This window comes from Melanostigma gelatinosum (genome assembly GCF_949748355.1).
Source record: "Melanostigma gelatinosum genome assembly, chromosome: 4".
NCBI lineage: Eukaryota > Metazoa > Chordata > Actinopteri > Perciformes > Zoarcidae > Melanostigma > Melanostigma gelatinosum.
The window spans coordinates 1,512,521-1,656,699 of record NC_136637.1 but is presented as its reverse complement, the minus strand read 5'-3'; positions in this window follow the sequence as shown (position 1 = coordinate 1,656,699).

Sequence of the window (144,179 nt, the reverse complement as noted above, 5' to 3'; positions counted from 1 at the left end):
GGCGAAGAAGAGGATACACGACATCAATGGACGCACCCATCAAACACAAGAAGGAAATCATGGCACTGGTGGAAGCTATGAGGCTACCAAACAGAGTGGCAATCATGAAATGCAAAGGACATGATGGTAAAGCAAGGACCAGGATAGCTGCGGGAAACGACATGGCAGATGAAGCTGCTAAAGAAGAAGGAGGATACAGACGAAAACAGATGGTTCTGAAAATAGCCATACAAGAACCAGAAATCACTGAAGAAACACTGATTGAGATACAGAAGAAGGCTGGACCATACGAATGGTCCGAATGGCAAAGGAAAGGAGCAACAAAAGGAGAAAGTGGACTTTGGAGATCCCATGATGGCAGAGTGGTAGCACCAGCAGAATTGTGTGTCTCACTGATACCAGAGGCACATGGACCAACGCACGAAGGAAAGAAAGGAACATTACAAAGGATGCAAGCACTGTGGTGGCACCCACACATGGAAAGTATGGTGTCCCTCTTCTGCGACGAATGCACCACCTGTGGGGATCACAATGTGAAGAAACCGTACAAAACACCTATGGGCTCTTATCCTGTACCATCAGCCTGCTTCCAGGACATCAGCATAGACTTTACTGACATGGGACATGAAAACAGAGTACAAGGAAAAAGGTACATCTTGGTAATGGTGGACAGATTCTCAAAGTGGGTGGAGGCAATCCCAACTAAAAGAGAAGACGCACAGACAGTAATAAAGTGGCTGCAAACACAACTGATACCTCGCTATGGTGTTCCTAGATGCATAAGGTCCGATAATGGTTCACATTTCAGTAATAAGCATTTGCAGGAAGTGGAAGCCAGACTAGGAATCAGACATAGGTATGGATCAGTGTATCATCCACAGTCACAAGGACTGGTAGAGAGGGCAAATCGGACGCTAAAATCAAAACTAGCGAAGACATGTGTAGCATCAAAGCTGACATGGGTTGAAGCTTTACCACTAGCTCTAATGGCAATGAGGAGCGCAAAAGGAAATGAGACGCATCTTTCACCACATGAGTTAATGACAGGGAGGCAAATGCCTGGTCCTCCAAGAGACGGTAGTCATATTCCTGCCTTAGATGTGCAGCAAGTTGAAATGAAGGCATATGTGACTGCATTAATCATTCTCACGGAGGCTCTCTCCAAACAGGTCCAGCGAACCAGTGCAGCTGACCAGGAAGAGGTAAAAAATCTCATCCGAGTGGGTGACTGGGTCAGGGTCAAAGTTCATAAGAGAAAGTGGACTGACCCCAGGTGGACAGGGCCGTACGAAGTGAAGGAGGTTACTTCACACTCGGTCCAAGTCATAGGTAAAGCAGGAGCACCTTGGCACCACCTGTCACATTGTGCCCCAGCACCTGAGCCGTCCAGACCTCTAGCAGAGGTCCGAGGTAATCTGACGCAAAATGCAGGGTAATTTGTTTTGTAATTTGTAATTTGACTTTTCAGCAACCACCAATTAGCTACAGGACATGGAAACGACAATGTTTGGTTAAATTGAATTGTTGATAATGCTATAAAAAAAAAGAAAAAATGGGTGGCTGTGTAGCTCGTGCTGCAGCTAGACCAGCTATGTTCACCGAACCAGCACCACTATATCCTGAATCTGACCCAACAGGATACGCGTGCATGACAAATATGACTAAAATGGCTACTCCACCAAATTGCACGACTCTGGCATCCATATTTCCACCAATTGACAACCAAACTGCAGTAGGTTATTTCAAAGCTTACAAAGGACTAGGATCCAGATATGTCTGTTACCATTTCACCAACGATAGAGCTCAAACCAACCTAGGCAGAGTGCCAGAAGACTGGTGCAACATGACACGACCAGGCTCAGAGATAGGTTCTTGGGCTAGGGGAGGGCTATTCTACTACTGTGGGGGTCTGCGCTTATTCTCTAACATACCAGCATCTACAATGGGAGTGTGTGCTATGGTGAGGCTAGCAATGCCACTTACCTTAGTGGGAGACAAAATACTACAGGAGCAAAACAAAGTACAAAACCTGACCCAACGCAGACGCAGACATATCTTAGCAAAAAGAGCAGCTGGAACTGAGTTCAGTCTGGACAAAGGTCCAACCTACATAGATGCAATCGGAGTGCCCAGAGGAGTGCCTAATGAATACAAATTGGTTGACCAAATTGCAGCAGGTTTTGAGAGTATCGCGAGTATAATTCCATGGATAACAGTGAATAAAAATGTTGATCGTATCAATTATGTGCATTACAATGTTCTTCGTTTGGCTAATCATACTAGGGATGCAATAGAGGGTCTGGCTGAGCAGCTGGCCCCAACTTCTTTGATTGCTGTGCAAAACAGAATGGCTTTGGACATGTTGCTTGCTGAAAAAGGGGGTGTTTGCTCAATGTTTGGAGACCTGTGTTGCACTATCATCCCCAACAACACCGCGCCGGACGGTTCAGTCACAAAAGCACTGAATAGTCTGAGGGCACTGTCAAAAGAAATGCAGGAAGCATCAGGTGTAAACAATCCATTTGGAGATTGGATGGAAAACATGTTTGGAAAATGGAAGCACCTGATCTTGTCAATAGCAGTGTCAGTGGGTGTGTTCATTGCAATACTGGTGTCATGTGGATGTTGTATAATACCCTGTATTCATTCTTTGGTTGGCCGTCCTATCACCACTGCCCTCTCCAAGGAACCACCACCACCCCCTCCTTATGGAGCTTACCCAGTATGGGAAGAGCAGAACAGCCTGGTAGGGTCAGGAGAGGCAGAGCCAGACACAAGCGTGTGAACAGGGTAGGAAGGTTAAGAAAGTGACGTCCTTCAGACGTCAAGAGAGGGATTTGTTGATAAAATTAGCTTATATGCAGCTTTAATTAGCAACTAGCTTATATACAGTTTAATCAGCAACTAGCTTATATACAGCTTAATCAGCAACTAGCTTATATACAGTTTAATTAATCACTAGCATATTTGTAGTTTTAATAACCATTAGCTTATGCAGCTCTATTAACCACTCATACAGTGCCCACAGCACACACAAGGGCCAGGAAGAAGCAGGAGGGAGATTACTGACTTAACTGCGCCACAAGGAACAGGCCGCCATCTTTAGAGAAGATAAGGAAGGAACAATAGATAGTGAGATGCAGGGACAACGCCCTAAGTAAGCTTCACACTGCCGTGTTCAAGTGTGTCTCATGGTGAATCTCTGCGAAGTGCAACCATTAGCACCCATGCATGTTTAATTGTTTGGGCTGAATAACTCTGTTGATAAATAAATCTATTGCTTTGATATAACTATACGCCTCTTGAGAGCTTCTGTTTCATTCTTAAATCCGCTCTAAGTGTGAAAGATAGCTTTATTTTCACAACACTAGCGAGGTGACGTCCCTAGAGCTAGTCTATGCCGCTGGCGATCGGCATGCCCAGGCCTCCCGCCCGACCCGCCGCCAGGTCTGCATTGCACCCGACCCCGATGCTTGTCCCTGCGGGTGGTGGGTCCACAGGGTATACATATGTATATATTTACATATGTATATATATGTACATATATATACACGTGTGTATATACATATGTATATCAGTGGTGTATAAAGTACCCAAAAGCCATACTTGAGTAAAAGTAAAGATACCTTACTGGAAAATGACTCCAGTAAAAGTCACCTATTAGAATACTACCTGAGTAAAAGTCTTAAAGTATCTGATATTTATTGTACTTAAGTATCAAAAGTAATTTTCTTATATTAAATCTACTTAAGTATTGAAAGTAAAAGTACAAGTAAATGCTGTTAATAAAAAAGCAAAGGGTCAGAATTTTGAGAATTATGAAGTTTATTCTTTTAAGTGCTGTGGCACCATGACCAAGGACATGGAGTTGTGTTGAACATAATTGGGTTGGCTGTGATCCATTCAGGAGCAACAATGTTCAACATAATATATTGTACATAAGTATACTTTTGCATCTACTATGAACGTATCATCATAATTCTCCGAAAAGCAATATGATACTATGAAGGAGTTGTAACAGTGCGTTTATAAGTATGCTCATTAGACTAGAGGATGTAGAGGACCAATGCATAATATTATGTTCAGCAAAACATATCCACTTGATGCATCAGGTCAGTGTTTAGAGAAAGGACGCCTGCCTTGTAAACTCCTATGGGCCTGATTTGAACACAATAGGCAAAGGTTTTGCTCAAGCTGAATCTGCAATTGGGCCACTGGGGGCGACCGTGGCGCACTGGATTAAGAGGGTCGTCTGGGAACCGGAAGGTCAACGGTTCGATCCCCGACTGAATCCCCCGGCTCCCCGGGCGCCAATCAATGGCAGCCCACTGCTCCCTATATCCAGAGATGGGTCAAATGCAGAAGTCAAATTTTGTGTATGTGTAAACATGTATGTGACAATAAAATCCTAACGTCCTTCACTGCTACCATCATAACTCCATCTGATCATCCACAACATGACTCAAATATCAAAACACGATCAATACTAAAGCAGCACCGAAAGTAACCCAGTCATTACTTGGAACTGAAAAATGTCCTGTTCATCTTCAAAAGACAATTCTATCAGAATGTAAAGAAGTTACATTATATTAGAATGTAAAGAAGCTACAGTGTATAGAATTATTCTATTGAAGTTATTCCTTTTTTAAATGTTTTAGACGAGTCACGAATCACTTTAAAATAGTGATTATAGCTGATTTAACTTACAGACATGAGATTGATCTTCTCATGTCACTCTCTTCATACAATGATATAAATTCATCCACGTTTTATTGATATCTTACGAAAAGTTACAAATTTTTCGTGTGTTTTTCCTGCAAAAGTCCAGCAACATGAGTCTGTTTTGGCTTGTTACATGCATAGTCTTTTCAAAATAAACTTCCATCTTCACAGGAAACAACTGAGGTTTAGGCGATGAAACTACTTCGTTCAGTTTAGGAAAAGATCGTGGTTTGCGTTAAAATATCTACGGAAGTCACGTCACAAATAAATCAACATTGGCTTCTCGTTTCACAAACTGCGGCCTCCTGGAGGAAACACCAGTGTTTGTTTGACCCATCCACCTCTCCTCATCCCACCCGTCCTGTGTTAGATCCTGGGATACTTCTGGCCCGATACGGGGCTACTTACTGACTCAGATCTCTATTAAAAGATTGTCGAGCTGGTGTTCTGGCGAGGGAACTCGCCTGGCTCCGCTAACTGCCGTTACTCCCGACGTCTACCCTGCTTCCTCCGGTCTGAGCGCACTCGGCCGAGAGACCAGTCCTGGCCGCGGGCGCTCCCACCAGTCGCGTCGGTTATGGCAGCTTCCCTCTTATGGATCCGTGCTCTTGGTAAATGCCAGGTTAGGTTTTAACGGCTAGGATTACTTCTTTCTAAAACTGTAAGGGGTTGTTAAGTGGATTCGGTCTCTAGGACAACCTTTCAGAACTCAGTTGTTAGACATACAATGGCTTTAACTTTTTACTGCCACGAGGAACTTTTTACTACTTGAGCAAATGAATGCACTTGAGAAATTTACTTTAAATGCAGATTAGATATTTATTGCAGGTTATATTTAGTTAGTTTGCAAGGGTTAAGCTACAGCTCACATAAAATGTCACTACACTTGATTCGTTACTTTAATTTTCTTCTCAGGTTATACTCATTAGTTTTAGTTGCCGAGATGGCTCGGTTGGAGCTGGATTTTCAAAGGTGCGATGAAAAGGTTCTTTTGGAGTTGTTAGGAGCGAAGGTCCGGCGGACCCTCAGTCCTCCTGCTCCGCAGCAGAGTCCGTTCAACAGTCCTCAAAACTCCGTACAAAGTCTTTCTAGGGCTGCTGCATCTTCTCCGTTGTCCAGTTGGTAAAGGCGAGCAGTGGGGAGAGGAAACCTCCGTCTTTAAATCTTATTGTCCACGAATAGCGGTCTTCTTTCCGTGAACAGAGACGAAGTCCTCAATACATCAGTTATGATCGTCCGTATCTCCTCATCGGTGCACTTGGACGGCACCCGTGTTGAAATCCCAGTGTATTGCCTGCAAACGTCTCTTTTTATCCATCCTTCGGGCTTTGTCGGCCCCCCTTGTTCAATACATGATCTCATCCCCCCACCCTCTGGAGAGGGCGTTGGGTTCGAACATGTCCGGACATGCCCAGGCTTCATCCTGTATCATGCCTCTATGACTCATCTCTTGCAACAGTCTGTTCCTATTTTCTGCAAGTCATCCTGACAAGCACTTTTATCGCAGCTCCGGTTACACAAGACATTTGTTAAACACTTAATACAATTGTTAAATCACTCTATGCATTACACATTCGTTACATATTGATTAAACATTTCGTTATATACTTCATACACTTTATCTTTTGATTACACTTTATTCTGAGTATATGCTTTGTGCTTTTATATCCTGACTCTCCCTTGAATGTGCCAACATGTTACACCGAGGCAGCCCTGTGGGCTCAACTCTTCTTGACACCCCCTTCTTGAGGTCTCAGGCTGCCGCATTGTGCCCCAAGTAATCCTCTAGGAACTCATCGTCGTCCTCGGCGGTGATGATGAGAACGTCGTCTTCCGGTGATGATGGCTCTGATCCTTGTTGATCCAGCCACCAGGCCATCCAGGCCTGGTGGCTGGAAATCCAGGAGGGCGTTGTCATCTTTGGCATCCTTCAGCTGCTCGTCCAGGCTCAGTACCAGGGCTATCACATTCTGGTCCAGAATGCTGTCTGGGGAGAGGGAAGCCGGGGTAGGGACTGGGCTGGTTGATGCTTTGTCCTCGGACCCGCGATAAACCGCTAATCCTTCAAGGATAACCTCCACCAGCTCGCCGCAGTCCTCGTCGTATCCCCACATCCCCATCAGATTTGGTATTATCCCTGCGGTCTCCGTCTGGCTGCCCATGTCTCGGTGTTCCACACCCGTGATGCTTGCTGTGTCGTTATCTTCTTCTGGAGTTGGTACAGCACCGCGGGCAGGCGTGGTCCAATGACGACGAAGCGGCCATCGGTGAGGTGGGTGGTAGACACTCGGGTGCCATCAGGGTACACCCATATTTTTGTATATACTGGGCAGTATATACCATCAGTGTAGAGCAGGACCCCTGGTGAGGTTCTCCCAGCGGAACTCCACACGGTTTTTGCCTTTATCTCTACTTCCATACAGTCGACCACATTCATTGCAGGTATATAAGGGGTACGTCCCTTGCAGAAGAGGCCGCTGGCTGCTCCTATCGGGAATTGCCCCAGGTAGCACTGGGTGCACCATAGGGCCTGGGTTACCTCCCATAGGTGCCATATCTGCTCCGGGGGGATCCCACAGCAGATACAGCGGGCATCCTCCTGAATGATGTTGAACACAAAGACTTTAATTATTACATTTTCAGCACATTTTTTACAAGCCAAGCTTAGCAAGCAGGGGGTGGTCTTATTTTCATTCTTTTTAAGGCCCCCTCTCAGTATTGGAGCGCTTTGTAGAGCGCCTTTCAGCCAGAGAATGCAGCCATGGCGACGCCAACACCATTGGAGGAGGTGTTAGGCCTGGGCTTGTAGGCCCATCCTTTCTTGGAAACAGAGGCTCATACATCATGAGCCAAGCTGCTATCCTGATTGATGATTCAGAACCCGCCCAGTAGATGGCGACAGTTATGCCCCAACCTATGCCCCAAAGAGCAATGGCGGCGATCTTGTGGAGCCAACGCCCTCTTCCTCTTTCTTTTATAGCCATGGTCATGACCACGAGATACGCCAGGGCCGCAAACGCCATCATGGCCTCGACGATTGCCGAGACCATGTTGTGGAATATTTCTATGAATAGTCGGGAGAAGAGTGTTAAAGTGTTAACAAATCAATGTCAAATGAAACAGAGTCTGGATGAACGATCAAAGTTGTAATAGTCAATGTATTTGCTTGCAAGCAAAGAGAACACAGTCTCACAGACACATCACCGTCATCTGCGAGAGGTGCTCTGATGACACAGATAAATGCATAGACATTTATACCCAAACAGCATGCTGTTATCTCGGTTTGCAAACAAGAATAAACAAAAGAAGACAGAAGATAATAAAACCAGTCAAGGCAGATGTTTTCCTCTGAAGCACAGTGTCCTGTCTTTACGATACCCTGAAGGCACTTTATGGCCGGTTTACGAATCCCTTATTTATCAGTTTGCCCCACAATAAACCATGGATACACCCAGCCAGATGCGTCCTTTGATGTCACTGTGAACTGGTCAAAGAGTTAAGTCACAGTATTGCAGAGACGGAATAAACTTGTGAATCGTCACCCATCATAAATACCTAAAAAGGGTCATGCTCTTCCTGATGCTCATCAGGAAGTACCGTAATCTAGACATCTGTGTGTCGCCGTCTTTGAAGACAGAAACCAATGCACAGGATAACAGATAGCAAGATAACATAACAACAAGACCCCTGAATCCGAAATGTACGAGAATCATTTAGAAAACACAAGGTATAGTGCCTGCTCTTCTAAACCTCACATTCCTTAACCCTAAAACAGTAGACTGACATAGTTGCCCATCACATTCCACTCTTTGATTACATAGTAATCACACAATATGGTAAAAATATGTTATAAGGACATTTCAACAACAACAGAAGTATTACCCACAAGTATGATTTGAAAATACATCACATGAGAGAACAGAAGAAAAACTGTTCTTGTGAGATAAAAGATCCCATGAATGTAGCAGGCAATATAATTCAATAAACACAAAGGTTAAAAATCAAAAACTGTCTTGAGTGCAACAGCCACCAGTTTGTATGGAGTTCACCCGAGCAACTGGTTTGTGTGAGCAGCTTTGCTTGTGTTGCCACCGTGAGGTTTCCACAAAACTGTCAGAGTCACTGTTATCCTGCCACTCTTTTTGGTCCGCTCAGACAGATTGAATTATACAGAAATAAAATGAAAACAAAACGAGCAATAATGTGAATATAGTTATCATAAAACGTTTTTCGTCCTTTAGAAGCCTGACCGGTCTTCTTTTCTTGTGTTTGTTGGCATAAACACGTGTCGAGAGGGGCTCTTCCAGCCGTCTTCCTTGCGTGGCATCCACGTCGAGTTGTAGACAGTTAACACAGAACACGCACGTGTCTGTCGGCTAACTGCCCGTCGTGATCCCGTCCGTGAATCACTGCATCTCATCTGTTGATGGCACCATCGTCCGTCTCTCGTCCCTCGGTGGTGCCGGTTGGTGTAGGTGTTCGCTCACCTGAAGCTTCTCCTGGGTCTGGAACCTTTTTGCAGTGTGACGCGTGGACCCAAGTTGCCCTCTCAGCTACTTTGACAGCCGTCTGGGTGATGAGGAGGACCTGGAATGGACTACCTTCTGAAGTCTTTCACCACCTCGAAATCACCAGGCTGCAGCTTATGGAGAGGTCCTTCAGCTGGTCTCTGGAGGGCAGCTGCTACCTGTTGTCTTATGTGAGATAGAGCAAACGACAATTGTGCACAATATGTTTACATTTCATGTTCGCATAAGGCGGTTGAAGTGGTGCTCTCGGTGCTTCCGTGCCCACATGGGGAGGAAAACCAAAGCTTTTGTCCAAGGCAGACCTGTGTCAGCACAACATTTTGCTAACTTGGTCTTAAGTGTTTCATTTAATGCTTAACATTTAACATCCCCCCTTTTGACACATGGTCTAACCCATGAGTCAACTCAGTGAGAAATAATGTTTAGGCAAACAAGTTTTACCGTCAGATTGTAGAAAACCTGTCTGTGTTTCCATAATGCGCCAAAATCTTATCTGCAGCCAGTGTGAATAGTCACAGTGTTACCCTCTGCGAGTTTGCAGGCTTCCATGAGTACGAGAAGCTCCGCTGTAACCTAATTTAGCGTAACAATGGAAGAGACCACATAGCAATCTATCTAAGCTAAGCCATACATCATTTTATAACAATTAAATATCATAAGTGAGAAATATTTCCGTAGACACACCGAACCTAAAACAAAAACAAAAAAAATCGCCTTCACAACATCAGCTTCAGCATTTCCTGTTGAAATGGGATCAAAAGCGTTAGTGGGAGTGTCGGTGAGGTCAGGTCTCTGTATGCAGACCTGTTGAACAGAAACTACATAGTTAATCAGCCTTCCATCTGCTGGAGGAGGAAAAAGAGTGTTAGGATTAAGGGTAGTATCGTTTCAAAGTAGTGTTAGGCAAATCTATTGTATTAATTTGCTCTAATCTGTAAAAAACAGCATAAGGAAACATGTCGCAATATCACGTGCAACAGCATGCAGACAGAGGAGGTCCTGGTGCTGTGAGGTCTAACCTAGTAATGTAACCGTCCCTCAGGTCAACGTATTGTATGAACAGTGTGTCAAGTTCAGATAGTCCAAGTGTCGGAGCTGATAGTAATGCGTCTTCTATGTCATTAAAAACAGCAGTCAAGTAATCAGTCTGGGTCAGTTCGTCTTGCGCATAAAGATATTACCATGAATCATGGAAGAGAGGAGTACCTCTCTTTCTGACTAGTTTGGGATCCACTTTCTATAATATGACATCATTCCTAAGAAGCTCATCATTTGTTTCTTAGTTTATAGTTTAGGCACAGTTTGAATTGCCTGTAATATTTTGGGAGGGAGGGTTTTTGTCCTCTGCTGTGATCACATGTCCCAGATATGAAACTTTATCGAGAGCAAATTGCAATTTGGACGGTTAGGCTTGACCCCATTTACAGCCAAAACCTAAATAGGACAACTGTAATTCTAAATTATTCTAATTTGCATGCTTCTTCTTTGGCCTGCAAATCATGATATCATCAACATATTGTAACAAGGCTGAACCATTTGGTAAGTGTAAATTAACCAGATTGTCTCACACAGCTTTGTTAAATACATCAGGACTTTTGGGTGGCAAAACTGTTTCCCCACTGGGGATTAATAAAGTTGTCCTAATCTAATCTAATCTAATATTATCTTTCTGAATAACCCTAAGGACACCTGGGTCCAGGTAGAGACTCTTCCTTTATGAGAAAGCAAATCAAAATTGACTGTCCTTGTGCACAGGTACAGAAAAAATAAAATAAAATATGCATTGGCCAAGTCGACGACGAAATAAGTCTGGAGGGATGAGTGACATAATGGTGTGTAGATTAGAAATTTGAGGTGCTCGCGGCTGCACCAAACCTGCTTACAAATGTGAGCCAAATCGTCACTCAATTGGTTCCCTCAGATCATGAATTTTCTTTACCGGTAAATTTTAGTGCGCACACTGGTGAATCATCACACTCCATTATTATACAGCCTTCAATAAAAACTCAAAAACAGGTGTAATACTTTCAATAGCCTCTCATTTGAGACAGCTCAGCCATGTCGACAGATGTGTGTGTGTGTGTTTTATCAAACATAAGTTGAATGACTCTTTTTACTGATAAAATTGATTTGTGTAAGTCACCTTTGTTTCTGTACATTACCAGGATCCTCTATATTGCTGAAGTCAGTGAATTGAGTCTGACTTGCTGCCAGTCAGACATGTCCTTCACACCAGTCCTGGGCTTGTACCATGTGGAAACATGTGGAAACATGTGGAATCCTCCCCTTTACAAACTCAGATTGTGTGGGACACAGAGAAACAGACAGCAGCAGTACTTTTTTGTCCAACAGACTCTTATTATACCTATATCATTTCCACTTCTCTAAATCATACTTCCTCTAACCTTGCATCTCGTTCACGTAACCCATGTGCTGTGCAGTGAAGTGAATCAGCCTGCATGTGACAGTCTAAACATTTTCTTTTTCTTTTTTTTTTTTTCTTAACAGTTAACGTGACTTGCTGTAACTTTATAAATCCTTCAATCTCATTCGAATACATATGTGGGTGTGAGTGGTGTCTGTCTAGTTTCTAATGTGTGTATTAAATGTACAAATTTGTCATCTGAAGAATCTAAAGTTAACTCACCCTCTGTGTTGTATTTGTGTGCGGGTCGTTGGTCCAGCTCTGGTCTCACTCCGGTCCCTGCTGCACCCCCCCTGATGGCTGATTGTCGAGCCCTCCCACCACTCCTTGTTCATGGAGCGTGAGCATCTGTTCCTCAATGTTCAAGCTGCCACATGTATGGCACACAAAGTCTTCAGTTGGTGTGTGTCAAAGTCTCAAAGCCTCTTTCAGCTTCCTCTCATGCCCTGATACATTATCAGCTGGGCATGCTTGCATCTGTGCTGACGAAACTTCTCTGTTCTCCGTTGTTGAACTGATCCTCATGTTCAGCATGCTGCATGTCACACAACTCTCTTGTGTGATGTTCTCCAGGCTTATGGATGGCGGAAAGCCTTCTTACAAAGTTCAGTCAGGGCTGTCACCGCATGTTGATACGCTACGGCCAGTTTTCACCATTGTCGTATGCACTCACTGCAGGTTTGAATGCCGCAGATATTTTCTGACATGGTACCTGTAGATTTTGACGAGTCTCGTTCGTCTTCTTCATCCTCAACGTGTTGAGTGGTGGGTGTCGTTCAAGTTGTTTGTGGCTGGGGAGCATACAGCAGGAAGCGGAATCCCCAGATCAGGACCAAGGACTAAAAATCAACAAAACAAACAAAACAAAACAGCTGCCGAAAGTTCAGCAGTCAATGTTAGACAACGTTGTCTCATGTAGAGATACACTTCTTAGATCTCTGTGTTTCTGTGTGTGCGTGCCTCTGTGTGTGTGCGTGTGTGTGTGTGTGTGTGTGTATGTGACCCCTCTTTCAGCTGCTGCAAGCGAGCATGGTGTCTGTGTGTGTGTGTGTGTGTGTCTCACCCCTGCATTCCTCTCTCTCCGCTCATATGCCTCTCTGTCTATTTTAAACAGTTACACCTATTTTCGTTTCCTTTTGGACATCAACTTATTTGTATCTGCTTCACCTTTTTCTCTGCTCCAAGCATGTTTTGAGTTAATCAAATTTTAATCATAGGCTAAAACTGCCTCTTTCAGGGAATCCCAATTTTGTTAATTTTTCCAATTATTTGGCAGTCTGATTGTCCTTGTCCCACATTAATTTATTATCGGAGATAAGACCTTGGCATCGGGCTGCTCAGACTCATTCTATGACTTTTATCATTCCCAAATGTTTCACTTTTATTTCTAAGTCTTTGACTCGGTCTTTCTTCGTACATTTAATCGGTTTCAATTTACCTTCTAAATCCCCTCTTAACATTTTGAGCTTAGCGGCGCTCAATCAGCCGTTTTCAGGAAAACCAAACTCCTTTAACCAGCACGTGAGGCATTCTAAACACCAGTTTCCATATTTCTGTTGCATCATATCAATTATTGGGCCCGAGGGCTCTGCGCTTTTACTACTTTTTCCACCCATCTTTCAGGCGTGGATACGTTAACGTTACCTTTACAGTACAGTCGTCACCATACAGCGTATGTTTATTCTCTCGAAGGAAAACTTTTTGCAAAAAACCTCGTTTGAAATTCACGTTATGTTGGAAAATCACGATTCTTATTTCAAACTTTATTTGAAATTCACGTTATGTTGTGGAAAATCACGATTCTTATTTCAAATGTTATTTGAAGTTCACGTTAGTTATTTATCACGATTCTTATTCTATCAGTATAGAATTCACGTATTTGATAATTTTAACCACGGTCTTACAACAAACCAATTGTAGTCAAGCGATCTGTGTTACGATCTCAAAATGTTTTTATTCTGAGTTAAATCATCACCGTATAACACAATCCTGTCTTCTACGTAAAAGCGTGCAAATAGTGATATGCCAGAAAATGAAAAAGGGAGTTTACATGAACCACATTCTTAAAACGAAAACACGAACGTCAAAACCAATTGTTTTACCCAAATAATAAAAAAATGACTACTTGACCATTCATCTGTGTCTGTTAAATCATATGACCTTAGTATAATTTTACCATTACTTTTACAATTGGAATTTTAACTTTCTTACCCGTTTGTAGAAATTAATTATTTTTCGTTGGATTCGCGTGCCGTCAATCAGAAACTCCCTCGGGTCTGCCGGTTCTCTCTCTCTCGGCTAATGAGGTATAAGACAGGAAACTTCAGTTGTGGATTCCTGGGATAGGCCTTCTCCTCCGGTCAGTCCCTCTGGAGCTCTGATAGACAGTCAGCGAATCCTGCCGACAACGCCAAATTGTTGTGGAATATTTCTATGAATAGTCGGGAGAAGAGTGTTAAAGTGTTAACAAATCAATGTCAAATGAAACAGAGTCTGGATGAACGATCAAAGTTGTAATAGTCAATGTATTTGCTTGCAAGCAAAGAGAACACAGTCTCACAGACACATCACCGTCATCTGCGAGAGGTGCTCTGATGACACAGATAAATGCATAGACATTTATACCCAAACAGCATGCTGTTATCTCGGTTTGCAAACAAGAATAAACAAAAGAAGACAGAAGATAATAAAACCAGTCAAGGCAGATGTTTTCCTCTGAAGCACAGTGTCCTGTCTTTACGATACCCTGAAGGCACTTTATGGCCGGTTTACGAATCCCTTATTTATCAGTTTGCCCCACAATAAACCATGGATACACCCAGCCAGATGCGTCCTTTGATGTCACTGTGAACTGGTCAAAGAGTTAAGTCACAGTATTGCAGAGACGGAATAAACCTGTGAATCGTCACCCATCATAAATACCTAAAAAGGGTCATGCTCTTCCTGATGCTCATCAGGAAGTACCGTAATCTAGACATCTGTGTGTCGCCGTCTTTGAAGACAGAAACCAATGCACAGGATAACAGATAGCAAGATAACATAACAACAAGACCCCTGGATCCGAAATTTACGAGAATCATTTAGAAAACACAAGGTTTAGTGCCTGCTCTTCTAAACCTCACATTCCTTAACCCTAAAACAGTAGACTGACATATTTTCCCATCACAACCATCTTCAGGGGGTTGTAGAAAACTGCAGCGACGTCGATTCCCATCCAGATGATCACCATTCCGGCCTTTACTAGACCGAAGCGAGTGGAGTCGATGTGGACTCTCCCCAGGAGGTAAGTAGCGAACCAGGACAGGGTAAGCCACATCGATCCTCGATAGATGTTTTCAATCCCTGTTTTCAGACACCCTACAGCTAGGGCTAGTATTCTTAGCGGCTGATCTATGGACCATTTGCCCATGCAACAGTAGAAGAACCATATGATCTCAAGGACCCAAAAGTCCAGTTCGGTTAATCGAATCACTGGCCTGCATCTGCGTGCTGCGTCGGAGGAGTTCTGTAATGCTTCAGTTATACTCACTCCGAAGGTGGTCATGTCTGGAGGTTCAGTGGTTGTGGTGTTGGTGGCGTTGGTCATCTTGGCTTTTTAGGATTATTCGTTCTTATTTCAGTATGAGGCTCTTGGTTGAGGTTCCGGGTCTGCAATGGCTATGGCGCTCCAGTGGTTCACCCTTTATAGGTGGGTGGACTCCTCCCTTCTCCGTGGGAGGAGTCCCTTCTTTACTTCTCCTTTGTCCTTCAACTTCCTCTTAAAGCACGAGGCAACAGTGGCTGCTACCCCGCCCTTAATGGCGGCACAGATTATTAGGCCCACGATCACAATTCCAACTATCATCAACAAATAAGGCCAAAGCCAGGAGAACAAACTCCCCATCCAGCCCTTTATGACCGTGAATCCTTCTCCAATCTTCCCTGCCAATTCTTCCACTACGATGGTTGCGGTCCCGACCATGGAGGCACCTGTTAGTTCGATCCAACTGCACTCGTGTTCTCGTCGGCCGCTCCCGCAACTCAGCCAGTGTTCTTCCCATAGAGGCGGTTAGCCCCTACCCATTCAAATCCTTTGTCTTCTTTACCCTCGCAGAGGCTTTTCCTGAAGGCGTGGCCCTCAGCTAGAAAGACTGTAGGGTCGGTTACTGGGGGAATGATTTGGCCGTTCACATTTACTCTGTCTTTCATGCGATGGCCCAGGATTAAGTTGGTACAGCTGCTGGTTAGAGGCCCTGACCGTCTCCATTTCTTGTCTTTATCCTTCACCCAGGTTACTTCTTGCACGTGGGTTTCATATTCTGCTCCATAGTGTGTCTGGCAATGGTCTTTCCATCCTGGCACAGTCTCACAATGTCCCCCGGCCAGGCTGATGTTGCAGGTCGTGTTTCCTCGGTTGCATTCCATCTTCCAGGGCCGCGGGCCTATATATGGTTCTGGTCGGCTCCAAACCCCAGGCCAGATGTCTCTTTCTTTCGAGTATACTGTGGCCAGGTACTGATACTTCACCCAGTAGTTTGTGGTTTGAGTTAGACATGGCACCACCCATTCTAACACTTCATCCTTTTGTAGGCCCCACCAGGTTGAGCTGTCGTCCCTGGTGTGGGCCTCTTTCCATGCCTGCAGGGTTCCTTTGATCGTCTGGTTCGTCGTCAGGCCTGTGCAGTCATATAGCCACGTTCCCCAAGCCCGATACCACTCTTGCCAGAGTGTGCATCTCGGGGAGGCGCCTTCGGCTAGATACTCTGTTCCATTCAGAGCGTTGAACATTTTGGTGGTCACACAAGTGTCAATTTTTTGGAAATCCCCTCTTGGGGCTGTCATTAAATCCTCGGGTTTTGGCAGCTTTTGTACATACATGTCGGTTGTCCTTGGTCCCAAAAGGCCGTGGCTGGCTCTGGAGTATCCCTCCGTGAAGGCCCCTTTGAAATGCGTTAGCTGGGTTATCCATATCCATGGCAGGGTGTTGTTGAGCCACTCCTCGTGCTGGGCATTAGGTTGGGGTAGATAGATGTTCTTATGAGCCTGATACTGTGGTTTGTTAACCGGAGTTATTACGAAGTAATTCTGACCTTCGCAATAAAAGAACACATTCCAGAAGCCCTTATCTAGGAGAGGGAGCTTGTTTGTTTTACAATGCTTCGTCCATTTCCTGCTCCTATTTCTCCGAAGACTGTCACTCGGCTTGAATCGTGGCGGCGGCTGCCCTTCTTTGTCCTCTTGAGCCGTAGGTTGTACTTCCTCTTCTTCCTCTTCTTCCTCCTGCGTGACATTCACGGCTCGGCTGGTGATGTTGTTCTGCTGGTAGTTGGTGGTGTTACCTAGTGGCCTCACTTTAACTTTAAACCGCCGTGGTTTACGTCGCGGTGGTGTGGCCTCACAGGTGAGATTGTAGTGTCCCCAGAACATTCCTTATGCCGGTAAAATCACCAAACACGTATCATTGCGGTGGCTCGCTGCATATGTTACCTCGGGTTTCCAGTATCCCTCGTTCCCTTGCTCTGCCCATGAGACACATGCCCATGAACAGTACCAGCCTGGGACACTGTTTTCGGTAGATCCAATTACACTGTGCCCTTTTTTCTTCTTCTGCTTTCTTCATCATTATCGTAATCTTCATCTCCGCTCCCAGCGTAGATACGTCATCTATCCTCCATGTCGAATTCTCTATTACTCTCTGGAATTCGCCTGCCCAGTCTGTTTCTTCACCTGTGTCGTTGATTTTCTGTTCCCAGATAGTCATCCACGCGATGATGGTAGCTGTCAGGTTCGGTGCCGTCCCACCCCCTTCTTGGACTTGACTGGTTGCATTAGACCCAACCTCAAGGTCCAACAGGGGCGAGGTGCTCCTCCATCCAGCGAGTTGGGAGAGAACGATCATTCCAGAGTCGACCGTCCAGCATGTCTGGTCGAACCTCTTTGTGGTAGTGTGGGACACCCTTACATGAGCGAGGGCCCATGGGACACTACCATAGTAGTACAGTATAGCCAGGACGATGCTCAGTCCTGTTAGTACTGCTACTACTTTAGCCATTAAGCAAATCCATAGTCGTTTTCCATTCCGTGGTCGTTCACTTGATTGGTCCAGTCGCGTGCCTTGGCGTTTTAATGAGACGGGGGTAAAGGTTGAGGAGCGCCTAAATTCTTGAACCCGCCCATGTAGAAGTGGGAGATCCATGGCGCGCGATCCTGCAGTGTGATGACCGGTGGCACAGGGTCCGGAGGTGGAGCGGTACAGCCGGAGCTGAGGCTCGGGGGAGAGTCAGGATCGTACTGAACAATCTTGCCCTTCAGGAGCTGGTGATATAGTACCGATGGGTGTCGGCCAATGCAGAAGTCTAGCCCCCTCCACACCCACTTGTAATAGGTGACTATCAGCAAGAAGGGGCGTGGGAGGGGTCCAATGCAATCGCCGTCTGCGTCAGAACATACCCCAAGCCATGCGTACGCCTCCCTGTTCTCCGGGCTGACATGGTTCCGGACTTGAGCGAGAGCTGCGTACAATGGCTGGCCATCAGCCATCTGGAGCTCCGTCACTTTAGCCCACGAATCTGAGCGATTCACCTGCGCGTGCATCCAACGCCGCGATTTGGTAGGAGGCAAATCCCTCATGCGCAGGCCCGGGTCTGGGTTCGGTGGGCCTAGGCTCGGCAGGTGATAACTCACCGTACGCAACTGCATGTCTTGGTTCTCAATTACACAGCGCTCTCTGTTTTTCACGTGGAGCGCTGTGCGTTCGAGGTTGGCGGGTCGATCTGCTCCACTTTTTCCCGGAATCCGTCCGAGAGTCCCAGGTCGTTGGAGACCTGGAACCCCAGGTAGTTCACTTGGAATCGTCCAAATTGTCATTTTTTCAGATTCAATTTCAAGCCTGCCGCTGTTAGTCGTTCTGTGACTTTTCTCAATTTTTGCAGATGTTCTTCTTCGGTGTCATCTGCAATGAATACATCATCTATGTAGATTGTTGTCTCTAGGCCGTCAAGTATGTCCATTACGGCCGACTGGAAAACATTCGGAGAGTTTTTGTAGCCTTGCGGTAGCCGTTCCCAGACGTACGCTTTACCTTTGTGGGTGAACGCTGTCTTGCCTTGGGAGGCTTTGGCTAGCCTCAACGAGAAAAATCCGTTTGCCAGATCTATGCAGGATTTGTACCTCTTTAGTCTTAGTGTTTTCAGCATCCCTTGGGGGTTGATCAGGCTGGCTCGGTTGGCGACAGTCCTGCGGTTGAGGGCCTTGAAGTTGATAACAGGTCTCCATCCTCATCCCGATGACTCAGGCTTTTTGACTGCCTGTATTGGGCTGTTTGTGATGGGATTTGGCTCCTCGCGCACCACTCCTAGTTCGCTGAGCTCCGTGACTATCAGGTCCATTTCTGCAACTGCCCCTGGATTCAGGGGGTATTGGCGGACGGGCGGGTGTACACCCCCTTCTATGGTGTGGGTGTACTTCGCACCCATGTCTCCACAGTCATTTTTGAATCTAGCCACTCCGGCTTTGGAAAGTATGTCTTCTAGCGTTTCTTTTCCCTCCGGGGAAAAGTCGCTGTCTTCGATTTGTTGCTTGGTCACTTCTGGAATGTTCACTGGTTTGTACCACTCCTGTGATAACGATCCCATTTGGATTAGTTTTCCCCCGAGGATTCTGAGTCGCTGTTGTATTGGGGTTCGATTTTCTGGGCTGCTATGCAGCTCTTTTAGGTCTGTTATTGTCATTAAATTGTAGGGCCCTAGAGCCCATACAACTCCTTTCCAGACGCCAAACGGAATCTTTTTGATGGTTCCGTCGGCTAGTTGAACAGTCAGGTGTCCTTTTGTTTCAAGGCATTTGCGGGTCATCTACACTTCGGCACCAGTATCTACCTGATAGGGGATTCCATCCACGTTGGTGTATATGTCGTCCCCCACCCAATAGGCATGATCCACTGTGACCCGCGCCCGCTTAGCCATTACTTCCTCTGCCCTTCGCTCCCAGCTTCCATGCGGGAGACACGAAGGGCCTGTTTCTGCTCGGTCGTCAGCTTGTTGTAATCCTCGGAAGAGAGATAACCGCTCTTGTTGGCTGGTGGGGGCCGTGGCCCCTCCTGTTGTTGATCCGGCGGGGTCCTGTGGTAAACGCCCTGCCTCTGGAATCCTTCTTGCCTTTGAGCACCCTGCTCCCTTTGGTTGCCTTGCCCTCTGGGGTCCTGGCTCTCGCTGGTAGCCTTGGTAGCCTTGTGGACCCCTCTGGAATCCGGGCTCACGCTGGTAGCCTTGGTAGCCTTGTGGACCCCTCTGGAATCCTCCTGTCTGCCTTCTTGGTGTCTGTGAAGGGCCGGGTCCCTCGGTGGGCCTCGCGTTGTCATACGAGGGCCTGGGAGCCGGCGGCTTCGGTTGGTTTCCTTTCTCTCTTTTCTCTTCCAAGTGTTTTTTCTTCAAATCCCACTTTCTTACCGTTTCTTGGATTTGTTCTGTGGTACTTTTGTTGATGTTTAGGGTCACGAAATCGATGTCATTCATTAGGCCCTTTGTCAGCTTCCTAAGGGCTTGCACACTTCTTTCTGGCGGAATCGCCTGTCGCAAGGCGTACCACGCCTGGGTGAGAGTTTGCCCTTTTTCTAAGCTTTTTCTTGCCTTGTCGATGTGTGACTCCTCGTCTTCGCAGTCTTCCAGCACTAATCTTCGGTAGTGCTGTTCCGCGGTTTCTTCGGGACCCATCGGTTGGTCCGTCACATGGGCCAGCCACAATCTTTTCGCCTCATCGTTTGTGGAGCTGGCTTTTACCATAAGCCATTTCTGCGTCAGATATTCTTGCACTGATTCTTTTGGGTCTCGGTTGGCCACCATCGCCTTGATCTTTTTGAACTCACCAAAGATCGGTATTGTTCGTCTTTGGCGAGTTTCTGCGAAGCCGTGTACACTGAAAGAAGGGGCAGCGCGTTCTTCTTGCCTTTTCTGCTTCCCCGCTTCAGGTCTGTCATTCCTCCCGGAGCCTCGTATTCGATTGAAGTCAGGCTTTGCACCGTGTCTTCTTCGTCTGAACTTACAGCTGCGGTTTCTCCTTCGCCCTCCCTCTGTGGTTCTGCGGATGGTGACGCCGGCTGAGTTGGTTCTGGCGTTTTCTTTGGAGTTCTGGGACTTTCCCTGATCCTTTCTGGACTTAGGAACCTTAGGATGGACTCTTCTTCTCCTCCTCCGGCGTAGTGCATTCCCATGCGGTGATCTGTTTGGCACGGGGGTTTCCACTTCGGTCTGCACCGCTACTTCCCGGGGAGAGGTGATTAGTTTCTTTTTTCTTTGGAGGTTTCTCCTGACTTGAGCTGACCTGTGGCCGTCGCTCTTCTCGTCTCGAGGGACCGGGTGTCGATTCCTGGTAGCCCCTCTGTTCTGCCGCTTCTTTCTTTAATCCTGCTAATGACGGGAGCCGTGGCAGAACTGCTTTCACAGCTGGGGCGTTTTCGTCCTCGTATTTTGGCTGTCCTGCCCTCCAGTTGTTTGGCCCCTCAGTCTTGTAGAGGGGTCTCAGTATTTTCTCTTTTCGCTCATGGTATTGGGCCGCCGAGGTGACTATCACCACCTCCTGGATATTGCTCCAACCGTGGGAAGCTTTCATCAGGAGGCGCATAATGTCAGGATCCAGGATCCCTGTCTGACCTGACGTTCCATGGCCACACCCTTGAGTGTGCACAGCTGAGGACACTCCAGCTGATCACCTCCTGCTGCCTGACACACCAGACTCAGGGCCCACTAATGAGTCTCCTGGCACTACATAAGCTCTGGCCCTGCAGTCTGGGGTTGTCAGGTCGTACCGTTTTTCACCCGCGTCAACCCTGTGGCGTCCTCTGCCCTCCTTGTGTGTATGGATTACACTCCGCCGCTCTGCCCTACTTGTGTGACACGGACTACTCTCGCCGTCAAGCTGCCAGCCCTCCGGTGTCGAGCCACGGGCCTCACACCGTCGCTCTGCCACTCGGGTGTCGGACCACGGGCTCCACACCTTCACACATTTGAAATAAAACCTGTTCATAGTAACTTCTGTCTCCTGTGGTCTTGCGTTTGGGTCCTACCTGCGAACTCCCACATAACAGAACGACCTGACCATAATGGACCCAGCAACCACAGGAGCAGCTACACTGTACGGCCCTAACAGTCTGCTGGAGGAGGTGAGAAGTGTCACTGCTGAGATTTCTCGGATTGGCTGTTTCGTGCAGGAACTAGCCCGGACAGTCAGGTCTCCACCAATTCCAGCACCTGCACTATTCCCTCCAGTCCGTGCTCCGCCGGTCTGGGAATCCCCTGTGCCGGCTCCAATTCCCTATGATGGAACACTGGGGAAGTGCCAGGGCTTCCTGTTGCTTTGCCGACGAGTGTTTGACCGTCGGCCTCAGACGTTTGCCTCGGACGGGTCCAAGGTCGCCTACGTGGTTGGATTACTGCGGGGAAGGGCTTTGGACTGGGCTGCGAGAACATTAAGTTTTGATCGGCCTAATACTGTGGGTTATGTGGACTTTGTGGCGGCTCTGATGAGAGTTTTTGACCCTCTGGGGGACTCTGATTATATGGCCAAGCACCTTCTCAGCCGGAGAGGGAGCCAAGCAAGTGTAGCGGAACACTCGGTGGCTCGGCCGACTCCGGCCCCCCGTATTCGGACAGCATTGCAGCCAGCTCCTGTTCCTGTCACCTCTTCGCCGCAGCCAGCTCCGGTTCCTACCGCCTCTGCGGCACAGCTTTCCCCAGTCCCGGCCGCCGCCGTTTCCGTACCGCAGCGACCTCCAGTCCCGGCCGCCGCCGTCGCAGTGCAGCAGCGATCTCCAGTCCCGGCCGCCGCCGTCGCAGTGCAGCAGCGACCTCCAGTCCCGGCCGCCGCCGTCTCCGTACCGCGGCGACCTCCAGTCCCGGCTGTCGTCTCGGAGCCGCAGCTATCCCCGGACCTCGCGGTCTCAGAGCCAGAGCCGCTCCCAGTCCCGGCTGCTGCCGCCTCTACGCCAGCTCCAGTTCCTGCCGCCTCTACGCTGCAGCCCGCTCCAGTTCCTGCCGCCTCTACGCTGCAGCCTGCTCCAGTTCCTGCCGCCTCAGCGCCGCAGCCCGCTCCAGTTCCTGCCGCCTCAGCGCCGCAGCCAGCTCCAGTTCCTGCCGCCGCAGCGCCAGCTCCAGTTCCTGCCGCCGCAGCGCCAGCTCCAGTTCCTGCCGCCTCTACGCCGCAGCCCGCTCCAGTTCCTGCCACCTCTACGCCGCAGCCCGCTCCAGTTCCTGCCGCCGCAGCGCCAGCTCCAGTTCCTGCCGCCGCAGCGCCAGCTCCAGTTCCTGCTGCCGCAGTGCCCGCTGCCGTCTCGGAGCAGCAGCGACCTCCCGTGCCCGCTGCCGTCGCGGGGCAGCAGAGACCGCCCGTGCCCACTGCCGTCGCGGGGCATCAGAGACCTCCAGTACCTGCCACTGCTGCACCAGCATCCTATTCTCCAGAGCCCTTCCGCCCGCCCGGCCGTCCGCCGGAGCACCCGTGTCCGGAGCCCTTCAGCCCGCCCGGCCGTCCGCCGGAGCACCCGTGTCCGGAGCCCTTCCGCCCGCCCGGCCGTCCGCCGGAGCACCTGTGGCCGAGGCTCTTCTGCAGCCCCGTGGCCGGTCAGAACCAGTCACCCCTCCTCCGGACCCCCTCCGCCCACCCTGGCCGGCCTTCTAGCTGTGGGGCCATCCCTCCTCCGGACCCCCTCCGGCTGCCCTTTTTTGTGTCTGGTGGTACGTCTGGAATCCGTACCTTAAGGGGGGGGGGGTACTGTCAGGATCCAGGATCCCTGTCTGACCTGACCTTCCATGGCCACACCCTTGAGTGTGCACAGCTGAGGACACTCCAGCTGATCACCTCCTGCTGCCTGACACACCAGACTCAGGGCCCACTAATGAGTCTCCTGGCACTACATAAGCTCTGGCCCTGCAGTCTGGGGTTGTCAGGTCGTACCGTTTTTCACCCGCGTCAACCCTGTGGCGTCCTCTGCCCTCCTTGTGTGTATGGATTACACTCCGCCGCTCTGCCCTCCTTGTGTGACATGGACTACTCTCGCCGTCAAGCTGCCAGCCCTCCGGTGTCGAGCCACGGGCCTCACACCGTCGCTCTGCCACTCGGGTGTCGGACCACGGGCTCCACACCTTCACACATTTGAAATAAAACCTGTTCATAGTAACTTCTGTCTCCTGTGGTCTTGCGTTTGGGTCCTACCTGCGAACTCCCACATAACACATAATCCTCATTGCCGCTTCTTCTGCTACCTCCCAGGGTAGGTTGCCGGACCTGGCCCCGTCGTTACATATAACGACTCTTTTGAAGGACAACTCGCTTGCTCGGGTGACACCTTTTTCTAATGCCTCCTCTATGTTGTCCCGATAGGCGGCTTGATCTTTGCCATCCTCATATCTTTCGATCGGTACGTGTAGCATCGCATAATGGCTTGATGTTCCGCCGCTTGTAACCACCACCGATGGCTGGTTCTCTCTATATTCCTTGAGGCGCCCCTCAAGTTCTTCTTGGTAGAGGTTGACTGCCTCTTTTACGAGTCTCCTTCTGAACCGGGAGATATGAGACTTTAGATGTGAGTTGGTTAAGACAACCAGTCCATGGCTGTCTATGTCCCAAGGCTCTCCGTAGTGGTTATATGCGGTTAACCCTGTCTGGTTCGCATATTTTTTGGTACCTTCGGGCATCTTTTTCAATTTTGGAAGATGATCTTCTGGGCTCGGGGAGCGAACGTGTCTTGTCTTAGCCTGAGCTTTCTTGGACCGCCCCCACACTGGGTCCTTGTACCCCTGCAGGACCTTTCTTACTGCAGCGGGAGTCCCGGATCCCATGGAAAGCGGGAGCAGTTGGTACTCATCGCCTCTGTTCAGCGTTGAGTCTTCCCTCACTTCGTCCCCCTCTGAGATTTCCTCGTTCTCGCTGCTGTCCTGGTCTTCCTCTCTGTCGGACTCCGAGGACTCCTCTGACTGGGAGCCCACGGAGACCTCGGTCCCGTTGGTGCTGATCTGATCTTCGCTGGTAGCCTCAGTGTAACATGGTTGTTTGGCCATGTATGCCGCTATTGCTTCTTGCTCTTTTTTTATTTTCCTTGTAGCGGGAGGTGGCTTTTACGTTCTGCTTTATAGTTACTGCCCCCGCTCCTATTTCTGCGGCCAGCATCTTCACGACTGAGTCGTATTCTTTTGACGGGCTAATTATGGTGACTATTTTTCCTTTAATCGTCTCCACGATCCACCAGCTTAGCCACTCTCCCACTTTCTTCTTGGTATTCGGGGGTGCTACACACCCTACCACTGCCACCATCATTCCTGAATCATGGGTGAGGGGAGCAAGATAACCCCCCTCCTCTCTGCACCGCTCTACTTTTTCTCCCAGCGTTGCCTTTTCTTCTTCGTTGTGCAGTTCGAGTAGGTGTTGTTGGACAGAAACGTCCCATGTGGCCCATCCTTTTCCGTACAGGATGACCTGGTGTTGGACGTTGCGTCTGCCTCCTGGATCCGGTGTCGGTTCTTCCGATGCTGCTCCGCGTGCTCCAGCGCCGCCCGTCTCCTGGTCCTTGCTGCCGTCTGCTGCCTGGTCCGGGGTCGATGTCGCTGGCACGTCCTGCTGAGCCGTCGTCGTCGTCTGCGGGCTGCCGTCGTCGCCATCGGGTCCGCCGGACGGTGCTTCCATCTTGGACATTGTCTTTGTTGTCTCGAGTCGCCTTCCTCCCAAAGCCTCTCGTCGCGCGTTGAGGAAGGGATGGGATCAGGCTCTGGTCCCTCTACAGGTCGGGCGAGTCTGGTCGATGATCCCCGTCGCCTGCGGCTTCTCCTGTGCTGGCTTGTAAATACCACACACAGCTTCGATTCGTGGATGTCTCGCAATCGGACTTCTTCGAGGCTTGGGCAGCTTTACTTTCTACCCCAACGCCTCACCTCAGGTCTTTTCATACACGAACGACAGCCTCTCTCGGCTGCCGGGGTTCTTCTTTTGGACTCAACGTACTCCTTTTCCGTCGAGCCCCACGTTATGGGCGCCACGTGTTAGATCCTGGGATACTTCTGGCCCGATACGGGGCTACTTACTGACTCAGCTCTCTATTAAAAGATTGTCGAGCTGGTGTTCTGGCGAGGGAACTCGCCTGGCTCCGCTAACTGCCGTTACTCCCGACGTCTACCCTGCTTCCTCCGGTCTGAGCGCGCTCGGCCGAGAGACCAGTCCTGGCCCCGGGCGCTCCCACCAGTCGCGTCGGTTATGGCAGCTTCCCTCTTATGGATCCGTGCTCTTGGTAAATGCCAGGTTAGGTTTTAACGGCTAGGATTACTTCTTTCTAAAACCGTAAGGGGTTGTTAAGTGGATTCGGTCTCTAGGATAACCTTTCAGAACTCAGTTGTTAGACATACAATGGCTTTAACTTTTTACTGCCACGAGGAACTTTTTACTACTTGAGCAAATGAATGCACTTGAGAAATTTACTTTAAATGCAGATTAGATATTTATTGCAGGTTATATTTAGTTAGTTTGCAAGGGTTAAGCTACAGCTCACATAAAATGTCACTACACTTGATTCGTTACTTTAATTTTCTTCTCAGGTTATACTCATTAGTTTTAGTTGCCGAGATGGCTCGGTTGGAGCTGGATTTTCAAAGGTGCGATGAAAAGGTTCTTTTGGAGTTGTTAGGAGCGAGGGTCTGGCCAGACCCTCGGTCCTCCTGCTCTCGCAGCGAAGTCCGTTCAACAGTCCTCAAAACTCAGTACAAAGTCTTTCTAGGGCTGCTGTTCCTTCTCCGTTGTCCAGTTGTTAAGAATCGAGCAGTGGGGAGAGGAAACCTCCGTCTTTAAATCTTATTGTCCACGAACAGCGGTCTTCTTTCCGTGAACAGAGACGAAGTCCTCAATACATCAGTTATGATCGTCCGTATCTCCTCATCGGTGCACTTGGACGGCACCCGTGTTGAAATCCCAGTGTATTGCCTGCAAACGTCTCTTTTTATCCATCCTTCGGGCTTTGTCGGCCCCCCTTGTTCAATACATGATCTCATCCCCCCACCCTCTGGAGAGGGCGTTGGGTTCGAACATGTCCGGACATGCCCAGGCTTCATCCTGTATCATGCCTCTATGACTACATCTCTTGCAACAGTCTGTTCCTATTTTCTGCAAGTCATCCTGACAAGCACTTTTATCGCAGCTCCGGTTACACAAGACATTTGTTAAACACTTAATACAATTGTTAAATCACTCTATGCATTACACATTCGTTACATATTGATTAAACATTTCGTTATATACTTCATACACTTTATCTTTTGATTACACTTTATTCTGAGTATATGCTTTGTGCTTTTATATCCTGACTCTCCCTTGAATGTGCCAACATGTTACACCGAGGCAGCCCTGTGGGCTCAACTCTTCTTGACACCTGTGTGGAACTCTACTAATGTAGTCGCTCGCTAGCTATAGCATGTAGCATCCTGGGCATCACTGGGAATCAAAACACCGCGGCTTTGAGAGCACTTGTTTGCAATTGTGCATTAACGTCAGTGGTGTATAAAGTACTCAAAAGCCATACTTGAGTAAAAGTAAAGATACCTTACTGGAAAACTACTCCAGTAAAAGTAAAAAGTCACCTATTAGAATACTACTTGAGTAAAAGTCTTAAAGTATCTGATATTTATTGTACTTAAGTACAAAAGTACTTAAGTATCAAAAGTAATTTTCTGATATTAAATGTACATCACAACCTGAACATTAAATGAACATCATAACCTGTTCATTGAAAGTAAAAGTACAAGTAAATGCTGTTAATAAAAAAGCAAAGGGTCAGAATTTTGAGAATTATGAAGTTTATTCTTTTAAGTGCTGTGGCATCATGACCAAGGACATGGAGTTGTGTTGAACATAATTGGGTTGGCTGTGATCCATTCAGGAGCAACAATGTTCAACATAATATATTGTACATAAGTATACTTTTGCATCTGCTGTGAACTTATCATAATTCTCCGAAAAGGAATATGACACTATGAAGGAGTTGTAACAGTGCGTTTATAAGTATGCTCATTCCGACTAGAGGATGTAGAGGGCAAATGCATAATATTGTGTTCAGCAAAAAATATCCACTTGATGCATCAGGTCAGTGTTTTGAGAAAGGACGCCTGCCTTGTAAACTCCTGTGGGCCTGATTTGAACACAATAGGCAAAGGTTTTGCTCAAGCTGAATCTGCAATTGGGCGACTGCTACCATCATAACTCCATATGATCATCCACAACATGACTCAAATATCAAAACATGATCAATACTAAAGCAGCAACACAGTCATTACTTGAAACTGAAAAATGTCCTGTTCATCTTCAAAAAAAGTTGGTTTTCAAAATTGCGAGGATTCAGTCTCGCTCTTCTTGGGCTGAAGACTAGTCCTGCGATGCTAAATAGCCTTTCACAGGCCGCTGAGGCAGGTAGAGGTGTGTTCAGCGTCACAGACAGTTTGCACACAGCTGCGAAGGATTTCCCAAATGCTAACGCTAACGCTGCGCTCTCTCGGCTCCCATCAATCCTATGGTGTGGTGGCTAGCTATAGCTAACGTTAGCCAACTAGTGCTGCACAACTGTCAACACTTCCTCAGCTCACTAACGATCCACTGATGTTGGTCTTCGCCACCACCGTCGTTTGTTTCGGGAGTAGCAGGTGCTTCCATTTCTGCTTCCATCATGAAATCAGTCATGTAGAGTGGAATTATACTCAGGTAGTCGCACGCTAGCTTATAGCATGTAGCATCACTGGGAATCAAAACACCGCGGCTTTGAGAGCACTTGTTTGCAATTGTGCATTAACGTGATTAACCAATGATTTAACTTGCTGCTAGGACCACTGGTTCACCAAACCTGCTTGCAGTCTGTGTTCCACCACAGTCCCCGACGCTGCTCTCATGATTCATTTTTTTCTAAAGATAGATTTGATTTAGTAGCGAGTAACGAAGGTTTCAGGGGAAATGTATCGGAGTAAAAGTATCAGTTTTCTTTGCAAAATGTAGTGAAGTAAAAGTAAAAGTAAACGGAAATATAAGCAGTAAAGTAAAGTACAGATACCCAAAAAAACGACTTAAGTACAGTAACGAAGTATTTCTACTTCGTTACTATACACCACTGATTAACGTGATTAACCAATGATTTAACTTGCTGCTAGGACCACTGATTCACCAAACCTGCTTGCAGTCTGTGTTCCACCACAGTCCCCGACGTTGGTCTCATGATTGATTTTGTTTCTAAAGATAGATTTGATTTTGTAGCGAGTAACGAAGGTTTCGGGGGAAATGTATCGGAGTAAAAGTATCAGTTTTCTTTGCAAAATGTAGTGAAGTAAAAGTAAAAGTCAACAGAAATATAAGTAGTAAAGTAAGTTGGCGTGGGCGGATCTTAGGTTGTGGGTGGGAGCGTGTCGATGCAGGAGGTCCGAAAGGTATGAAGGGGCGAGGTTGTGAAGGGCTTTGTATGTGTTGTGGTGAATCTTGAACTGGATTATTTGCTGTATGTGGAGGTTTTAAAGGACTGGGGTGATGTGGTCCTTGGTGGACTGGGAGAGCAGACGGGCAGATGAGTACTGGATGTATTGTAGTTTATTGATGATTTTGGTGGGTGAGCCGTACAGGATGCTGTTGCAGTCGTCCAGTCGAGAGGTGATGAAGGCGAGGATGAGTGTTTCAGCGGCTGCGGAGGAGAGGGAGGGACGGAGACGGGCGATGTTTTTGATATGGAAGAAGGCGGTTTTTGTGATGTGATTGACGTGGCGTTCATATGAGAGAGTTTGATCGAAAATGATCCCAAGGTTGCGGACATGTGTGGAGGCAGGAACAGTGGTGCCATCGATGCAGAGGGAGAAGTTGTGGTGGGATTTGTTTCATGATTTGGGGCCGATGATGAGGACTTCAGATTTGTCGGTATTGAGTTTGAGGAAGTTTGCTTGCACTTTTATTTTAAAAGTACTGCTATATGTAAAAAAGGTCAATAACATTTGGTTTGTAAAGACTTTAAACACATCAGGTTCTTGTTAGCAGCAGTATTCCCTTTACACAGTAGTTATAACACAGTTATAATGATTCTGATAATAGATATTCAGATATTCATATATTTATCTTCATGTGTGTAAGAGATGATATTTAAATATACATCTTGAAAACTGCAAACCTATCTACGTCATGTTTTTATGTTTGTTAAATTCTCAGTAGTGATAACTAAATTATGCTTATTATACTTATTACAAACAAAACACTTTAAAAACTCTAAAAGAATCATTTAAATTAATCATTTATTTTTTGCTTCTTTTGGTATTGTGGTCAGACACATATGCAACGCTGATTACCGTAATACGTGTGGTATTTGTTATGAATGTACGTTGGTACATAGAGGGTGATAAGAAGCTGAACCTGGAGGGCCTTAGGACCCAGGGGAATGTAGGTGAAGCATGGAACCTGTAGTCTGTAACCTGCATGAGGAAGTTATGCTAATACAGAGTTGAGTTAACAGCAGTTTGGTCTCACGTGCTTATATGTTCATGTATTTTGATATTGTCACGATCCTGTAACGAGACGATCACGCGTGTGTGTAATAAATGTTGACTGTGCTGTGTTGAAGTAATGTATGTCAGGGCCACATAGGAATGCATGGGAGTTTAGCTGTATTACGCTAACCAGGCCTCTCTGCAACTTAGTCAGATCAATAACATTTGGTTTGTAAAGACTTTAAACACATCAGGTTCTTGTTAGCAGCAGTATTCCCTTTACACAGTAGTTATAACACAGTTATAATGATTCTGATAATAGATATTCAGATATTCATATATTTATCTTCATGTGTGTAAGAGATGATATTTAAATATACATCTTGAAAACTGCAAACCTATCTACGTCATGTTTTTATGTTTGTTAAATTCTCAGTAGTGATAACTAAATTATGCTTATTATACTTATTACAAACAAAACACTTTAAAAACTCTAAAAGAATCATTTAAATTAATCATTTATTTTTTGCTTCTTTTGGTATTGTGGTCAGACACATATGCAACGCTGATTACCGTAATACGTGTGGTATTTGTTATGAATGTACGTTGGTACATAGAGGGTGATAAGAAGCTGAACCTGGAGGGCCTTAGGACCCAGGGGAATGTAGGTGAAGCATGGAACCTGTAGTCTGTAACCTGCATGAGGAAGTTATGCTAATACAGAGTTGAGTTAACAGCAGTTTGGTCTCACGTGCTTATATGTTCATGTATTTTGATATTGTCACGATCCTGTAACGAGACGATCACGCGTGTGTGTAATAAATGTTGACTGTGCTGTGTTGAAGTAATGTATGTCAGGGCCACATAGGAATGCATGGGAGTTTAGCTGTATTACGCTAACCAGGCCTCTCTGCAACTTAGTCAGAGTATATTCTTTTAAATTGAGCTATTGTCGGCACATTCCTAAATTCTATGTTTTCGTAGACCCTCTCCAATTCACCTCCCATCCTGAAGATCCTGAACTAAAAGAGGAATTGAGAAGGTGGGCCCGTCCGGGATATGTCTGCTGTTATTCATATCTGTGAGTTTATTTATGTATTTATGCTAATGAGGTATCCATAGCCCTGTCGTAGTGCTGCCAAAAATGTGTATCACGGTATTTTGTAAGATTCTGGCAGTTTCACGGTATATCACAGTAAAAATCTAAAAAACTTTCCAAGTGAACTTCTAAGATCTCCTGACGGATCCCTGAGTGTCCCTGAACATCACTCAACGTTGATCATCATATTCAAACCATGCCTCTTATTCTTCTCTTCCATTAGGAATGTAAGTGATGCGATGTGTGTGCAGATGCATGTGTATGAATGCACAACGTGTGACATTTCCACTTGCTTGCGATTCCCATGTCATTCCCTGCATCTACAATAGTGTCTGAAGCAGTTGCAGTGCAGATAGTGTCCAAATAAACCTCCCAGCAGAATGAACTCCTCGGGGATGAACGTACAGCACGACTCCTTAATCCTCTTTGCTTTTTCTTCCTCGTCTCTCTGCCTGTGTGTGTGTGTGTGTGTGTGTATGTGTGCCTGTGCGTGTGTGCCTGTGTGTATGTATGCCTGTGTGTGTGTGTGTATGTGTGCCTGTGTGTGTGTGCCTGTGTGTATGTATGCCTGTGTGTGTGTGTGTGTATGTGTGCCTGTGTGTGTGTGTGTGTGTGCCTGTGTGTGTATGTGTATGTGTGCCTGTGTGTGTATGTGTATGTGGGCCTGTGTGTGTAATCCTCCTCCTTGCGACCGGCACCAAGTCGACTTGATTAGAGAGAGAATCTGTCCTTCTCTTCCTCTGAAGAATCCATTTTCTTCACTTCTGCAGGTAACTTGTCCGCTTCTCCCGTTCTCAGGAAGTGAAACAAAAACAAAACAGAGCAGTCTTTATTGGTCCAGCGAATGTAAGACTGACCTCGGATCCTTTTTAAAAACAGCACTGTTGCGTACCCCCTTCTCCGACGTTAGTCAGAATGGAATGGCGATGCGTTCAGGGGTGCTCAGGTGTTTTGTAGTTTTGTGGCATCCGGTTGTAAAACTGGAAGTCGTGCTTCGGCATCCCTGGCCTCGTCCAATGAGAGCAGCACCGAGTTCTCTCAACCTAGCTACCTCAGAATAGTGCTCTGTGCACATGGTGAAGCACATGGTCCCTACAAATATTATACAATGACAATTTGGCTGAGTAGGCTGTAAGGACAGTAAAAAGTCTCCATGAAATCCAGACGTACTTATCCCACCCTCATGACTTACTGCGCTGCTCCTCTGGAAAATGGACGCAGTACCACAGAGCTTCTCAAGGTGAGGAGACTCAGAACACCTGTTCCTGCTCCTCCACCCCAGCTCAGGATATGCACACACGGAGAACTTGAAATTGACAGAACGAAGATGACAAAACTATAATCGAAGACATAGAATACATGACAGGCCGCACCTGCAGCCTGGTGATCATGTGTGGGTCATAGTCTGAGAGGGAGGCACGGTGGTGTCTACAGCAGGCATGCTGATGTCTGACCTCACCGAGGCACCCAGGGGCACCCTGGGAAGAAACAGATACCATCATTGCTGACAGCTGAAACACCCATCAACTCACCGTTGGTACCGTGGTGGGACTTCATTGTGTGGCAGTGTTTTAAGTATGGTGGAAGGAAGGAAAAGACACAAGTGTCCATTTCAAGCTTGAGGTTGGTTCAGCCCAAAGGTCCCTTGCTTGCACATGGAAGCAAAGTTCAAAGGAAACAGCCTGCTCTACTCTATGTCTATCCCAGCAAAGGCACGCGCACTTGTCGGAGGGGGATAGTACGTCAGCTCCGGTGAGTTCAACTCCAAGTCGGACATAAGCACTGGACTGCAGCCCGCAAGGGTAAACATTGTGCAAAGAGCTTGTTTCCCCCTCTTCTGACTCGGGACCTCCAGCTGGCTTCTTCCCCGGAGTCTTTGTGCTTTCTCTCCTCACAGGTTTTCAAGGATCGTGGTTATATCTGGACCGCGGTCTTGCCTGACACCCACTGCTACGATCATTATTATTTTTAGTCATTATTGCTTGCTATTGCCGATACCATTACTGCTTTTTGTTCTTGTTATTCTACTATATACACTGCTGTTGTAGTTAGTAGTTGTACTTTTTACATCATTATTATGTTTACTAATAATAATTTCTGTCATATGCATTGAATGTGTTGTAACTTTGTTATGTTGATCATTCTGAACACATTCTATCACACTTCTGTCCATCCTGATAGAGGATCCTCCTCTGTTGCTCTCCCTGAAAGGTTTCTTCCTTTTTTGTCTCCCAATTTAATGTTTTTTTTGGGGGGGGGGGGGGGGGGGGGTTCCCACCTTCCATTCTCTCCTCTGCCTCCAGCTGGCAGTGGACCAATTGACGGTTGACTTCTTCTGTCGATTGCATACAACATACTGTTGGGCCGGACAGCACCATTGCTCCTCCATGCGGTCCCATCTTACGCGCCCCAACTGCTCCTACCGGTGACTCCATCATCAGGGATATTTGCTCCAAAGCAGCTGTGACCAGGCGCCAACCTCATGTTCTGCGGAGTGAAGTCAATGCAGAAGTGCCTTAAACTTACATTCTCTCTAGTGTCCACCAGGGGGTGACTCCTCTGGTTGTATAGAAGTCTATGAGAAAATGACTCTACTTCTCTCTTGATTTATTACCTCAGTAAAGATTGTAAACATGAGTTTATGGTCTCAATCTCTAGTTTCAACTCTTCTTCAATACAGCACGATGTTCATTTAGTAAATCATGGTCTTTGAGAGCCAGAGCCATATCCGGCATCACTACGTCACTTCGCCACATTCCAAATATGGTCACTTCCGTTCACCGGTTGCAAAAAGACATGATGGTGACGGCCAAATCGCCAAACTCGTGGCTTCATATAACATCAGTCGACAAACCAATGGGAGACGTCACGACGACTACAACCACTTCTAATACACTGTATGGCGTGACCCACCACGCTCCAGGTTTGTGGTATTTTTAAACAATTACCAGGTATTCTCAGAACCTACCCTCTGGTCCATCCACCTCTTTTTAACAGAGACCCTGGCTCCAGTCAGCCTGCATCTCAGTCTTTATTAACAATTTTAACTACCAGGTCTTTTTTTAAATCATAGACCGAAGCTATCCAAGCTTTGAGGTTGCGCATGCGCTGTCAGCATACATCTTCCACACCATCAACGCTTCCCCCGAACGTGTGACTAGTTACCGAACAGCTCACCTGCCTAATGTCAACAGCACCTGTCCCTTAGGCTACATCCATACGACTCTGTTTTTAAACGAAAACGATCTCCGGCCACACGGCGTTTCAGCATTGTTTTCGAATTGATCTCCGTCCAAACTAACACGCCTGAAAACGAATATCACGTGACTCTTCACGTACACTGGGCATAGTGTGGACATGGCCTTAGTCATTCTACCTGTCACTTCTCCAACTCCGGTCATCAAGTCCGTGGCTACCGACAAAATACCTCAGGCTGGCATGGTTCTGCAATACTCCACCTCGCAACTCCTCCAACTCAACAACTTCTCCTCCGTTTAACTCAGCCATCAAAACACTTGGACTCCTCCGTCAGCCCCGGTACATCCACAGAGCCTCCCGCAGACAGTTTGTTTACTCCTGGCCTGGTCGCTCCACTCTTTCCATCCCCTCCCTCTGGTCAGCCGAGCGCACCACCGCAACTCCTGCACATCATCACCACAACAATCTACACGAGCGAGTTGCCTGCCTCCGCCCCCTTACCAGAGCACCCCAGGCTGCCCAAATTCATCCACATCTCAAAATTGCTCTGTTTAACACCCAATCCCTAAACAACAAGGGCCTCTTACTCAGTGAATTCATAACTGACAATAATTTGGACTTTCTGTTTAACCGAAACATGGCAAAACCAACAGGACTACTTCTCACTAAACCAAACCACACCCCCTGGATATTCATACATGGACAAGCCACGATGGGCATGGTGGTGGAATAGCCACAATTTTTCACAAAGACATCACAACAAGCGCAATAACCATCCCGGCTCCCTCCTCATTTGAACACCTTGTATTTAAACTGTCTGGTCCCAAACCCCTGGTTACTGCAGTCATTTACCGCCCCCCAAAACCTAACCCTGCTTTCCCTTCTGACCTGTCTGAATTTCTCACAGAACTTTGCGCCATCTCTCCATCCATTCTGCTACTCTGTGATTTTAACATACAAGTCGACTCATTTGACTCCACAAGTTCTACAGAACTCCTGGACATCTTTAACAACTTCAACATCACCCAACACGTCGACTTTCCCATCCATAAAAAAGGACACACACTTGACCTGGTCTGCACATCCGGCATTACCATCAGCAATCTAACCAGCATCGACCTCACCATCTCTGACCACCTGGCTATCACCTTGGACATAGACATCCCCACCCCCCATGTTAAGCAGAATCGCACCATAACATTCCGGAACATCAAGTCTATCAACAACCTTGGCTGCCACTGTCTCTGCCCCGATTTCGACTGCCTCCCCCACTGCCCTGGTCAAGTACTATCATGATGCACTCTCCTCCTGTCTTGACATTATCGCCCCCAAAAAATCCAAATTCATCTCCTTCACCCACTCCGCGCCCTGGTACACTGACCGACTTCGCCTACTCAAAGCGCAGGGCCGTCAACTGGAACGTCTTGCCAAAAAAAACTGGACTTACTGTTCACCTTGATGCCTTCAAACTCCACCAACAACAATATAAAGATGCCCTGAACACTGCTCCTCTCACTACTCCATCATCCAATCTGGCTCCAACAACCCCAAAACACTTTTCTCCACCATCAACAAACTCCTCAAGCCCATGGACACCATCTCCACCCCCTTCACCACCAGCAAATACAACTCATTTCTATCCTTCTTCAACGACAAAAATCATTGAAATACACAACCAGCTGGCAGCCCCCTCCCCCCAAGCCCTCAACATGACTCTCCCCTACTTCCAAGCCACTCATCCTTCAGTTCAATCACTGAAATGGACCTCTCCTCCATACTCTCCAGCATGAAGACCTCCACCTGTGCCCTTGACCCCCTCCCCTCTTCCTTAGTCAAGACCTGCCTCCCCTCACGCCTCCGACCCGCCCTGTCCTCTGCCACCACCGAAATTCTCATCCATGCCCTCATAACCTCCAGACTCGACTACTGCAACAGCATCCTCTACGGTTCTCCCAACAAAATCCTCAACTAACTCAAATATGTTCAGAACTCTCGCTCGACTGCTCACTTCCACCCGCCGCGATGATCACATCACCCCGGTCCTTCGCAACCTCCACTGGCTCCCGGGCAAATACAGAATAGACTTCAAAATACTACTCACCACCTACAAAGCCCTAAACAACCTGGCCCCTCCCTACCTTTCAGACCTCCTCCCCTTCCACGCCCCAACCCGTTGCCTCAGGTCCGCTGGTGCAAACACTCTGAAGACCATCAGGACCAAGCGCCGGACCTGGGGTGACAGGGCCTTCTCAGCTGCTGCACCTCCCCTCTGGAACGCCCTCCCCAACCACATTTGTGCGGCTCCCTCCCTACCGTCATTCAAACAAGCCCTCAAAACCCACCTCTTCAAAACTCGCCTTCACCTGCTAACCCCTGCACCCTACCCTCCACTACATGACCCATTCAGCACAGCTTCTCCAGTCACTTTTATTTTTATTTTTTTTGTTTGTTTGTTCCGTTTGTCTCTGCCTTGTAAAGCATCTTTGGATATTTTGAAAAGCGCTGTAGAAAATTGATTATTATTATTATTATTATTATTACCTCACCACCTCCCTATCCACATGGAGCCCCTCTGGTGTTAAATTCTGCAAGACCTCATAGACTGTTTTAAAATCTAAAGATTAAAATGACTTTGAGCAAGCACAATTTTGATGGCTGTTGGATCGTGTCCTTTTCACCTGTGTCAATTGTTTAAATTTAATGTTTTACTCCAGCAAGTCTAAAAAAATGAAGCTTCATCTGAATCTGAATACAATTGACATCTGTGGCAGTATATGGTTATAATAATCAAGGTCTATTAGTGTGTCTTTTGGGGAACAACTGAGCAAAGAAAAAAATGAGCAGCAAGAATTATGCTTCAGAAGAATGCAATAAAGTTTAGAAGTAAGAGACTTCAACAAAACAGTATTGCAGAAGAACATGAGCTTAGAAAGCTTATAAGACAGACAGTAGCACCAGTAACAAAAGCATTTTAAATCCATATTCTTATATTTGCATTTAATAGTGACTATCCTAAATGTCTTCTCTTCTAACCTAGCCCTCAAAACGAGTCCTTACAACAAATGTAGTATCGAAACTATGACTCTGTTTATTAATTAAATTAAATTAAATTCATTTTGTCCCAGGACCCTCACATCAGAACAGGAAAACCCTTTAATGGGGAGAAAAGAGGAAGAGACCTCAGCGAGAGCAACAGAGGAGGATCCTCTCTCAGGATGGACAAACGTGCAATAGATGTCATGTGTTCAGAATGAACCACATAACAGAGTTTCAACACAGTATGGCTGTAGCAGGTTCTCTGCTACCCAGTGGGTCTGGGTAGCACTGATGCCAGCAATGACGCCAGCACACGGTGGAATGACGGTTCAAATGTTCTTTATTGTCCTATACCCTAACGGCCCTGGCCGTGTGCTCCCCTGCCTCGCCTCCGAGCACATTGTCCGTCTCAGCCTAACTCTGCGCTCGTCCCGCGCTGCCCCTCTCGCCTCCGTCTCTACTGTGGGATTAAATACAGCCGAGAGTGAGACAATCAGGATCCGGTTCAGCTGCGCCTAATTAAGTCCATTCCCGGCACCGTTCCCCGAACCACTCCCACACTCCGCCCCCTCCATAGCTGAGCCACCCACGCCCGCCACCACAATGGCATAAATTAAGAGTAGTAAGCAGAATAATGATTGAAAAATTATGACTACTAATAATAGCAGTGGATATAGTAGAATAATAATGATAATAAAATCAGTAATGCTATCGGCAATAGCAAGCAATGTGACTAAAATAATAATGATAGTAGCAGTGGGTGTCAGGCAGGACCGTGGCAGGAGGCAAGACCACGGTCCAGATATAACCACGATCCTTGCAAACCTGTGAGGCAAGAAAGCATAAAGACTCCGGGGAAGTAGTGCAAGTACAAGTGCCACTCTGCGTATGAATCAATTGTGTTGTGGGTTCAGTTTCGGCAAATCTACACTGCAGGTGCAAATTAGGACCAAACTAATAAGGACCTACAGAGATTGCCTACAGGGAGACTGGAGAAATGTGCCCATGTGTAATAGTGTGCCCACTGTATGCCCACAGAGCTTTAGAGCACTTTGTAAATGACTGTAAACCACCCTAGAGTTCCTACAAGCTGGTGAATTAAAGCAGGTGCTGGTTTCACTCATATCAACTGGCAACAATCTTAGCTGGGCCTGGTATTATAAGTTGGTAAGTGGTGAGAATCTGATGTAATAGCTAAGAATAGCTGGTATCTGCTGTCAAAAACCAAGCTAAAGTTGGTTACCAGCTACCAGCTCACACTGGATTTACCAGGAGGGTAACTCAACAAATGATCAGTGTCCTACAAGAGCTTGTTACGGCCTATAGTGTGCGTAGGGGTACACTGGAAGTAACATAAAAGGTGATGGAAAACCTTGGCAAAAGTTTAACAAAAACCAAGAGGATAAGGCAGCGGCAATTAGACCCATTTATTTAAAGTATAGATGAACAGGAACAAACCAACTAAATTACGAAGCGTAGCCGTCAGGGTCTCTAAGGCCAACATAATAAACAAAATCTCCATCCTAACTGGAAAAGAAGAGGTCGCTGAACTACGAACAAACTGACACAATACTGAACTCCCTAACTAGTCACAAAAACTGGAGAAAACTTTTCAAAATAAAAGGCAGAGAACCCCTAAAAAGCTTCCATTAAGTTTGAACCCCAGGTGTGGCAGCACAAATGCTCTTGGTCGCAGCAACAGCAAACCCACAGCGCCACAGGCCCAGAGTGAACAAACGGGGGCCGGGACACTGGATTCGGGGGTTGATATGCAGCTCCACTGACGAGATGAGGACTCTCAGCTGTGGGTGATTCAGTGATCATCAGGGGGCGTGGCATACCTGAAAGAGGAACAGAGCTCTCTACCAGAAAAGAGGCATCATTAAGTCAGGGGGCGTAACAGAGCTAAACTCCTAACGCACAGTGGAGTACATTTTGTATGTTGTATGTATACCAACTATATTTGATTAATGCCTATTTTTAACTGAAACCTAGCTTAACACGGACGCATCTGCTGTCCCGCAAAATCATGAGGACGGAGGGACAGCCATCATTTGTACTGATGCTCTGCGAACAAGGGCTATTTCTTTTACAAGGGTATTACATGTGTGACAGTGAGTTGGTGTTTTGAGGTCAAAGTTTGATATTATGTCACCTTACCCTGAAATTCTTCTAATTTGACAATGTTGTGACTAAGAATTAAATTGCACGGTGACAACATAATATTTTTTGGAGGGACACGAGGCAGAGCGGTGCTCGGGGTATTCATCCATACTGATCCCTCAAAGCAGTTTCCAAAGGCACACCCTCCTGTCGTCAGACTCACAGCGGACCGATGCTCTGAATAACTCAGATCCTATGAGGGCTGCCACAGTGTGTTACAGCTGTCGTCCACCGGTGTGGATGGGAACACCAGACTCAGCCTCATCTCCTCCTGCCTCGCCATGACTTCCTGTCAAACACAACACCTGACAGCACTGACAGGTGTGAGAGGAAAAGAACAGCTCAGTCATTTCAAAGAGTTCTTGTACGTTGGTCTGCTGTGGATCCAGTTTGCATCATGTTAATTAAAGGCAGGGTTGATGATCTGCTTCAGAAACATTTGAGATATTTTTGTAGAAATTCTCATTATACATGCTGAGAGCAATCAGTGACTTAAAATGCTTTGACAAAAAAAAAACACCGGTATCTGTGGCTGTCTCAGGACTGTAATAAGCCTATCCCATCATTTCATTTGGCCTGATTGTAATGATTGGACGGGCTACCTGCCTGTGTGCACATTGCCTGTGAACTAATTGCTCATCACCAGAGTCTTATACAAGCTGCTATCTTAACATCTGTGGGTACTAACCACAGCCATGTTGGTTGTTTACGTTTGTTATGGTAAGTTTGGGGGAGTGGCTCTGGAGGGAGGTCAATGTTGGCGACTTGGCGAATTATTTGCAAGATTTGGCAACGTTTGTAGCTCATGTTGCTAGCTAGTTTCATTGGAAAAGAGTTGGCAACACTGGGCTGGGTTTTGTGGTTGGATGTTTTTCAAACTCTAGCGTACTTTTTCGAGTTTCTCAAGACTACCAAACCTAGCTTTAAATGGAGGGTAACCCTACTTAAAGCGCTCACCTCTAGAATTTGCATGTTTGTAATTATTCTCATGGTTAGCCCTTGCCACAGCGGAAAATTCAAGTAGTATGAAGCCTTCATTGTCTCCTGAGGGCACGGCAAATTTTTGTTTCCCTTAATAAGTGATGTCACTTGAGTTAACACTGATTGGAGCTGAAGAAAACCCATTCTCACTCCCAACTCGTCAAGTACCAACGGTTGATTAGTGCCACTTAGCATCGGACATCGAATCACATAGGCCCCCTTTAGAGACTGTGACTCATTTGTCACTCGCTAGAGTCAGTCAAGTTAACTTGAACGACGCTCTTTTCCTCAACCTAAGTGGTTTTGTTGCCTAAACCTAACTTCCTGTGGAGACGGAAGTTTATTTTAAAGAGGACACTATGAAAACTAAAGCTAAGGTGGTACTTCGTGAGTCAATCTCTGATGCCAAGGGTCACTGACCAAGGGTCAGTATTTGACGTAAAGTAAAATAATATGGATGTGTAAAGTTAGAAAGGAGTGAGTTCACCGGATCTCTGTAGCTCAGGGGTGTCAAACTCATTTTCACTCTGGGCCACATCAGCATCACGGTCGCCCTCAAAGGGCCGGTTGTAACTGTAAGACTGTATAACTGTAACTTCTCCTAACATATTGTTAAATAACTCTCTCTGCATTTGATTATTGTTTATTCAAGTGTAAACATATTGTACATGCAGTTATATAAATGAAAAATGATATTTAAAGACATTTCTGTTATTATACCATAAATCATTTTAATTGAGGGTTAAGAAACCCACATGACTCTATCAAAGATCAAACTATTAAAGAAAATAACAAAGACAAATATCAAACACAAGTTATGACATTAACTTTGTTCAAAGCTGTTTGTGTCACCTCTCTGCATCACTAATGTTCCTCCCTGTCGTCGTCCTGTGCATGGCAGCTACATCCAAGAGCTGCTCACTGAGAGTCAGGTCTGATGAACATGGATAGATGATGTATCCGTGTTGTCTGTGCTTTCATCAACAGTTCATTAAAAACACAAGTACCTGCTCGTTTCTTAGCTAGCTGTGTTGTTAGATTGCTGCTAGTTCATGAACTCGGTCTGCGATGGTGTTTCTTCACAAACTGACATTTGTAAAAGTCTGTATCTGGTCGGAGCTCTGCTCACATACCTTCAGCATGCACTGGGCTGTAGCTGTGTGAATATATTCTGCTGTGATTGCAGTCTGCCTTTTAATTCTTGGACAGTTTGATCTTTTTCTTGGAGGCTAAATTTAGCTCTGTGTTTGGTGTCAAAATGCCGACGTGAATTGTATCCTTCATCACCGACACGCCTCATAACACAGAAGACAGACCCGTTGTTCTCCTTGAAGCACAAACATGTATTCGCTTTCCCATCTTTCATTACATTTTCTTCCCTCTGCATCAATTTTTCTCTTCGTGGACATTTTGGGATTATTTGTCGATCTTTTTCAATCGTTGGAAAACCGCTTTTCGGGCTGTTGCCTCTCTTGTCCACCTGTTGTGATAGTTTTAATGTCGGTACACAGACAACATGCTATCTCATAATTTCAACTTTCTATCTCATAATTTCGATCATGGGGATACTTTTATTTTCAAGTCTAACTTTTAATTATTTTTCCAAAAAAAAAAAATAATAATAATAAATTTCTTTATTAAAATTTTTTTTTTGCTGGCGGATTCGCGGGCCACATCAAATGACGTGGCGGGCCGGATTCGGCCCGCGGGCCTTGAATTTGACACATGTGCTGTAGCTCCTCATCTCTGCTGCAGGCTTGAGGCTACATTAGCCACTACGAACATAATGGACTCCGATCTTCAACCAAACTGACGGTGGTCATGTTGCATTGTGGGTAGTGTAGGTGCCAGGTTAAGATCAGGTGTGTTCAATAACAAAGGCAACATCTGTGGCTCTGCTGCATTCATTTTGATCACTTTTAAAATCTGTCCATCGTGAGTCCAACAATGTTATTGGAGTGCCGTGCTAAACGTAACACGATGAGTAGCCGCTGTCAGGGGGTTTGTTTCCACTGTGCTCTTACTGTTTTGAGTTACTGCTCACAAGGTGATACCAACAGGGGAAAACTTAAACCTCCCACACACAATGCTACATTGCACCCACTAAAGTGAAGGTTGTCTCGGGTAAGCAAAGATCTCCTTGGAGAAATGCTACGCTGGTCAGAATAGAGAAACGAGAGTGTCGGAAAGCTGAGCGCAGGTGGCGAAAAACTAATCTCCAGGTTCACTGTGACATCTATAAAGAGAGACTTCGCAATTATAATTTGGAACTTAGAAATGCAAGGCAGTCATTCTTCTCTGACATCATAACCAAAAACAAGAACAATACACACGCCTTATTTGCTACCGTCGACAGGCTAACAAACCCTCCAGTGTCGGTAGCTGCTGAGCTCCAATCCACCTGGGCATGCAATCAATTTGCCTCCTTTTTTACTGACAAAATTCAGAAAATTAGACAAGCAGTCAGTGCCTCCACATCAACCACAGGATATGTGTTGTCCCGATCTCTGAATAACATCCATTCAAATATCATGACACAATTTCATTCAATCGACCGTAGAAGCCTAGAAGACATTATACTACATCTGAAGTCATCCTCCTGCTGCTTGGATATTCTACCAACACACTTTTCAAAAATATTTCAAACTGCATGACCACTGATCTTTTACAAATTGTAAACACATCCCTTCTCTCAGGTGTCTTCCCACAAGCCCTAAAAACTGCAGTTATTAAACCGCTCCTAAAGAAGGCTAGTTTAGACTCCGCAATGATGAAAAATTATTGGCCAATATCAAACCTCCCATTTTTAAGTAAAATAATTGAAAAAGCAGTTTTCCAACAGCTGACCAACTTCTTGGCCGTAAATAACTGCTTTGATGTTTTCCAGTCAGGCTTTCGACAGCACCACAGTACTGAAACTGCTTTTGTTAAGGTTTTCAACGACATCCACTTAAACATAGACAATGGCAGAAGTTCAGTCTTAGTGTTACTAGATCTCAGTGCTGCATTCGACACGGTCGACCATGCCATACTCCTAGAAAGACTAAACATCTGGGTGGGACTCTCTGGCACAGCACTTAACTGGTTTGAATCCTACTTGAAGGACCGAGAATACTTTGTGTCTGTAGCTGATTACACATCAGAGCTGACTAAAATGACATGTGGTGTTCACCAAGGTTCAATACTGGGGCCTCCTCTGTTCAACATCTACATCCTTCCACTAGCTCAGATTATGGAAAACAACAAAGTGTGTTATCATAATTATGCAGACGACACACAAATCTACATAACTATGTCACCAGGGGACTATAATCCCATACAAGGGCTGGGTAACTGCATTGAACAAATCAACAACTGGATGTGCCAGAATTTTCTTCAATTAAACAAAGATAAAACAGAAGTAATTGTTTTTGGTACCAATGACGAACAATTGAAAATCACCGCTCAGCTTCAATCACTGATGTTAAAACCCACAAACCAAGCCAGAAATCTAGGTGTAGTTATGGATTCAGACCTCAACCTGAACAGCCATATCAAGACAATTACAAAATCAGCCTACTATCACCTGAAGAATATATCAAGGATTGGAGGACTTATGTCTCAACAGGATTTGGAAAAACTTGTCCATGCATTTATCTTCAGCAGACTGGACTACTGTAACGGTGTGTTTACAGGTCTCTGTAAAAAGTCTGTCAGAAAGCTGCAGCTGATTCAGAACGCTGCAGCTCGAGTCCTCACTAAGACCAGGAGGGTGGATCACATCACTCCAGTTCTGAGGTCTTTGCACTGGCTTCCTGTCCAACAAAGAATTTACTTTAAAATCCTGCTGTTGGTTTACAAAGCACTGAATGGTTTAGGGCCAAAATACATCTCTGATCTGCTGCTACCTTATGAACCATCCCGACCCCTCAGGTCGTCTGGGACCGGTCTACTTTCTGTTCCCAGAGTCAGAACTAAACATGGAGAAGCAGCGTTCAGTTTTTCTGCTCCACATATCCGGAACAAAGTCCCAGAAAGCTGCAGGTCTGCTGAGACCCTCAGCTCATTTAAATCAAGATTGAAGACTTTTCTGTTTGCTGCTGGCTTTAATTGAACCACATTCAATTAATATATTAATCAATTTCCTGCATTTCTGCATTTTACTACTGTATTTTATTTCTTACACTGTTCTTAATTGCTGTTAAATCTCCTTTTCTTTTGCCTTATGTTTTGATGCTTTTAATGGTTTTAAAAGGACTGCACAATATATCGCCATTTCCTCCGGGGCCGCGTTCGTGCAAGGCGTACACTATAAAATGCAGATCGGCAGAGATCTTTTCCAGACGTGGTTTGTGTGCGAGTAATTGCAGAATTGCGGCAGTGTATGGTTGATTGCGTGCAGCGTAATGTCTCAGGGAGACATCGATTATTGTTTCAATGTATGTTTTAAATCTCCTTTACTTTTGCCTTTATGCTTTTGATGGTTTCGTGTGAAGCACTTTGAATTACCTTGTTGTTGAAATGTGCTATACAAATAAACTTGCCTTGCCTTGCCTGACAGGAGATATCAGACAATGGATCAAATGTACAAACATATACAAATACATCTCCCTAAGCACAAGACACAATCTACATCTGCATCCATTGGTGATCCATTGTTTACTTACCAGAGACTCGGAGACAGATCTTCGAGCGGTCTTGATGTACATTCTGTATGTGAATCAACCTTGTCTCCTTCTTTGCAAAGAATAAATGTCCTGTGATTAATGGTTTTTACACCAGTCTCGAGTGAATTTTTCTAACAATACCAAAGTAGATATAAAACAAATCTTTGGTCATAGTCAGGGAAGATCGAGTTCAGTGAGTTACTCCCCCCCGTGTTAGGATTTTATCTTTTATTAATGAAACTGGAAAAGTGCACTCAGTAGAGTGCAGATCTCTGGTGTGTCCCTTTCCCTCCAAAACAAATATGGAGGCGAACATAACAGAAACAGGGATTGATTCATGTGGTATTGTGGTCTGCAGCTGACTTGTTTTTTAGCCTTAGAGGAGTCAGCAGTCAATAAGGGTGTAAAACAGTGAATACATTATGATTTTAGTGTTAATTACCGCAATCACGAAAGGTCCATGAGCATGAAGTCATAAATGAGCACTAACAGATATTAGGTTCATGGGTCCAATAGTATGCGAGATCAGCTGTGGACAGACAGACGGACACAGAGATCCACACACACATGACCAAATACGTACATTATCTCCTGGCAGAGATAATAATCAAATCTTGCTGTTTGTCTCTTCTTGTGTTGGACATTTCTTTAAGCAACAGACATTTATTTTTGATGTCAATTCTGTTTTACCACAGTGAAGCAATGAATCACTCCACATCAGGAAGACAGGACACAGATATCTGTAGACAGCCATCACATTCTCCCCCTTCTCTCAATTAATAAATCATAAAAGCTGGTGGATTCCTCCTACAAGTGGAAAAAAAATAAGAATAAAGGTCATAAATATTTGGATATATTTGGTTTGCTGCCATTTAAATGGATTTTGCGTGTTTATTCAACTCTGACCTTTCAGAAATATGTTTTCGGAAATAGTCACTGGTTTAAATTGGTCATTTCCACAAAGCCCCAAAAGTGTTTAGATGATAAATCAGTGAGGTTGTATTGGTTTTGTGTGGTACTTGCAGACATTTATCTGCACTATCGCTGCTACAACCCACAGCCCCGAGCTCTGCTAATGGCTAGAATGTGCTTGTTTTTCTTAATAAAACAACAAAGTTGGTTGATGAACGGCTGACTTCTGGTGTAAAACATTGCAGTTTAATTTTCTAGGCATGAAAAAATACACTTTGATCTGTGCAGTCCAAATACAGGTTTGATGCGTCTCTTAGGATGCTGTGAACTGTGGTTTAAAAAATGCAAACGCCAATATTTCACTTTATGATTCATAAATCGTGTGTCTTTGCTTCCTGACTCTTCAGTGCAAAAACAAACTGCAAGGCAACAAGAGTGTGTTAATTCATTGACAGGTGACACAGTTGTGACAGTTCAGATAATATGTCAGGCCATAACATCTCACTAGTCCCGTCCAGCATTCGTAGCTAAACCTACAAAAAATAATGTCATTCGTAGATATCGCCAGACCGCAAAAGCCGACACAGGGGAGGCAGGAACGATGAAGGGGACCACCGATCCCCCCAGCCAGTGTGTCTCCACTCCGCTAACTTGACAGCCAACAGCTCTTGGTTGCCTACATCGTAGTTTCTCTCAGCAGGGGAAAGTCTACGGGAGAAGAAAGCACAAGGATGGAGCTTAGAGTCGGAAACTGACCGCTGAGACAGTACGGCTCCGACTCCGGTGTCGGAGGCGTCTACCTCGATGACAAACTGGCGTGTCTCGTCTGGGTGGACCAGGATTGGAGCCGAGGCGAACCGCTCCTTGAGAGCACAAAAAGCCTTGTCGGCCTCTGGGGTCCATGAAAACAACACCTTGGAGGAGGTGAGTCGCGTCAGTGGTTCTGCCGTTCGGCTGTAGTCCCGGATGAACCGTCTGTACAAATTAGCGAACCCCAGAAACTGCTGGAGCTTCTTTCGTGAGGCGGGCACCGGCCACTCCGTTACGGCTTTAACCTTCTCGGGGTCCTTTCTCACCTGACCCTCCTCAATGAAGACGCCCAGGAACTGCACAGAGGAGATGTGGAACTCGCACTTCTCAGCCTTAACGAAGAGCTGATTCTCCAACAGTCGTTGCAGCACCTGGCGGACATGGTTAGTGTGCTCCTGGGGATTCGGGGAGAAGATGAGAATGTCGTCAATATACACAAACACAAAATGGTTGAGGAAGTCGCGGAGGACGTCATTAACCAGTGCTTGAAAGATGGCAGGGGCATTGGTCAATCCAAACGGCATCACCAGGTATTCAAAGTGTCCCAAGGGTGTGTTAAAGGCCGTCTTCCACTCGTCTCCCTCGCGAATTCGGACCAGATGATACGCGTTGCGTAGGTCCAGCTTGGTGAATATCTTAGCTCCAGCTAAGTATTCGAAAACAGAAGAGATGAGTGGCAAAGGATATTCATTTTTGACAGTGATTTGATTCAAACCTCTGAAATCGATGCAGGGAGAGTGACAGGTGGAGCTCCAGCCGGTGATTCTACCCCCAGCCCAATCGATTTGTGGATTATGATCCTTAAGCCAGGTAAGTCCCAGGACCATGGGTGTCTGAGGGGTAGGAAACACGTAGAACTGGGTCTTCTGGCTGTGATTACCAGACACAAGCAGGGAAATTGGCTGAGTCTGGTGTGTTATCTCTGCCAGTGAACTGCCATCCAGTGCGCTCACTAGCTGAGCGCACTCTAACGCTTCTACGGGAATCCCATTACTCCTGATAAACTCAGTGTCCAAAAAGTTCTCTTCAGCCCCTGAATCAATGAGTGCCGACAGGTGCACAGGCCCAGAAGATAAACTCAGGGTGGCAGGAAACAGTGCACGAGGCTTAGAATGGGGAATTCTCCCTGAATCGCTCGCCAGCACCCCCACTCTTACTGGCGAGCTCTCTCTTTTGGTCGAACAATGGAAGGCGCTAGAGCAGGGGTCTTCAACATTTTTCAGGCCAAGGACCCCCAAACTGATAGAGAGATGGAGCAGGGACCCCCGTCTCTGCAGCGAGGAGGCCGAGTCCGCACCAGCTCCAAAGCCGCGCCGACAACAGCCCTCATCCCTAGAGGAACGAAAGATTCCTCCACGGAAACTGACCCCACCGAACGAAGCTTCTACAAGTAAGAGTCATGGTATCTGGGCCTAGCTTAGCATTAGCTTAGCATTAGCTTAATTTAACCCAGGGGTACCCTTATGGCACAATACAATTCTGTACATTTTTGGTCATTACCTTACTCTGATGACTTGCACTGAATGGGATTGGCCAGAGTTGCATAGTCCGGACAGTAGCTGCTGGTAGCCGCCTCAAGCAGACTTCAAATGTTCATCAGTCATGGTGGAACGGTGTTTTGACTTAATGTTCTTCATGTGGGAAAAGGCTGACTCACATAAATATGTAGAGCCAAATAATGCAGTCAGGAAGGTAGCACATTTCCTCATGTTTGGCTACTTTTCCTCAAGTTCCAAAACTGTCCATGAGCCCTGGACTTCAGCTGAATGTCAGCTTGCAGTGTCAGGATCTCATCCTCCACTCCAGACGAGTTCAGGTGAAACAGCGTTGACCTTTTTGATGCGAGTGAATCAACCTCAATATCTTCCTGAAATGGGTAGCACATAAATGTAGCAACTGGCTCGAGTAAAGCAAAGTCTTGAAAGCGTTTGTCAAACTCTGACAGACACTTGTCAGTCTGCTCTGTGTAGCGCGCACTGTCAAGTTGCACACACGCCTTCTGTTGCGTCTCCAGCTCTGACGCGAGGTTTTGGAAGTTCCCCAAATCATGGCACTGCAGCTTTGAGGACTGATGTTGCATTTTCCGTTTGAAGCATGAACTAAGCTGATCATGTTGACCACGGTTTTGTCTTTTCCTTGCAGCTCTAAATTAAGCTCATTCAACATGTTGGTCAGATCGGTTAAAAATGCCAAGTCTAGCAGCCACTGATTGTCATTTGGCTGTATTCTGCATGTTTAACAACAAGGAGAAACTCCTTTATCTCCGGACAGAGCTCTCGGAATCTCTGCAGGAACTTCCCCCTGCTAAGCCATCTCACATCAGTGTGTAGCAAGAACTCAGAACTCAGAGTGGTCGCAGTCAGCCTTCTCCAGATGTGCACGGAACAGCCGTCTTTGAAGAGCTCTCACTCGAATAGAACAGGCGATCTTCGTTGCCACATCCATTATCTCTTTCATGTTTTGCACTTTAGCGCATAATGCTTGTTGGTGTATTATGCAGTGGTAATTAAGGAAGTCGGGGAAAGCATCGTCCTCTCTACACTTGGCAATAAATCCATTCGAGCGGCCAACCATTGCGGGCGCACCGTCCGTGGTTATTGACATCAATTTGCACACTGGGAGCTGGGTTTTGTCAATAAAGTTTTTGAAAGACTGAAAAATGTCCTCTCCCCGAGTGTGTTCTTTCATGGGCAGTATTGTTAACAGCTCTTCCTTTGCAGTCATATCTGTAAACACCATCCGAATAAAAATGCACAACTGGGCTGTATCACTTACGTCCGTAGACTCGTCTAATTGCAGGGAGGAACACTCGCAGTCCGCGATGTCCTTCCAAAGCTGCTGTGTCAAATCCTCAGCCATGACTTCACAGTGCCGTCTAACTGTACTTCTTGATAGCTGGAGAGCTTTGATTGACGAAAATATTAGTTTGTTTTTAAAGTCCCGAAACAACGAGTCAGCTGCTTCAACGAATGCCTCTTTTATCATCTCTCTATCTTGGAAGGACTTCTTGTGCTTAACGATGGAGTGACTCACCCGGAACGATGCTTCGGTGGCAGCCTTCGATTTTGAAGTCAGCTGTGAGAAAAGTGACTGCTCTCCGGAAAACTGTGATTTTAGCTCCTTCACCTTTCCAGCTCGCTTTTCGGCGGGAAGTCAGTGTCGTAGTTTTTATGAACAGTCCGAAAGTGCCGCTCCACATTTCCCTTCTTCGGAACAGCGATGGTAGTTTTGCAGATCAGACAAACGGACTTCGAAAATGACATCGTGAAAAAAAGTCCTCCTCCCATTCCGCATGGAAGTGGTAGGTTTTTGGTTTCTTACTTGGTCCAGCTACCCCACTCATTTTTATACCCTTTCTTCAGTATAAATACATTGGAAGGCTAACAAATTAGCTCGCCGGAGTTTTGCAGGAGCTTCTGCGGTTGACTGCGCATGTGTGGTTAGAAAAGATGTGATCTCAGACTGGCTGCCCTGTACGTCAATCAAGTGTCAAATGCCATAGGGAGGATCGACGATGATAGACTTTGTCATGTCTGTCTTATAAGTGCCCCTCATACACGAACCTAGGACGCTCGGTCACAAGAGGCTAACATCTAATTGTTTTTGAATGGCATGAGATCTACCTGCACTTCCTTCACGATCTACCCGCACCTCCTCCGCGATCGACCGGTCGATCGCGATCGACACATTGGGCACCCCTGATTTAGCCGATTCGTTGATGTGTTGTTATTCCCGTATCTTGTTGTGTTAAGTCACTGTCGTATTATACCGTGTTATTGCGCAACCATCGCGGACCACGGAGTCCTGTTATATTGTGTATTGCCTGCTGTAACTGTTTGCATTAGACCCGTCACTGCTAGTGAATCTAGAGTTTGTGAATCTATCATTTTAAAGACTAAAACCACGGGGGCGAACCTTCGTTTCGCCGATCGAGTTTTGGGGTGTTAAGGAAGTAATACGCTCATCTCACCGCAGTGATAAAGGTCTGTTTTGTTTGGGGATTTATTTTATTTCGTTTTGGTTTATTCTCTCTTCCTTAAATCGACTCTGTGAGTAGGTGTAGAGCCGTGGCTATCACTGCATAAGCTGCCGTCAGTTCAGAACGACGACAGCAGACTTGTGCAGGATAAGACCAGCTGTTCTCACTCACTATGACATCGCAACAGGGTTGGATTTCGCTCTCTCTTTTTCTTTTTCTCTCTCTCCCTCTTTACCTGCACACACATAGTTAGAGCCTATGATTCTGGGTGAACCCCTCGCAATCTATTGTCACGACCCACGTGGTGCGCCGTCCCACGGGGTCACACGCAGCCACCTCTCAGCCATTTTGCCTAGGTCCCAAGAGTCCGCCATCTTGGTTTGTAGTTCTAGGTTGTCGTCCTAGATTGCCCCCTCCTCTTTTCATCACTGATGGAATAGGTTACACCCCCTCGTTTCACACACATAGATTCTCTCTCACACACACACACACACACACACACATATACATACACACCCACGCATATGTATATATATCCTTACCCCATTTTATTCATTTGACTTTAGGGATTAGACACATAAAATAGTATGATGGTGTTTGTTGGTTGCAATATTACTTGATTTGATCATTGGGTATTTTGATTTAATAAACTCTGTTATACTTTAAAGAGCAGTCGTCTGTGATTACTTGTGCATATGTGTGTAATAATAACTGGATGTAGTAGCCTGTGCTCGAACTTAAACCTTCACTTTCACTCTGAATGTGTAATCGTACTCAGACTGTTGACATTATGAGTGACCACTAATTATGAGACTTAGTTTATCGCTTGGTTATTGGTCCCTGTTCGCAGGGTGGTGCCCCGTTGTTGTTAATAATCATTAATAATTGTTACTTACATTAATAATTCTATTGATGTCAAGAATTCTGTTTCTTAGATGCTGATAACCCAAACGCTCCTTTACGTTCCCAACACAGGTTCATATATTCATGTTTTGATTTTAAACATGTGCAAGGTACAGTGAGTAGGGAGGCCGTGCCACTGACATTTATAAACACACCTTGTCAGCTGATACCAATGCCAACATCAACATTGTCTGTCAATTACATGATAATCATGCATACAAGCGATTCAAACTGATGTTTTCATTTTAAACGTGGAAACGAAAAATGAGTGATGGCCTGTTAGTACCACTGCCATGCATAAAGATACCTGTTATCATGCATACAATACTGAACTATTAAAATAATTTTGCGGACCCCCTGCAGTACCTCCGCGGACCCCCTGTTGAAGACCTCTGCGCTAGAGGGAAGACTAGCTAATACCTGCGTACAGGCATTACAGCTAAGAAGAGGAAGAATAAACGCATGGACAGCCCTGTGTAGCCTCCAAGTTGAAAGAAGCATGAAGGAACAAACTTCTTTACTTGGTAATCAAAACGTAATGTCACAGGGCTCCACGATTGCAGACTATCTGACTTCGGTGTGGCAAACTAAATCAATTTAGTATTGTCATCATTACATTTGAGGAACTTTTGAGAAGTCCGCTGAGCTATAAGGTTCATTTATCTTTTCTCTCTCTGCCACTGAGCCTTGTGTACATCTAATATCTTCTTCTTCTGCACTCGTTTCATTGAAGAAAGCATCACGACTGCACGTGAACATCTGCCCCATAGGGACTCTCTACATGAATTACTTGTAACATCGTGATTTTCTTATCCAGACTTTGATTTTTCAAAGTGGAATAATCTTGTGATCAGTACAGTAGTTTGTGCATGTAAACATTATTGGGACTAAATGTCATGTGGTTTGAGCAGCACAGCATCTCAGAGACAGCCAAAGTCTTGTAGTCTGCTCCTCGGCTTGAGTTTAACCAAATGCTGTGAGTTGCAAAACAGAAGGACACTGAGAGTAACAAAGTGCATTTCAGTGTTCATGGCCTGTATCATCCTCACCGGATGATTCATTTACCCAACTTATTCCACTTGACAAATGAACAGTTGTTTTCCACCTTTGGTCAGTGTGACATCAAAATTAATTATTTAATACCACCAATCTCATTTCGAGGTGTTTTCATAGGCCACACAAAATTACAGAGAGAAAGGAAAAGGCTTTAGTTTCATAAAATTGGCAGATTGTAATATAATAATATTATAAATAATTATGTCAAATTAATGCGAATCATGTCATTAAATGGCAGATGATACAGGATGCCGTTATTTAAACTTTGGATTGACAGCTTGTAACGTGTTGAAATAAACAAAACTCAATTTATATTGTTTGTAAATGCATCATTTGTGAAAATCTCCCCTCCCAACTTCTCACTGCCCTCCACACACACACACACACACACACACACACACACACCAGCAGAAATAATGGGCTCTGATTGGTCCACTCAGTGACTATATACCTGCAATTAGTGTCATAGTGTTCAGCCTGCTGCCTCTCTGGAGTCCAGAAGCTAAAGAGCCTGTCAACCTCCTTCATTCGCCTGGAGAAAAGGCTTTGTGTGTCTCTCTCTCTCTCTCTCTCTCTCTCTCTCTCGCTCTCACACACACACACACACACACACACACACACACACACACACTTTGGTAAATGTCAGGGCTGTGGTCCAGACAGACGCTGGGCTCTGCTCCTGCTGACAGAAGCAGCAGCAGTGGGGAGATGGCCGCTGAATTCACTTTTGTTTTGTGTAATTAAATTGACAGAATCCGACCTCCTGTGGCAGAGTTCACAGAGCCGACGTGCTGCACTGCCTACAGTCAGACCGTCTGTATGAAAGAGAGAGACATGATGTTCACATCACACCGGGATAAAATCCTATTTCAGTTTCTCAAATGACGTCAAGCAAAAAGGAACAGAGAAGTCACCCTGATGTGCATCAGGGACCTCAAAGCGCTGACGCTTACACAAGTTAACAATGTTCATACTGTGATCGGTGTGGGGCCATTCAGCTCAGCTGCTTTGGGTACCGGCAAGACAAACCTGCCCCTCTTCATCTGTGAAGTTCTCATATTATAATAAAAAACTGCTGTTCTGCTGGTTTTGTAGATATGATATTATAGACTCGTTGACATGTTTATTGTAGAGACGATCAATAATACATTGACTGGTATGAACATATGCTGATCCATGACTGCAAATAGCCACATATGTAAGTGTATAAGGTATATCAGGGCTATTTAGTGTTATGTAAATGTAACAGAGTGAATGATTCCACTTGCCATCCTGGCCATTGGTTGCTAGTATTACTATATTATTTAAGTTATTGCTAATCCTTATCATTTTCATGTTATTTCCTTGTTTAAATATCATTTACAACGTATCATTAGTTCCCCATGGAGACAAGTGGGTTGTGTGTAACAGCGCCCTCTGCTGGCTGCTTGCAGACTCTAGTGGTGCGCCCAGCTTTCATGAACTAGTCTGAAGCAAGCTGTTTTCATGGTAGGTTGACCTGTGACAAGCTCCGTTGTGAAACATCTCATTCGATGTCTGATGTACATATATATAAATATATATAGAGAGATATATATATAGAGATATCTGTAGAAGTCCCTTTTTGTTCGTATAATTGTTTTAATTTATAATTTCTAGAGCAAATGGTTTTAACTGATTTAGCATTTAGCATTTAGCATGAGTAACATGCTAACCACAGTTAGCTTAAGTATTTGTCCCTTTTGATTTAACAGTGTTCCGGAGCTTGTGACCACAACGTTGTCTATGAGAGTCACTGAAGCTGTTCTGTCTTTTACCAGCTATATTCTGTCCGATGAATAAACGTCTGGTTGGAGCCATCAAAATATATCGTGCCCTGAATTAAACACAACGCAACGGAGAGTACGCAACTGCTACAATGGTGCCGTGACCCTTCTTCTCCGCCGGGGGATTTCTGCCGACTCATCGTGGGAGAGCAACGCCGATGCGCCGTTCAATCGCCATTTTGTCCATTGTGCCGTGAGTCGCCATTTTGGCTTGAGTTGGACTGAAAAAAAAAAAACTTTTTTTTTCCAAAACGAGGTGTAAAATGGATGCAGCTTTTTCCTTGCTGCTAGTGAGTGTGTGAATTCATTTTATTTTTCCACTCGTTTTTTTTTTTCTGGACATGTTTAGAAGTTTTAAAATCTTAAAGTGATATTTATTTGTGTTTGTGAGCCAAGAGTGTATATTTTTTTTTCTCCTCTCTCAATTTACACATTCTTTGATTTTGAGTTTTATGCTTTTCACTACCAATGGACAGGCCTGATTTGTTTGGTATTGGTAGGGGTCGGGGTTTGTGGTTTGACTCACCATTACCGACCGTGGGTGGGCTTAGGGAGAGAAAGCCTGTAACATCTACCCCTCATCATCCGATGGTGATTCAGAGTACATGTGATGACACATATGAGGCTGCTGATGTCGGATCGAATGAGCAGTCTGCACCGTCTGTGGGTCAAGCTGTGGAGCATGTCCTAGTGGATGTTCTCAGTGACTTAGTGAAGCAGATAGGGACCAGCATTGGAGAGAATATTGTCTCATGTCTAAAGTCAATTTCAGCTAATGATGTCAGTGTGGCTCATTCCACCATTGCTGATCTCTCCAAGGTTAACCTAACAGTGAGCAGCCACAGTTATGAACCACATCCTTTCAGGGGGGACGGTGCTGACAACATTTCATTTGCTGAGTGGGAGGAATCCGTCAAAGTGTATCTGGTTAGGAGGGGCATTGAGGTATCTGAACAGGCAGAGGACGTATTGAACAAGCTGCGAGGGAGGGTGAGTGATGTTGTGAAAGTTGGGCTCCGTAGCAAACCATTTTTAAACTTACAGTCAGGCCCTCGACCCATTTTTGACATACTTAAACAACACTTCAGTGATAGTGTGACTTCTTTTATGCCCCTAGCTGACTTTTATGACACCAAGCCATTCCCCACTGAGACTGCTGTCGACTACTGGATTCGGCTTAACATAGCCATTGACACTGCTGTTGAGGGACTGAGAAGACAAGACAAGACACTTGACAACCCCTCCCGTGAAGTAACGGTCATGTTCATCACTCACTGTCCTGATCCTGAACTGTTGCTAGTCTTCAGCTGCAAGCCGCTTGAGGACTGGACAACCACTGATGTTCAAGTCCGGCTGGATGAACATCACCGTAAGAAGCGTCTCCAGCAGCGTCAGTCAACACGCCCACAACACGCTTACAATCCGCCCAGGCAGCGGATGTTCTGCACAGCCATGTTCAAACAGCAGAGAGCCGTCCTGCTCCTCAACCAACTGCAGCTGGTAGGCCCTTTCCAAGTGATGGTCAGTCTCTTGAGCATGTTATCACTCTCCTGTCTCACTTTCGCTGTCATGCTCCTGGACATCAAGCAGTGACTTGTTCTGTTACCCCTGGTCCTGACTCACCTGCTGTTCGATCTGGTGCCCCTACACAGCAGGAAAACTAGCTGGCCCATGCAAGGAGGGGACTTGTGGAGGGCCAGACAAAAAGTCCCCAATTGATGATGTTGACCGTGAATCTGTTTACTCTCAGTTCTGTGCCTCAACAGATTGAAAATCCACAGTGGTATTTCAAAACACACAGAGACTGGCTGCAACAGATGACCCTTTCTACACTGGTGTGACCATCCAAGATGCTCTGGAGCTGTGTGCCATGCTAGACAGCGGCTCGATGGCCTGTTCTCTGAGTTCACGTGTGCTTCCTTTAATGGAAAAGGCCAACATTGTTTCTCCTGATTCTATCTCTCCCACATCGGTTGTTCTGATTGGATGTGGAGGGTTGAGGACGTCCCCCGTCGGAGTGTGTGAGCTTCAGATGAAAGTGTTTGACTGTCTCATCTCGGTTCCCACACTCATTGTGGATGGTCAAAGCGATGACTTGATTCTTGGAAGCAACATCATAAAACATCTCATTCGGGCGCTGAAGACTTCTGGAGATTTCTGGGAGAAAGTTTCACTTTCAGATCAAGCGTCAAGCGATGAGGAGGCCCTGATGCAGATGTTGGCCACTGTGGAGAAATGGAGGGGTGATGAGATTCCTGACAAGGTGGGCACAGTTAAACTTAAACATGCTGTGACCCTGGAGCCCTTTAAAGAACATTTGGTGTGGGGTCGTCTGCCTAGCCATAAGTGCCTCTCGGCTGGCAGCACAGTCATTGTGGAGCCAAGTGATTCACGTACAGTGCCAAAGACAGTTATGGTGGGACGGATTGTGACACCATTGTGGGGAGATGGATGGATTTCAGTGAGAGTCATTAACCCTTCCAATAAGCCAGTGACTTTGAGACGCAACTGCAAGATTGCTGACGTGTTCCCCTGTGTGGCACTTGAGGACTTTGACACTGACTACCTGTATGAAAAAGACCAAACTGTCAATGTGAAATGCAATGTGACTAAGACTGTTGACCAAGCTGACACCGGCAGTGAGAAGAGTCTGACTGTTGACTCAGAGCATTCTACACACAGACCTGGCAGCTCTGTGCTCCATGACTTAGGACTGCAGGACATTGACGTTGACTCAAGTGACCTGTCCCCATTCTGGAAGGTGAAGCTGGTTGATCTGTTGGCCAAGTATGAATCCATCTTTTCCCGCCACAGCTTGGACTGTGGAAAGGCCAAAGACTTTGTCCATCGGATTCGACTGAGTGATAGCAAACCCTTCAGACTGGCTTATTGTCATCTGTCTCCTTCACACTATGAGAAATTGAGAATGGCTTTGAATGAAATGGAGGAACAAGAGATCATAAGGAAGTCTGCAAGTGAGTACGCGTCACCGCTTGTTCTTGTTTGGAAAAAGAACGGAGATCTGCGGCTTTGCACAGACTTTCGCTGGCTGAACGCACGCACTGTGAAGGATACGCAGCCCTTGCCACACCAGGCAGATGCTTTGGCTGCGCTTGGGGGGAACGCTTTCTTCTGTTGGGGTCTGGTATATGGCTTAAATATGTGCTGTGGACAAAGAGAATTAGGCCTTCACTTTGTCGAGCAAAGGGTTCATCCTGATTTGTAGTTTGATGAGAACAAGCCTCCTCTGGGTGAAATTTCACACTCAGGTGTGAATTCCCCCTCCCCCCAAAAAACTATGGTCCAATCTCATTGGCCGAAGGCCAGGCGAACCCAGGACCCCTGTGGTTCGACCCCTGTTCTATAAAACTATCTGCTTCCCCCAACTCAAAGCTTTTTTCCAACTCTCCCTCCGGGGTTAACAGGAGGCACACAACGCTCTCTTCGCTCGGACACCCCCGTCCAGGCCACAGAAGAACCAGCTTTCCCCCCACGAGGGAGCCCCTCGAACCCTCATCAAACCCTGACAGGTCACGAGCCATTTCGCTGGACGAAACAGCCCGCGATAACGAATCTGCATCAGCATTCGTTCAGTGCTTTCTGCTTCTTTTTATTTTGTGCACAAACCGGCACAGAGGAGCCGACGAAGCCTCGCTCCTCTCCTGACCGATGATTACCGGGAGACCTACGGACCACGTCGTCTCAGCCGAAGTTAAACTGTCCTCCCTGCAGCGAGGATAGTTCACGTCTGCGTTTGCTCCAGAGCCACGCCACGACGGAACGAAGCCGCACCAGCAAACGCCGTGCGACACACAGCGCCCGCTGCAAAGCCGCGCTGCAAGCAGCTCCCCCCTGTCCCCCTTCCCGACGAGGAAGACGGACCACTTTGCTCACGAACACTTCAACGTTGCAACGAAGCATCGACAAGTAAGGTTCTTGGCATTTGGGCATAGCTTAGCTTAAATTAACGTAAATTTAATTCAGGCCATTCATTTATATGTTGATATTCCCGTGTTTTTGCGTGTTTAAGTTACTGTCGCGTGATATTGAGATATTGCGCAATCATTACGGAACAGAGAAGTTCCGCTGTATTTGTGTATCAACTATGACTGTTTCTTTGGGATTATTTTCATTCATTGTCTTCCACTCAGTGTGGAAGTTCTCTTTTCATTAACTCGACTCGGTGAGTGAGCTGAGGTGCGTGGTTTATCACGGCATAAGTTACCGGCAGTTCAAAGACGACAGCGGTATATTTATGCATGATAGAACCAGCAAGCAGGCTCCCTACCACATCGCACGCCGAAGCGTGATTCACTTCGAGTTCTCGCTCCTTTTTTCTCTTTCCTCCTCTCACGTAACACGCACACACACAGCTCCTAGCTCTACCCCGGGAAAAACCCCGTTGAAACGATCGCCTCACAACACACGTGCTGCCCAGGCACACGTGATTACATACAGCAGCCTAACTGCCATTTTGGTCCGGGTCACTCGACTCCGCCATCTTTGTAGTTTCTAGCTGTAGTTCTTAAGGCCCCTCCCCTTTGGCCAGCGTCACTCGACGCCGCCATCTTTGTAGTCTCTAGCTGTAAGACTCCTTCCTGTTCACCCACAGACCCACACACACACATCCACATACACACACAGACCTACACCCTCATCCATTTTATTCATTCTTTAGTTTAGGCATATAAAATTGTATGATAATGTTTGTTGGTTGCAATATTAATTGATTTGATCATTTATTATTTTGATTCAATAAACTCTGTTATACTTTCAGGAGCAGTCGTCTGTGATTACTTGTGCATATGTATTTGATAAGACTGTATGTAGTAGCCTGTGCTCGAACTTAAAACCTTCACTGTCACTGAATGTATAGTCATACGCAGACTATTAACATTATGAGTGACTACTAATTATGAGACTTAGTTTTATCGTTTGGTTATTGGTCCCTGTTCGCAGGGTGGTGCCCCGTTTTTATTAGTAATCATTAATGATTGTTACATACATCAATAATTCTATTGATGTCAAGAATTCAGTTTCTTAAATGCTGATAACCCAAACACGCTCCTTTAGATCCCAACATAATGGTGCCCCGTGTGAGGGTACGTTATTCCAGTTTTGTTACAGTATATATGCACAGTAATCCATAATTATTTTTGAATAATTAATTTTCCAAAAAAATATTTTTTTTTTTCGAAAAATTATTTTTTTTCCCTCTTTTGAATGATCCAAATTCCTGAAACTTATTTCCCAAAATAGGTAGGCTTTGATCTTCAAAATCTTGTCTTATTGTAATTAAATTTTTGATTTTAAATTTTGATTTTTAATCTTAATCTTTAATTCCCTTCTCGAAATTTTATTTCGTTTACAGGTTTAATTATTCGTTTCATTTCTTAAACTAACAGCCAGCTGTGTAGTAGATTTGATCGTTATTTGTAATACCTTGCTTGTTTTCTTAAATCCCTCAAAGAAGTTACACACAGCTGTCACAGGCCCAAAGTGCTAAACCACATTAGCATTTTCGCACCTCTGGCTGCAAAGCAGTAGTGATACCTCAGAGCAGCAACAGTAGAAATGTAAGTCACAGAGCTAGACATTTCACTGTACGCCTGCATGAACCGTAACACTAACAGTAATTAACACCTAACAGTAGAAATCCTAAGTTACAGAACTAGACATTTCACTGAGAACCGTAAACACTAACAGTTTCCGTTCTAACACTAGGGAATTAACAACCATTGGGAGTCGCACTCATTAGAGAGAATGAGCAACGAGAAATCCCCCATTCCTGGAGCTGTAGCTCCAGAAGACACCGCCTTACGAGATGCGGTGGCTGATGTCCTCGGACTCACAGCAAAGGAAAGAGAGTACTTTGCAAAATACACTGCTGTCCTATGCGACGAGCAATTAGAGCAGCTGGTGGCTTATGTAAATAACCCAGCAGGTAACAGAGAGCGCCTGATTCAGGACGTAATCGGGGAAATACTGCTCATCTACCATCAGAAAATGCAGCTGCGAGCTGCCCGAACCCGGGCACAGAGCGACGAGCAGCAACGCGAGATCTGGACACTCCGAACAGAGGTTCAGGAGTTGTCACGTGACTGTAGAGCCCTACAGTCAGAAGATAGTAGCCTGCACAGTGACCTCAGAGAGGTCAACCTAGAACTCTCTAAAGCATCAGAGAGTGATGACAAACTGAAAGCGCTTCAAGGTGTTCCAGCAACCCCGGTAGGTACTGCTACCCCCTATCGAGCCTTTCAGCCCAGTCATTTCTTGGTCTCGGCTCCCTCATTCCCCGAGACCCGAACCACCTTGCATTTCTTGAAAGCGACATCCGCGACCAGGAAGAGAGAGGACCAACACCAGGTCCTAGTCGGCCCAGGTGGCTTCAAAACCACCTCAGGCGAACAAGATCCTCCACGCAGTTCACGAGCGCGACAAGAACTGACCCCATCCCCCTCAGGGAGGGAGGATGATAGTCGTTACCACCATCGCGAGTATGGAGACTCAGACGACTCAGGCCCCATCAACCTTGGAGGCCTGCGCACTCGACAGATTGAGTCTCTGGTAAAAGACGTAGAGCGCTTTAATCCCGATAATCACGACTCGAACATCGATGACTACCTAAGGGAGATCGATTGCTGCCTCCTCGACCTATCGCGCCCCTCATCGCGCGAAAAGCTAAAGCTAGTGTGGAAAACCACTGCGCGAAGCGTCCAGGCTTTCGTGGAAACGCTCCAGCCGAGCATCCGCGACTGCTATTCATCCCTTTGTCACGCCCTTAGGGAGGAGTACTCCTTGTACAACGACCCAGCTTCTGCCACCCTCGGCGCCTTTGCCATCTCCCAGGAAAGGCTAGAGTCTCCGAGAGACTACTTCAGGCGCTTGAGATCTGCGTACTTCCAAGGACGTAACGCCCCAGGTCTAGAAGACCATGCCTTCAAGTCGCTATTCTTGCACAATCTCCACGACAACGTGAGATACGCTGTTACTATGCACTGCAGAACGAGTAACCTCACCATGCCAGAGATTGGGAAGTACGCGCAACTTGCATGGAATACACGCGGACGGCCGACAAATCGGTACGAAGACACCGCCATAGTCTTAGGCATCCAACAGTCGAGCGACTCTGACCTAGCGTCGGAAGACGACGAGAGGACTTGGCCTACCGAGCCCTGGTCACCCCCGAGGAACAGACGACCCTGGCGGTCGAAAGACCAACGGAACCAGGGGGGTGAAAGACACCCTCAAGGGCAACCCATCAGGTAACGCTGACTCGCAGCCCACCTGACTAAGCCAAGTGACCTTTCCCCCTGCTGCCAAGTCGAGGTGGTAGGGGGGGGGAAGAGAACTCAGCACACTTCCGGAAACGACCACTCCCATTTTCGCACCTCGTTCTTCAACCTTCTTGGGCGACCTTGTTCGCAAAGGCAATGCCCGTTATGTATATATCTATACATATTCTTCAGTCTTACTGGGGGGTCATAACACTCTTGCTCTACCCGACTCCGGGTCAGAAACGAGCCTCATGTGTTCCCCCACCTTTTCGCATACACCTCTAGGGTGCCACAACCTTAGAGGCCCTTCGAGCACCCTAGCTCGTAAAACCTTTGGTCAACTAAGCCTTGTTCTCCTGCTCTCTCAGCATGAGCCACCTCCAGCTTGTTCAACGAAGCCACCGCCTTCTTTCAGCCGAGTCATCGGCCGGTCCTGTCAAGTCGCCAGTGCCGTAGGTAACTGAACTTGACCTGTGCGCCGGACCTGTCTCCATCTCTAATTAGGAGGGTGGGGGGAGGGAGATATCACCAGCCCGCCATGACACACTCCAGAGTGAAACTGTTCGCGATGTTTCCATGAGTGCTGACGGTAACGTGGGATATCTGCCCTCGCCACTTGAACAGCGCGAGGGGGGTGGATCTCTGACAACAGAAACTTAGAGAGATGTACTTCACAGGAAGTACACTCTAATCTCGCCAGTGCCGAAACCAACCGGCAGAATGGCAGCTTACTATTGACTACTAACATTTAACTGCATGCTCCAACTCACCCTGTAGACATGCACTAACCGCTAACACAGCCAACTTCAACCAGAACAGTTGCATGACCTGAAACCATTGCGACTGTAAACTGATGCTCCACTCTCATAGAGAACCCTTTGCATGCTTTATAGACTCTACCAGAAGTAACCAAAGAGGACATAACCTCTGCCGTAGCAGTCAGATTTAACCCAGGACCTCATCCGAGAAGGCTCAGCTGTCAACAGCTGGAGCAGCGAGAGACCAGCCTAGCTAGTCACACTAGCCGTGCTAAGAAATCTGTAAATCTGCTACCACTACTGTTATGCAACCCTCACAGGTACCTCTGGCCTATAGTCTTGGCAACGCAACTCCAATATCGATAGATTCTAAAACTTAGACACAGGACTCGCTCTAAATCTACCGATCACAGAGAGATAGACGCACATATCATGTACCAATAGATCCAGAAGCGACAGACTAAACTGGATTCCCTCCTATTCGTAACACCACGTAGCCAACCTACGACTGCTCCGCCGACGGACTCCAGTCCTGTCTAGGAGTTGAACCAGTAACCACTGTTTGCCCCTCACCTGCTTCTTGTCTTTCTATTCTTTCCTTCTCTCTCTTTTGTGTTTTGTTTTGTTTTATTTGGGTTGTTACTTTCGTTGACACTATGCCGCAATGCTAGATTATCACAACATCATAATAGCGATTGAATTATTTGGGAATAATGTTTTGCTCACCTATGATTTGAATTGTGTATGATAGTAGATGTAGGTAGAAGTAGTTAAAGTCATCTGCCCAGATGCCAATGAACTCTGAACTTGAACACCATGAACTTGACCACTATGAACCTTGAACTCTATGAACAATGAACACTGCCTGTTTTAACCACTGCTTTTGGTCTCAGGAACACTTGGACTGTCTCACCTCTTCAGGTTTCCCCACCACATGGGTGCACATGCCAGCCCTTGGTTTGCTCTAAAGACCGAAGCCAACACCTCGCTCTTCAGAACAAAGGGGGGATGTTGGGGTCTGGTATATGGCTTAAATATGTGCTGTGGACAAAGAGAATTAGGCCTTCACTTTGTCGAGCAAAGGGTTCATCCTGATTTGTAGTTTGATGAGAACAAGCCTCCTCTGGGTGAAATTTCACACTCAGGTGTGAATTCCCCCTCCCCCCAAAAAACTATGGTCCAATCTCATTGGCCGAAGGCCAGGCGAACCCAGGACCCCTGTGGTTCGACCCCTGTTCTATAAAACTATCTGCTTCCCCCAACTCAAAGCTTTTTCCAACTCTCCCTCCGGGGTTAACAGGAGGCACACAATGCTCTCTTCGCTCGGACACCCCCGTCCAGGCCACAGAAGAACCAGCTTTCCCCCCACGAGGGAGCCCCTCGAACCCTCATCAAACCCTGACAGGTCACGAGCCATTTCGCTGGACGAAACAGCCCGCGATAACGAATCTGCATCAGCATTCGTTCAGTGCTTTCTGCTTCTTTTTATTTTGTGCACAAACCGGCACAGAGGAGCCGACGAAGCCTCGCTCCTCTCCTGACCGATGATTACCGGGAGACCTACGGACCACGTCGTCTCAGCCGAAGTTAAACTGTCCTCCCTGCAGCGAGGATAGTTCACGTCTGCGTTTGCTCCAGAGCCACGCCACGACGGAACGAAGCCGCACCAGCAAACGCCGTGCGACACACAGCGCCCGCTGCAAAGCCGCGCTGCAAGCAGCTCCCCCCTGTCCCCCTTCCCGACGAGGAAGACCGACCACTTTGCTCACGAACACTTCAACGTTGCAACGAAGCATCGACAAGTAAGGTTCTTGGCATTTGGGCATAGCTTAGCTTAAATTAACGTAAGTTTAATTCAGGCCATTCATTTATATGTTGATATTCCCGTGTTTTTGCGTGTTTAAGTTACTGTCGCGTGATATTGAGATATTGCGCAATCATTACGGAACAGAGAAGTTCCGCTGTATTTGTGTATCAACTATGACTGTTTCTTTGGGATTATTTTCATTCATTGTCTTCCACTCAGTGTGGAAGTTCTCTTTTCATTAACTCGACTCGGTGAGTGAGCTGAGGTGCGTGGTTTATCACGGCATAAGTTACCGGCAGTTCAAAGACGACAGCGGTATATTTATGCATGATAGAACCAGCAAGCAGGCTCCCTACCACATCGCACGCCGAAGCGTGATTCACTTCGAGTTCTCGCTCCTTTTTTCTCTTTCCTCCTCTCACGTAACACGCACACACACAGCTCCTAGCTCTACCCCGGGAAAAACCCAGTTGAAACGATCGCCTCACAACACACGTGCTGCCCAGGCACACGTGATTACATACAGCAGCCTAACTGCCATTTTGGTCCGGGTCACTCGACTCCGCCATCTTTGTAGTTTCTAGCTGTAGTTCTTAAGGCCCCTCCCCTTTGGCCAGCGTCACTCGACGCCGCCATCTTTGTAGTCTCTAGCTGTAAGACTCCTTCCTGTTCACCCACAGACCCACACACACACATCCACATACACACACAGACCTACACCCTCATCCATTTTATTCATTCTTTAGTTTAGGCATATAAAATTGTATGGTAATGTTTGTTGGTTGCAATATTAATTGATTTGATCATTTATTATTTTGATTCAATAAACTCTGTTATACTTTCAGGAGCAGTCGTTTGTGATTACTTGTGCATATGTATTTGATAAGACTGTATGTAGTAGCCTGTGCTCGAACTTAAAACCTTCACTGTCACTGAGTCATACGCAGACTATTAACATTATGAGTGACTACTAATTATGAGACTTAGTTTTATCGTTTGGTTATTGGTCCCTGTTCGCAGGGTGGTGCCCCGTTTTTATTAGTAATCATTAATGATTGTTACATACATCAATAATTCTATTGATGTCAAGAATTCAGTTTCTTAAATGCTGATAACCCAAACACGCTCCTTTAGATCCCAACACTTCTCAACCATGGACTTGACCTCTGGCTACTACAATGTGGAAGTCCATGAGGAGGATAAGAAGTTCACCGCATTCACGTCTCCTTTTGGACTGTACGAGTACAACAGGCTTCCGCAGGGACTATGCAACAGCCCAGCCACGTTCATGAGGATGATGATGGCCATCTTCGGTGATCAAAACTTCTTGAGCCTGTTGTGTTACTTTGATGACATCCTTGTCTTTGCTCCCAACGAACAATTAGCTTTGCAGAGGCTGGAAATGGTGTTTGAGAAACTGAAGGCGCACAACCTGAAGCGAGCTCCAAAGAAGTGCCACTTCATGCGACCATCTGTGAAGTTCCAGGGGCATATTGTGAGTAAGGATGGGATCTCCACTGACCCAGAGAAGGTTAAGGCCATCGTGGATCTGAGTGAGAAGGATTTGATGGATGACAGCACCAACATTCCCTCTCCATCCAAAATAAGATCGTTCCTTGGTATGGTTGGTTTTTACCAGAAATTCTTCGAAGGATACTCGCGTATCAGCAAGCCTGTCTTTGCCTTAACATCTGGTGTGAAGAAGCCACGATATGCCAAGGGTAAAAAGAAATCACCTGTGGCTAGGAAGCTAGCTTTGGATGACTGGACCCCCGAATGCAGTGACGCTTTCAATAAGCTGAAACAGGCTCTGCTGGATAATGCTACCTTAGCTCATCCCGACTTCAGTATGCCTTTCCTGCTGTCTGTTGATGCCTCATCCAATGGCCTTGGCGCTGTGTTGTCTCAACTGGCTGAGGGCGATGACGTTGCACGACCAGTGGCATTCGCCAGCAAATCTCTCAACTATGCCCAGTCACGCTATCCAGCTCACAGGCTAGAGTTTCTAGCGCTCAAATGGGCTGTTTGTGATAAGTTCAGCCACTGGTTGAAAGGTCACACATTCGCTGCATGGACTGACAACAACCCACTGACCTACATTCTCACTAAGCCAAAGCTTGATGCCTGCGAGCAGAGATGGGTATCTAAGCTTGCTCCATATGACTTTCAGATCAAGTACATTCCTGGACCTAAGAATGTGGTCGCTGATGCCCTCAGCCTTTTGTACAGCCGAGTTTGCTGCATCGCCTGACAAGAGTCCCTTATGGCGCACTACTGGAGGAAGCAAGTGCGTTGAATTGTGACCGGGTGCAGGATGCTTTTCGTCAGTCCTGTGACCCTTCAGCCATGTTGCAGATGCATTATCCACCCACTGTGGACTCCAAGGATCCAGAGGGACAATCCCAGGATGCCTACATCTCCCCTCAGGCAGTGTCTGCTGTGCTGGAGCAGTCTTTGGACCAAGAGCGCTTACCACACCAAGCCTTCCTCTTGCCGCAACTTGTTCAGTCTATTCAGCCAGGTGAGCTGTCTGATGTCCGGCCTCTGCCTAGAGATAAGCTGATGGCTATGCAGCGAGCAGACCCCTGTTTGAGTCGAGTGCTTCACTTTGTGGAACGTCAGAGGCGCCCATCGAGACGAGAACGTGCAGGTGAGCCGGTTGAGGCTCTGTGGCTCCTCAGAAATTGGGAAAAACTCACCATGAACACAGGTGTCCTGTATCGTGTTTCCAAAAACGCTGTTACAAAGAGAAAAACCTATCAATATCTTGTGCCCTCTGCGCTGAAGGAGAAGGTTCTCAAAGGTGTGCATGATGAGGCAGGTCACCAAGGTCAGAGACAAACATTCTATCTGACGAGGCAAAGGTTCTACTGGCAAGGAATGGCCGCTGTGTGTTCAGAAAGTCTCCCGAGCCTGAGGCCAGAGCACCGCTTGAGAGTGTTACAACTTCCAGACCCCTTGAGTTGGTTTGTGTGGACTTTTGGTCAGCTGAGGACTCTTCCAACAAGTCCCTTGATGTGCTTGTGGTTACTGACCATTTCACTAAACTGGCCCAAGCCTACCTCTGTCCCAATCAGTCAGCTAAGGTTGTCGCTCAACAACTCTGGAACAACTTCTTCTGTGTGTACGGTTTTCCTGAACGTGTACACTCTGATCAAGGAGCTAACTTTGAGAGCAGTCTGATTGAGGAGATGCTTCTAGTTGCTGGTGTTGAAAAATCTCATACAACACCTTACCACCCCATGGGCAACGGAGCTGTTGAGAGGTTCAATCGCACGCTTGGAAATATGATCAGAGCACTACCACCAAAGGCCAAGCACCGATGGCCCCAGCAGCTGAAATATCTCGCCTTCTCCTACAACTCAACAGTGCATGAGACCACAGGCTTTGCCCCATTCCAACTGATGTTTGGCAGGACCCCTCGGCTGCCTGTTGACTTGATGTTTAACTCTGTCCTTTTGGATGATCAGGTGGTGGATTATGATGCCTATGTGCAGTGTCTCCAGCGGGATTTGGCAGAGGCTATGAGGGTTGCTCAGTCCTCCACCACAAAGCAGCAGCAGAGGCAGACTGACCTTTACAACAGGAAGCTTAAAGGTGCCCCTGTGGATGTTGGCGACAGAGTCCTGTTAGCTAACAAAGGCGAACGAGGAAGGAGGAAACTAGCTGATCGTTGGGAGAGACACCTCTACACTGTTGTGGCAAAACAAGAGAACACATACCTTTAGGATCAGGAACTGTGCCACAGGCCAGGAGAAAGTGGTCCACAGGAATCTTACCATGCCTGTGAACTTCCTGCCTCTGCCGACTGAGTCTGAAGATGGTGGTTCTTGTGGCAGTGATCTGGCCACTGGGGCTACAGACGACTCCCTGCAGGGTGATGATGTGGACTCTGTTGCACTGTCTTCCTGTGCACCTGAGGACAGGACTGTGTCATAGGTCTCCAGACTTCCAACCTCCACTGGTGATCAGCTGATTGCTTCCGTGGATGTTACTGCTGTTGAGGACTTGGAAGAGACTGATGAGAGACCAGGCCAAACTGGTTATTGTGACCTGCCTGTTGACATGGACTGTCCTGCTGACCTGACTGACTCTCGACCTGTTACTTCTGTGCCTTCGCTTGACATGCAGCCTTCTGATGTCGGTTCTCTTGTCGGATCAGGTGCAGAGTGTACTCGACCTGACACTGCTTGTAGTGAGGAGACACTAGGAGTAGGAACTAGGTGTGGCAGGGCTGTTAGACCTGTTTTGAGGCTTATCAGCAAATGCACCAGAAGGTTCTTGCAGGGTTATAGTGTTTTCTGTTCTGAGGTTTAATATACTCTGTGGAGATGTCATTTTCAACGCCTCTTTTGAACTGTGGGGTTATTTTGTTTTGTTGTATTTGATTTTTTTCCCCTGAAGATATGAGAACCTGTGAGACCACTAGTAGTGTGTAACTCTGGATAGGTTGTGATTGTACTGTGTTGGGATCTAAAGGAGCGTGTTTGGGTTATCAGCATTTAAGAAACTGAATTCTTGACATCAATAGAATTATTGATGTATGTAACAATTATTAATGATTATTAATAAAAACGGGGCACCACCCTGCGAACAGGGACCAATAACCAAACAATAAAACTAAGTCTCATAATTAGTAGTCACTCATAATGTCAATAGTCTGCGTATGACTATACATTCGGTGACAGTGAAGGTTTTAAGTTCGAGCACAGGCTACTACATACAGTCTTATCAAATACATATGCATAAGTAATCACAGACGACTGCTCCTGAAAGTATAACAGAGTTTATTGAATCAAAATAATAAATGATCAAATCAATTAATATTGCAACCAACAAACGTTATCATACAATTTTATATGCCTAAACTAAAGAATGAATAAAATGGATGAGGGTGTATGTCTGTGTGTGTATGTGTATGTGTGTGTGTGGGTCTGTGGGTGAACAGGAAGGAGTCTTACAGCTACAGCTAGAGACTACAAAGATGGCGGCGTCGAGTGACGCTGGCCAAAAGGGGAGGGGCCTTAAGAACTACAGCTAGAAACTACAAAGATGGCGGAGTCGAGTGACTCGGACAAAATGGCGGTGAGACTGCTGTATGTAATCACGTGTGCCGATGCAGCACGTGTGTTGTGAGGCGATCGTTTCAACGGGATTTCCCCGGGGTAGAGCTAGGAGCTGTGTGTGTGCGTGTTACGTGAGAGGAGGGAAGAGAAAAAGGAGCGAGGACTCGACGTGAATCACACTTCGGCGTGCGATGTTGTAGGGAGCCTGAGTTTGCTGGTTCTATCATGCATACGTATACCGCTGTCGTCTTTGAACTGCCGGTAACTTATGCCGTGATAAGCCACGCACCTCAGCTCACTCACAGAGTCGAGTTAATGAAAAGAGAACTTCCACACGGAGTGGAAGACAATGAATGAAAATAATCCCAAAGAAACAGTCATAGTTGATACACAAATACAGCGGAACTTCTCTGCGCCGTAATGATTGCGCAATACCTCAATATCACGCGACAGTAACTTAAACACGCAAAAACACAGGAATATCAACATATAAATGAATGGCCTGAATTAAATTTACGTTAATTTAAGCTAAGCTATGCCCAAATGCCAAGAATCTTACTTGTCGATGCTTCGTTGCAACGTGGAAGTGTTCGTGGCAAAGTTGTCCTTTTTCTTCGAGAGGAAGGGGGGGGGGGCTGCTTCTCAGCGCGGCATTTGAGCTGGCGCTGTTTCGGTCCGTCGTGGCGTGAGCTCGTTCTGGAGCGAAACGCAGATGTGATCACTCCTCGCTGCAGGGAGGATGACCTAACTTCGGCTGAGACGACGTGGTCCGTAGGTCTCCCGGTAATCATCGGTCAGGACGTCTTCCTGCCGGAGTGTGCGCAAAAAGAAAAAGGAGCAAAAAGCACTGAACGGATCGCTGAAGCAGATTCGTTATCGCGGGCTGTTTCGCCCAGCGAAATGGCTTGTCAGGGTTTGATGAGGGTTGAGGGGCTTCCTCGTGGCCTGGACCGGGGTCCGAGGGAAGTTAACCCCGGAGGGAAAGGTGGAAAAGGCTTTGAGGTGGGGGCCGTAGACAGTTTTATAGAACAGTGGCTGAACCACAGGGGTCCTGGGTTCTCTTGGCTCTCGGCCAATGAGATTGCCGCGGTTACCATGGTTATTTGGGGGGGGGAGGGGAATTCACACCCGAGTGTGAAATTCCTTTGCTCTTCTCAAACTACAAATCAGGATGAACCTTTGCTTGAAACAGTGAAGGCCTGATTCTCTTTGTCCACAGCACATGTTTAAGCCATATGGTCAGACCCCAACAACTGTAATTACTGTATTTATTATGTGATATCTAGTGACTTTACCATGTAGATCGGCATGTTTTCCTATGAGTGTTGAAAGGACTTGCTACCCTTTCCCATTCTAATTCTTCAGGAATAGTCATTGACTGGACTACTTGGTATCCATATTCTGAACAGTACTGTACATTATTTTTCACGTTTTGTTTTGAAATAGTCAATCTTACCTGGTATGTTCCTGTTTGGTGGTATTCTCATGGCACTGGTCAAGTATTTTGTTGAGATTCTTTTCATTAATTGTATTTTTTGTTTGGTTGGATGAGCAAGTGGAGATCAGCAGGGGGGAATGGAACAGAGTTAATGATTCCACTTGCCATCCTGGCCATTGGTTGCTAGTATTACTATATTATTTAAATTATTGCTAATCCTTATCATTTTCATGTTATTTCCTTGTTTAAATATAATTTACAACGTATCATTAGTTCCCAATGGAGACAAGTGGGTTGTGTGTAACAGCGCCCTCTGCTGGCTGCTTGCAGACTCTAGTGGTGCACCCAGCTTTCATGAACTAGTCTGAAGCAAGCTGTTTTCATGGTAGGTTGACCTGTGACAAGCTCCGTTGTGAAACATCTCATTCGATGTCTGATGTACATATATATAAATATATATATAGAGAGAAATATATAGAGATGTCTAGAAGTCCCTTTTTGTTCGTATAATTGTTTTAATTTATCATTTCTAGAGCAAATGGTTTTAACTGATTTAGCATTTAGCATTTAGCATGAGTAACATGCTAACCACAGTTAGCTTAAGTATTTGTCCCTTTTGATTTAACAGTGTTCCGGAGCTTGTGACCACAACGTTGTCTATGAGAGTCACTGAAGCTGTTCTGTCTTTTACCAGCTATATTCTGTCCGATGAATAAACGTCTGCTTGGAGCCATCAAAATATATCGTGTCCTGAATTAAACACAACGCAACGGAGGGTACGCAACTGCTACATATAGACCCCTCTTCATGTAGGACACATTAAAACAATAAATAATGAAACTTCAATGTTAATAGTAAAAATGCCACAATGATCACAATAAAAAGATATGTAAGTGATGACAAAGGTGATATTAATTAATACCATGTGTAAATAAAAATATACATTCATTCAATGTTAAACACAGCTTATACGCGGATATGTGAGTTCTAGTACACGAAGGTCAAAAACGCCAGGTGGGGCACTCTCGCACTCGCCTGAACAAAGTGGAAAATACTAGAACTCTGAAGGATAGCTTTTGCCCCAGTTAAATGTCACATAGTCTTACAGAGAACCAGTCTCAACTGCCTGCTCCATCTTAGAGATAGAAAGAGGCGCCCTTGCATATCTAGCGCCTAGCTTATCTAGTTGGCCGAACATAACAATATGCTGCTGAATCAACATCTCACACACACTGACGTTCCAGAGAAGGCGGATCCCGGACGTGAGCCAGTGTGGGCGGAGATGCCCAGAGCTCCATCAGGTCATCTGAATGCTAAAAACAGATCCACCTCCTACTTTGCTTTGACCAATAGGCTCCAAAAGGAGGACCTAATATATGAACGCATGCGCACTCTGTCTAAGCGCCTTTTAGCTTTTCATTCACTCCTACAGAGTGAACTTTCTAGGTCCGTGCACGTTTAACTGCTGGACATAATACTTCTGTCACAAATAAACCTTATTGCTTGAATTGAGCTAAACGCCTCGACCTAAGTCTGTTCACCTGAGTTCACTCCTCAACATGAGATTTATTCTCAACATGGTAGCAGCGATGGTTTTAACGATCAGTAGGAGATACATCTCGTGACGGACTTTTTCTTCTGTCCACAGACAAAACAACAGGTGTTTTCCCGAGAGGCTGGGGATTCCGGCGGCCTGCCGGAACGATTCTTATCACCTCGGGAAACTGATCAAACAGCGCGCTGAATCAAAAGGTAAGAGCAAAGCCTATTTAAATGAAATCTGCAGAATTGTATGTAGGACAAAAAAACCAAATTGAATTGATCAGAAGTACCGGGTGTGAGTAATGAATTGCATTGACTACATTTTTAAAGATAAATTGCCGAAGCATTGTGACAGGATTGTTATGACAGCAGTGGGGTTTTTTTAGCATAGAATGTACATGTGTGTGAGTGGATCTAACAGAAATTAAGGATTGTCAGTTCTATAAACTGGCATCGTGTTCACCGTGTAAGTCTTGATAACTGTTCGGAGGTTACACAGCCGTGGCGAAAGCTTCGGTTCGCTGACCAATGACGGTCCGAAAGACTGAATTCCGGGCCACACTGTTGATTTATGCGAAGTTGCAAACTGAGGTTTGGATCAAGTATATAGAAATTGTTGTTGAAATACGCTGATGTGAAAGTAGTGTGTCTGGAGACTGCAAAACGCCATTTCCTAAAGGGACCACGTTCATGCATGTTGTACACTGTAAAACGAAGATCCATCCAGAGAATTTTAATTGAGAAAAATAAATTGATGAGGTCAAATTTATGTAATTGATGAGGTTTGTGTACCAGTATTACAGAACTGGCAGTGTATGGGTTTGCATGCAGCATAGATGATCTCAGGGAGACATCGATTCAATTGTAGCACAATAATTCGCCATTTCCTTAGGGACCGTGCTCGCACAAGGCGTACACTGTAAACAATAAGATCAATAGATCTTTCCTGACGAGGTCTGTGTGCGATTATTTGTGGAATCACGGCTGTGTATGGTCGATTGAGTGTTGAGTAATGCCTATTAGGTGTCCATTTCCTTCGGGACCGGGCTCGTGAAAACGCTATAAGAACAGATCTATATGTGATTTGTGCGTATTTCAGTGACGGCAGTGTATGGTTTCAATTTGGTATGGATGAGAGTGATTGCGTGAAGCGTACATGTGTGAGAGACAGCTGAGATTTGGAGTTGAAGTGTTGTACAGGTTCGTGTGCTTTTCAGAGATTGACGGTCAGTGGAGCAGAACACACGCATGAGACACAAACTTTGCACTCAAACACAGGAACACAAAACACTAGGATAGACTGAGGGAAGCTGAGGGTTAATATACGTGTCAGTTTTACTGGTAGAGTTAGGACAATTACAGATTTATTGGGAATTTTGTTCCTTAGGGACCGTGAACAAATTTAGGAGCGAAGACACAGCAGGCAAAGGCACAGAGGCTCAAGGGAGTGAAAATTGTAGATAAGGGCCAGCTGCAGCCAAGGCAGGGTGAGAGATAGTTACTAGGGACAGAGGGCACAAGAAAATTTGGGAGAAGCTTTGGCTCCCTCTGGTGGTACTTCAGGAACTGCACAAGAACATTTGAGAGGAGCTTTGGCTCCCTCTGTTGTACATTCGGGAGTACTGCATCTAAAACATTTTGAATTGAAAAAAAGGATTGGAATTGAAAAAAGATTGATTGAAGAAAAAAAAAAAAAAAAAACTTGAACTGAAGAAAAAAAAGAAAAGAAGAACACAAGAGGACATGGCTGGAGCTGTGGCTCCATCTGGTGGCTACTCAGAAGCACTGTGTGCAAAACTGAAAAAAGCAGTAACAGAGACAGGAGGCAAGACTGCATGGAAAAGAGACAAGATTCATTGGGATAACTGCATGAAACGATGGACAGAGGAGGGATGGTGGAAGGCGGCTAGTCCACTGCCTCCATCAGCCAACAACCTCCGATTCTTTGCCAAAGATTCGACAAAACGAGTGGCCTACGCACAGACAGCAGAGAATAGTCAAACCAAACGACGTGTGTTCGTTAACCCCCTGAAGCAAGCCTGCAAAGACAGAGAAGAGGAACATCGAGTGGCGATGATAGCATTAGAATTGGCCATGACAGATCGGATACAGGTGGACATGCTGACCGGAAAAGAACAAACCAGGCCCCATCAGTTACTCGACATCACCCCCTCCGACATCACCCCCCTCGACACCACCCCTACCACACAAGCCCCGGTAGGTCTGGAAAAGACTGCACAGGAACCGGGCCAGGCATCTCTGGCCTCGGCCCCTCCCCCGCCCTCAACTGGCCTGAATCCAGCACTCCCTCCAGTTACTCCCCCATACTCCTCCAACAATCCGTTTATACAAGCACCAGTGAGAACAGTGAAAGGAGGAATGCTCACAGGAGCATTCAAGATGGCACTAGATGATGGGTGCACCATCGAGACGAGCTCCACCCCAACAGAGCGAGCAATGAAAGGCATGATGAAGAGGATGGAGATGTTGGAAAGAGCTGTGACAGGAGTCCCCAGTGGGGAACACAAAGAGGATCTTCAAGGAGCAGCGGGAGGCCAGTGGTATAACGAGGAGGAAGGAGACGACAAGGGGCAGCGAGATTTCAATCAGGAGTACATTCAGCGACTTCGCGACAAACTCGCTGACACATCACCTCGCCCCATGCACTCAGAAGATACCTATGTGACAAACAACCTGTACCATAATCCTGCAGCTGAAAGACAGCCATCACGAAGAGACTCAAGCGGACCAACTACATTGGAGCAGCTCTCTGTCGTGCGAACAGAGGCAGAAGAACTAGTACAGACTCTAACCTCAATTATGGGCGGCGGCAGAGAGTTCAGCAACCAAGGAGCACCGGTGGAGCGGTCAATATATGAGGTGGAGGGCACTCTACGCGGAAAAGTCACCCCCCTTCGGGCAGGGACTAGCGCTACTCCCCCCCACCATTACCTTCGGTCCCATGGCCCGCCCCCCAAAGCAAAAACAGAGGAGACTGTCAGTGAATATCCCCTGAGAGCAGCCCCCACTATCGCGCAACCACAGCGTGTTCAATTTGTGCCTTTTGGGTTTGCAGACCTGACCAGCATAGTACAACAGCTTCCATCCCTCCATGCAGGAGCCGATCCGTGGATTCAGCTCACGGAAGCTTTGACAGCTGGCCGTCAGCTGGCGGTAGGCGACCTGAGAGCACTTCTCTCCCGCTGTCTGGACCCAACCCAGTGTACTACCCTACTATACATGGCAGGCGCCGGTGTGGCACCAGATGCCGACCCCTTTGATCGATATCGTACAGCGTTGTGGCAGGAGCTCAGAACTAAGTTCCCCACTCCAGTGAACCAAGGCGCAGTGGCAGCTTTCATCTGGACCCCGGCAGAGCCCCCGCCCCTATACTTGGCCAGAGCAGAACGGGTGTGGCGCGAGGCCTTCAGAGAACCACATGATGCAAGCATTACCACAGTGGTACTATGGCGCACAATGGTAAAACGAGGCCTACCTGATGGACCTCGCCAGAGCATGGACGCAGTGGTTGGCCTAGAGGAAATGACACAAGACATGTGGAACGCCCAGCTCCGACATTACCTCTCCAAGCACATTCAAACTGAGGCTGGAAGTGACACAGAAATTAAGACCTTGCAGAAGGCCCTACTCAAGAAACAACTCAAAGAACACGACGCGGCTGAGGCCGCCGCGAAATCTAAGGCTAAACAGCAACAACAACTGGTAGTCCAACCTGCACCGGCTCCACCTCCAACGGCACCTACTCCCTCTGTCACACTGGAGGCCATGATGGCTATGATGTCAGCAGGCGGTGAACAGTCACGCCCATGGGTCCCTCAGGGTCAATGGGGTGGAAGAGGAGGAGCCAGAAGAAGAGGAGAGCCTGGAGGCAGAGAAGCGTCTTATTTCTGCTACAACTGTGGGAAACCGGGACACTTCGCAAGACACTGCAGGGCAGCGCCACAGCAGACACAGAGAGGAAGAGGACACTACTCCAGAGGAGGAGGCGGACATGGCTATGACGGACAAAGACCACAGCAAGGGGCCCATCAGGCTCCTTGGGACGAGGGACATGGTCCCCAAGGCGGGGCCCATGCCACACAGGCAAGTAGCCAACAACAATGGCCCGGAGGTTACAACAGTCCTCCCTATTGACATGCCCCTCAATCACTGGCGTCACACACTCTACATTTCGGCCTCACCAGCGAACCCTTAATCAGGTGCTCAGTAAATGCACAGGATCACACCTTCCTCGTCGATACTGGAGCCACCTATTCGAGTGTGATGACTACGCAACCGTTGTCGGACCGGTTTGTGTCAGTGGTGGGAGTCTCTGGCACTCCAGTTCGACAATGTTACACCGCCCCTCTCCCCATCACATTTCAAGATGCAACCCTCATGCACAGCTTTCTCTCTGCTCCAAACTGCCCTGTCAACCTGCTAGGACGCGATCTGATGACTCGCCTCAATCTGATTATCTGGATGAACCAAGACGGTGTCCATGTCTCATCCAACCCACCAACTAGTACGTTGTCCATGCCAGTACGCATTCTCTCCCTTGCTCCCATTACAGAGACAGTGTCCCCCACAGACGAAGAAGTTTACTGGCTACGCTGTCTTCAAACTGGCCCCCAGACCCCTGCCATCCAATATTGGTTCAACATTCTCAAACCAAAAATCACTCAGCTTTTCCCATACAAAACTCCCCTGGACCACGTCCACTGCACTCTAAATGTCACACCAGATCCCGACGACCCCTACACAGAAGACTGGGATGAAAACATGTCTCACCTTAGACCCACCATTCAGTGTCTACACATCTATTGTGGCCAGGAAGGAGTAGCATCAAGAGTCATTCTATCTCCCTTCCTTCGCTCATGGTATCAGCTGGATGCGGACTCATCACCCCATGTCACTTTGGCTGTTGGTTTTGGCCACGAGGCCAGAGGTCTGGGGCCTATGATCAAGAGAGCACTAACTCTCACTTGGGAACCAACCACTACTGAAGGTCTGCTCAAAGCCAAGGAGGAGACCATGTGGAGATGGACAGCCCCTGACACTGTTGAACACACTTTACCGGAGCACCTCCCTTTGCCTCGTCACCATGGCAAATCGTGTTCAGATCATCCAGCTACAACTGCCTGTTTGGCTCAGGTCCCAGGAAGGTTGTGGACCTCAGGGGCCTATGACGTTGGCCGCCTGACCACGGAACCCATCAAAGTCACATTCACAGACCCACAGCAGCTTCCAGTGTACAGACCCCAATATCGCCTGAAACAAGAACAACTGGAAGGCATTTGGCCAACGATTGAAGGCCTGCTCCAAGCCGGAGTCATTTACCCCACCTCATCAGAGTTCAACACTCCCATACTTCTGGTTCCAAAGGCAGGAAGAAAAGGCTGGAGAATGGTCCAGGATTTCCGCCCCGTGAACGAAATCACAGTTCCAACAGGTCATCCGGTTCCAGATCCCCATCTCTCTCTCAGCAACTTGAGCCCTGCACACTCCCACTTCACAGTAGTGGATCTGGCCAACGCTTTCTTCAGTGTCCCACTGCACAAAGACTCTCAGCCCATCTTCGCCTTCACCTTCAATGATCAGCAGTATACGTATGCCTCCCTACCCCAGGGCTACAGGTGCTCCCCAGGCCTATTCAACCACCACTTACGCCTTCATCTTGCTGACCTCGCCCTCCCAGAAGGCGTAGTTCTGATTCAATATGTTGATGATCTGCTTCTGGCAGCAACATCAGCTGCTCTCTGTCTTGATTCCTCTGTCCGACTCCTCACTCTATTGGCCGAAAAGGGCTACAAGGTCAAACGTTCAAAGGTGCAGTTCACCAGACGCCAAGTGTTGTTTTTGGGTCGCAATGTTTCATCAGACGGGATCGGCCTGTCACACACGCACAGGGCCACCATCTTACAACATCCCCAACCGCTCACTGTTGCCACTCTTCTCTCATTTCTGGGTTTAACAGGCTACTCACGAGCCCATATCCCAGACTACACCAACAACACCAACATTCTCAGAGAGATGTTGAAGGAAGTGGGCACCAGAAATCTTACTGCCACCCTCACATGGACAGCAGAGGCTGAAGCAGCCTTCTCCCACTTGAAGCAAGCACTTGCACATGCCGCCGCACTCATGTCCCCAGACTACTCCCTACCGTTCCACCTTGATGTTTCCGAAAGAGACAGCCTACTCAATGCTGTACTCTTCCAGAAAAAGGGGGGTGAGAGACAGGTACTGATGTATCATTCACTTGACGCTGTGGAAAATGGTCAATCCATGTGCGCAAGATATGTTGCAGCAGTGGCAAAAGCGATTGAAAAGACTTCTCATATTGTCATGGGCCATCCCCTGGAAGTACACACGCACCATGGCGTGGTGGCATTCCTGATGAGTAAAGAATTCACGTTCAGTGCCGCAAGGAAAACAAAGATTCAACACACTTGCACCATGCCACACATCACCTTTGTGCCAGCCACAAGAAACATGGCGGCTAACTTCACGGATGGACAACCACATGTGTGCGAGGAAGTTGCAGTGCAAGAAAACAAATTGAGATCGGATCTCCAAAACACTCCCCACCTCACAGCTGAGGCCTGGCTGTACACGGATGGTTGCTGCTACAAAGGAGAAGAAGGGAACATTGCATCCTATGCAGTGGTCGAACAGAAGAGTGATGGCTATCACCAAACAGTGGAGTCAGGGATACTGCCACAACCCGCTTCAGCACAACTAGCGGAAGTGGAAGCACTGATTCAGGCTCTGAAGTGGAGCACGGACAAAATTGTAAATATCTTCACAGACTCGGCTTACGCCCATGGAGCGGCCCACATCGATGGCCCTGTATGGCGAAGACGGAACTTCACCACTTCAAATGACCACCCCATAAAGCATGAAGCAGCTATGAGAAGGCTGGTAGAAGCAATCCAACTACCAAAGGGGGTGGCCATCATGAAATGCAAAGGATATGACACAATCGGATCACGAATCAGCGCCGGTAATGACGCGGCAGACAGAGCAGCCAAGAAAACTGGAGGCTACACACCTCGCCAAATGGTTATGAAGCCAACATCCGGCCCACCTGAGCTCACAATCGAGCACATCAAAGAACATCAAAAGAAAGCAGGACCTTATGAATGGTCCGAATGGACACGAAAAGGAGCCTCAAAAGACAAAGAAGGTCTGTGGAGAGCCCACGACGGCAGGGAAAGAGACGGACATTGGACAATTTAAAACAACTATGGTGGCATCCGCACATGGAAGCAATATCTTTCCTCTTCTGCGATGAATGTCAAATTTGTGGAAAACACAACCCAAGAAAACCATTCAAGACACCGATGGGATCTTATCCCGTGCCCTCTGCCTGTTTCCAAGACATCAGCATAGATTATACAGATATGGGACCAGAGAACAGAGTGCAGGGAAAGAGGTACATCTTGGTAATGGTAGACAGATTTTCAAGATGGGTGGAAGCAATTCCCACCAAGAGAGAAGACGCGCAGACAGTTGTAAAGTGGCTGCAGACAGAACTGATTCCCCGTTACGGAGTGCCGAGATGCATCCGCTCCGATAACGGATCACACTTTAGCAACACCATGCTCGCACAGGTAGAGCAATTTCTGGGAATCACACACCGATTCGGGTCAGTCTATCACCCACAATCTCAGGGCCTGGTGGAACGAGCGAATCAGACCCTTAAGGCCAAAATTGCCAAAGTTTGCGCGGGCTCCAAATTAACATGGGTTGAGGCCCTGCCCCTGGCCCTTATGGCCATGAGGTCCGGAAAAAGGGGAGAAACACATCTCTCCCCACACGAGATCATGACTGGCCGGCCGATGCCAGGTCCACCCAGAGATGGAGGTCATATGCCACCTCTGGATGTACAGCAGATTGAAATGTCTGACTATATGAGTGCCCTAACTTCTCTTGCTGAAGCTCTCTCCAAGCAGATCGAGAGGACTCGAGCAGTACCTGAAGCAGCGGCAGCTGGAAAGCAGATACAAGTAGGTGATTGGGTCAGGGTCAAGGTTCACAAGCGCAAGTGGACTGACCCCAGGTGGACTGGGCCGTACGAGGTGAAGGAGGTTACTTCACACTCGGTCCAGGTCAAGGGCAAATCAGGCGCCCCTTGGCACCACCTGACACATTGTGTCCCAGCACCGGTACCAACCAGAACACTAGGAGAAATTCGCACTAATTTGGAAAATGCATCAGGAACTTAGACGCTGTCTAGGGGACCCTTATGCAAACCCCGCCGACCGAGGTCGGCAGCGCTTCACCTGGAAAGGGGTGGGATGTGGGAAGAAAACTATAATGGGGGTGGGAATGGGCATACTAGTTGCCTTACTGATCTGGGGATTAGAAACCAAGTATCAGACACACCAGCACCCATCTAATTCAACTGCCCCTCTTCCCTCTCCATCCCCGAATCAGACACACACCCGAACTAGACATAGCACCCCACCAGTTTCTGATCCAGACGATTCAGATGATAGGGACCTAAACATCGAGTTACAGCCATTGAATGAGTAGTTCCAAAACATAGAAGTTCACACCTAGCAGGTGTGAAAAGGGGGATTTGTAAATAAAAATATACATTCATTCACTGTTAAACACAGCTTATACGCGGATATGTGAGTTCTAGTACACGAAGGTCAAAAACGCCAGGTGGGGCACTCTCGCACTCGTCTGAACAAAGTGGAAAATACTAGAACTCTGAAGGATAGCTTTTGCCCCAGTTAAATGTCACATAGTCTTACAGAGAACCAGTCTCAACTGCCTGCTCCATCTTAGAGATAGAAAGAGGCGCCCTTGCATATCTAGCGCCTAGCTTATCTAGTTGGCCGAACATAACAATATGCTGCTGAATCAACATCTCACACACACTGACGTTCCAGAGAAGGCGGATCCCGGACGTGAGCCAGTGTGGGCGGAGATGCCCAGAGCTCCATCAGGTCATCTGAATGCTAAAAACAGATCCACCTCCTACTTTGCTTTGACCAATAGGCTCCAAAAGGAGGACCTAATATATGAACGCATGCGCACTCTGTCTAAGCGCCTTTTAGCTTTTCATTCACTCCTACAGAGTGAACTTTCTAGGTCCGTGCACGTTTAACTGATGGACATAATACTTCTGTCACAAATAAACCTTATTGCTTGAATTGAGCTAAACGCCTCGACCTAAGTCTGTTCACCTGAGTTCACTCCTCAACATGAGATTTATTCTCAACACATGCTTTGAAGATGGTAAAGATAAGCCTGAAGTACAGAGACAGAGATATTTGCTGATGAGGTGAAAGGCCTCTTAACAAGGAGCCAGTACAGCAGAAGAAGAACGGACCTTTTGTTACTCTGGAACAGCTAAAAGGCCCAAACTTAGCTGTCTTTGAGGACAGTATGAGGGTCAAAGTTCAGATATATAAACAGGTGTGAGACCTTGCAGTGCTCGGTAGGTGATAAGTACTACTGTATACTGAAGGAGAATGGGAGTAGGTGTATGATGCTAATGAAGAGGAGATGTGGGGGAAAATGCTCGGTCTTGGATAATGTCCTGGCTAACGAAATGTGCACATTTTGAAATTGTGCAAGGCATGAGGATATGAAAGCATATTCCTAAATTGATAGATCCTGGACTGCAAGAGCTCTTCATGTACTGCTCCAGTCTCCAAACTGAGAAAGGCTCAGGACTGTTTGGGTTAGTCCGCAGATAAAAACAAGTTTGGGAAACATTGCTTTAGACCAGGGGTCTTCAACTAAAATTCCAAAAGGTCAAGATTGAGAAAATCTCCCCAGGCAAAGGTCCAAAACATTACAATAATATCTAACTCGCGCTATTTAGTGCCATATATATATATATATATTGCAGAAGCCTAGTAGTAGTAGTAACGTCTCTGTGTCGTCAACAACTGTCAAATCAAATAAATAAAGTACACATCAATTATATTTTAACAATTATTATTCTCAGTTTTCAAATTTAACTGGATGGATTATAAATAATACATAGAAATACAAAAATAAATGTTCTTTTCATTTCAAGTAGAATAAGAGCTGCATTGAAGAATAACTGACAAAACAGAAAGCTTTTGAAAAATGTACATCTTAAAATAAAGTAATTCATTTTAGAAACATTAATTTCACTGAATTGTCCTGCAGCTTTAAATTCAGTTCATTCAGGTGTGAAGTGATGTCAATCAAAAAGTCACAATATAATATTTTTGTCTCCTAAAAAGATAAATCAGTGAGCATGGACTTTATCTGTGGTTATTAAACCACTTGTTTCAGCTCTATCCTCTCTGGTAACATCATTGTTGGACAGTGAATTAATGCGTCAGGATTCTGATCATTTTGGGCTCTTTGGTTTATTTTCTGTCTTCATTTAGATGTGAGTGGATACGTTTGTTCAAAGAGTTGTGCTTTGTCTGATAGTGTCGCTTCATTTGCCGCTTTTATCAATGGTTACGGTTTCTGAACATATGAGACATGCTGGATTTAACTGCCTGCGGGAAAAATTAACATAGAACATGTTCATTCATGCTTGTAAATTATATTCTCTCTGAACATGTTTCTCTTTTTGGAGAACGTCACGTGAGATAACTTCTCTGCACAATTTTCCTGCTCTTGTTTCTATTTCCTCGTCTCTCCCGTGTGTCACGGTGTGTGTAAACCTCGCTCAGTCAGAATACTCACATTTGATTGGCTGAGCTGCATCACGTGATGTGATTTACAACGCATTGGTCGGTGTCTCCTGCACCGCTGAACAAGTACCGTAACGGCTGTATAAGATGCGCCGCTTAAAAGTAAAAACTTGCTGCCTAATATGTGTGATTCCGAAATATCGATTTTAGGTCCTGGGTCCGGATCCGGACCGCGGTCTGCCAGTTAGAGACCCCTGCTTTAGACTGTCTGTACTAAATTGCATCGCATTCAATGACATGTTGATACGATTCTTTTAATTCTGGATCAAAGTGGTGGAGCTGACTGACTAACAGTGCAATCCCTAGAGCCGTATCATTGGGGGTGCAAAATCACAACCGTAACCTCGTGATGGCATTAGAAGAAAAGACGGAATAATGAAAGTCTTTAGGGTTCATCATCTGGGAACCATAAAGACATGTGCAAACCAGTCTAGGAGATTGAGATATGTTAATGAATGGTTGAAAGCTTTTGAACAGGTTGTGCTACATGTACAGGGGATCCCAAAGTCATTAGGGTTCATCCTCTGGAGAACAAGAATGTCTGTTTAAAGTGTTGCAGTGGCCCATCCAACAGTGATACTAGTCAGTCTGGATAAAAGGGGTAAACCAACTGATGGACAATGAACCCCTAGAGCCACTACTCAGTGGTATATTCTAGGCATTACCAAATATCTGAACACCATATAGTCATTTTCACATCGATCACTAAAGCTTTGTTAATAGTCGTGCGTGATGGGGTGCGAGCAACGGGCGTGCACAAACTGCTCGATGCACCGGGATCACTTGCAGAGCCTTCTCTCACGACTCACCGGCCGTGATGTATATGCATTTTATGATGCGCCAACCACTCAACGGTAAGTTTAAACCAAGCGTTAGCCATCCCATTAGTATGTGCAAGAGGATAAGGAAAGAGTTGAATAAAACTACAGTCATTCATTCCATTGAAACCCCACTGTCCTCTCGTGCCTCTTGTTGGGATCTAAAGGAGCGTGTTTGGGTTATCAGCATTTAAGAAACTGAATTCTTGACATCAATAGAATTATTGATGTATGTAACAATTATTAATGATTATTAATAAAAACGGGGCACCACCCTGCGAACAGGGACCAATAACCAAACGATAAAACTAAGTCTCATAATTAGTAGTCACTCATAATGTCAATAGTCTGCGTATGACTATACATTCAGTGACAGTGAAGGTTTTTAAGTTCGAGCACAGGCTACTACATACAGTCTTATCAAATACATATGCACAAGTAATCACAGACGACTGCTCCTGAAAGTATAACAGAGTTTATTAAATCAAAATACTAAATGATAGAATCAATTAATATTGCAACCAACAAACGTTATCATACAATTTTATATGCCTAAACTAAAGAATGAATAAAATGGATGAGGGTGTATGTCTGTGTGTGTGTGGGTCTGTGGGTGAACAGGAAGGAGAGTTTTACAGCTACCGCTAAAAACTACAAAGATGGCGGCGTCGAGTGACGCGGGCCAAAGGGGGAGGGCCTTAAGAACTACAGCTAGAAACTACAAAGATGGCAGAGGTTATGTCTTCTGTGGTTACTTCTGGTAGAGTCTATAAAGCATGCAAAGGGTTCTCTATGAGAGTGGAGCATCAGTTTACAGTCACAATGGTTTGTCATGCAACTGTTCTGGTTGAAGTTGGCTGTGTTAGCAGTTAGTGCATGTCTACAGGGTGAGTTGGAGCATGCAGTTAAACGTTAGTAGTCAATAGTAAGCCGCCATTCTGCCGGTTGGTTTCGGCACTGGCGAGATTAGAGTGTACTTCCTGTGAAGTGCATCTCTCTAAGTTTCTGTTGTCAGAGATCCCACCCCCCCTCGCGCTGTTCAAGTGGCGAGGGCGGATATCCCCACGTTACCGTCAGCACTCAGGGAAACGTCGCGAACAGTTTCACTCTGGAGTGTGTCATGGCGGGCTGGTGATATCTCCCTCCCCCCACCCTCCTAATTAGAGATGGAGACAGGTCCGGCGCACAGGTCAAGTTCAGTTACCTACGGCACTGGCGACTTGACAGGCCCGGGCGATGACTCGGCTGAAAGAAGGCGGTGGCTTCGTTGAACAAGCTGGAGGTGGCTCATGCTGACAGAGCAGGAGAACAAGGCTTATTTGACAAAAGATCTTACGAGCTAGGGTGCTCGAAAGGCCTCTAAGGTTGTGGCACCCTAGAGGTGTATGCGAAAAGGTGGGGGAACACATGAGGCTCGTTTCTGACCCGGAGTCGGGTAGAGCAAGAGTGTTATGACCCCCCAGTAAGACTGAAGAATATGTATAGAGATATACATATCGGGCATTGCCTTTGCGAACAAGGTCGCCCAAGAAGGTTGAAGAACGAGGTGCGAAAATGGGAGTGGTCGTATACGGAAGTGTGCTGAGTTCTCTTCCCCCCCCCCTACCATGTCGACTTGGCAGCAGGGGGAAAGGTCACTTGACTTAGTCAGGTGGGCTGCGAGTCAGCGTTACCTGATGGGTTGCCCTTGAGGGCGTCTTTCACCCCCCTGGTTCCGTTGGTCTTTCGACCGCCAGGGTCGTCTGTTCCTCGGGGGTGACCAGGGCTCGCTAGGCCAAGTCCTCTCGTCGTCTTCCGACGCTAGGTCGGAGTCGCTCGACTGTTGGATGCCTAAGACTATGGCGGTGTCTTCGTACCGATTTGTCGGCCGTCCGCGTGTCTCCCATGCAAGTGGCGCGTACTTCCTAATCTCTGGCATGGTGAGGTTACTCGTTCTGCAGTGCATAGTAACAGCGTATCTCATGTTGTCGTGGAGATTGTGCACGAATAGCGACTTGAAGGCATGGTCTTCTAGACCTGGGGCGTTACGTCCTTGGAAGTACGCAAATCTCAAGCGGCTGAAGTAGTCTCTCGGAGACTCTAGCCTTTCCTGGGAAATGGCAAAGGCGCCGAGGGTGGCAGAAGCTGAGTAGTTGTACAAGGAGTACTCCTCCCTAAGGGCGTGACAAAGGGATGAATAGCAGTCGCGGATGCTCGGCTGGAGCGTTTCAATGAAAGCGTGGCCGCTTCGCGCAGTGGTTTTCCACACTCGCTTTAGCTTTTCGCGCGATGAGGGGCGCGATAGGTCGAGGAGGCAGCGATCGATCTCCCTTAGGTAGTCATCGATGCTCGAGTCGTGATTATCGGGATTAAAGCGCTCTGCGTCTTTTACCAGAGACTCAATCTGTCGAGTACGCAGGCCTCCAAGGTTGATGGGGCCTGGGCCGTCCGAGTCTCCATACTCGCGATGGTGGTAACGACTATCATCCTCCCTCCCTGAGGGGGATGGGGTCAGTTCTTGTCGCACGCGTGAACTGCGTGGAGGATTGCGTTCGCCTGAGGTGGTTTTGAAGCCACCTGGGCAGTCTAGGACCTGGTGTTGGTCCTCTCTCCTCCTGGTTGGGGAAATCGCCTTCAAGAAATGCAAGGTGGTTCGGGTCTCGGGGAATGAGGGAGCCGAGACCAAGAAATGACTGGGCTAAAAGGCTCGATAGGGGGTAGCAGTACCTACCGGGGTTGCTGGAACACCTTGAAGCGCTTTCAGTTTGTCACCACTCTCTGATGCTTTAGAGAGTTCTAGGTTGACCTCTCTGAGGTCACTGCGCAGGCTACTATTTTCTGACTGTAGGGCTCTATAATCACGTGACAACTCCTGAACCTCTGTTCGGAGTGTCCAGATCTCGCGTTGCTGCTCGTCGCTCTGTGCCCGGGTTCGGGCAGCTTGCAGCTGCATTTTCTGATGGTAGATGAGCAGTATTTCGCCGATTACGTCCTGAATCAGGCGCTCTCTGTTACCTGCTGGGTTATTTACATAAGCCACCAGCTGCTCTAATTGCTCGTCGCATAGGACAGCAGTGTATTTTGCAAAGTACTCTCTTTCCTTTGCTGTGAGTCCGAGGACATCAGCCACCGCATCTCGTAATGCGGTGTCTTCTGGAGCTACAGCTCCAGGAATGGGGGATTTCTCGTTGCTCATTCTCTCTAATGAGCGCGACTCCCAGTGGTTGTTAATTCCCTAGTGTTAGAACGGAAACTGTTAGTGTTACGGTTCATGCAGGCGCACAGTGAAATGTCTAGCTCTGTGACTTACGTTTCTACTGTTGCTGCTCTGAGGTATCACTACTGCTTTGCAGCCAGAGGTGCGAAAATGCTAATGCGGTTTAGCACTTTGGGCCTGTGACAGATGTGTGTAACTTCTTTGGAGGGATTTAAGAAAACAAGCAAGGTATTACAAATAAAACGATCAAATCTACTACACAGCTGGCTGTTAGTTTAAGAAATGAAACGAATAATTAAACCTGGAAAGGAAACGAAATAAAATTTCGAGAAGGGAATTAAAGATTAAGATTAAAAATCAAAATTTAAAATCAAAAATTTAATTACAATAAGACAAGATTTTGAAGATCAAAGCCTACCTATTTTGGGAAATAAGTTTCAGGAATTTGGATCATTCACAGAGTTGATTTAATGAGCAGAGAATACTACACAAAGTGTAGTAAAACAAATGAAAAGAAATCAAATAAATCCCAAGCAAACAGTCATAGTTGATACACAAATACAGCGGAACTTCTCTGGTCCGTAATGATTGCGCAATATCTCGATATCACGCGACAGTAACTTAAACACACAAAAACACGGGAATATCAACATATAAATGAATGGCCTGAATTAAACTTAAGTTAATTTAAGCTAAGCTATGCCCAAATGCCAAGAATCTTACTTGTAGATGCTTCGTTGCAACGTGGAAGTGTTCGTGGCAAAGCTGTCCTTTTTCTTCGAGAGGAAGGGGGGGGGCGGCTTCTCAGCGCGGCGTTTGAGCTGGCGCTGTTTCGGTCCGTCGTGGCGTGAGCTCGTTCTGGAGCGAAACGCAGACGTGATCAATCCTCGCTTCAGGGAGGATGACCTAACTTCGGTTGAGACGACGTGGTCCGTAGGTCTCCCGGTAATCATCGGTCAGGAGAGGTCTAGACGTCTTCCTGCCGGGGTGTGCGCAAAAAGGAAAAGGAGCAGGAAGCACTGAACGGATCGCTGAAGCAGATTCGTTATCGCGGGCTGTTTCATCCAGCGAAATGGCTTGTCAGGGTTTGAGTAGGGGATAAGGGCCGTTGCTTCCTCGTGGCCTCCGCCGTGCTGGAGGGGGGGAGGAGAGGCCGATGTGTCTTCATGCGTCCAGGACGAAGGTCCGGGTGAAGAGCGGTTGCGTGCTCCCTAACTCAACCGAGGTCGATTGGAAAAAGCTGGTTCTTCTGTGGCCTGGACGGGGGTGTCCGATCGAAGAGAGCGTGGTGTGCCTCCTGTTAACCCCGGAGGGAAAATTGGAAAAAAGCAAGGAGGTGTGATCTGCAGGCACTTTTGTTGGACAGTGGTTGAACCACAGGGGTCCTGGGGTCTCTTGGCCTTCGGCCAATGAGATTGCAGCGGTTACCATGGTTATTTGGGCGGGGGGAAATTCACACCCTAGTGTGAAATCCCTTTGCTCTTATCAACTACAAATCAGGATGAACCCTTTGCTCGACAAAGTGAAGGCCTGATTCTCTTTGTCCACAGCACATGTTTAAGCCACTATGGTCAGACCCCAACATCCCCCCTTTGTTCTGAAGAGCGAGGTGTTGGCTTCGGTCTTTAGACCAAACCAAGGGCTGGCATGTGCATCCATGTGGTGGGGAAACCTGAAGAGGTGAGACAGTCCAAGTGTTCCTGAGACCAAAAGCAGTGGTTAAAACAGGCAGTGTTCATTGTTCATAGAGTTCAAGGTTCATAGTGGTCAAGTTCATGGTGTTCAAGGTTCATAGTGGTCAAGTTCATGGTGTTCAAGTTCAGAGTTCATTGGCATCTGGGCAGATGACTAAGGTGGCATCTGGGCAGATGACTTTAACTACTTCTACCTACATCTACTATCATACACAATTCAAATCATAGGTGAGCAAAACATTATTCCCAAATAATTCAATCGCTATTATGATGTTGTGATATTCTAGCATTGTGGCACAGTGTCAAAGAGAGTAACAACCCAAATAAAACAAAACAAAACACAAAAGAGAGAGAAGGAAAGAATAGAAAGACAAGAAGCAGGTGAGGGGCAAACAGTGGTTACTGGTTCAACTCCTAGACAGGACTGGAGTCCGTCTGCGGAGCAGTCGTAGGTTGGCTACGTGGTGTTCCGAATAGGAGGGAATCCAGTTAGTCTGTCGCTTCTGGATCTATTAGTACATGATATGTGCGTCTACCTCTCTCTAATCGGTAGATTTAGAGCGAGTCCTGTGTCTAAGTTTTAGAATCTATCGATATTGGAGTTGCGTTGCCAAGACTATAGGCCAGAGGTACCCGTGAGGGTTGCATAACAGTAGTGGTAGCAGATTTACAGATTTCATTAGCACGGCTAGTGTGACTAGCTAGGCTGGTCTCTCGCTGCTCCAGCTGTTGACAGCTGAGCCTTCTCGGATGAGGTCCTGGGTTAAATCTGACTGCTACGGCAGAGGTTATGTCTTCTGTGGTTACTTCTGGTAGAGTCTATAAAGCATGCAAAGGGTTCTCTATGAGAGTGGAGCATCAGTTTACAGTCACAATGGTTTGTCATGCAACTGTTCTGGTTGAAGTTGTCTGTGTTAGCAGTTAGTGCATGTCTACAGGGTGAGTTGGAGCATGCAGTTAAACGTTAGTAGTCAATAGTAAGCCGCCATTCTGCCGGTTGGTTTCGGCACTGGCGAGATTAGAGTGTACTTCCTGTGAAGTGCATCTCTCTAAGTTTCTGTTGTCAGAGATCCCACCCCCCCTCGCGCTGTTCAAGTGGCGAGGGCGGATATCCCCACGTTACCGTCAGCACTCAGGGAAACGTCGCGAACAGTTTCACTCTGGAGTGTGTCATGGCGGGCTGGTGATATCTCCCTCCCCCCACCCTCCTAATTAGAGATGGAGAAAGGTCCGGCGCACAGGTCAAGTTCAGTTACCTACGGCACTGGCGACTTGACAGGCCCGGGCGATGACTCGGCTGAAAGAAGGCGGTGGCTTCGTTGAACAAGCTGGAGGTGGCTCATGCTGACAGAGCAGGAGAACAAGGCTTATTTGACAAAAGATCTTACGAGCTAGGGTGCTCGAAAGGCCTCTAAGGTTGTGGCACCCTAGAGGTGTATGCAAAAAGGTGGGGGAACACATGAGGCTCGTTTCTGACCCGGAGTCGGGTAGAGCAAGAGTGTTATGACCCCCCAGTAAGACTGAAGAATATGTATAGAGATATACATATCGGGCATTGCCTTTGCGAACAAGGTCGCCCAAGAAGGTTGAAGAACGAGGTGCGAAAATGGGAGTGGTCGTATACAGAAGTGTGCTGAGTTCTCTTCCCCCCCCCCTACCATGTCGACTTGGCAGCAGGGGGAAAGGTCACTTGGCTTAGTCAGGTGGGCTGCGAGTCAGCGTTACCTGATGGGTTGCCCTTGAGGGCGTCTTTCACCCCCCTGGTTCCGTTGGTCTTTCGACCGCCAGGGTCGTCTGTTCCTCGGGGGTGACCAGGGCTCGCTAGGCCAAGTCCTCTCGTCGTCTTCCGACGCTAGGTCGGAGTCGCTCGACTGTTGGATGCCTAAGACTATGGCGGTGTCTTCGTACCGATTTGTCGGCCGTCCGCGTGTCTCCCATGCAAGTGGCGCGTACTTCCTAATCTCTGGCATGGTGAGGTTACTCGTTCTGCAGTGCATAGTAACAGCGTATCTCATGTTGTCGTGGAGATTGTGCACGAATAGCGACTTGAAGGCATGGTCTTCTAGACCTGGGGCGTTACGTCCTTTGAAGTACGCAAATCTCAAGCGGCTGAAGTAGTCTCTCGGAGACTCTAGCCTTTCCTGGGAAATGGCAAAGGCGCCGAGGGTGGCAGAAGCTGGGTCGTTGTACAAGGAGTACTCCTCCCTAAGGGCGTGACAAAGGGATGAATAGCAGTCGCGGATGCTCGGCTGGAGCGTTTCAATGAAAGCGTGGCCGCTTCGCGCAGTGGTTTTCCACACTCGCTTTAGCTTTTCGCGCGATGAGGGGCGCGATAGGTCGAGGAGGCAGCGATCGATCTCCCTTAGGTAGTCATCGATGCTCGAGTCGTGATTATCGGGATTAAAGCGCTCTGCGTCTTTTACCAGAGACTCAATCTGTCGAGTACGCAGGCCTCCAAGGTTGATGGGGCCTGGGCCGTCCGAGTCTCCATACTCGCGATGGTGGTAACGACTATCATCCTCCCTCCCTGAGGGGGATGGGGTCAGTTCTTGTCGCACGCGTGAACTGCGTGGAGGATTGCGTTCGCCTGAGGTGGTTTTGAAGCCACCTGGGCAGTCTAGGACCTGGTGTTGGTCCTCTCTCCTCCTGGTTGGGGAAATCGCCTTCAAGAAATGCAAGGTGGTTCGGGTCTCGGGGAATGAGGGAGCCGAGACCAAGAAATGACTGGGCTAAAAGGCTCGATAGGGGGTAGCAGTACCTACCGGGGTTGCTGGAACACCTTGAAGCGCTTTCAGTTTGTCACCACTCTCTGATGCTTTAGAGAGTTCTAGGTTGACCTCTCTGAGGTCACTGCGCAGGCTACTATTTTCTGACTGTAGGGCTCTATAATCACGTGACAACTCCTGAACCTCTGTTCGGAGTGTCCAGATCTCGCGTTGCTGCTCGTCGCTCTGTGCCCGGGTTCGGGCAGCTTGCAGCTGCATTTTCTGATGGTAGATGAGCAGTATTTCGCCGATTACGTCCTGAATCAGGCGCTCTCTGTTACCTGCTGGGTTATTTACATAAGCCACCAGCTGCTCTAATTGCTCGTCGCATAGGACAGCAGTGTATTTTGCAAAGTACTCTCTTTCCTTTGCTGTGAGTCCGAGGACATCAGCCACCGCATCTCGTAATGCGGTGTCTTCTGGAGCTACAGCTCCAGGAATGGGGGATTTCTCGTTGCTCATTCTCTCTAATGAGCGCGACTCCCAGTGGTTGTTAATTCCCTAGTGTTAGAACGGAAACTGTTAGTGTTACGGTTCATGCAGGCGCACAGTGAAATGTCTAGCTCTGTGACTTACGTTTCTACTGTTGCTGCTCTGAGGTATCACTACTGCTTTGCAGCCAGAGGTGCGAAAATGCTAATGCGGTTTAGCACTTTGGGCCTGTGACAGATGTGTGTAACTTCTTTGGAGGGATTTAAGAAAACAAGCAAGGTATTACAAATAAAACGATCAAATCTACTACACAGCTGGCTGTTAGTTTAAGAAATGAAACGAATAATTAAACCTGGAAAGGAAACGAAATAAAATTTCGAGAAGGGAATTAAAGATTAAGATTAAAAATCAAAATTTAAAATCAAAAATTTAATTACAATAAGACAAGATTTTGAAGATCAAAGCCTACCTATTTTGGGAAATAAGTTTCAGGAATTTGGATCATTCACAGAGTTGATTTAATGAGCAGAGAATACTACACAAAGTGTAGTAAAACAAATGAAAAGAAATCAAATAAATCCCAAGCAAACAGTCATAGTTGATACACAAATACAGCGGAACTTCTCTGGTCCGTAATGATTGCGCAATATCTCGATATCACGCGACAGTAACTTAAACACACAAAAACACGGGAATATCAACATATAAATGAATGGCCTGAATTAAACTTAAGTTAATTTAAGCTAAGCTATGCCCAAATGCCAAGAATCTTACTTGTAGATGCTTCGTTGCAACGTGGAAGTGTTCGTGGCAAAGCTGTCCTTTTTCTTCGAGAGGAAGGGGGGGGGGGGCGGCTTCTCAGCGCGGCGTTTGAGCTGGCGCTGTTTCGGTCCGTCGTGGCGTGAGCTCGTTCTGGAGCGAAACGCAGACGTGATCAATCCTCGCTTCAGGGAGGATGACCTAACTTCGGTTGAGACGACGTGGTCCGTAGGTCTCCCGGTAATCATCGGTCAGGAGAGGTCTAGACGTCTTCCTGCCGGGGTGTGCGCAAAAAGGAAAAGGAGCAGGAAGCACTGAACGGATCGCTGAAGCAGATTCGTTATCGCGGGCTGTTTCATCCAGCGAAATGGCTTGTCAGGGTTTGAGTAGGGGATAAGGGCCGTTGCTTCCTCGTGGCCTCCGCCGTGCTGGAGGGGGGGAGGAGAGGCCGATGTGTCTTCATGCGTCCAGGACGAAGGTCCGGGTGAAGAGCGGTTGCGTGCTCCCTAACTCAACTGAGGTCGATTGGAAAAAGCTGGTTCTTCTGTGGCCTGGACGGGGGTGTCCGATCGAAGAGAGCGTGGTGTGCCTCCTGTTAACCCCGGAGGGAAAATTGGAAAAAGCAAGGAGGTGTGATCTGCAGGCACTTTTGTTGGACAGTGGTTGAACCACAGGGGTCCTGGGGTCTCTTGGCCTTCGGCCAATGAGATTGCAGCGGTTACCATGGTTATTTGGGGGGGGGGGGGGAAATTCACACCCTAGTGTGAAATCCCTTTGCTCTTATCAACTACAAATCAGGATGAACCCTTTGCTCGACAAAGTGAAGGCCTGATTCTCTTTGTCCACAGCACATGTTTAAGCCACTATGGTCAGACCCCAACACTCTCATGGAAAGGAAATGCAAAGCTATCCCTATTTGCCCTCTCTGCCTCCCATCCCTTCTGTCACTCTCTGCTGTGCGCGACACAAAAACAGATTATGATGCTGCACTTCCTCGGAGACAGTGGCGCCGCGTCCACATAAATCCTCCAAGAGTCAAGAAAGCTAATTCACATTCCAGGGGAGCGTGCTGGAGCCAGCAGGCTGCCTGTCAGTCAGGGCGGATGATGGAGGCGGCCGTCCAATTTCCATCCAGATTGTGTTTCTGTTCATCAGAAAAAAAGGCCAAGGCTCTGACTCACCGCTCCGACTGTGGCCCCAGATAGTCCTCACCACATCGCCCTGTTACACTTCATCAGCTGTCTCCTACCACCTCACACCTCTGAGCAGTGATGAGGAAAGGTACTTCTTTGTCACCTCGGTACATTGTTTCTCACCATAAGTGATCAATAGTACGAGTGTGTGTGTAACAGACTTGGAATGGCATTGAAGGAGACGACTCAGAGGGTAGTTTTCCAGCATTTATTCGCTGCAGAAGACAACATAAACCACATTAGTTTCTTCCTGGTCTCACTCTCTCTGTATACATCCGCTCCTAAACATGCAAGACAACAGAATTCACACAAAGGAATGCCAAAGTATCTGCGTCGTTACGTTATGACAGGGCAGCCTGACGTAAAAGTAAATGGCGCCAAATAGGCGAACTGAAACAGCCAGTAAACTTATATTTCCCACAGTCAAAACGGCACGTAACAGCTTCATAAGGTCATCGCCTTAGCAGTTACTAAAGTACGTAACGTAAACAGTTACATTCCCGAAGAAAACAACAAAACAGTGCAACGATATTATTCCACACAACTTACCCTCATCAGTACGAAACACCACTGTGAGGGAAAGTCGGGACTACGGGGGCTTCGGAGGTACAAAAGAGGCGAGACGCCGCTTCCGCAGGAAGCATTAACAAAATAAAACGCTAAATAAAAATAGCTCATAAAGATAGAATTCACACATACTCAACAGAATAATAAAGTACATTTTTAACTCTGTTACATGTGCATACTTGGAGTCATTTTAAATACATTTCAGTAACAATGTAGCCGTGTTGACCTGAGCTTTCATAACCTTCTTAGCTGCATCACTCAGCCATCTGAGACGTGCTTCAAAACCTTGAGTCTTTGCATCTCATCTGAATCTGACAAAATCATATATTTTACTATTGCTGGAATTCTCTCATTCTGGACCTTAACAGATCCTGTTGCTTGGTTGCCTGTTTTGATTTGTTAATGTCTCTTAATGACTTGTTAATGACTAGAAGCATGGGATGGGCTGCCAGCTGATCACAGATTTACAGGATCATTTAAAATCATCCTCAGTACTTTTTAGTCAGTTTAGCATTTGACTGAAGTTATTTGTGTCTTAATAATGTTTGTTCTTATTCAGTACATGTATTTTCTTTGATCATCTTCTTTTCTCCTTGTATTAATGTTTTATTCATGGTAAGTATTGCGTTTGTGAGGTGGTGGCTCAAATCACTAACTCCAGCCTCAAAGTACTTGTACCCCCAAACACTCAGCTGAAGTACTTCAATACATTAATGTATTTCTTGTGTTGTCACGTTAAACTGCAGTTCAGTGTTTAATGCTTCATGTTCCTCTGAACAGAAACCTTCAGTCCTGCTGTGCGTCTATTTCCATCAGCTGTTAGCTCTGTTAGCCCAACATGTAACAGCACTCTGTTGCCCACCGGCTGCTGAAGGCTAACTAGCTCTCCTGACTCCATGAGCGGAGGCGCTACATTGAAGTGAGTGCTTGGTTTAATTTACAAGGCAATAGTTACATATATACATACAGGTATTGAAACATATGTATGTATAAAATAATCAATAAAATGACTTACAGTCATCAGTGAGCACAGAAAATATTAGGCCGATGGGTCGAGCAGTATGTGAGATTAGCTTTTGAGGGACACACACACACACACACACACACACACACACAAACGATCATTAACATAAGCTCATATCTGGCAGAGATAACTTTAAAGAGAAAATAATAGTGTTTAGGTAATCCCCCAAACATAGTTATTAAAAAATATATATATTAATATAATAAATATCATTTTGATCTAATTGCTAAATTTAGCGGGTGTTTTGGAGATAAAGAACTGTTAGTATTTTTGACTTTATCCAGCGCCTGTGGGAAACCTCCCCAAACCCAACAGTCACAAAACAACAACAAGCCAAGTCCCAAAAGTATTCAAGGACAATTAGACCCAATCTGAAGAGACATGAGGATAATTGGACCTGATCCAGAATGCAATGGACCCAATATTACCTCAAATTTCAAGAAATCTTACCAAGAGAATTTCACTTGCTCCATCAGCTATTTTATTTTATACTTGTAACAAGCAAAAACAACTTGTATTCATGGTTTTTCTTTTTCACTTATTTTTGAAGTGGCCTTTTTTCCAATGCTTGTTGGAAGGGGAAGTTATTTTATGTTTTTTTGATCAAGTAGCGAGTGTCATATTTTTGCAGTCGACTAAATCCTTGTTAAGAGTGGTTAACACTTTTTGTAGTGATCAGTGTGTGCATTGAAGAGTTGTTATTTCCAGACAAGGACTTTCAATAACAGGTTTCTTCCATTCTACAAACCTCTGATTGGTCGACTGTTGCTCCAACTGCAAAAACAGCCTTCAACACATCAGACCTGTTTGTATCCCTGAACAGATGTGAGCTCTGGGGGTTTGGATTGAGAAGACCAATACCAGACTCAACAAAGACTCAAACAGAGAACACCAACACTGGCAGAAGCACGATGCTCCACCAATTAACGGGCAGCTGCAGTCCGAAGGAGTAGCAGTTTACATTCTCTGGCTCAACAGGCAACATGTTTCCCCTGTGATGATGACACACCACATGAATGGGAGAGTCAGCTTGGATTCATATCGGGTTTACACTGTTTTGAGACAATGATCCGTTTCAATACAGCATCACCCAGTTACTTCAAAGCCCTGTGAACACATAACTTGTCTCAAAGTCCTTGTGTGCTTCCTCACACTGTGGTTCTTAAGGTATGTGTGTAACCAAGTGTGAAATTAGTTTCCATATAGTTTTAATGACTCTTATGTACTTCAGGTTCATTTATTTTCTTGGACTTGAAGCGTAAAACAGGTGAAAGAGGTCAGTGGTACCCAGTAGAGATGATTACAGTCCAGTTCTCTGAAGTCATTATGACGCTGTTCGATGAGTCAGTTCCCAGTAACCTTTGTCCATTTCCATCAGTCTCTCTAGATCAGCGGTTCCCAAACTTTTTAGGCCGCGCACCCCCTTCTACATCCCGACCGGGTTCGCGCACCCCCCCCCCCCCTTCATAATAAAAAAAAAAAAGAAGCAACAGAGCCTTTTAAGCCTTCATAGCCGCATAAGAATCGGACCAATGAGAGAACAGTTTGCACGCTTTGTTTACAATATTTAGTCCGCTGTTAAATGTTGCAGTGTGAACACAAACCGAACAAAGGGGAAACTGCAACATTGTATCATATTAATCCCTGAATCAGAACAAAGCAAACGAACTGAAGGTGTGAAAACGCCCTGAAACACTGCAACAAAGTTTCAATAACTTTCAGTTACACAAGGCGTCACTTTTAAAGAGCAATACGGATGCGAGCACACACGCACAGGCTCAGAGGCAGATTGTCACATTTAATTTACAATTAATGAGCGACTAATGTAGCCAGGATGTCTTCGGACAAAGCATCGATGCGGCGACACAGTATTGTTGGACACCGGGATCATGTCCAACTTTTTTGTTTCTTTCTCCCCAATCATACATTCCACCATCTCTCTGGCAGCTGGCAAGCTCACGTCTTCGGCGATTGTGTGCGGTAGCCCCTTTCTCGCTATTCTGTAACCAGATATGAAGCCCGTAGTGCGTCATTTATAGACCCAACACATGAATGAGACTGCAGTTGTTTTTGGCTGTTTTGTAACTCCTCCAATTTCGATATAAACAATGTAAGGGGCTTTTGACTTGCACTGGCATGCTTGGTGTTCAGGTGGCGACGTAAATAAGAGCTTCAGACTGTTAGCCAGAACCTCACTGCACACCACGCACTGTGGCTTTGGGGAATCTGCGTTGCCAATCCAAGTGAAGCCCAGACACAGATACTTTTCATCATATTTCCTCTTTTTTTCCCAGTCTGATGCTCACTCTCGTTTCCTCTTTTTTCACCTTGACTCCGCGATGGGCTGATGTGCTCCCGATTTGTCTGTGCTATCCCTTCCTCCTTTTCGGTCTCCTCCGTCTCATCTTCCTCTGACTCTGGCTCGATTTCTTCTCCCGGTCTCTCCCCAACGCACCTCTCCGTTCCCCTCGCCTCCGATTCCTCTCTCTCTCTCTGTCCCTCTCCTCTTTTACGACTGATAGCTTCAGATGTCCCACCTGACAGTTTTTTAATTAAAATTACATTTTTTTTAAATATTTAATTAAATTTTATTACACCATCAGACCGCCATTACACTTTTCCTCTTGCGCACCCCCTAGAGGCAGCTCGCGCACCCCCAGGGGTGCGCGCACCCCACTTTGGGAATCCCTGCTCTAGATGACTCTCTAGATGTTGGTGCACCATTTTTGGTCCAGACTAAATTCTCTCAACAACTACTGGATGGCTTCCAACTAAATGATGTACAAAACGTATATGGCTTACAGAGGATGAATCCTACTGGCTGCTCCTCTAGCAGCGCCACAAGGTTCTATCTGAACAACTTTTGGATGGAGTGCCATCAAATTAGCAAAAAAGGGCCAGACATGCAGTTCAATGTCTCCTGTTTTTTTGCCACAGCAGGAGCAGGACCTGCCACTGTGACCACAGGCTTGCCAGTTTCTCATCACTCAGGGCTCATTTTCTGTCGCAAAGACACCATAGATTAAGTCCTGATGTCATTTTCCCCCACAACACAGAAAATTATGCAACTTTCATGAGTTGTGAATCAGAATCAGAATCAGAACCGTTTATTGCCAAGCAAGTTTTCACCTGCAAGGAATTTGTTGTGGTGGAAGGTGCATAACATTCAACAATAACATGAACTATCAAATAACACTTAACTATCAAAATAACATTTAACAATCAAATATCATTTAACAATCAAATAACATTTAACTATCAAAATAACATTTAACTGTCAAAATAACATTTAACTATCAAAATAACATTTAACTATCAAAATAACATTTAACTGTCAAAATAACATTTAACTGTCAAAATAACATTTAACTGTCAAATAACATTTAACTATCAAATAACATTTAACTGTCAAAATAACATTTAACTATCAAATAACATTTAACTATCAAATAACATTTAACTATCAAAATAACATTTAACTATCAAATAACATTTAACTATCAAAATAACATGAACTATCAAATGACATTTAACTGTCAAAATAACATTTACCTGTCAAATGACATTTAACTATCAAAATAACATTTAACTATCAAATAACATTTAACTGTCAAAATAACATTTAACTATCAAATAACATTTAACTATCAAATAACATTTAACGATCAAAATAACATTTAACTATCAAATAACATTTAACTATCAAAATAACATTTAACTATCAAATAACATTTAACTATCAAATGACATTTAACTATCAAATAACACTTAACTATCAAAATAACATTTAACTTTCAAAAACAGTCAGCACAGTGCAGGAAATAGAAACATATTTGAAATGTACAATAAGATATGGAATGAAGTGTACACAAAAACAGATAACAGGACTGTAAACCAAGTGAAGTGTATGACATGTTAAAAGTGACGAGTGTGTTTAAATAGAGAGACAGGGATGTGCAGGGGAGAGACCAGAAGGAAAGAGACCAGAAGGAAATGTCCTGGGGATGACAGCGTCAGTGGGGGACCCGGGCTCTGTTAATGAGCCCGAATGGCAACGGGAAGAAACTGTTTGTGTGGCGTGAGGTCTTAGTTCTGATGGACCGCAGCCTCCTGCCAGATGGAAGGGGCACAAATAGATCATGTCCGGGGTGAGAGGGGTCGGCAACAATCTCTCGTGCTCGCTTCAGGGTTCTTAAAGTGAACAAGTCCTGGAGGGACGGCAGATAGCAGCCAATCACCCTCTCAGCAGAGTGAATGATGCGCTGCAGTCTGTCCTTGTCCTTGGCTGTGGCTGCAGCGTACCAGACCGTGATGGAGGAGCAGAGGATGGACTCAATGATGGCTGTGTAGAAATGCACCAACATTGTCTTTGGCAGGTTGAATTTCTTCAGGTGCCTCAGGAAGTACATCCTCTGCTGAGCCTTCTTGGTGATGGAGCTGATGTTCAGCTCCCACTTGAGGTCCTGGGATATGATGGAGCCCAGGAAGCGGAAGGACTCCACCACGTCGACGGGGGAGTCACACAGGGTGATAGGGGCATGTGGGGCTGCGTTCTCAGAAACAGGTCTGCTTTCCTTTCCAAAACAGACAACAGGACACTGTTAGCGGGGCGATACGTATTCGACACAAAGCTGCAAGGATGAATTGCTTGTATCCATGTAAATGGAGTGAGGCATTCTAATCTCACTTCCACCTATCTTGGCAGGTGGAGAGAGGTGGATATGATTCAGCAGGTCGCCAACATTACACGCTACCTCAGAAATATGTTAAAAGAGAATTGGTCGGGTAGTGACCATCACAGAGGAGTGAAGTGTTAGAAAAGGGAATAGGATGAGCTGGAAGGAATGTTTTCTTTTCCATAGGATTATTGAAGTATAGCAGCTACGGACGGACTCCCAGCTTAGCATGTTAATGAGTGTGTTTCTAAAACCTTCCTCCACATAGTGGGGAAAGTGGCCCAAATCCAAACAGCAGCCTTTGCGTGTCCCGTTATCAGCCTCCTACTTCACAGGCGGCGGCGGCGGAGCAGTGATGAGATGAAGCGTCTGTTTCATCTCCTGCTGAATGACTTCCTCTACTTTGCATAGAGAGCGAGGAGCTGCTGGCCTGCTGTGTGTGGGAGGTGAGCCGAGAGGCACCAAGGGTCAAACATTTATCTTCCGGGGACAGGAGGCCGGCCTCCAGCAGGCATGTATACACACTGTCACACACATGCACACTCACACAGGTTTCCTGATATACGGGCCCAATAGAGCCAACCAGTGACTCTTTCAACGGCTCCGCTTCAGGAAGTCAATTTCCCATTCGTTCACTCCATTGATATTTTAGAAAATCCTCATGTGAGGAGTTTAACCAAGCCAACCAACTATGAGATGAATTACGATCATAAAACTTAGAGCAAAGGTACGAGACTGACTAAATATTTATTCTAGAAACTCCTCGTCTTATAAACCATTGTAGACGGTGAATCTCCTCCTCTGGAACCTCCCAAAAACATTTAAACTAACCGTTGTCGATCTCAAATGCAGAAAGAATGGCCTCAAATGTTTCAAAAACACATTTCAATCAACAATTTTCGTGACATAAGAGAAAGTTTCCAAACGATTCACCATGTCGGTCCGGTTTCAAATCCAGGAGCAGACCATGGAGCAGCATGTACAAGAAAGTACCCTCACAAGCCATTCGCAAGAGCTGTAAATATCTCCATGGTTAAAGAATTCCACCAAATAAAAGGGGGAGTGTGGTACTTCTCCATGACATTGTGAATAAAACATGATTTCTTAAAACAAGGTTGATATTATATGGACTTGTAAATGGACTTGTATAGCGCTTTTTTAGTCTTCCAACCACTACATGTCATGCACCCATTCATACACTGATGGGTGTGTATGAATAGGTGAATGACATGCAAGGTGCCACCTGCCCATCAGGACTATCTAAGATTCATAACCATTCATACACCGCAGGCACAGCCTACGCGACCAATTCGGGGGTTAAGCGTCTTGCCCAAGGACACATCGACATGGACTAGTGGAGCCGGGGATCGAAATACCGATCCTCTGATGAAGGACCACTGAGCCTCTACTGGAGCATAAACCATCAACGTCATGACTAATAATCAAGATCCTCGATTCACAATATGAATTGGATTTTCACCTTTGATACCTCCCTTTTCTGTGATGGTTCACGGTTTACCGTGTGGGATTAGGAGTGGATCAGAGACTCAGGTGCAGACTTAAATACAGGACACAAGGTGAGGTGAGAAAACAAGGCTCTTTACTGGGCACTTAGACAAAAACAGAAGGCTGGATCCAACCCGCCACAGGGCTCTGGAGGACGGGCAGGAGGGAGCTGGACACGGGCTCTCGGGGGGACGGCCGGACTGCCGGAGTTGCTCAGGACCCGGGATCTTGATTGCAACTGGTCACTTTTGGATGCTGGGTTAGTTGTGGACGACTTTAGCAACTACGGTGATGTTGCATTCAGAATTGACTACAGCTAGGACCTCAGACCTCTGACTGGCTTCCTGTCTGTAGCATATAGGATTTGGACCCATCCACCATGCCAAACCAACAGAAACAACATAATTCTCCTCAACACGATTAGTCCTGTGCCATATGATCCAGCGACAGTTGCTCTCTTTTCCTGCTTTTCCGAGTCCTCTGGTTGTATAGAAGTCTATGAGAAAATTACTCTACTTCTCTCTGATTTATTACCTCAGTAAACATTGTAAACATGAGTTTATGGTCTCAATCTCTAGTTTCAAGTCTTCTTCATGATGTTCATTTAGTACATTATGGTCCATTGAGAGTCAAACAGACCATAAAGCAGGGGATGCTTCAGGGCGGGGCTACACGGTGATTGACAGGTCTCTACCACGACGTTGTACGGTCTGGAAGTTGCTGTGTAATTGTCTTACCATTTTAACCCTTTCACAGTCTTATAGTTCATGTAAGTTAATTGTAATATTTGGTCGCCTAAAATGCCTCACTCGCTTTCAGTCTCACCCTTTAGTAATGTTCGGTGACTAGCTCCACATCTTATGTAAAGCCTATACTTTTAGGTAGCTAGTTTAGTAGATGTTGTGGAAGGTTTTCACCATGTTCTTTGTCACTGGGACACTTTTGCTCAACTACTTCTTTGTCCCATAGTTGTTGTCCCATTGTTGGGGTTCTGGCGCCACCTCCTGGCTGGTTGAGTCCCTCACATGGGCCTCCCCTCCTCACACATGACCTAGGGTCTGATCCTTGCCCCCTTAAGATGACCACACCTCCACCTTCGGTCCACCGCGGAGGTGGATCTTTCATTGGCCGACAAGCCGTCTCCCGCTGTGCGCAGAGACCCGCTTATAAGCGGCAACGCAGCCCAAAATCGGTCTCTTCGCTCTGGACTTCCGTCTGGTCTCTAAGAAGAATCACCAGAGGACCCGATCGACCTCAACCCCCACTCATCTCAGCACGCACGTGCCATTTCGCTGGTCGAAAACCGACCACGTCGTTTCTGAGTTAAGGCCTCGGCCTCGGCCTCTGAGTTAAGGCCTATTATTCCCGTGTTTTTGTCGTGTTAAAGTCATTGTTTTCGTTTTGCTGAGAGATTGCGCAATCGTCGACGGAGCGCCGAGGCCCGTCGTACTGTGCGTTTCCTGTTTGACTGTTTGCTGTTGGGATTATTTGATTTCATTTTTGTTCTTGCTCTATTTCCTTGAATCGATTCTGTGAGTGAAGTGTGGAAACGCGACTATCGGGGATAAGTGTCGTCAGTTCGCGAAGCGACAACAGCAACTTGTGTGAGATACGATCGGCGATCCTCATTTTCACTACAACGCGACATCGCACACAGAAACTCTGATTCCTCTCTCTGCCCTTTTATTCCTCTTGTTTTCCGTAACTTGCACACACATAGAGCTCCGGATTGTGGGTGAAACTCTCACCTATTGTTCAAACACACGTGTGCGCCGACACACGCAACCACATATAGCTAGGGAGACCAAACAATCATCCTTCACCGACCATTACATTAGATATAGCTGACCCCCCCCCCCCCCCCTCCGCCATTTGGTCTAAGTCACTCGACTCCGCCATCTGGTGGTAGGTTTAGCTATAGCTCTTTAAGGCCCCTCCCTGTTTGTCTGCGTCACTCGACGCCGCCATCTTTGTAGTCTTTAGCTATAGCTTTAAGACCCACCTTCCTTTTCACACACAGACCCACACACACACACACACACACATACTTGTATTACATACATCATCACCCATTTTATTCATTTGTTTAGATATTAGGCACATAAAATTGTATGATAGCGTTGTTGGTTGTGATATTAATTGATCTGATCACTTATTATTTCGATTTAATAAATTCTGTTATATTTTAAAGAGCAGTCGTTTGTGATTACTTGTGCATATTTGTGTATTAAGATCTGGATGTAGTAGCCCGTGTACGAACATAAACCTTCACTGTCACTTCGAATGTGTAGTCGCACCCGACTATTGACATTACGAGTGGCCACTAATTATGAGACTTAGTTTATCATTTGGTTATTAGTCCCTGTTTACAGGGTGGTGCCCCGTTGTTATTAATAATCATTAATAATTGTTACTTACATTAATAATTCTATTGATGTCAAAAATTCAGTTTCTTAAATGCTGATAACCCAAACACGGCCCTCTACGTTCCCAACATATTGGTGCCCCGTGTGAGGCGATGTTATTCCAGTCTTATTACAGTATATATGCATAATATCCATAATTATTTTTGAATAATTCATTTTCCAAAATTAATCAAAATTAAATCAGCCTCATGGGTACCGCTACCCTCTTGATGGTAGCTGGAGCAATGCATTCCCGTGGCACGACGCTGCAAAGCGAAACGTGCGCGGTCAGCATCACCAGCTACACCCAGGATAAGTCGCCCATCACCAAACGTGTCTGGGTTGACATCGCCTTTCAGGGAATGACTATCAAGCATCCCATTCATGTCTGCATCCTAGACACCGAACCCTTACTCCTTGGCCAGGACCTCTTGGACCGATTGGCCCCGCTCATTGACTGTCATCAGGGACACATTTGGGGACAAGTAGACACACCTAGGCCCCTGAACCTTACTGGTGACGTGTCAGTTCCAGACGGACAAGTCGCCGTCATTCATGAAAACGAGTTGCAGACGCCCCCGTGCCTGCCAGAGACTGAATCACCGCAAACGATGCTCAAAGCCATCGGGGTGTGTGCCCTCCACGTACGGATTGGCGGTAAACAGGTGACGCACCTGATCAGTGTGGTCCCTCGACTCCATCCCCCGTTCTTTGTCGGCGCAGACCTGCTAGTAAGACTTGGCGCCATATTGGACACAGTCCACCAAGTTCTGTGGTCCCAAGGTAGCGCTGAGCGTTACCCCCTCACCACCGAACCCACATGGTATCGGGGCAAACTATCCCCCAGGCGTGTCAAGTCGCCAGTGAAACTGGCACGACAGTGCCCGCCCGCACTGCCGGAGTTTCCATACGCCTCGTCATCCTTAAGGGACAGATGCTGCCTAGCGAACAGGCGTTCTTCCAACCGCTGCCCCGCTTTTGGGAACTGAACTTGACAGTCTGTGGTATGCCCCTGCTTGAGGTGAACAATCGTTCAGCCTACATACTGGTTCAGAACCTGACCTACTCACCGATCCAGGTGACGGGAGGGCAACCATTGGGGATACTGGTTGACCAGTCCTTCCATGACTTTGAACTCACAGTCCCTGTCATAGGAGAGCTGCCCCCATCCCTAGCTAGAGAGGATGAACTGAATGGCCTTCTTTACACCTTTCCGACCAAAATGATCACCATCGTCCGTCATGAAATGCTCCAGAGCGAAGCAATCCACGACGCTTCCCTGAGTACTGGCGGCGACATGATAGTGTACACCCTCACTACTCCACCAGGAGATTCGACCTCCGTGGTCACGGGTGCGGATTCACCGACCAACGAACCGTACCCTGGCTTTGAGGCAGAGATGGAGCAACAGCTCGGGAAGTCGGACGCTCTGATAACAGAAACTCAGAGAGACGCACTTCGACACTTGTTCCACGAGTTTCAGGAGATGTTTTCAAAAGACTCCCACGACTGCGGAGTCATCGACCTCCACACGGTTCGTATCCCTACCGACCCACAGGCCCAACCAACCTTTGTACGGCAGTACAGAATCCCATTGGCCGCCTATGACTCGATTCAAGAGATCCTTGACAAATTGCTGGAAAAGCAAATCATCAAGGAGTGCAACTCAACGTACAACTCGCCCATCTGGCCAGTGCTGAAGCCAACTGGCAAATGGCGTCTTACCATCGACTACCGCCCACTGAACAAGCAGGTTCCCCTCTCCCGTTGGCCAATGATCCACCTGGATCAAGAACTGGCAAAGGTAAAAGAGGCCTGTTTCTCTCAATGGTGGACATAGCCAATGGGTTCTGGACCATGAGAGTCGACCCAGTCGACCAATACAAGCTTGCCTTTTCCTTTGGCTATCGCCAGTACACTTGAAACCGCTGCCCTTTCGGGTACTCGAACTCGCCCTCAGAGTTCAACATCTTCCTCCACAAAGCGATGGCCGACGCCGCCGCTCGTGGAAACCTCATATACGTGGACGACATCCTCATGAGGAGTCGGACCTTTGAGGAACACCTGGCTGAGATCCGCCATGTTCTCGGCCAGCTCGCCGCCGCAGGAGCTAAACTGGCTATCACCAAAGGCCAGTGGTGCCGTACTAAGGTCAAGTACGTGGGGCTCACGGTGGGCGCAGACGGCATTGAACCTCTGGCAGAGAGGATACAAGCCATCCAAAACATCAAAGCTCCGACAAACGTGTCGGAACTCAGGAGCTTCCTGGGTGTCTGCAACTATTCACGGCAGTTCATGGAGGACTACGCAGAAATAGCCAGACCCCTCACGGAGCTTCTGCGCAAAGATAGCCCTTTCGAATGGGGGGGACCCCAAGAGCAATCCTTCCGCCAAATGAAGGAGAAGCTCTGCTCCGCCCCCTGTCTGGCCTACCCAGACAAAGACAAAGAGTTCCAGCTTGAGGCCAGCTTCTCTTCCCAGTGCCTTAGCGCTGCTTTGGCACAGAAACACGACACCGACCAGCGGGTCGTTGCCTACGCCAGCCAACCTTTAAGCACCGTCGAGATTAAGTTCTCCGACTGCGAAAAGGCCCTTCTTGCCACCGTTTGGGCTGTGGAACATTTCCGTAGCTACATCGGAGGTCAGAAAGTCATCATCGAGACTTGCCACCAACCAGTCGTATTCTTGAACAGTCAGCGACTGAGAGAGGGTCGAGTCTCTAACAGTCGTATCGCATCCTGGATGATGGCGTTGCAAGGCTATGATGTTGAGATTAAGTACGCCCAGAACCACAAGATGGCTCTGGGCCAGGGTCTTGCGCAGTGCCAACACTGTGACTGTGAAGAACAGCCAAGCTCCCAATCTTCAATCATCACAACCCCATCGCCAAAGTCAAAGTCAAAGTAGCTTTTATTGTCAATTTCTTGCATGTCAGGACATATAAGGAATCTAAATTACGTTTCCCACTCTCCCACGGTGGAACATAAAGTGCAAGCACGACACATCTGCGCAGTCCCTTAGTGTGCGGCCTGGGATGTTGTCTGGGCCTGTTGCTTTTCGGGGATTGATGGTGGAGAGTGCTCTTTTCACACTTGCAGCAGACAGGCACAGGGCCTGGTCGTGGGGGGAGGGTGGGGTTTTCTGTGGGCTAGTGGTGTTTGTTGATTCGTTTGTTGATCGCTTCCATCCAACCATCATTACTATGATGAGAACATCTGCCAAGGCCTCCCGAAGGTCTATGTGGATGGCTGCTCATTCCATCACGAGAGCCAGATCCGCGCTGGAGTCGGTATCACATGGGTGGGCTTCGAAACGAACGAGCCACCCTGCTACCAACTCGGATCAAAGTCGAGCCAATATGCAGAGATTGCAGCAGCACTCATCGCACTCCAACAGGCCACTAGGCAAGCGGTTGTACAGCTGGTGATCTGCTCAGACTCTAATTATGCTTGCCACAGTTTCATCTCTCACTTCCCTACGTGGAAGGCAAATGGCATGAAAAATGCTCGAAACAAAGAGGTCAAACATTCAGAGCTCTTCCTCACATGCGATCAGCTTGTGACAACCCAGGGGATGACAATTTACTGGAAGAAGGTAAAGGGTCATTCCCAAACCTCCGGCCCTGATAGGGACGGGAACGATGAGGCGGACCGCCTCGCCAAAGTGGGGGCTTGACCAGTGGGAAAATCCCACCCTATCTGGTCCCTTTGGACCTTGTTGACAAAATCCTTAGATCTGCGACCACTACTGTTGTGCAACCATCACAGGTACATCTAGCTTATAGTCTTGGCAGCGCCATCCCGATTTCGGTAGATCCAAAGAACCTAGAAATAGGATTCATTCTGAATCTACCAATCATAGAGAGACAAAATGTATATCGAATGAAGTCAGTTTTGAATGTTGGATTCTGGAAAGGTGATACACATGTACACCTCACAACACCGCCAATCCTTGCTTACCATGACGACGATCTCTCCCTCTACCTCATCCCCAACCTAGGCATGTGTACAAAAACTAAAGACATCCACTGGGTCTGCCCGAGCAACCCTTTCGTTAGAGACGTAACAGGCTACCTCTGCGGCTTGAGAGCCGAGTCCCCTGAACAGAGGTGCCGAGGTAGGCTGTCCATCAAGGATGATGGTACGGAGACGAGAGTAGAACGAGCAGGCAACAAATGGCTGGTTAGCACCCCCGCCACCGAAGTCCTCGTATCCTACGATCGCCACGACACCGCCACTAAGCTAACTTTACCAAATCAGACATTCTTTTTGACAGTTCCACAAGGAGCCACCGTGCACATCAATGACATCGTCCTCCATTACCTCAACCCAGACACACACAATGTAGAGATTGAGATTATGGACGCCTTCAAGGGTCACAACCTCACCATTGATGATAACGTTCAACAGCAGCTTCTAACAGAAGGGACGAAATTGGTCCAGTTCAGCCTCAAACCCACTGGACTCACTACCACATTGTTTAACCATTTGATTAGGTCCAACCCTTATCAGGCAAACGACCTCAGCATGCTAGCCTTGGGACTCCTTCTTAGTGGCTGGATAATCACAGCAATCGTCGCACATATTATGTACAAATACATCCAGAAGCTACAGAACAGACTGGATTCCCTCCTATACGGAGCTCCACGTGTTAGCCACCCGGCGACCGCTCCGCTGACGGTCTCCAGTCCAGTCTAGGAGTAGAATCAGTAACCACTGTATCCCTCCTCTGCTTCCCTTCTTTCTACCCCTTTTCTTTTTATCCTTTGTGTTTTGTTTTTGTTTTATTTGGGTTGTTACTTTCTTTGACACTATACCGCAATGCTTGAAGTATCACAACATCATATTAGCGATTGAATTATTTGGGAATAATGTTTTGCTCATCTATGATTTGAATTGTGTATGATAGTAGATGTAGGGAAAAAGTAGTTAAAGTCATCTGCCCAGATGCCACCTTCGTTAGCAACCAGACACCAGTGAATTCTGAACTCTGAACATTGAACACTGCCTGTTAACCACTGCTTTTTATCTCAGGAATATATGGACAGTTTTTCCCCATCACATGGATGTAAGTGCCAGCCCTTGGTTTGCTCTAAAGACCGTGACCAGCATCCCACTCTTCAGACCAAAGGGGGGATGCTGGGGTTCTGGTGCCACCTCCTGGCTGGTTGAGTCCCTCACATGGGCCTCCCCTCCTCACACATGACCTAGGGTCTGATCCTTGCCCCCTTGAGATGACCACACCTCCACCTTCGGTCCACCGCGGAGGTGGACCTTTCATTGGCCGACAAGCCGTCTCCCGCTGTGCGCAGAGACCCGCTTATAAGCGGCAACGCAGCCCAAAATCGGTCTCGTCGCTCTGGACATCCGTCTGGTCTCTAAGAAGAATCACCAGTGGACCCGATCGACCTCAACCCCCACTCATCTCAGCACGCACGTGCCATTTCGCTGGTCGAAAACCGACCACGTCGTTTCTGAGTTAAGGCCTCGGCCCGCGAGAAGCATCCTTCCTCCCGCGAGCCGCTCCCCCCCTTTCGTGTACATGCTACGGTACTAGGGAGACCAAACAATCTTCCTTCACCGACCATTACCGGGAGATACGAACCGACACGTGTCTCAGCCGACGTTGGAAACCACAGGCCCTCCTCTCTGCAGCGAGCCGGGCCGAAACAGCAGCCGCTCACCAGCGACGCCGAAACAGCAGCAGCCTCACGCTTTTCTTTTTCCTTCTGGAGGAGGAAAAACCATTCATCGACAAACACTCTACAACCTTGCCACGAAGCACCTCATAGTAAGAGTTACGGTGTCTGGGCGTAGTTTAGCTTAAATTAACTTAAGTTTAATTCAGGCCATTTATTTATATGTTATTATTCCCGTGTTTTTGTCGTGTTAAAGTCATTGTTTTCGTTTTGCTGGGAGATTGCGCAATCGTCGACGGAGCGCCGAGGCCCGTTGTACTGTGCGTTTCCTGTTTGACTGTTTGCTGTTGGGATTATTTGATTTCATTTTTGTTCTTGCTCTATTTCCTTGAATCGATTCTGTGAGTGAAGTGTGGAAACGCGACTATCGGGCATAAGTGTCGTCAGTTCGCGAAGCGACAACAGCAACTTGTGTGAGATACGATCGGCGATCCTCATTTTCACTACAACGCGACATCGCACACAGAAACTCTGATTCCTCTCTCTGCCCTTTTATTCCTCTTGTTTTCCGTAACTTGCACACACATAGAGCTCCGGATTGTGGGTGAAACTCTCACCTATTGTTCTAACACACGTGTACGCCGACACACGCAACCACATATGGAGTGGTCTCACCGACGTCACGATCTCCTTAGTTACGAGGTCGGTCGGCCATGTTGGAGTACATACAGATCCTACATGGCGGCGCGTAAACAAGGAAGTGCGGCGAAAATACAATACTTTGAATCACTGGATAGTGCAGCAAAGGTTCGCTACCTGGCCAAATTGAAGGTTATTGGTAACTTGGATCCCTATACGATGAGTGCAGATGGTTTCAGTGCCGATCCTACTTATCTTCCATTGGTAAACTATGCCAACATCTACACGTATCTCGTGAACACCCCCAGTCCTCACACAAAAGACGAGCTGGAGTGCTACAAAGGGCTCAACGCTTATAATCAGTTGGTCAGTGGATGGGTCCGAGACGTCAAAGCAACGGTCGTCGACAATTCTCATCTCGTCATTGGGAGAGTAAATATATACAGATCTGGTCCGATATTTAGCAATATTCAATGTTTACTCAGCGCAAACAGACACGTGTGTTTGTTTACATTGTACGTGCATGTCATTGTGTGCGGTGTGTAGGAATTCACTTTCAACTAACTCCATCCCCCCCCCACACATATATATATATATATATATATATATATACATATATATATATATGATCTGACGTTAAACTCATATCAAGCAATGCTGAGGCTGCATCTCTGTGTTTCGCCTGTTGTACACGCTCGACACGTCTCTGGTACCGACTGCTGTCACGGGCCGATGAAGCTTCGGTAACCTTCTCATGTCCAAGTTTAATTTATATTTCCTTTATTAAATACTGTTCACAAACGAATTTGTAAATAAAATCACTGACCACTTATAAAGTGATCCGCACATACTCTAGTGTACGCCAAATTCCATTCCTTTATATCTCGAGAGATGCGTGACAGCCATTTCTGGCGACGTCGCTTGGATAGCTCCTTCGTGTCATTTCCTTGATGTGTAATGACCGCTGGCAAACGAAAGAATGATTTCTTGTCTATCAGCTCTGCTGCCACAACCAAAGACAGCACAAAAGTTCACCACCGATAGGTTATGCGACTCAGCCGTGCATGCCAGTGGCTTTGTGTGTACTCCAACATGGCCGACAGCTAAACTGTGACGTCACACGAGACCACTCCATAGCTGACCCCCCCCTCCGCCATTTGGTCTAAGTCACTCGACTCCGCCATCTGGTGGTAGGTTTAGCTATAGCTCTTTAAGGCCCCTCCCTGTTTGTCTGCGTCACTCGACGCCGCCATCTTTGTAGTCTTTAGCTATAGCTTTAAGACCCACCTTCCTTTTCACACACAGACCCACACACACACACACACATACTTGTATTACATACATCATCACCCATTTTATTCATTTGTTTAGATATTAGGCACATAAAATTGTATGATAGCGTTGTTGGTTGTGATATTAATTGATCTGATCACTTATTATTTCGATTTAATAAATTCTGTTATATTTTAAAGAGCAGTCGTTTGTGATTACTTGTGCATATTTGTGTAATAAGATCTGGATGTAGTAGCCCGTGTACGAACATAAACCTTCACTGTCACTTCGAATGTGTAGTCGCACCCGACTATTGACATTACGAGTGGCCACTAATTATGAGACTTAGTTTATCGTTTGGTTATTAGTCCCTGTTTACAGGGTGGTGCCCCGTTGTTATTAATAATCATTAATAATTGTTACTTACATTAATAATTCTATTGATGTCAAGAATTCAGTTTCTTAAATGCTGATAACCCAAACACGGCCCTCTACGTTCCCAACAGCGTCAACGGAGCCAAAGTTTCTGTTGTCGCTTCCACTGAGCGTGATGGCAAGGGAGAGACCTGAAATCCCCAAGAAGTTGAGGAGGAGGAGATAAGGGGCATGTAGGGCAGGAGTGAAACACAGAGAGAAGAAAAGGAGAAAGCCACGTCTGCCTTCCATTACCAAGTGAGCGCGCTATCTAACAAGTTGGATGAGCTGGCAGCCCTGGCGAGGAGTCAGAGAGTGTATCGTGAGAGAAGTGTGTTTCACTGAGACACGGCTCGAGAACTTCCCAAAATCTGATGTACATGCAACACTTGTTCTGAATCATAAAGACTGCTCTGGAGAACTGTTGGATTCCAATGAAGTCTCAGCAAACAGGTTGAATGTTGGTGGTTAAACAACTTCTAAAATGTTGGTTAAAGTTTTGTACAACGCCAAACTAAGCGGTTGGGCTGACATTCCTCGGGGGGCTCATCTAGGTCTGAACAATGAGAAGAAGCCTGTGACGAAATAACTATATAAACCAACATTAAGTAAAAGGGTCGGAGACAAGAGTGGAGAGTTTTCCATGGGATTGTGGCTGTGAATCTTTATGTTTCTGAAATAAATCCAAATTGAAGGGGTGACTCGCACAGATCCTGGTCCCTGTGCCATCTGCTTCAACAAATGTTCAGGATGTTTATCGTAAGCTACACATACAACCAAAAGAGTTTAAGTAAAATGTCAATTGTTCAATTTTGTTCAAGATTAAGGACTATTTGGAGAAACCCCCTAAATTTTGGTGTTTTTAAAAAAAGTAACGTGGGAGTTGTCCAACATGTTTGCAGAGGTGTTCCTTCTTGATATGAGAAATAATGTTGAAGATGAATTGTGAAAATATGGTCGGGAAATTCACAATAGTACTATAAGAGCTGAAGAAAGTACCTCAGTATCATCATGTCTTTCATTGTTGAAAAGAGGGAACATCGTTCTTAAGGTCAGTTCGGATGCAATCTCGGAATCTGACGAGTATCGGTCTGGAGACAGATGAGCCTCTGGGGCTGAGGGAGGATGTTTCTGAGAATCCGGTGTAGCCGGCAGATACCCGGGCCAACACTTCCCTACCGACCGATGAGCAACTTGAGATGCTAGACTGGAGTCGGTGTTGAGAGACAAAAATTACTTTAGACTTTAGTTCAGCATTCAACACAATAATCCCACAAAAACTCATCTTCAAACTTGACCAGCTGGGGCTCAACACCTCGCTGTGTAACTGGCTGCTGGACTTCCTCAGTGAGAGGCCACAAGCAGTGTGTGTCGGCAACAACACCTCGAGCAGCATCACACTGAGCACAGGGGCCCCTCAAGGCTGTGTGCTCAGTCCACTGCTCTTCACCTTGCTGACACACGACTGCACTACAACCTACAGCACCAATCACATGGTCAAGTTTGCAGATGACACAACTCTGGTAGGTCTCATCACCAACGACGATGAGACCCACTATTGGAAGGAGGTCAGCCTTCTGACCACGTGGTGCAGAGACAACAACCTCCTTCTGAATAACAGCAAGACCAAGGAGATTATTGTTGACTTCCGGAGAGGCCACACTCAACACCCACCACTGACCATCAATGGTGCTGATATAGAGAGAGTGGGCAGCACCAAATTCCTGGGGGTGGACATCAGTGAGGACCTCTCGTGGACAGCCAACACAACATCACTGGCAAAGAAAGCCCAGACGCGCCTCTACTTTCTCCGCAAACTGAAGAAGGCAAGAACACCACCACCCATCATGTGCAACTTTTACCGAGGCACCATTGAGAGCATCCTGACAAACTGCATCACTGTGTGGGGCGGAAGCTGCACTGACCACAACAGGAAAGCCCAGCAGCGCATAGTGAACACAGCTGGAAGGATCATTGGTGCCTCACTCCCCTCCCTGCAGGACATATATGACACTCTCCTCATCCTCAAAGTGACCATGATTGTGCGCGACTCCAGCCACCCCTCACACAGTCTCTTCAGCCTCCTGCCCTCTGGGAGAAGATACCGGAGCCTCCGTGCTCGCACCACCAGACTCTCAAACAGCTTCGTCCACCAGGCTGTTAGGAGGCTGAACTCTCTGAAATCTCTCCCTCCTCTCTTTTAAGACTCTCCATGCCCAACTGCTGATAAATCCCCACGTCCAACTGCTGCTAAATACAGATTGATAGCTTTTTTGTTTTTTTCTCTTATTATATACATATTGTCTAAATGTTTTTTTAATCTATTGCACTGTATTCACCTTATATGTTTATATGTTGGACTAGAGAGAAACGTCTTTTCAACTCCCCTGTATGTTCAGTTCATTGTGGAATTGACAATAAAGCAAACTTTGAACTTTGAACTTTGAATTACAACTGGATTGTTTTACAATTAGCCAGTTTATGAGCTAATTTTAAACCAATGAAAAGCTAATTCATCGTCAGATGATAGCCGGTAGGTTCCCAGATTGAATTTCAGCAATTGTTTTGCTCTCTGTCCTTCTGAAAATGGAGAGTGAAGGTTGGCCCTGAAAATAACAAGACTATCTCTTAATAATAAAATTAGGAAATATATGACGCAATTGTATAACCTGAGAGATGAGACCCATTAATACTGAGACTACTGATGGATCTTTAAGTGTAAGGCAAGGCAAGGCAAGTTTATTTGTAAAGCACATTTCAACAACAATTCAAATGCTTCACATACAACCATTAAAAGCATCAAAACATAAGGCAAAAGAAAAGGAGATTTAAAAACAATTAAAGAAACAGTGTAAGAAATAAAATGCAGAAGTAAAATGCAGAAATGCAGGAAATTGATTAATATATGAATTGAATGTGGTTCAATTAAAGGCAGCAGCAAACAGAAAGGTCTTCAATCTTGATTTAAATGAGCTGAGGGTCTCAGCAGACCTGCAGCTTTCTGGGACTTTGTTCCAGATATGTGGAGCAGAAAAACTGAACGCTGCTTCTCCATGTTTAGTTCCGACTCTGGGAACAGGAAGTAGACCGGTCCCAGACGACCTGAGGGGTCGGGATGGTTCATAAGGTAGCAGCAGATCAGAGATGTATTTTGGCCCTAAACCATTCAGTGCTTTGTAAACCAACAGCAGGATTTTAAAGTCAATTCTTTGTTGGACAGGAAGCCAGTGCAAAGACCTCAGAACTGGAGTGATGTGGTCCACCCTCCTGGTCTTAGTGAGGACTCGAGCTGCAGCTTTCTGACAGACTTTTTACAGAGACCTGTAAACACACCGTTACAGTAGTCCAGTCTGCTGAAGATAAATGCATGGACAAGTTTTTCCAAATCCTGTTGAGACATAAATCCTCTAATCCTTGATATATTCTTCAGGTGATAGTAGGCTGATTTTGTAATTGTCTTCATATGGCTGTTCAGGTTGAGGTCTGAATCCATAACTACACCTAGATTTCTGGCTTGGTTTGTGGGTTTTAACATCAGTGACTGAAGCTGAGCGGTGATTTTCAATTGTTCGTCCTTCGTACCAAAAACAATTACTTCTGTTTTATCTTTGTTTAATTGAAGAAAATTCTGGCACATCCAGTTGTTGATTTGTTCAATGCAGTTACCCAGTCCTTGTATGGGATTATAGTCCCCTGGTGACATAGTTATGTAGATTTGTGTGTCGGCTGCATAATTATGATAACACACTTTGTTGTTTTCCATAATCTGAGCTAGTGGAAGCATGTAGATGTTGAACAGAAGAGGCCCCAGTATTGAACCTTGGGGAACACCACATGTCATTTTAGTCAGCTCTGATGTGTAATCAGCTACAGACACAAAGTATTCTCGGCCCTTCAAGTAGGATTCAAACCAGTTAAGTGCTGTGCCAGAGAGTCCCACCCAGATTTTTAGTCTTTCTAGGAGTATGGCATGGTCGACCGTGTCGAATGCAGCACTGAGATCCAGTAACACTAAGACTGAACTTCTGCCATTGTCTATGTTTAAGTGGATGTTGTTGAAAACCTTAACAAGAGCAGTTTCAGTGCTGTGGTGCTGTCGAAAGCCTGACTGGAAAACATCAAAGCAGTTATTTACGGTCAAGAAGTTGGTCAGCTGTTGGAAAACCGCTTTTTCAATTATTTTACTTAAAAATGGGAGGTTTGATATTTGCCTATAATTTTTCATCGTTGCGGAGTCTAAACTAACCTTCTTTAGGAGTGGTTTAATAACTGCAGTTTTTATGGCTTGTGGGAAGACACCTGAGAGAAGGGATGTGTTTACAATTTGTAAAAGATCAGTGGTCATGCAGTTTGAAATATTTTTGAAAAAGTGTGTTGGTAGAATATCCAAGCAGCAGGAGGATGACTTCAGATGTTGTATAATGTCTTCTAGGCTTCTACGGTCGATTGAATGAAATTGTGTCATGATATTTGAATGGATGTTATTCAGAGATCGGGACAACACATATCCTGTGGTTGATGTGGAGGCACTGACTGCTTGTCTAATTTTCTGAATTTTGTCAGTAAAAAAGGAGGCAAATTGATTGCATGCCCAGGTGGATTGGAGCTCAGCAGCTACCGACACTGGAGGGTTTGTTAGCCTGTCGACGGTAGCAAATAAGGCGCGTGTATTGTTCTTGTTTATGATGTCAGAGAAGAATGACTGCCTTGCATTTCTAAGTTCCAAATTATAATTGCGAAGTCTCTCTTTATAGATGTCACAGTGAACCTGGAGATTAGTTTTTCGCCACCTGCGCTCAGCTTTCCGACACTCTCGTTTCTCCATTTTGACCAACGTAGCATTTCTCCAAGGAGATCTTTGCTTACCCGAGACAACCTTCACTTTAGTGGGTGCAATGGCATCAATAATATTTTTAACTTTAAAATTGAAGCCATCTACAAGCTCATTGACTGAGAGGCAAGAGAGGGCTGGTGTGGAGGAGAACTTGTGAATAAATAGTTCACTGGTGTTTTCAGAGATGTAACGCTTTGTCACAACCTTGGTTTGGACATTTGTGTGCAAGGAGATTGCACTCTCAAAGAAAACACAGAAATGATCAGAGAGTGCAACATCAGTCACAGCAACCTTGGAAATGTTTACACCTTTGGTGATGATTAGGTCCAGAGTGTACCCCCTGTTGTGGGTGGGTCCTGTCACATGCTGAGTCAGATCATAGTTATCAAGGACACCACATAGTTCTACAGACTCTCTGTCCTGGGGATTATCAACATGGATATTAAATCACCAACAACACAGTCAAAATCAATACAGATTACAGACAGCAGTTCAGTAAACTCATCAAAGAAGGTTGCACAGTATTTAGGCGGTCTGTAAATGTTTAGGAATAAAGCTTGAGTGGAATTCAGAGCTACATATTCAAAAGAACTAAAATGACCAAAGGACATCTGCTTGCATTGAAGAGAATCATTAAATAAAACAGCAACTCCACCTCCTTTCTTATGCGCTCTTGTTTCACTCATGAAACTGAAGTTGGGAGGTGTTGATTCAATAACAACAGCTGCATTGTTATCTTGATTTAACCAAGTTTCAGTTAAAAACTAAATGTCCAGTTTGTGCCGAACAATAAAATCATTGATTAAAAATGATTGTCCTGACAGAGACCTGACATTTAATAAAGCTAAGTTTAATGTTGTTAAAGCTTTCTTTGCCCAATTTATTTGGACAGGCTGACGAGGAATGTATGCTAAGTTTGATAAGTTTGCATGTTTACTATTGTTTCTTCGCAGCCTCACCTTTCTTTTTCTATAAACTTGCAGGACAGGAATTGAAGCGGCTAGCTGCATACAAGGCCCCGACCTTTCCTGGAGAGAGTCATTGGTGTCATTAGCCTTGTAGCCTGGACCCAGAAGATATCAATTATTTAGGGGAGACAGAGGATGGTTGTAGTACCGTCGAGGAGTGGGGAGAGGAGTGTGTTTGGTTCCAGCAATGACCAGCTCTTTCATGTGGTCAGTGAACTCCAGGTGGGGGGAGGATGGGGAGAGTGTGAGAGAGGCTTGCGATCCAAAGTATGGACCCGAAGTAGGTGCTGGGGAGGGAGGTAAAGACTCCTCGTCTAGGAAGGGTGGGGAAAGTGGGAGGTCCAGTCCAAAGTATGAACCTGAAGTAGGTGCTGGGGAGGGAGGTAAAGACTCCTCGTCTGGGAAGGGTGTGGAAAGTGGGAGATCGGAGGCGGTCTCTGATGATGAGGTTGGAGACTCCTCCTTTTGGCTGTCGTTAGGCGGGGGCATCCTTCCCGTAAGGTCTCCATGGCGATGCTGTGTGGTTATCTCTTGTTTAGACTCCTCTTGTATCTTGTCCTTGGCAGTAGGGACAGACGGGTGACGCAGGGAGAAAAATAGGTTAGAGGTAAACAGTTTTACCCCTGACTTGTTCAGGCAAACTCCATGCACTGTAAAAAGATGTCTGTAGAAATTGTTGATAAAATGTACTGAATGGTCAGTACATGCAGTTGACAGTCATCTGTTCAGTGCAAACAGCCTGCTGAATCCTTCATCTCCTCCTCTGACTGGTGGGAGAGGGCCACTGATGAACACCTCAGTGTAAAGGAGTCATTGTTCTTTTGAACATTCCATCTGGAGAAAAAGACATGCAGAGAGTGGGCGAGAGACACCGGGAGGAGCAGAGAGAGAGATGTGAAGAGACAGTCACTGAGCATGAAAATATAATCATTAAAGAGTACCTTTTTTTAGTTGTAGATATGTAATAATTCGCAAATGAAAAAGAACACAGTGTATCTTTCATAATGTGAAGAGTGGAACCCAACAACCTGTGTAGCTGCATCCAGAACAAAGCAACTCTTCTGAAGCACACGTGAAGATCAAGATACAAACTCATCTTTGCTGAAAATCACACAGAGTTATTCATGACCAATTGTTTTATTATATTTTGGTATCAAAACAATTATCAACAAAATGTTGATGTCTATATTTATGGATCACAGGCACAACTGTCACAAACAACACGCTGATGATACGATGGTGAGATTCACAAGTGGTTTCTGTTACTTTTGGTTTTAGGACAAGTCGATTGTAATTAAATTATGACCATGTTTTCGCAATATTACAACTTTTTCTCAATATATTACGACTATTCCCGACCTCTCAGAAAACAGAGATATGTGGGAAAGGTTTTTAATGTGCAGAAGACTTCAAACATGAGCATAAGATAAATAAAGCACCACTTTAAACCTGATGTTTACCAGATGTGCTCATTAGTTTCCTGGAAATGACTAATTCAGCATGACCCCCCCCCCCCCCCTAAAAAATGCAGCAATTGAAATGTCAATGCTCAAAAACTATGAATCAACGTTTAACCACTCCATGAGTCTATGGAGCAGAGCTGCATAGTTGTCAGGCTCTGGTCTGAGTTGGACAACATTACACTATGATTGGCCAGTCTGCATTTCAAGGCGGGACTTAGCAAAGGGCCAATTGTTATATTTTCTTCGTCGTTTTTTTCCTATTTTCCCTAATTATGTATTGATTTACAGACTGAACCAAATGTTAACAAATGTGTTGGCATATACGTAGATATTCGGAGAAAGTATTTTATAAAGTTCACTTGACGGGACGTCATTATTTCTTCATCACGAGTTTCGTTGTTGACACAGAGTCCTTTTTCACAGAAAGTTTTATTCTACCTTTGAGAGGAGGTTCAACTTGTGGAGACTATTTCCTGTCATTCTGCAAAATGTGGGGCCAAAGTGGAGGCGTCTGAGCGGACGGGTGGATGGAGCTCGCAGCAGTGTGGCTGTGAGCAGTCAGGCTGTGAGGAGAAGCAGCACTGCAGCTCCACTCCACAGGCTCAGACCACTCTGGCTCCGCTCAGCTCCAACACTTATCTCCCCTGAGCAGGTGTGTGTGCGAGCAAGCATGCATTTATCCCACTTGTTTTTCTCAACATTTAGATGAGTGCATTTGCAACTGTGGATTTGTGTGCATGTGTGTGTATGCGTGTGTGTGTGTGTATGTGCGTGTGTGTTTGTGTGTGTGCGTGTGTGTAGATTCGATATGTTTTCTGTATCTGTGGGTGAGCGTGTGTTTGTATAGTATCCATTGTGTGTGTGGAAGTATTAAGTGAGTTTCATGGAGAAGAAATTGTGCTGAATTGCTGGGAGGCTGACGATGCTCTTATCACAGTGGAAGTAGAGGAAGATGAGGAAGATGAGGCAGAAACAGAAACATTTTGAATGAGAGACACTTTTTAAAAACACCTCCCTCTCTACTGCTTCATTTTTTACTCCTGAAAGAAACAGAATTGTAATAGTGCACAGTGGACAATGCATTGTGTCGGCAAAGTCGAGACACTATTGACAACAACGTGTGCGCCGCTTCACAGCCGAGCATTGTGGAAGTCAGGACAGCCTCTGGAACAACTGACTTCACATGCATGCATTCTCTACGGTTCTAGCTCCCACTGCTCTCAGAAAGTCCACACACCGATGCTGTCATGTATTATTCTCATTATTACACTCAGCTCCACCACTGCGCTCCTTTCTGTTTGAAGTAAACCCGATTATAGCGGTGGATAAAGGAGAAAGACACAGTGGAGGCAAACAAATGGTTTAACATCGCCTTCTCACTTGATGTCAACTCTCGCAAGCTGCTCATTAGCAAACTCTGGGTGAATAAGCACCTGCACTTTCTCCCACAGTGTACATGATGTTGTGCAGAGGCAGCACTGTACATTGTATCTGCAACAGGCCAGGGACATAGAGAAGAAGGATCTTCTCCTCGATAGACATTCATCCACTGCAGGTTCATCTGTGCCACCACTGTGTCACTTTTTGTTGGTTTTTCTGCAAATCACTACAAATCCAAGCACATCCTCACTCCCAGCTCCTCAAATAAGGTGTCAATACTGGTGTCAAATCTTTACATGCGTAGTGTCTTTTCAAAATAAACGTATGTCTTCACACGTAGTTAGGTTTTGGCAACAAAAACATGTAGTTAGGGTTAGGAAGAGAGCGTGGTGGACGTTAACTAGATTCACTGAACGCCTCACATGACTGACATTACAAAACCTTGACTTTTTTCACACGGGACACTAACAGCGGTCTCCTGGGTGAAAGTCCTGTGTTTGTTTGAGCCACCCACCCCTAAGCAGACTATTGTGAAGTTTATACGTCACTTGATCTGAGTCTCCAATAATGACGTGGATAGTTTACATTGGCGTCCGTAGTTGACAAGTTGGGAGTGAGAATGGGTTGGACTCATTTGCATAAAGTACAAAAAACCTGACTAACAAAATCCCTCCTTACTTCTCCTCCCTCCCTCCCTCCTTTTACTCCATGCAATTTATTTTTCTTTAACTCCCCCTTCCTTGTCACTCCTTCGCTGCCATACACATCTGGCTGTTCTCTCTTTGTCTCATCCTTCCCTGCATGACTTTCCCTACCTCCTATCTCATTCCCTCTCATCCTCTTACTCGTCGTCTGCCTTACTTCCCCTGCATGAATCTCTCTCCCCTCTTCTTTTATTGCATTAAACATCTCTCCCTCTCTCCTTCTGCCCTCCTCATGCATTTCATCTTCCCTCTTCCCCTCCTTCATTGGATTAAAAAGACACACCCAGACATTGTGCAAAAGCATCTCTCTCGATGGCAGAGGCCCGTAGTGAGATATGAGGACTGGCATGCTGTTGACACTCACCATCTGTCCCCGAGACATAGGGACCCGGAGAGAGAGGAAGAGGGGAGGAGGAACAGTGTAGGCTTATAGGAAGCCGCCAAGACAGCCTCTCAATTTGTGCTCCATACTTCAAGGGCAGAATTGCTGCTATACTTACAGTATATGAAGCAAAGCTTTAAATTTGGCAGTAAAAAAAAGAGCCTTCTCCTTCCACAGATATGGGAATTGATATGTACAAAAGAAAGCGCGGCGATGGTTGCATGCCTGCCAGCACGCTGTAAGAGTGTTGGCAAAAAATGATCCCATCACTGGCCGCAAGTGATAAAACACTCACTTGTACTACATAAAGTGAGAATTTAATTGTTCATCAACCAGATACTAAATCAACTCGCGTTATTACCCTCTCAACTCCTAGCCCTATTTTTAGGCCTCTGCCCGAAAATTGCATTCCCATACACAAGAGAGTCCAGAACTCTAACTATAAGGTCTATTTTAATAATGTTGATGGTGTAATACAGGTAACACTTGTGAGATGTGTTCAATTGTGTAAATATTGTGTATATGTTTCTGGTTAATAACTGATACACTTATGGCACAGCTCAAATTGAAAAAGTTCCAGGTTCGCCTGAAAAAAAGCACTTGTATTGAACTTTTTTTTTTAAATAATGCCTGCCTTGGCCTAAAATTATGCCACAGACATAGAAAAACACGTTTTACATGTCCCCACAACATATTTTACTTCGATTGAGTGAAGCAGGCCAGCATAAATGGTCTGATTCAGGCAAAATTTTGATTTTCGGAACCAGCAGTTGCATTGTTGTATTATAATTTTATATGCTATATAACTAAATATTAACTATATATTCACTTTTCTTATCACTATGAGTGTTCTATAATCCTAATAAAGCAGTTTGACACCATTTCGAATAATTTTGAGCAGTTATGAATGTCATATCTGTCAATCATAAAAATATATGAATCATAATTTGTGTCTGTGTGACTGTAGAATGGGCTGTGCTTGCTCGATTTACATAAGAAACACCTTTTTCGATGTGGGATAGTCCAACGGGAGCCATGCGGGGTGTTTGACAATCTCCTTGTCTGTTTACTGACAAAAAATCGGAAAATGCTGGGCGAACCCCCCTCCCTATATGGATTGGTCCACCTCACAGATTCGCCTGCCATTTTGTCATTCATTCGGCCAGCGGAGTGATCTCAGTCACAGACATGCAGCACAGCATTGAGGAAGTAGCTGCCGAAAGATCGGCTGGATTGAATCCGTTTTTCATCTCTAAAATCATCAAAACGTGAGTTGTTTTTTTCACCCAATTTTTTTTGTCGTGACCTGTGGCTGATGTTGGCATATATACCCATAACATTTGAACGCTTTGAAAGAGAGTAATTTCGAAAACTCTAGGCGAAGCGGGGTCGAACCACGGCCCTCTGGATGTGTTCATCCGCCAAAATCGCTCCGTGCTTTCTCATGAGAGACCAAAACAAAGAATATAGTACTGCAGTTTTTTGCCCAGAAAAACGTTGTTTTGTGGTAAAACTTGTCGTGTTCTTCTGGATATGCTCTTAGTTCATGTATAATTGTGTTTTGCAGTGTGTAAAATGGCTCCCATGGTTGTTTCGCCCAGAATCTCTTTGTTACACAGGTATTTGTTTTAATTTTTAATTCGTTTCGCAAAAGTGAATTATACACAGAGTACACATGTCTGGATGCAAGAGGTAAAAAGGACTGGAAGTTTTGCACAACCAGCCTTGTAAATCAAAGGTGCTTCCAGCTCATATTACTGAAAACCATTTACCAATCCATGCGAGTGGAGCTCTGATTATTAAATACATTTCACACATTTTAATGTCTCATTGGTTTCACTACATTTTATAATAGTATTTGTATGTCTGGGTTCTTCCCCCCCATCCAGTCCATCAGTGGTTGCCTGGAAGAATATTTCTTGAAATTTGGGACTCAAGGATGAACTGACTTTTGAAGTCAAAGGTCAAAGTCACGGTGACAGTGTGTCCGTCCCGTTCTGGGAAACAGCATATCTTAGAATGCCTTCAGCATTCTTTTGTCATTATTTGGCACAAACGCCCACTTGGACTCCAGGATGAAATTATTATTATTATGAATTATAATTACACAATTATTAATTTACTAATTATAACAATTTCACATAAACGTCTAACAGGATAAAATTATGATATTTTGGACAGACATGCATGTAAACTGCAACATCACAGGTTGGTGGAGGCATTTTTGTCATCAGTCACCACATGGGCTTCACATTGCATACCCATGCAGCTTCCCAGGAAACAATGCATGCAGCAGGCCGTGCCTCCTGTTTTCCCCTCTGTTGTCCAATGTTTCCCTCTTCCCCTGTGTCTCTGGGTACATCCCAAGTCTCTTCATTGCATCCCTGTTTCCCTCACTTCCCTTTGCCTTGCAAACCTTTGCCTTGCATCTATTCAAAAAACTTATATATATATATATATATACACACATATGTATATAATTAACATTTAATTTAATTTAACGCGCGATAAAATAATTGTCGGCGTTAATGAATGAATGCGTTCACGTGATAATAATGCGTTACTTGCCCAGCACTAATATATGTATCAGCGGCAAGTTTCAAAAAGACTTGCTGAGATCAGACTGTTCTAATCGGGTACCGTGAGTCCTGACCCCCCCGGTGCTGGGTTACTTGACGGTCCCGCTAGCAACACCTCACATCTCTGAAAAGATTTTTAAGTCGTCTGAATCTTGACAAACCGACCACAGATTTGATGCTTCAACAACTAGCTTCTCATCTAAAAACATCCTAAAATGACTTTCCGGGACTCAACAACAGTAGTATTTAGAACATTTTAACTTCCAGTTGTGTGATTTCTCCTCCGCCATTGTCCCCTGTTGCTGGTGCAAAATGCATTCTGGGATATTTGGCTGTCCCAAGTACAGACAAGTCACCTCCGATGCATCCCCGGTAAAATGGGCGGAGCCACATCCGGGCATTAGGACCGTGCTTGGCTCGATGTGAACTTTGAATTGGAACAGTACTTGGGCTGAGACTGATGACGTTTCACAAGTCCACGAGTTCACAAGTGCAGAGAAGTACGCATGTTGAGAAAGGCACGATCACTTGTTGGAAATCCTCTTTATGGGTTGTTGCATCTCTTGTCCACCTGTTGTGATAGTTTTAATGTCGGCACACAGACAACATGCTATCTCATCACTTCGACTTTCTATCTCATAATTTCGACCATGGGGATATTTTTATTTTCACATCTAACTTTCAATTTTTGTAAAAAAATAAATAAAAAATTAAAAAAGACTTTTTTTTTTTTTTGCTGCCGGATTCGCGGGCCACATAAAATGACGTGGCGGGCCGGATCCGGTCCGCGGGCCGTATATTTGACACCCCTGCTCTAAATGGACCATAATGTACTAAATGAACATCATGCTGTATTGAAGAAGACTTGAAACTAGAGATTGAGACCATAAACTCATGTTTACAATGTTTACTGAGGTAATAAATCAAGAGAGAAGGAGAGTCATTTTCTCATAGACTTCTATACAACCAGAGGACTCGCCCCCTGGTGGACACTAGAGAGAAAGTAGGTTTAAGGCACTACCTCATTAGCTTCACTTTTCAGACCTGGAGGTTGCAGCCTGGTCTCAGCAGAGTTCCTTTTAATCATTGCATAATTTGCTCCTGTTTTTAATCATGACCAGGATTATTTTAATATTGAGTAGTTATTATTGGAACCATGATGATGAAGGTTGTCTAACATCGAGTACTTATTTTTAAAGTTGTTAAGTATGTTAAGTTTCCCTCAACAATATGTTTCATTTGTGAGGAAGTGAAGCTATCCTTAACCATAGCGTTAATCATAAAACTGATTTATTTTTCCAACAGTGAGGTGGAAGAGTTTTGGAAGACAGATGATGTCGTCCTGCTGATAGTGGCGTCATATCAGAACACGCTTCAATATGTTGTTCTAAATGACCGTGACAAAGTATGTATTTCAAGTTTAACTTAGTGGAGTGGTTGATATAGACACAGGCCAGCTAATCATCTACCCAGAGGATGAACCCTATTTATTTGTGGTGGCCTCCTGGCCTTTCCTCTGATGTTTGGCTTTTTGAGTTTGGCTCTGTGTTTTTTTGACCTTGATGAGAGAGTGCAGTCGCTTTGCTGCTTGCTCTTGCCTCTGCTTGCCTCTGCTTGCATTTTCTTGCATTTTCTTGCTTCAATTTGCCAGATATATCACATATATCTTTCCAGATATATCACATATATCACTCTTCAACGTTTGAGTGAAGACAAATCCAGAAAGTCGTCGAGCTATTTGGATTGTTGGCTAATGCTAACTAGCAGCTAAGTTAAAGCTAAGTAGCAGCATGTTCTGCAGAGCTTGACTAGAGATATACCGACTCAACACATTTAAACCTGGGAGAACAAACAACCTGCAGCCACTGGGTCAAGTTCTGAGAAAACACGTATTTTATTCTGCGCAGGTGCATCAGCTTAAATAGACAGTCACATGACACACTCACACCTGAAATGCATCGGCAATAATTGGGAGCACAATCAGTTGCTTCAATTAACACCCCCACTTGATCACACATTATTGACAACCCTAAATCATACAAGGGGAAAAACATGGAAACCAACTGCACTTAACTGCACTTAACTGGCTATGCCCCAAACAAGAACATGGAAAAAGTAAGTAGCTTTGCTTTAGTAGCTGGTTTTGTCATCAGGTCAGCTACCATCCGGTCTGTTGGGCAATACTCCAAACATACTTTACAGTCATTAACAGTTGATCTCACAAAATGGTATTTTATATCAATGTGCTTACATCGCTGTCTGCTCACTGGATTCTTGGCTAATGCAATTGTACCTTGGTTATCTTCAAAAATCTTAGGTACATCATACAGACAGTCATCAAGATGTTCAAGCAGTTGAGATAAGTAAAGACACTCTTGTGTGGTTGCGGCCAACGCCATATACTCTGCCTCACAAGTTGACAGTGCTACCGTTGGCTGCTTTTTGGTCTTCCAGGAAATCAGAGGACCATTCTCACTCAGACTAACACAATAACCAGTTGTACTGCGTCTGTCAGTTGCATCACCTGCCCAATCTGCATCACTGTAAGCAAACAACCTCAGCTCATCACATTTTCTGTAACACAACATTTTGTCATTTGTGCCCTTCAAATATTTCAGTACATGCTTAACAGTTGTCCACTGCTCTTCTGTCGGCTCACTGAAATGCTGTGACAGTCTGCTTACAACAAAGCTCAGATCAGGTCTGGTGCATGAGGTTAGGTAGATTAGGCTACCCACTGCCTCTCTGTATTTTCTGGGGTCACCTAGCTTCTCATCAGTGTAATGCAGCTTTGGTTCACAAGGTGTTGACCTGGGCTTACAATCCTGCATATTAAACCTGTCAAGCAGCTTGTCAACATAGCTCTGCTGTGACATGGTCACACATCCATTACACTGGTCAAAAGTGATACCAAGAAAATTCTTCAGTCTGCCCAAATCTTTCATCTGGAACTTCACAGCAAGCATCTTTTTTACTGCTTTTAAAGCACTCTCATCACTGGCTGCAATAACCAGGTCATCAACCCAGATCAGTAGGATCACCTTGTCATGTTCCGTTTCTCTCTCATAAACACAGTGATCGGCTGGATTCTGTACAAACATATTTTCACATAGATAGTCATGCAACATTATGTTCCAGTTTCGACCTGATTGTTTAAGCCCATATAGTGACTTCTTTAGTCTACACACCATCTTCCCATTTGTCTGAGATTTTACATCATAACCCTCTGGCTGTTCCATGTAAATCTCACAATCAATTGGTGCATGTAAGTAGGCGGTTTTAACATCCATCTGATGTAGGATCAGATCCTCCTGGGCAGCTTTCTGCATCAACACTCTCACACTAGTCAGGTCGGCAGTAGGAGAAAACGTTTCTCCATAATCTACACCCATCTGTTGACTGTATCCCTTGGCTACATAGCGGGCCTTGTACTTGTCAGATCCATCAACATTGGTTTTGAGAGTATACACCCATCTACCCCCCACTGCTTTCTTGCCCTCAGGTAAGGTGGTCAGAGTAAATGTGTTGTTATCCCTCAGTGCCTTCATCTCCTCATCCATTGCATCTATCCACTTACTTGAGTTGGATGAAGACACAGCATCTCTGAACGTCTGCGGTACATTACAAACCATCCTGTAGCAATAATCAATGTTGATCTGAGCCTGATCACTCTCTATCCCATAGAAGTCTGGCCTCCTCCTCTCTCTAGCAGGGTATCTCCGTGGAGACTGGGATTCGGGCTTGACTCCACCTGTCTGTAGGCCTATCTGGCTTGGACCTGGCCTAGCTTCTGGGATGTCGTTCTGCTCGGGTTTGTCAGGGTCAGGTCTGGTTGCGTTAGACTGCACACCAGTGTCATCGTCGGACATGTCATCAGTCTGCTGTCCCTCAACACAGGACATGAACCTCACCAGTCGGTGCTTCATCACCTTCCTGCTGTCAGGGTAGTAGACCATATAGGCTGGACTGTTCTTGTCATAACCAACGAAGATGCCCTTGTCAGACCTTGACTCTAGCTTCTTCCTGTCCTGCCTGTAGGCGTAACATACAGTACCAAACTTCTGCATCCTGGAGACATTAGGTCTCCTTCCTGTCAGCATAAAGTAAGGTGTCTCTCTGGTGCGGTTGTTGAAACATCTATTCCTCACCACTGCTGCTGTCTGGACCGCATACGGCCATAGCTCCTTGGCTAACTGGCTCTCCAAGAGCATACATCTCGCCATGTCAAAAAGGGTTCTCCAGTTACGCTCAGCAGTGCCATTCTGGTGTGGTGAGTATGGTGCTGATGTTTCATGTCTGATTCTATTCCTACGCAGTAGAGCTTGGTAACCCTGCCCTGTGAACTCTGTACCATTGTCAGACCTGATACACTTCACTTTCCCATATGGGGCTGTGTCGGCTAGAAACCTCTCTGTGGCTTCTACAGTGTCCCTCTTGTGCTTTAGATAGTACACAAACACTGCACTTGAATAGTCGTCAGTAAAGGAAAGTGCATACCTATACCCTTCCTTGGACTCTGGGTCAATGGGGCCTGACAAGTCAGTGTGAACCAGCTCTAAGGCTGATTTGGCCCTCACATCAGGCTTCCTGTTTCTGCTCTGAGTGAACTTGCCCTGAGTACACACTTCACATATCATGGATTTGGACGCTTTACCCCTGATTGACATTCCATCCACAACATTCTCTAACTTCATGACATCATCAAAATTACAGTGCCCCAAAATCTCGTGCCACGTCTGAATATCATGACAGCTCATACATTGATCATCACAGTCATTGTTTACTGACACAGTAGGCAAATAGAACAGTCTGTTATGCTCATAAATGAGGAAGCGCGTACCGTCTCTATACTGCAAGACGTTTTCTCCTTCCTTGAAGATCACCGTTGCCCCACTATAAGTTGCAGCTCTCACGGAGAAGATGTCTTGGGGATACGAGGGGATGTACAGCGCCTGCTTCAGTGTGGTACTGAGGTGCCGCCCCCTGCTGTCGATCAGACACACCTCGGCGTCTCCTCTGCGCTCCGCGACCCCCGTGCAGCTTGTGCCATCGGCCAGCTCCACGCAGTGCGTCTCGGACTGGAATCGGTCATCGAAGTTCTTGAACTTCGCCAGGTCAGTGATGATATGCGCCGTCGCACCGGTGTCCACCATCAAGCCCTTTCTGGTGACACCGCTTCCTGGCTCGCTGGTCACCAGCTTGAACACGAAGGTGTTGTCATCCATCTCCTCGGACACTCCACGCGCGTTGTCCCGCTGCCACTGTCGCCATCCTCCTCGCCGTCCGGTACTCTCGCCCTGGCCGTACCACTGTTGACCACGCTGACAGTCTCTTACCTTGTGACCTCTCTGGCCACAACGGAAACACACAATGTCCCCGCTCTCGGTGCTGCGTGCACCTGCGCCTGCTGGGGCAGCCCTCCTTGGATGCGCCTGGGCCCTCATGACATTGTCGTCGGCCGCAGCTGTGCGCATACCTTCAGTGCTCTCATAACTGCGCAACTTAGTCTTGAACTCCGCAAAAGAGAGAGTCTCATAACTTTGAGTGATAAAAATGGAAAAAGGCTTAAATGAGTCTGGCAGCCCCTTCAAAATCATTGCAACCAATAGTCCATCGCTTAAAACCTCTCCAGCATTACGCAGCGCTGTGATCGAAATCTCAGCACGTATGACATAGTCAGTCACACTCTCACTACTCATCTTTTGCAAAGAAGTCAGTTCTGTATACAGGCATACAATACGGGGCTTACCCTTGCCTGCATAATAGTCACGCAAAATCCTGAGCGCTCCACGCCCGTCATCCGCTGCCTCTCGCATGACCAGAGACAAACTTTTGTCATCAAGGAATTGGATCAGTTCCGCGTACGCTTCCGCGTTCTTCGCCGCATCCTCAGCCAGTGCGTTTTCTTCTGCGCCATCGGCGGGCTGATTCAAAATGGTGTCCTTCAGTTTCTGCAACCGCAGATGTCCCAAAAACTTTGTCTCCCACAGTTCATAGTTCTTTTCGTCCCCATTAAAAACAAGACGAGACCAACGTGAACTCGTATGTTCGCTCATGGTGCTGGCACTCCAATCCGTGAGATACGCACACAAGCAAATGTCTCTCAGTGGCTACTCACGCCGGATATCTCTTCGCACAAACGTCTAACGCATCTGGGCCCATAACCTGTTCTGCAGAGCTTGACTAGAGATATACCGACTCAACACATTTAAACCTGGGAGAACAAACAACCTGCAGCCACTGGGTCAAGTTCTGAGAAAACACGTATTTTATTCTGCGCAGGTGCATCAGCTTAAATCACATGTCACATGACACATGACACACTCACACCTGAAATGCATCGGCAATAATTGGGAGCACAATCAGTTGCTTCAATTAACACAGCAAGATGCCTCCCTTCTCCACGGACGACTACTACAAACTCCTACAGAAGATTACAGTCTTGGAAACAAAAATCTACCGACTAGAAGTAAACGCGGAAGTAAATGGACTGTGTGGGAATGATACCACTCTACCATGGACTCAAAACACTGGACAAATGCAAGCTAAGACACAGCTAACTAGCATAACCAGGCCTACCAAGAAACAGGAGGAGAGAGCAGATAATGAATCTTATGCGACTGACTGGCCTGCACTAGCACACGGGCAGAACTCCTCCTCAACCCCTGCACCCAGACGGACAAAGCCAAGGACAGCTAAGGAAAGTAAAACCTGCAAAATACCTCCACAACAACCAAGCCTACAACTTCAAAACAGATTTGCTCCATTGTCGCAGGATCATAAATCTCCATCTGATGACCTGGATAAGCAGCTATCTCCTCAAAGCAGGGTAAGAACTGAGAGTAAATGTGAGAAAAGGCCGCAGGCAAAGCTAGTGACTGGGCCTGAGACTCTGATTGTTGGTGACTATGCTGTAAAAGATGTCAGAAAACTGTGCAGCAAGAACACCAAAATACTCTGCTTTCCGAAAGATATGGTCTCTGACATGAGAGACAAATTCCTGGACATCGTGGCTGACTATCCCACAGCGAAAAACATCATCGTGCATACAGGAAGCTGTGATATTGTGAAACAACAGTCTGAAGTTCTAAAGCGAGACTTTATTGATCTGTTAAACACAGTCAGCTCTGTCAAGGCTGAGGTGTTTATCAGTGGCCCTCTTCCACCAGTCAGAGGAGGAGATGAAGGATTCAGCAGGCTGTTTGCACTGAACGAATGGCTGTCAACTGCATGTGCTGACCATTCAGTACATTTTATCAACAACTTCTACCTTTTCTGGGAGCGCAGACATCTTTTTGCAGCGCATGGAATTTGCCTGAACAAGTCAGGGGTAAAACTGTTTACCTCGAACCTATTTTTCTCCCTGCGTCACTCGTCTGTCCCTACTGCCAAGGACAAGATACAAGAGGAGTCTAAACAGAAGATAACCACACAGCATCGCCATGGAGACCTTATGGGAAGGATACCCCTGGCTAACGACAGCCAAAAGGAGGAGTCTCCAACCTCATCATCAGAGACCGCCTCCAATCTCCCACTTTCCACACCCTTCCCAGACGCGGAGTCTTTACCTCCCTCCCCAGCACCTACTAAAAGTCCATACTTTGGACTGCAAAGTATGGACTTCCTAGACGAGGAGTCTTTACCTCCCTCCCCAGCACCTACTTCTATTTCGGGTCCATACTTTGGATCGCAATCCTCTCTCACACTCTCCCCATCCTCCCCCCACCTGGAGTTCACTGACCACATGGAAAAGCTGGTCATTGCTGGAACCAAACACACTCCTCTCCCCACTCCTCAACGGTACCACAATTGATATCTTCTGGGTCCAGGCTACAAGGCTAATGACACCAATGACTCTCTCCAGGAAACGTCGGGGCCCTGTATGCAGCTAGCCGTTTCAATTCCTGTCCTGCAAGTTCATAGAAAAAGAAAGGTGAGGCTGCGAAGAAACAATAGTAAACATGCAAACTTATCAAACTTAGCATACATTCCTCGTCAGCCTGTCCAAATAAATTGGGCAAAGAAAGCTTTAACCACATTAAACTTAGCTTTATTAAATGTCAGGTCTCTGTCAGGAAAAACATTTTTAATCAATGATTTTATTGTTGGGCACAAACTGGACATTTTGTTTTGAACTGAAACTTGGTTAAATCAAGATAACAGTGCAGCTGTTCTTATTGAATCAACACCTCACAACTTCAGTTTCATGAGTGAAACAAGAGCACATAAGAAAGGAGGTGGAGTTTTATTTAATGATTATCTTCAATGCAAGCAGATGCCCTTTGGTCATTTTAGTTATTTTGAATATGTGGCTCTGAATTCCAATCAAGCTTTATTCCTAAACATTTACAGACCACCTAAATACTGTGCAACCTTCTTTGAGTTTACTGAACTGCTGTCTGTAATCTGTATTGATTTTGACTGTGTTGTTGGTGATTTAATATCCATGTTGATAATCCCCAGGACAGAGATTCTATAGAACTATGTGGTGTCCTTGATAACTATGATCTGACTCAGCATGTGACAGGACCCACCCACAACAAGGGGCACACTCTGGACCTAATCATCACCAAAGGTGTAAACATTTCCAAGGTTGCTGTGACTGATGTTGCACTCTCTGATCATTTCTGTGTTTTCTTTGAGAGTGCAATCTCCTTGCACACAAATGTCCAAACCAAGGTTGTGACAAAGCATTACATCTCTGAAAACACCAGTGAACTATTTATTCAGAAGTTCTCCTCCACACCAGCCCTCTCTTGCCTCTCAGTCAATGAGCTTGTAGATGGCTTCAATTTTAAAGTTAAAAATATTATTGATGCCATTGCACCCACTAAAGTGAAGGTTGTCTCGGGTAAGCAAAGATCTCCTTGGAGAAATGCTACGTTGGTCAAAATGGAGAAACGCGAGTGTCGGAAAGCTGAGCGCAGGTGGCGAAAAACGAATCTCCATGTTCACTGTGACATCTATAAAGAGAGACTTCGCAAATATAATTTGGAACTTAGAAATACAAGGCAGTCATTCTTCTCTGACATCATAACCAAAAACAAGAACAATACACGCGCCTTATTTGCTACTGTCGACAGGCTAACAAACCCTCCAGTGTCGGTAGCTGCTGAGCTCCAATCCACCTGGGCATGCAATCAATTTGCCTCCTTTTTTACTGACAAAATTCAGAAAATTAGACAAGCAGTCAGTGCCTCCACACCAACCACAGGATATGTGTTGTCCCGATCTCTGAATAACATCCATTCAAATATCATGACACAATTTCATTCAATCGACCGTAGAAGCCTAGAAGACATTATACTACATCTGAAGTCATCATCCTGCTGCTTGGATATTCTACCAACACACTTTTTCAAAAATATTTCAAACTGCATGACCACTGATCTTTTACAAATTGTAAACACATCCCTTCTCTCAGGTGTCTTCCCACAAGCCCTAAAAACTGCAGTTATTAAACCGCTCCTAAAGAAGGCTAGTTTAGACTCTGCAACGATGAAAAATTATAGGCCAATATCAAACCTCACATTTTTGAGTAAAATAATTGAAAAAGCGGTTTTCCAACAGCTGACCAACTTCTTGGCCGTAAATAACTGCTTTGATGTTTTCCAGTCAGGCTTTCGACAGCACCACAGCACTGAAACTGCTCTTGTTAAGGTTTTCAACGACATCCACTTAAACATAGACAATGGCAGAAGTTCAGTCTTCGTCTTACTAGATCTCAGTGCTGCATTCGACACGGTTGACCATGCCATACTCCTAGAAAGACTAAACATCTGGGTGGGACTCTCTGGCACAGCACTTAACTGGTTTGAATCCTACTTGAAGGGACGAGAGTACTTTGTGTCTGTGGCTCATTTCACATCGGAGCTGACTAAAATGACATGTGGTGTTCCCCAAGGTTCAATACTGGGGCCTCTTCTGTTCAACATCTACATGCTTCCACTAGCTCAGATTATGGAAAACAACAAAGTGTGTTATCATAATTATGCAGACGACACACAAATCTACATAACTATGTCACCAGGGGACTATAATCCCATACAAGGGCTGGGTAACTGCATTGAACAAATCAACAACTGGATGTGCCAGAATTTTCTTCAATTAAACAAAGATAAAACAGAAGTAATTGTTTTCGGTACCAAGGACGAACAATTGAAAATCACCGCTCAGCTTCAGTCACTGATGTTAAAACCCACAAACCAAGCCAGAAATCTAGGTGTAGTTATGGATTCAGATCTCAACCTGAACAGCCATATCAAGACAATTACAAAATCAGCCTACTATCACCTGAAGAATATATCAAGGATTAGAGGACTTATGTCTCAACAGGATTTGGAAAAACTTGTCCACACATTTATCTTCAGCAGACTGGACTACTGTAACGGTGTGTTTACAGGTCTCTGTAAAAAGTCCGTCAGAAAGCTGCAGCTGATTCAGAACGCTGCAGCTCGAGTCCTCACTAAGACCAGGAGGGTGGACCACATCACTCCAGTTCTGAGGTCTTTGCACTGGCTTCCTGTCCAACAAAGAATTGACTTTAAAATCCTGCTGTTGGTTTACAAAGCACTGAATGGTTTAGGGCCAAAATACATCTCTGATTTGCTGCTGCCTTTAATTGAACCACATTCAATTAATATATTAATCAATTTCCTGCATTTCTGCATTTTACTACTGAATTTTATTTCTTGCACTGTTTTGTAATGTTTTAATGAATGTTCTTAATTGTTTTTAAATCTCCTTTTCTTTTGCCTTATGTTTTGATGCTTTTAATGGTTTTATGTGAAGCACTTTGAATTACCTTGTTGTTGAAATGTGCTATACAAATAAACTTGCCTTGCCTTGCCTTGCCTTGATGACTCAAAACACAATTTTCATAAATTACCATTATTACAAGTTTGGACAAAGACATTTATATTCCCTAGACTAGAGGATGCAACCTTTTTACTGTAGATACTCCGTGAGCTGTCATCTAGCTCTCTGTCACACATCAGCCATGCCCAGAAGATGTCTCATTATCTTAAAGGTAGATACATTTGCTGAATACATTCAAGCTCCTCTGGTTATTGTTGGGCTTTTCTCTAATATAGTGATATGTGACGCTCTCTGGGTGATGGCTGCTATGGCTGACAGCTCTTTCGTTGTTAAGGAAACTGTTCCTTATTATTTTGTTCATCTAAGAGCTACTTTGTATCAATAAGAAAGCCACTAAAACATGTGTAATGTTTGTATGTCAATTTAATATTCAATACAAAGATGTCAGTACAAGTACAACAATAGCAAAGATGATATCCTCAGATCGGACTTCTGCAAATCCTTAAATATCAAAATCTTCTTGATTTCTATCATGCAGACATGTTTGAGTTTGTGATGCACAGACTCGGTAGAATAAAGTTACTTCGTTCCGCTCATTCTACCCCCTCATAGTCCTCACTCACACGTGTCGGCGTCTTTGTGTCTGTGGAGCGGTTCGGCCTGTAACCTCTCCTGGCGTTGAGCTCTAATTACTGACATTTCTCCTGAGAGGTGCCACTGCATTGTGGGTGTTTCAGCACCTTTCATTCCATCAGTGGGAGCACTTGGAAAGGTCACACTCCACATAACACACTGTCTGGTGAATCAATGAGCCAACCTTCGTGTGTATGTGTGAGAGAAATACATGTGCATGTATTCCAGACTTTTATTTGGATTGCAAATAGCCCGGTCTCATTCCCAGGGCGTCAAAAAACAAGGCTTTGTCAGCACTCTTTAGCGTATAAATGGACGCACTGGGCTTTTAGAGTAACTACAATGTTAGCCCATTCGCATCAATATTAGACACTACCAACTCCACAACGCTCCGGGGTTGTGATGACATAGTATCCTATAATATTTTAGTATACAAGTTACTTTTTCCGTACCTGTAATGTTGTTTACATTTTACTTAATTTACGGCCAACAATTAAGTTCACATGAATTCACAACGTTAACCACTTGTTTACTGCGACTGTAGTGGCGCGCCATCTACTGATTGTTAGAAAATGACGCAAAGGGTCCCGACCAGGCGTCGGCATTACACGAGTCAGCATGAGAATGGGTTGTACACTAAAAATCAATTGAACTTTCAGTTTGAAAGTATAGTTTTGAAAGTTCAGTATTCCTGTTTTAAAATGTTTAGAAATATCTCAGCTCTGTATTTTCTTGTTTATACCCCATTACACCGCGCCAACAGGACTTCAAAGGCACAGATTAGTAGCAGCTTGAAACAAGTCCTGTTTTCTCTTCGCAGCCCCGTGGATCTGCAGATTTGGCAGAATGCTTACATCAAAATAACAGAACTGTCTTTGGGACTACGCTGATAGAGTTTCATTCCAAAACTAGATGCACACCTCTTAAAGAACATTATAACCACTCCCATATTGACAGCTGGAACTAGATTGCTATTTAAACTTGGAGTCTAGATTTGTACGGCTGAACTGGTATATTTGGAGACAGAGCTGTTTGTTTATTTGATATTTCTAAATAAATAACATAAGAACATTTTGCTTTTCAAAATTGATAAAACTGTGTTATCTTTTCTTTCAGTGCCCCAAGGGGCTCCCAGATCCATTCTACGGGGGGGGGGGGGGGCTACTGGGTCCCAATTCAAAATGAGGGAGTTTGGTTTAAAGCAGGGATTCCCAAAGTGGGGTGCTGCCTCTAGGGGGTGCGCGAGAGGAAAAGTGTAATGGCGGTCTGATGGTGTAATAATATTAAATATTAAAAAAAAATCTAATTTTAATTAAAAAACTGTCAGGTGGGACATCTGAAGCTATCAGTCGTAAAAGAGGAGAGGTACAGAGAGAGAGAGAGGAATCGGAGGCGAGGGGAACGGAGAGGTGCGTTGGGGAGAGACCGGGAGAAGAAATCGAGCCAGAGTCAGAGGAAGATGAGACGGAGGAGACCGAAAAGGAGGAAGGGATAGCACAGACAAATCGGGAGCACATCGGCCCATCGCGGAGTCAAGGTGAAAAAAGAGGAAACGAGAGAGAGCATCAGACTGGGAAAAAAAGAGGAAATATGATGAAAAGTATCTGTGTCTGGGCTTCACTTGGATTGGCAACGCAGATTGCCCAAAGCCACAGTGCGTGGTGTGCAGTGAGGTTCTGGCTAACAGTCTGAAGCTCTTATTTACGTCGCCACCTGAACACCAAGCATGCCAGTGCAAGTCAAAAGCTCCTTACATTGTTTATATCGAAATTGGAGGAGTTACAAAACAGCCAAAAACAACTGGAGTCTCATTCATGTGTTGGGTCTATAAATGACACACTACGGGCTTCATATCTGGTTACAGAATAGCGAGAAAGGGGCTACAGCACACAATCGCTGAAGACGTGAGCTTGCCAGCTGCCAGAGAGATGGTGGAATTTATGATTGGGGAGAAAGAAGCAAACAAGTTGGACATGATCCCGGTGTCCAACAACACTGTGTCGCTGCATCGATGCTTTGTCCGAAGACATCCTGGCTACATTAGTCGGTCATTAATTGTAAATGAAATGTGATAATCTGCCTCTGAGCCTGTGCGTGTGTCCTCGCATCCGTATTGCTCTTTAAAAGTGACGCCTTGTGTCACTGAAAGTTATTGAAACTTTGTTTCAGTGTTTCAGGGCGTTTTCACACCTTCAGTTTGTTTGCTTTGTTCTGATTCAGGGATTAATATGATACAATGTTGCAGTTGCCCCTTTGTTCGGTTTGTGTTCACACTGCAACATTTAACAGCGGACTAAATCTTGTAAACAATTGCCACGCGCGAGCAAACTGTTCTCTCATTGGTCCGATTCTTATGCGGCTATGAAGGCTTAAAAGGCTCTGTTGCTCCTTTTTTTATTTATTTTTATTAAGGGGGGGGGGGGGGTGCGCGAACCCGGTCGGGATGTAGAAGGGGGTGCGCGGCCTAAAAAGTTTGGGAACCGCTGGTTTAAAGGAACAGTTTACCATTTGCTTTGTATAATCCACTAAGAATTGTTGTATCTTCATTACCTTAGCCCTTCATATCTACATACGGAGCAGGTGGTCTTCACAGAGCAGGCCACATGTTCCTACAGTAGCCTGGAACGGACAAACCAACAGTGGTTCTAGAGGGCCATGTGCGTTTTCACGTTTTCGTGAACTGTAGTTCTCCTAAGCGCTAGACTCAACCTCACAGCTAGATGCCACCAAGTACTGAACACTGCACCCTTAATGGAAAATAACGCAATAAAGCATCTCTGTGAGAAAAGACATTTGTCATGGCGTGCATGTTGAGAGCTGTGTGGAGGCAATATAAATGCTCCTTTATAGCACCTTTAAGATGTTGACCTGATGATGGTGATGAGGTATAGTCAGAGGATCACCAAAGCCATTAGTCACTATCTCAGGTAGCAGGTTTATAGTTGAGTATAATGATTTCATGAAGAAAGTAACTAACAGCTGGAAGTCCAAAAACAAGCAGGTAATAGATGACAATACAAAAAACTATAAGCATGATGAACACAGTGGAAAACTAAAAACAAGGAACAAGGTAGGGACTAAAGCAGATGAGCTGAAACAGGTAAGGACACAGATTGTATACAAAATCCGAATCAACAAATTATACACATTATAGGTGTGGTAGGAAACAGGAAGTGAAACCAAACATGATATATGAGGAGAATAACTTTCAAAATATGAACAGGAAACTAAACTAACCCTTTTACCATGACCTTTTTTGCACTTCTTCCCGATGGGAACATGAATGTTTGAACCAAATTGCGTGTTCACTAACAAGGACCACGCCAATAACAATATGAGTTTTGAGAGGTTTATTGCATAGTGGAAAGATTGTTAGATTCAAGAAGCGGAAGGGGTCGAGGGATGAAATACATATAGGGTAGGGGTAGAGGGATGAAGGGGAGTAGGGTAGAGGGATGATGGGATGTCAGATAGAAGAAACGAGTAGGGTTTGTAGAAAGGAGGTTCGGCGATCGATGGGGGACCGTTGATGTCCGGCGGCTGGCGGGAACGGGGGGACTGGAGACTGTAGGGTGGGGGCCGTCTCTTCAGAAGCTCTGGAGCAGAGTCCCCTGTTGTTCCTGTAATCCTACAAGAGAGAGAGAGAGAGAGAGAGAAATAGGATGACAAAAAGGGGGTTGGGGGGGAGGGAGTGAACGAATTTGTTGTGCTTAAATACTCTGTGCAGAGGAAATGAGCGGTGTTCTGGGCATGGCCCTGTTCCTGAACTAAGTTTATAAAACTACATATAATCCATCCAATACTTACTGATATATTGAGATATCTTACTGCATAGTGGAAAGGGTTAACCTGCTGGTGGTGTAACTTCAGAGGATAACCAAAGTTAGTTATATTCAGCATCCGGGTAATATCAATGTCTGCATACAATTTCACAACAATCAGCCAACAAACAGCGGCATGCTGCTAGCGTGGAAAAAAACGATCACTTATCTATGTGCACTTACCAGTAACCAGGTTACCTTTGGCGTCAACAACCACTATGTAAATGTAAAACCCTGTTTCTGTAATCAGGATAGGGGATTCGATTTCTCCTGGAGGATGGCGATTTCTTGGCCACGAATCTGGTTTCTATTCATGTTCCTACATGTGCATGGAGAGTGTTAGGTCCATCACTTCTGGACACAGAGAGAAATCGCCATCCTTCCTGCAGCCATGTGCTCTCAATCGCCTCCAAAACACAACAGCAGGTTTAAGTCAAAATCAAATGAATTTATTATCCAAGAAGCATAAAAACAGTTACAAACCGAATCACACTACAAATAACAAAACAAACATATCAATTCTATGAAATGTGAGATCCAATCCGAGCCACCCAGGAGGCTGGTATGCCCTCCTCGGTGGCCAGCAGAAGATCTGAAATCCCCCATATCCATAATTAGGAGCTTTAAAACTTAAATCGCATTGGTAAGGGCCGGACACGGAAGCAGCTGCAGCAATCACCACCTGTCCAACACTTTCCCACCTTGTAAGTCACCTGATTGCCACACCCACCTATAAGCACAAGCATACAAATGTAAATATCCTTTCTCACATACATTACATTTAACCCATCCTAAATGGTGTGGGCTGCTGTGAAGCGCCCAGAGAGCTATTTGGGGTTCAGTGTCTCACTCAAAACACTTTTACACTACGGACAGGAGGAGGAGATGGAACCGCCAACCTTGTAACACTGGCACTGCTTGCTGACCCGACCATGAACCACAACATCCCTTGTTTGTGGTGTTCTCTGGACTTTTTCTTACATTTCACATTCTCCATCTCTTGTTCCCCATTTCTGGACAGTAGGTGACGCTGACGACTGGATACGCCCTCAACCCTTTCAACACCAAGCCTTTGGTTGGTGGACATGTGTGAGGTGACTGTGGCTCAGTGGTAGAGCATGGTCGTCCTTTAATCAGAGTTATGTTGAGTTATCAATGTAAGTTAGTTTTGATGGGCAGGTGGTATGGTCCTTGCATGGTCAATAGTAAATGTACTGTACTTGTATAGCAATTTTCTAGTCTTATAGGACTACCATGCAAGGTGCCATCTGCCCATCAGGACTGTCTAACATTCATACACCACAGGCACAGCCTGCGGGAGTAACTGGGGGTGAAGTGTCTTGCCCAAGGACACATCGACAGCAGAGTCGGTGATCAAACCACCGATCTTCTGATTATAAGACGACACTGCTCCACCCCTGCCATCAGTGTATGAATATGTGTTAAAGCGTTCTGAGTGGGCGGAAGACTAGAGAAGAGATATACAAGTACAGTCCATGTGGACTCCTCATGGATAGTTTTGTTGTACAACTTTAGTGCTACCTGTTCCTTATTTAGCTTTAAGTACTGTTGTCATTGAGCGGTTATGAAACGTAGCTTGTGTCCGCAAGTTTGATTATCAACCCCCACAATTAACCTTAAATTCATGTACGTGCTACTGTAGATCCACAAACTTCTCCGATATTTAGTGCATTTGGGTCGGACTGCTGTGGCACAATATGCCTGAAAACCATCAGACAGTAACATCTCATCATCATCAAGGAAATAATTCATTCGTTTTTAACAATGGAAATAGTAGTTTGACAAAAAAACTACTCTAAGTCTTTTACTTGCACTTTCAACAGCATCTCATGGTCTTCATCGGCAAAGGGATTTTGCTCAGAAATGAAGATGGCTCAATTGTATGCACAAACCATGTTCAAAGTGCTTTGCAATCAAGGAAAACATAAACCATCACAAACAGGGAAAGTAGTACCCACATGGATAACTTGACAAGTTACTAAAGTGAGCACAGAAAAGTAATTGTGGGTAATCCACAGACTGTATCGTGAACTTCTTTGGTGTGTTCTGTAGATTATCCAGAGTAACAAAGACACGGTTTCTGGAAAGGCTTCATTTTTGTGCCTCCGAGCCATCATCAGCCTCGGTCGGAGGTATTATGTTCAGGGTTGTCCATTCCCGTGAACGTGGTATCTCATCAATGCCTGGAGGTAGTTTCTTCAAATTTGGAGCAAACATCCATCTGGACTTAAGGATAGACTGATTAGAATTGAATTGGTCAAAGTTTAAGGTCACTTTGACCTCATGTTGGTCCCATTCAAGCAATATTTCAGGGACGCCTTGAGCGGATTTCTTCAAATTACGAATTAAAATTAAGGTCACTGTGATCTCACATCCTTCTCATTCTTGTGAAAGCAATTCCTCAGGAATACCTGGGGAATAGTATTACATCTGGCACAAACATCCACTTGGAATCAAGAATGAACTGATCAGAATTTCGTTCAGTGTGACTTCATAAAACACGTTTTTGGCCATAACGAATTGAGAATTATGACAATATAACACCAACGTCCCAAATGATATAATGATGACGCGATGACGGTTTGGACAGACATGGATGCAGAGTGCAAAAACTGACTGAATGTAAACTGATGGAGGCATACAACATTGAGGCGATAATTCGTTTTAAATATTAATTTTCAAAGACAAATATCTGCTTTTCCTGATATGTCTTTAGTTGTGTTAATTGTATGTGTACGTAACACGATTTTTTTTGTCATTAGAATCCAAAGCTGTATTATCTGTTGATATGAGTAACTGTATGAGTTTTCACTGCAGGAAGCAGATGTGAGTAGAAACCCCATTCTCCTCTCTCTTTCCCCTGCAGATGATGCTTGACTGTTAAGTGTATGCTAATGATCTGCGACTCTTCCGGTGATTTTGCAGAGCACACCTCACTTTAATTGCACAAGGGAAATTAATTGGGCTACACAGTAATTACACTCAGAAGGACATGCAAGGAAGATGGGTCTCGCAAGTGATTAACTCCTGTGAAACTGTCTCATTTGGTTTAGGTGTGCTTGTGGTGTTTAAGAGCATGTGGTATTGGTGAGGTTCATGGGTGCACTCAGAATCCCGGGATCCCATGGGGTTCTGGGTAAAATTCTGATGCTTATTACCGAGGGAGAGATGGCAGTTACTGTAAGAATTGTCTCTTCCTGTTGCTGTTTGCCTCTGTAGCCGTCACCGTCACTCAGTCGCCGTGGGAATAAAGGACTGAATGTGAGAGGGAGACGGCTGTCCTCGTTTCTCAGGATTTGTGGTGGTGGGAGTTCTTCAAATCCCAGAAGAAAAGAAACACAGATGCAGCCTCCTTTTCATCTCCAGATTCCACAGAGCTGCCAGTAAAGTTGTTTTTATCTTAATACTGTGGCTTATGTTTGTCCGTGTATCTGTATTACACCACACAAACAGTGAGGAACATGCTGAAGATGAACACTGACCAAAGAGAAGGAAGAGGGTGTGTAAACTAAAAGACTGCACGGCATATGGGCAACTGAAAAGTCTGTGGTGTCTGTTGTGTTTTAAAAATTGGACAAAACGTATTTGTCAACAGCTTTTTCCCATAACAAAGACAAGATGAAAAGACTGACTAGTTACAATCCAAGAGTGAATATGTAAAGTATGTCATGTTATTGACCACTCATGATGAGAACAATCACTGTACCCATGACGTGTTTATTGCTTAAATCACACAAATGCCATAGAAATACAATGAAGCCCACTGATTAGATACCGCCACCATGTCCCTAGTTTTTAAAATGCTCTAGATTCTCCTCTGGCATCAGTTTTTAATGTGGCAGGGATGCAGTGTCAGCGTCTGCTCATTACATGTATGGTGTATTTTCAAAATAAACTCCTAACATAGTTTTACTTGGTTTTTAGGTTAAGTTTTAGCAACAAAAGTATTTAGTTATGTTAAGTTAAGATCATGGTTTGAGTTCAAATAAGTCAGTTTGTTACGTAGAATAAGTCGGTTTGTTACGTAGAATAAGTCGGTTTGTGACGTAGAATAAGTCGGCTTGTTACGTAGAATAAGTCGGTTTGTTACGTAGAATAAGTCGGTTTGTGACGTAGAATAAGTCGGTTTGTTACGTAGAATAAGTCGGTTTGTTACGTAGAATAAGTCGGTTTGTGACGCAGAATAAGTCGGTTTGTTACGTAGAATAAGTCGGTTTGTTACGTAGAATAAGTCGGTTTGTTACGTAGAATAAGTCGGTTTGTGATATAGA